Below are 121,896 nucleotides of genomic sequence, written 5' to 3' on the forward strand. Positions count from 1 at the left end.
TTGGAGAGAGGTCAAACAGCCAAGAGGCAGGAAGGGCAGCTTGCAGCACAGGACAGTAGGTTTCCATGGGAGGACAGGACCAGCAGAGATTTGGGCTTTGTTGAGCTCAGAGCCAAGACCTTACTTTAGAATGAGTGGAATCAAGAGAAGGAAAAACAGAAAAAGGAAACTGGTGGAGGTGGATAGGTATTTGATTAATTTACCATGCTATTAATGACACACATTGAGATGGGCCACAGGTCTGGGGAGCTTTGAGGACTGGAGTGGAAAATGCATGAAAGCTATTGAAGAAACTTCATGTTTCATCAAGAAAAGAGATGTTCTGTAATTGGTATTTTCACTCTTTTGCAGGGCTATTATATCAGAAAAGGAGCCTAGACTTCTGTGTGGCCTCAGAACAGAATTAGACTCAGAATAAAAGGAAATCCACCTGAAAATGAAATGGGCTGCCTGGAGGAGTAGCATATTCCCACTCCATGGAGACGTCCATGCACAGGCTGGGGCACCTCCAGCAGGCGTGTCTAGACAGCTGTGAGGCCCTGCAATGGCAGGGTGGGGATAGAAGTGGAGAGGGTATGTAATGATGGCCAAGTTCCCTTTCTGCCAATCCTGATTGGTCCCTACCCCGTTTCCTCCCCACCACACAGCTGGGGCCATATGTTCTTTTCTTTAGACATCTCCCTGCCCCAGGCCAGGGGACCAACTCTGGCCCCTAGGAGCTCCACGTTAACTCTTAGAGACTGGCATATGGCCACTCTTGTTTGGTGGCCCGTCTCTCACCTTAGATTTCAGCTGTAGTCATTGGGTTGCTTCTACCTTGTTCAGGCGGCCAGTGTTTGCTTTCTATAACCCAATTTTGGTAACCCATTACTGCTTGATAGTGTCTTTCCCCTTGGGCTCTTTTGAGAAATTTGGCAATCAAGAGAAGTAGAAACATGGGGTAAATATTTCAGGGAAAAGCAAACATTTGATCATCCTCACAGGCTATGGGGCAAGAGGCCAGGCAATGGAGGACAGAGAGAGCTGTGAGTGCAGGGCTGCCAAGAAGGCCACAGTTTGGGAGCTTTGGAAAGGAACAACAGTACATTTTGAAGCAGAGGTTACTGCAACACAGGAACAACATAACTAGCCTGACCTCCTTCATAGTTGACATTTTTGCCTGATGGTCTCACTTTTCCCTGTATTTTGAAGGACAGTTGAGCATTGCAAGTGAGGAAGGCAAAGGGGAGATTGGAATCTTATTTGAAACCATTGCTTTGGGGAAAGGAAAGTTCAGATTGGGAGAATGTAAAAGGATTGTAAAACTGCCTGAGATAGGACTCAGGTTAGAAACCAGAAATGTTGACCCTCCCTGGAGCAAGAAGCCCACAACCAGATTCCAGGTTAGGAACCAGCAAGGTAGACTTAGTAGAAGGTCAAGGGGCAAATGAAAGTGTTAAGGGAAACTATAGGTTCCCAGTCAGGGAACCAAGATGTTAAGGGAAACTGAGGAAATTGCAGGTCCCACCAGCTAAGTTTAGGTTCTTGGTGTCTTGAACAAAGAATTGGATGAGACACTCCAGAGGTGAAAAGCAAAGAGCGGTCTTATTTAGTAAAGAGAATACACCAGGGAGAGGATGGAGCGGGCTCAAGCGAGAAAAAATGGCTCAAGAGCACCGACAGGTATATTTCCCGGGTTTAAGTCCTCCCAGCTGGATTTGTGTCATTTGGTCATTGGTTGAGCCCTGGTAATCTCTGCTGTTTGGTACCTTAGCTGGTGGGAGCTCATTGGTCAAACCGAATGGCACCCAACATGGAGGCGGAGCTCCCCGTCTTTGTCTCCTGTGGCGGTTTTTGCAGATGTGCATGCCTACATCTCGTTTTCCCATTTCAAATAACTAGATTTCCTCTTCCCGCTCTTGTCCTTTTCTACCTTCCCATTGCAAAAGGAGATACATGAGGAAAGTGTAGTTGAAGTTACTGTCCACTCTATACTGTGTCTGTGTATAAATGGGGATGGGATGAGGGTAGATAAGAGAAGCTGGGAAGGAACTCTAGAGTGTAGAGGTTAAGGGGTGAGTTGAGGTCTGGAGTTACCCTTAAGCTGAGGGCAGGCTTGGGAGGTGGAAGGATAACAGGATGGCATTTTAGAGGTAGAGAAATTCTTGGTGACACTGTTCAAGTGGTGGGCATTTGATTTGTTTGCTAAAGGGGAGTGGGGGTGAAGGTCTTTGAAAGGACAAGGTCAATGGACCTCCTGCCAGGGGTGTTGGCTGGGTCCTCAAAGAGGCTAGGATGATGGCAGAGGGCCAGAACCTGGTACATGGTGGCACTCAATATGAGGTGGCCATTGTTTTTAATAAGTTCAGTTGGATGAATGTGAGGAATGTGGAATGGTGTCCTGATAGCTAAATATTGGGGTTAAGTATTGGGTAATGTATGTCATGGCCAGTGCCTCAAAGGAGGATGGATTGTGCCCTTTGAATTTTGTTAGCATTGGAAGAGAGAGAGCTGGCTAGAAGGGGAAGAGATGGAAGTAAGTCAAAATAAAAGGTATGTTTAAACTCATCCAGACCTTGGTGAGAGAGGCTGAGGTAGCTGAGGCGGAGCATCCTGGGAGACTCTGCCATGCTCTGACAGAGAGTAGCTTCCCCTGTTACATACACTAAGCACGTTAATTAACATGAGCCCCAAATTTTTCTACCACAAAGACCAAGTTTACTCTGGGGCCCTGGGAAGTTCAAAACAACCAGGAGAAGGGATCCTGGCACCAATAACAAATTCCTACAGCACTTATCAGTACTCATATTTAATGGCAAATACTGACTGCCTTGTACTACGTGATTTCCTAACACAGAATGAGAGTATGTGCTCCTCTGTACTCATTCACACGATATAACAAACCTCTATCAGAGGATTTATGATGATTCTGCTTTACTTTTTCTATCTTTCATTCAGTCTTGAGAGGTTCTTGAGGGCGGAGACTATAACTTATTCATTTATGTACCCTCAGCCTAATAAATACTTGGGCTAGCCAGTTAGCTCTGTTGGTTAGAGCACAGCCTTATAACACCAAGGTCATGGGTTCAGGTCCCCATACAGGCCAACCACCAAAAAAATAAATACTCGCTGAATGAACAGCACTGACCTTCAGGATCATAAGTGGAATGCCCCACTCCCCTTTACAAAAGAGAAAGCTAAAGTTCAGGAAAGTCGTAAGCCACTTGCTCAAGGTCACACAGCTGCTCAGTGGAACAGCAGGATTATTCTCTGGACTCTAGTCCTCTTTAGACAACAACACTTTACATGTCCGCTCTCTTGTAAGACTGTAAGCTTGGAGAGGAAAGACATTGACCCCGAGGGCCTTGACTCTCGTTACTCAGGTCTGTCCTCTAGCATCAGGAACTTGGATGAAGTCAGAGAAAATCTGCTTGTTAGATTTGCAGATAGCAAGAAGCTAGGAAGGATAGATTATCCTATAGATTAACACTGATGACGGGCAGAATTTTAAAAAATCTAGACAGGAAGGAAAGGGAATTTGAGAGTTAGAAGATGTTTTTTAATTAAAAACAAAACAATACCAAACCAGGTAAGATTTTGCACTTAGGATACAAAAGACTTCATAAGGAGGAATGGAAAAGACAGATATACAGTGGTTCCTGTTGAAAACTCGCAAGCTTAGGAGTCAATGAAATAATTTGGCTGCCAAAAAAGTTGTTAATGTGTGAAGCTTAGAACCAGAGAGGTGCTAATTTAGTTATAGGTTGTTCTGGTCTAACCTCTGCAGGGATCACATTTTCAAAAGGAAATTGATAAACTGGTGTAACTAGTGGCACCATATCCATTGTCACATCCATGTGAGAAACAGCCTAGAAGGGAATTCCAGGTTCCCCAGGGTGTGAGTCCAGGCTCTGGCCCCTGCCTAGTCCTCGACTCTCTACTTGCCCATCTCCTTTACATTTGAGTGACATGCATACCAGGCTGTTTCATACCTCCATATCTTTACACATATTGTTCCCTCTGTCTGGAATATTCTGTCCCCACTGCCCTTCACCCCCAACAGTCTACTTGGTGAGCACCTATGTAATTTTCAAAATCCTTCTCAAGCTTTACTTCCTTGTAAAACTGTCCTAACCAAATCCCCAGGCAGAACTACACTCTTTTCTCTACTTTTATGCTTCCCTAGACATAGTTTTATAATTGTATGTTTTACCCTGCATCTATTTTTATATGCCTGTCTCCTCTACTAGACTGTAAGTTTCTTGAAGGCAGAAATCATGTGAACACTGCCTCTAATATATGTGCCCTAGCCTGACACCTGGGTGTTCACATGATTTAAACAAATGAACCGACACTTTATGTGGGTTTTCAAATATTTGAAGGACCACTTTGTACATTACTAAAGAGATTTTAATATGTGCACCTTCAGAGAGCCAAGAACAAGGATAAATGGAGGCATGTGTTCAGAAGACTGTTTTGGGCTCACTAGGAGGAAATGCTTTAGTATTGGTCAGGATAAATAGATTCTGCCAACAGAAGCCTAATTTAAAGTAGCTTGAGCAAAGGGAGAACTCTTTTGGTACACAGATTCCAAGGTAAGTTAGAACTGCCAACCTGCAGGAAGGCCAGGGACAAAGCTGGACCTCAGGAACACTTGCAAAAGGCACTAGATAGCCATCCAGACTGCGTGCCCCTTGCTGCTGCTTCTGTGTCAGCTTCCTTCTTCCTTACTATAGACTGGCCTCCTCCACATGGCAGGAAACATAGCTGCTGAAAACTTGGGCCTCACAGCTCACAGCTCACAACTTTCCATCACAGAGACAGGTTTTCTTTCCCAAGTCCAGTTTAAAATGTTTTGGTGAATGACTTTAATTGGCACAGCTTAGGTCTGTGGTCAGGGAGATGGGCTTGAGTCAGATACCAGTCAACTGAGGCCAAGGGTGGGATCCTGTATGAACAAAGGAGTTGCCATTGGAACGACACAGTTATAGCGGGAGAAAGCCATTTCCAAAAGGACTGGGGACGTGGGTACAACTTTCAGAAGAGAGGGGTTGTACTCTTTTGCTTCCACTTTCTAACAATCATAGCCATCCAGCTCCAGGCAATTTCTGGTTGTTCTCAGAGGTGCAGGAGAAGGAAGGAGATAAATAGACTGTGGTCACTCCCAATATTTAGAACCAGGTTTAGGCTGTGCTGAGCATCTTGCTCTTGGGAATTACTGAATGATTTAATTATTTTTCCGGGCATTAGGACTTAGCCCATTTCTCCCTCTGGAGCTGGGAAATGGCGGCTGAAGGAGTGGAGAAGGAGGTTCAGTGATCCTAGAAGCATTTATTAATAAGCTAATCTGTGCTAGATACTGGGAGGGGTGGGAGGAGGCACAAGATACATACCCAGAGGAATTCTGGCCTTGCAGGAACTGTGGTCACTAGTGGAAGTGATTGGGTTTGTCTAAGTGCTGGACCAACAGCCCCTGGCGAGGCGTGGGTCGGTTGTGGCTGCTGCCAGGCAGAGGGCGGCTTCTCCGGCTCCCTTGTTTCCCGCGGATCTAGCTGGAGCTTCCAAGCCATTTACCTGGTCCCCTGCCCGGCCTCTCCAGGCGGCGCCTAGCGGACCCCGCTTCGGGAAGGCGGCAGAGTCTGAGCCTCCTCATCTGCGAAAAGGGACGGGACGGGAAGAAGGGGGAACTGGGAAGAAGGCTGGCGGGAAGCCGGGGTCCTAGAAACCCCGTGAAGGGGTCTGTCCTGGCTTGGTCTCAAGGACGGCGCCCCCTGCCTTCCTCCCGAGGCCTCCCTGGGCCCTCGCCCGACGCCGGCGCAGCTCCAGACACGCGTCGGTCCGTCGGCGGAGCGAACGGACCGAGGAAGCCGGCAGCCCGGGCCTGGCGGTGCGGGCGAGGCCCCCGCGGGCCGGCGGCCGGGGGAGGGACAGCAGCAGGTGACCACGGCCCTGCCGCGGGGCTATAAATAGGGGCGCGCGTCAGCCGCCGGCAGGGGCCTGGAGGCCGGGCAGGCGGCGGCGGCGGCGGGCGCGGGCCGGCGGCGCCATGGGGTCGCGGAGGGCCCCCAGCCGCGGCTGGGGCTCGGGCGGACGGTCCGGGGAGGGGGCCGACGGCGAGGACGACGGGCCCGTGTGGATCCCCAGCCCGGCCAGCCGCAGCTACCTGCTCAGCGTGCGGCCGGAGACCAGGTGAGGCGCGCCCGAGGGGTCGGGGGCGGGCAGGGCGGCGCCTGGCGGCCGGCCACCGGGGAGGCCCTCACCTCAGGTGGGCCCCGCGCTCCGGACCCGGGACGACGGCCCGGCCGCGGGAGGCCTGGCGGTGGCCCGCGCCCCCGAACTCTCAGCCCGAAGGCCCAAGGCTGGGGGACCTGGCCAGGCTGCAAAGGCCCTCATGGCCCCTCAGGGCTCCGCTGACCCCTCGTGGCCCGTGGGCCTCAGGCCTCGGACAATGAGGCAGAGAAAAGGAGAAAGGCCCTACTTCGAGGTGATCCCACAGGGGCCCGAAGGCTTTCCTTATCTCCCCCGCCCCGTACCCTGCTACTCTCTGGACTGGATTCCACAGTTAGCGGATTCCACAGTTGGCGATAAGGAGAGCCAGAGTGGCTGAAATTCCTCCTGGGCTGGGAGGGAGGGGTCAGCTCTTGGGGACAAGAAGGGAGAGGGGACGGGAGAGGGGGCAACAGGGAAACCGCCCTGAGTGGGGGCTGCTTACTCGGGGTGGGGGAGTTTCGCCAGGAAGAAATAAACCTGTGTCAGTAAGGTGCCTCCTCTGGGTCCCCGACTTTGGTCCTCTCCAGGATCTTTGGGGGAGCTAGTGAGATGAAGCGGTGGGGTGAGGTTTTGGTTGGCCCTGTCTGCGGATGTCAGGCATGAAGGCTTGTAGCTCTAAGGGAGCCAACTGCCCTGCCCAGTTTGGGAGAGTGAAATGCCAAGGGAGGGGTGGAACTGAGGAGCCCTTCGTTGGTTTTCCAAGAGTTAAAGGAGGTGTGGATGCTTTGTTTTAGGAGCTAGGCTACCCGCAGATACAAACAAAGACACAGACAATGGAGAAGCACAAAGTCACTCAAAGGTACACACGTGGACAGGAGCATGCCATGGAGAAAGACACTTCCTGCCCCCTCTGGGCAGCTCGGTTTCCCTCCACCTCTGGAGCCTATTTTCCAAAGGGAAATGTGACTGGCGATTGGGATAGTGGTTGTTTCATAGCCCCAGAATTTGGCTTGTTATATAGATTATGCAGAAAACAGCCACTCCTCTGAGACACTGTTTAGAGACCTCTTGTTCTCCCTTCCCAAAACAGCCATCAAGGACATTCAGGAAAAGTCCTGGGCACTTCCTCATGAATTGGCTGAGTCCTGTTGACCTTGGAGTTGGAAAAGTTCAAATGTAATCGGAACCGGTTTCTGCATAAAACTTGTCAAATGGTGTCACATGTCTGGGGCAGGGCTGAGGACTGGTGTTAGTGACTGAGTCAGACTGGACAAGGCCCCTGGCTGCCAGGAAAGAGTGCCCCTTCCTCCTAAGTACCAGCTCTATGAAAAAACTGGAATGAAATTTGGATAGTTTTCCCAGTCCTTAGTGAAGATGAGTCCCTTGTGGGAGCCTCACACTTGTCTCACACTGGTCTCCGTGATGTGTCCAGGCTTTGCCTCCTGTGTCTGGCCTTTGTTAATTACAGAGGAACAAGTAAAAGAGGTGGAAGCAGGGTCCTTCTTGGAGACAGCAGCAGTGGAGGAAGGGGAGGAAGGGTGGCTTGAAAACCAGGCAGAATGGGGAGGGTAAGGGATCTGGCCTGTTAGGAAAAAGGCTGGTGGACACAGTGCTCCTGCCTGGCTGAGCAGGTGTGTGGTAGGTTAATTTTAATTGCACACCTGATGAGCACAAAGCAGTGTGCAAGCCTGAGAGCTAGAGGTGGGATAGAAGTGGCTGGCTTGCGTCCCCTTGGACCTAAACATCAGTGCTCTTAAAAGAAGTCTCTTTTCAAATATTTGGAGGGGGCAAGACAGGGGCAGTGGGAGAGATGGTTTCCTAGCCTTGGACTTTGGGCTGTGTTTTGCCCCTGCAGAGTTTTTCACTGCTCCTGCCAGCAGGCCACAGACCCCCACAAGTTCTGAGGGACAAGGAGAGCCAGATTTCTCTGACCTCTGGGAAAAAAGCCTTCAGCCAAAGAGGGGAAGGTATAAATGAGGCTGCATTGGGGAGTGAAGGATGAGGGGCAGTTCCCAGTTCTGTAAGAAGGCCTGACATGGGTTGGAGGAGGCAACCATATGTCTGCTATCCTTCAGAACAGCCTGGCTGCCTGTGGGCATGGGGAGAAGGCCCAAGAGACAAGGGAGAAAGGGGGTTGCTTGAGGACTTTACCAGATGTGTTTGGCTCCAGCCCAGCTGAGTCCTGACTGTCCCAGAGTCCTGACCAAGAGGCAAGTTCCATCCCTACTCACTTTTGGCTCCAACATTTTCTGGGTCTGCCATTATAAAATCTGTCATGGAGCTCTTGAGGCATCATTCTCACAGGGCATTGTGAGGATGGGTTGCCCTGGAAGCTAAAGGTCAGCTGGGCTGGTGGCCAGGCACCAGAGGCCTTGGTCCAGGGTCCAGGACCTATCTCCCCAAGCACACCTCACCTTTCCTTGCCCCACAGCCCGGGAGGGGTTTTCAGTCCAACATCAGTTCAAGGATGTTTTCAATGCTTACTGGGATCAGAGGCCCAACATGTAGATACTCTCACCAAACTGTAAGCCAACCCCTTTATGTCATCCAGCCTCTAGAACTTCACCTCTATAGGAAGGTGGGGTGTGGGTAGGCTAGAGTAGGTTAAGGTACCACGGTTGGGTGGAAGCAGTTATGACTAACTAGCTTTTGCAGGACACTCTGATGTTCCAGAAATCCCTGCCCCCTCATTTCTTGGAGACCCTGGTCCAGGTCCAGGGCTCAGAGGAGCAGCAGAACCTATGATGTTGCTACAGGTAGCTTTGAAACAACCTCTGCTGTTCTGCTTGGGTCAGGCAGGCTGTCTAGGGCTTTTAGGGAAACTGAATTATCAAGCCAGGTCTTTCCAAGGGCCTTTTATGACCCAAATAGATGAGAGTTAGGAAGGATGGGAGGTCCCCAGCTTCTATGGCCAGTCCTGGTTTCTCTTCAGGCCTACTTCTCTCCTTTATGAATTCTCTGAATTCCCAATCTCTAAATTGAAAGTGGCATGAAGAACTCTTTAAAGCCTTTCTGCTCCAACATTTGATGCCTCTGATTCTGACCCCCTTAGAGTCAGCAAATGGGGAGCTCCCCTGGCTTGAGAGTCCTGAGCCTAGCACTGGCCCAGTAAGCAGGGCACAGGCCTTCTGCCTTCTGAAAACAAGGTGCCTCCATCCCAGGAGTCCTCCTGACCAGATAAACATGTTAAGAGTGAGATCTAGAGAAAACAGGACAATGGGGACAGAGAGCAGAGCATTGTAAACAGGTCCAGAGAGAGAGCTGGGGGGAGGGGTCACTAACCCAGCGCAGTCGCTTGCCCACGTGTTAGGTGGAACCTGTGGATCCTGTTATTTTCCTCTGAATTAGAAAGCTGACTCTCCCCGTCTCCTTCCCAGGGAAGAAATTTAGACTGAAAGAAGAACTCTTTTAATTCTGAGAGAGACAGAGGAAGTTTACGGTCAGGAATGGATGAAGTTGGCCATGTCTTGGAACCATGGGAAGTTCTGCCCACAGAGCCTCCAGAGGATTTTTAAAACTCTGAGCAAAGGCAGCTACATGCTTGATCCCTTCTTTTCTGGAGCAGCATTTCCATCTGGGGGGCAGGACCCTTCTTTCCTGTTTGAAGAATGCATTTCCTCATCTTCCCTCTCCCTCTCCCACTTCCCCCTCCTCCACTTCTTTCTTTTTCTCTCTCTCTCTTATCCTCTCCTTTTCTTTTTCTCCCTTTCTCTCTCTCCCTTTCATAGAGCAGTGGTTGAATACCCATTGTATGCCTAGCACTTTGCTAGGGGCCACAGAAGCTACAAAAAGAGCTAGGTTGAAGGCTGAGTGGGAAGGATTTAGTTGAGCAGAAGGAAGGAGGAAGGACTTTCCAAGTAGGGAGGACAAAAGTGAAGGCTCAGACCTAGGAATGGACGTGTCCATGCCAGTTAGGGACAGGTCTGGCTGCAGTGGAACCTGAGTGTTGAGAAGTAGAACTATGGTTGTAGTGGGGGTGTGAGCAGATCAGGCAGGGCCTTAAAGGCCCAGTCAAGGGGTCGAGACTTGATATAATCACAATGGGGGACTGCAGCATTTTGTTCAGAGAAGTGATGTGATATGAGGAGTTAAAGAGAAGGAGGTTGAGGTGGTCATCAAATATGGAGCTAGATCAGAGTACAACATCAGGAGTAGGGAGAAAGAAGGGCCAAAAATTGTTGACTGTCTGGATTTGGGGGGTAGAGGAGAGAGAAGAGTCCAAGATGGCAGATTTTGAGCTTAGGAGTTTGAGAGAATGCTGGTGGTATCCACAACCCAGGAGCATTGGATAGGAAGCTAGGTTTTGGGGGAAGAGGATGAGTTTTGTTTTGTGGTTATAAAAAGATAGGATCTTAATGAGGGTTTTTGTGATGAGAGATGTAGACCACAAATGCCATTGCACAGGTTGGGCTGCTGATATGAAGGGAGAGCTTTTCTCACAATAGGAAAAGCTGAAGGGAGTGAGTATGGATGGGGTGGCCCCTGAAATCTCCCAAAGAGCTGGGATCTAGAGTCCCACTGGAGATTGTGTTAGGAAAGGTAGAGGGAGAAGTAAAAGTTGGCTCTCATACCAAGTGGGCTGAAGTTCCACTGAGGGGCAGCCTTGTGTGGGTCCTCACCCTCCAGTGGCCTATACAGACCTTGGTTAGTGTCTGTTCTCAGCTGCCCCAGGCAGGAGGGATGATCAGGGACTCCAGGTAGAAGGGGCCTTGTGCTGGTCTGACAGAGCTGGGTGCCTCCTGGCTCCTGCTGAATTAACCGCTTTGTTTTTCTCCTCTTCTTCACTCAGCTGATTTGCCTCGCGTGGCCTCTTTAACTGTACTTTAACATATTAATGGTGGGTGTTCTCCAGGCCACCTGTCTCCTTCCCAGCCTGTCAGGGGATTTCCAGGAATGGGGCCTCTTCTCTCCCAAAAGGCGGAGGGTTTAAGCAGGAGAGCTGTCCCCAAGCTGGTGTACTGTGGTGTTGGGAAACATGCCAGGCAGCTATATGCCCTCCTCTGAGGGGCAGTGACCCAAGTACCTGGGACACACCTTCTTAAAGCACAGCCCCATAGGGCTTCCTTCCTGCCTAACCATTTTCCTGGACTCTGCTGCATTTAACGAGCTCTTGATTTCAGATACATTGGTGTCCGGTGGTGAGGCCACTTGCTAACTGGAACAGGCCAACTAAGACAGCTGGTCCCTTTTAATAGAAAGGCCTCTGGGCCCCAGATGGTGGCCGATTAATACTTCTGCGACTGTTGTTGATTTCGCCTCTTCCTATCCTTGCTTTTTTGGCCTAATGATTCCATTTGCTGTTTTTGCTTAGCTTATCAAGCAACCGGTTGTCTCACCCCAGCTCTGGAAGGTAAATGCACATTGCATTACATTTCTCTGACTGCTTTTTTCTTGGGTCTGGGCATTCAGGGGCCACTGAGTGACTGCTCATGTACTAACCAGGCTGCATGGGGTTAGGGGAGGGCTGGAGGGTGGGTGCGGAGGGTATGAGAGGGTACTCACGTGAGCACAGGTCTCACAGGGACCAGAGTTGATGCTTGCATGGGCCATTTGAAGGGGCACAGGGACTCAGGAATAGAAATGTGGGCAAGGGTCCCTGAGATGCCTGGAATGACATCTCTGTGTCCCTGGGAGAGACACCATGGGAACAGAACAGGGAGCCACCAGTCACATGATCCACCTCTTTGCCAGCTTAGGTTTTCATGTTTTTTTGTAACCACATGTTTAGATTTGATACCTTATTGTCTGCCTTCTAACCATGGCCACTACCTTTAAAATTTTTTCCTGGTGTTCCTTAAGTTCTCCTTTTACCTCCTCTTACTCTGAATTTTCCTTTCCTTTTTTTTTTTTTTTTTAAAGATGACCGGTAAGGGGATCTTAACCCTTGACTTGGTGTTGTCAGCACCACGCTCAGCCAGTGAGCGAACCGGCCATCCGTATATGGGATCCGAACCCGGGGCCTTGGTGTTCTCAGCACCGCACTCTCCCGAGCGAGCCACAGGCCGGCCCTGAATTTTCCTTTCCTTTGGCTTCACTCCACCCCTGCAGATTGTGAACTCTGTGGGATCAGAGAATACCATGTCAGCGTATTTCTGCATTAACGTACTCTCTGAATCTGCTGCAGAGCCAAGGCAGGGACTGAGCAGGCCCATGGTCAAAGTTTGCCAGTTGAATGACTGTCCTCTTGCTTCCCAAGCTGGTGACAACTCTCTATTGCTGGCTGCACTGACTGTGATGATCAAAGTGGGGATGTTTCCTGGCTACTTCCCATCACTTGGGCCTCATGCCAGACTCTGAAAGATTTGGGGAGAGTTGGCTACAGTTTCTTTACACAGAGAAAGATTTCTGAATACTTAACTAGTTTCTGAATAGCTACTAATTTCTACATACATGATTAGAACCTACCATGTACATGGTTCTTGATGGGGATGAACACTGAGGAGACTATTCTGGGTATCTCATGGGTGGAAGTGAGGATATCAGAACTAATTTAAAGTGGAGCGTGGTAAGTGCTGAAAGAGAGAGGACCTGGGGTTTATTCAAAGCAATGTAAACAACCAAACCTAAGGGCAAGGATAGGTTCCCTTAAATCATGAAAACCAAAGATTCTGCTGTTCTTTAGAGACACATGATTAGCCTGTGATATCCTTATGAAGTCATGGAGTTGGAAGGGCTTGGAGGTGTTAGGGTTGGACACAACCATTTCCAAATGTGTGGACCTCCTGGCTTTCTAGGGAGCTGGATGCAGCACATTCAGAGTCCATCCCACATCTGAATGGTTTTGAGGATGGGGACAGAAAGCTTGTGGCAATGAGAAGCTGTGTGACATTCAGTGGAACATGACAGCATGTATAGTGACTCTTCTCATGCCCACAAATGCATTCCAAACCCACTTCCTTTGAAGGGAGAGCTTTCATCTAGCCATCCTTTTCAGCAGTTATTTATGGTTTTCTGATGTAAACCTTTTTATAATATAGCTTAGGACCTAGTGTGGAAAGTTTGAGAAGATTTGTTCTTTTTCATTCAAAAAGAGTAATGAAATAAGATAAATACCTGTTGTTGAATATCTAGCATGAGCACTTGTCTCTGCAAATTTTCTTGAAGCATAGTATACGTGTTTTCTCACTTATCCAGTAGCCGAAATGATTTTCTTAGATTTGCCCAAGAAGCTTCATACCTAAGAGCCTAAGCTGAATATTGGATCTAGGCTCATGTTCATGGATGAGGTAGGATTCAAAATTATGTAGGGAGACCATAATTAGGGATGTTTTGTATTAATCACAGAATCATAGAAGTAGGATTACGTTTGGCCTGGCAGTTTCTAGAAACTGTTGGTTGAGATTTGGTATTTCCCCAAAGTCAGAAATTGCTGTTAATATGAGAGCAGCAAGAAAAGCTTTCAGATGTTATATTTCCTGAGTGTTCAGGGAGTTGATAGCCTAGGTCCTGAAGGACCTTCTATTTCTGAGTGGCTTAAGAGGGAAAGGAAAAGAAGTTTATTAGATAGATGAGTTCTAGATGAGAGAGTGTTGCAGGGAGTGTTGTAGAACACGTCTAACTGCAGACCCGCTCAAGTGTTTAGGTGAGTGAGAGGTCCCCTTTCTGGGTAGTCTTTGAAGGCTCCTGTCAACTAACTGTATGCACAGGCATCTTCATTCCTATGGAGAAACCACGCTGGACCCTTATCAGTCCAGAAGTCTTACTTGATTCCAGACACTCTTCCTGGGATGCAACCTCTCCTCAAACACAAGTTCACAGAAAAGATACATTGAACATGGAACGCCCCTGCAAAATGTGTAGTGCTATAGATCCTGTTTGCTTGTGTTCTCACAAACTCTTACTCAACCCCTGGTGGAGAGGTCATGGACAGACAAACATTGCCCTTGAGTGACTACCCCTTCCTCTGAGGCACAGAGAAAGGTGCCTTTGAATGATTCATCTTTCTTGCCATAGTTCCTCCTGCTGCTCTTCACTCTACCCACTCACGGTCCTCCCTGCTGCTCACAAAAGGGTGCGTGCCTGGGGGTGGGGGGGCTGGGCACGGCTTGTGCACCACACAACCTGGCTGTGTGGTTGCGCTTCACGCCTAGGAAGACACTGTGTCTCTGCTGGCCCATGAAAGGGTTTGGCACAGTTGTTTACTTCCCGTGCCCAGGAAGGAGTGTACTGTAAGCCCTGAGCATTGTTGGTAAGTTTGTGCTGGACTCAGAAAGCCTACAGATGCTCCTGAATTCTGGGAGATGGACTGTCACATGGGAACTAAAAGTTCTGGCTTTTGCAGGGTGAATCTGTGGTTTGGCAATCCTGCTGGTTGGTCCTGGAGCTGCCAGCCATGTTTTCACTTCAGCATGTGGTATCCAGGGATGGAGCAGGGGAGCCACAGCTGACTTTCCAGTTCTGGTCCACAGCCCTGTTTGGGATCAGAGTTCATTTGGGTCTCTCTTTTCTAACATCCCTAGGAATTAGAGTCCATCTTTGGGTCTAGACCGCTGGCATTGGCCAGCTTATTCTTTGTGCACTATGAATCTGTGCTCATAAACGTAGGAGACTTTTTTCTGAGCCCAAGCTCGAGGAGAAGCTCCTGAGCTCTTAGGACCTATGAATCCTTGAAGGTTGGCTGGCTTTTCCCTCTTTGGCATGAATGAAGGTTCTGCTATGCTAGGGGCTCCATCTCTGAGGCTTAACCTATCCATATGCGTGTCTCCCCCATGCATTGGCTTCCCTGAGGATGAAAGGTGGAGGGTGAAGCAAAGTCCCCCAGTAAGGATGGGATGGGGCACCTGGGATTGTAGTCTGTCATGCTCAGGAGCCTGCCTACTGTGGTGGGTCTGAGTCAGGATTCTACTCAACCCCTTGGTACCATCGCTGCCCCCAACCTGGCCAGGAGGCCCAGGCTCCTTCGAAGAAAGACTTGCCCAGGTGCTGAAGCTATGGCCATGGGATGACAGGATGACATGGTAAGATTTAAGCGGCCTTGGACAAGGCCAGGCTGTGGTATATTTTGTGGGGAGGGCTGCTCTGAATAGCTTTTTGCCTTTCCTAGGAGCACCTTCTGCTCCATCATTGCTCAGCTAACAGAGGAGACCCAGCCGCTATTTGAGACCACGCTGAAGTCCCGGGCTGTGTCCGAGGACAGCGACGTCAGGTTCACCTGCATCGTCACAGGTAATGAGGCTGTCTTTATGCTCCATGCCAGGGCCTCTGCACAGAGCAGGGCCCAAGGGAGCCATAGGGACAGGTATGGGGCAGTGGGCGGTGTGCACAGAACTGTGTGAGTTGTCACTGCTTTCTTAGCTTTTGCTCCAGTTTAATCTCCCTATGTATGCTGGTGTCCCCTTATCTTCTCATTCTGGAGTCTGCTCTTCTCCTTCAAAACCTGTCCTCAGTAAGGATTCCTCACCCTCAGGCATACATGACTGATGAATCTTAGTTCCACAAAAAGAAGTAGTCAGGCTGGCTGGTTAGCTCACTAGGCAGAGCGTGGTGCTGATAACACTAAGGTCAAGGGTTCAGATCTTGATCTAGAAAAAGAAAGTTCTCACAATGAAAGAGATCTTTAAAGCTATCTCTTCTAATGTCCCCATTTTACACTTGAGTAGTTTGAGGCTTAGAAGTCTCATGCTAGAGAGGCAGTGACATGTAGTGATTCTGACTGCAGACCCTGGAAGGTGACTGCCTGGCTTGGAACCCTGGCTCATCCCCTTTCCAGTTATAGATACTGAGCTGAGCAGGTCAGCTGCCTCATCTATGAAGTGGGGATAATAACAGTATGAGCTTCAGAGGGTTATTGTGCGATTGAATGAGTGAATACATGCAAAGCTTTTGGAATAGTACCTGGCATACATTAAGTACCATATAAGTGTTAGAAATTAAGACTACTATTATTTGCATTTTACTGAGCTCCAAGGTAGAATTTGAAGCAGCTGCCTGGCAGAGTAGGAAGTAGAGTGATGCTCTTTGGAAGGGGAAGAGAGGAGGTAGGAGGCTGAGAAGCTGGCTCCAGACATTGCCCCCAGCCCCCACACTACCCAGCAGAGCCTCCCATTGCACAAACCTGAGCTGCCTCAGGGACTGCAGGACCCACCAATGTGCGCCTACCCCTCCCAGCTGTGCAGCCACCAATTCAAGGGTCCTAGGTCTGGTCTCCCTGTGAGAGCCCATTTTTTTGGGTAAATCAAAGCATTGGCAGTTTCCAGCAGTGACATTCCCTGATTTGGGGGGACTCGTCTACCTCAGCCAGATAAACAGCTTCTCTGGAATTGGGTTCCCATGGGCAGTTCTCACCCTTACCCAGAACCCTCTGAGCTCCAGGCTGAGAACACTCTCTGCTCCAGGGGACACTGAGACCCTGCATGGCTTACCTTAATACAGCACGATGCATCTGGCAACTTTCTACTGTTTCCATTGTCATCGGATTCTTACAAAACCCTGTGAAGTAAGTGCTATAATTAGTCAAATTTTACAGAAGAGGAAACTGGAAGAGGCTAGGGGACTTGCCAAAGTCCACAAAACTGGTGAGCAGGAGATACTTCTTTTACTCTCTGCAGCACCTGATACTGCTTGCCTACCCTATGTCACTGTGGCACTGTCTTAGTCTGTTTCTGTTGCTTAAAACAAAATACTTAGAAATGGGTAATTTATAATAAAACGAAATTTATTGCTTACAGTTTCAGAGGCTAGGAAGTCCAAAGTCCGGGGAACATGTCTGGTGAGGGTCTTCTTTAGTGGTGGCTGTACAGCAATACAGGTGTCTCACATGGCAGAAAATGGCAGAACAGAGAGAGAGATAGCTTCTTATGTGCTTTCCTTTTAACGCGCTCAGGACTACGCCCATGACCACCATTATTAAGCCATTCACTACAATTCAACCACCTCTTCCAGGCCCCACCTTTCAATTACTATAATAGGATCTCCCACCTTCAGCGGTTACAGTGGGAATTAAGCCTCAGTTAGGTTGGGGGGGGGGCTCTAATCTACAGCAGGCACTAACAGTTTCCTAAAAAAACCCAGTTCTTTCACAATTCCATGCTTTTGCATACGCTATTTTCTCTATTTAGAAAGTCCTTAATCATTCTTTTTAAAGAAAATTAAATTTTACTTTATCCAATTAATATGTGCACATATGGTTTTCAGCTTTTAGCTATTTCTTCTGGCATGTATACATTTCCATAATGCTGAATAATATTTGAATGCCTTTGACTTTTGAGTCTTCAATTTTAGATGTTCTCTATTGTCTTCCTGTTATGGTAGATAAGGAATTAGCTCTCTACATCATCATTTTCTCTGTTTCTCTTCACTTATCTTCTCATATAGTCATAATTTTCTCTTAAATCAGCATTCACTGTTTACCTTATAATACCTATGCAATATTTTTCATAACTGAACATTGTAGTATACTTGATTATATTTCTTTCTTCCGTTTTTCCCAAGGTTAGTACTTTCCTTAATTTTTAAACTTATTTAGTTTATTTTTTTGATATCTATTGCTAATTTGAACCCTGGAACTTGCTAGTTTTTCTTATATTTTCTAGTAACCTCTTAATGCAATGTTCTATGAGGTCAGTGCCATCAGTAATCTGTCAATTACTTTCCTTGGAGACATCCCTCTTGGAGATCTCCATTCTTCTTTTATTTGAACTGGTAGCCTTTTAGGCCTGATACACAGCTGTCCTTGGTTCTCCCTTTGACTTTCTCCTGGGTTCAGTTTGGCTTTCTGGATCTCATGTTTTTCTCTTTCTTGGTTTATTCCCAGGCTTTATTGAAAGACTGCTTTCAGGTCCTGAGGATGGTACGCTGCAGTGGGCATTGTGATGGCAAGCTCTGGACCGAGCTCTCCTTTGGGTCACTCCACTCCAATATGACTTAGTTTCTCTCTGGATCTGGTGTGCAGAACCAGATCTCTCTTCACTGTCATCCTGTAGATTCTCTTTACCTCTCTCCTGTGATGGATTTTCTGCTTTTTGTATTCCATATTTTTTTCTTTCTTGACTTGCATTCTTGTTTTGGTAGCTCGCTAGAGAGAGTACACAGGAAGTAAATGTTGGATTCTTTTGTGTCTGAAAATGTCTTTTTTCTACATTACTCTTCATAGAGAGATTGGCTGGATATAGAATTCTAAGTTGAAAATAATTTTTCTTCAGAATTTTAAAGACATTCCTCCCCTGTATCCTTGCTTCCAATGTTGCTGTTCAGAGTGGGAAGACAGTTTGATCCTAGTTCTTTGCATGTGACCATTTTTTCTCTCTGGAAGTTTGTAAGAGTGTTCTGATATTTCATAATGATGTATTTTGATATGGGTGTCTTCATCTTGGGGCGTGCTTGGATGCTTTCAGTAGGAAACTGAGAGCCTTTAGTTCTGGGAAATTTCAGATTATTTCAATGTTGATTTCTTCCTCTTGTTTTCTCTATTCTTACTTTCTGAACTCCTGTTTGGATGTCTGTTCCCCTGGACTTATTCTCTTATTTTCTTATCCTTTCTTCTCCTTTCATTTATTTGTCTTTTTGTTCTACTTCCTGGGAGATTTTCTCAGTTGTCTCTTTCAACTCTTCCAAGAGCTCTTTTCATCCTTTTCTATAGCATCCTGTTCTTTTCATGAATGTAGTATCTTCTCTTAGCTCTTTGAGACTACTAATGTTTAATTTTCTAAAAGCTTCCTTCTCCCTGCATAGTTTGTGTTTCTTACAACTAGCTTTTTGTTGTTGTTTGTTTAATTTAATTTTATCCTTAATCTTCTATTATAGGTTTTCCTCAGATATCTAGGAATCTTTGGCTGTCAGATAATGATTAAGAGTGGGAGAATAAAAAGCTGATTGGAAATTCTGAGCCAGTAGGAGGGGTCTGAAAACTTGGATCTTCACTGTAGGGTGACCTGGGTAGCTGCTGTTGGGAACTGCAAAGTAAGTTTCTTTAGTTCCTTCTTCTTAGACTAGGTAGATTTCCTTGTGAAAGGTTTCCTGGGAGTTATGCAGAGTAGAGGGTTTGTGGACTCTTAGCATAAAGCATTTATTTTATAATATATCGTTATTACATTTTTCTGTTTTTCATAGAATAGTCATGTCCTAAACTATGCTGGCTTAGCTTCAGGGCAGAGTTTTACATTTCCAGATAATAAACCTCACCTTTGGCTGTGGTGGGGAAGGAGCAGACATCCAGTGGTATAGAGTAGATGAAGGATTCCAGAGATCTGATGTTTAAGCACCTTTTAACCTTTCCTCCTTCTTCTTTACCACCAGTTCCAGAGGTACTTGGTTGCCAGTTCTTATGCCCTTTGGGGATTTTCTGGTGTAAAAAGCGTAGTTCTCAGTTTTTTCCACTGCTAGTTTAGGGTTTAGCTGTCTTGGGTCTGCTAAGAGTCTCCACTTGTCCATCTGTTTTCCAACTTTCAAATTTTTGTTGCTTCTATTGCTCTCTTTGCTTGTTCTCCCCATCCTTGTAGTTTTATATATTTTGATTAAAAATCTCCTGAATGTGGCTTGAGTGTGTTTTAGGAGAGTGTGAGAGTAGATGACATGTTAATTCTGCCTTTTTACCTAGAAGCCTACTCCTTATTTGCTTGGCAAAGTCCTTCACATCTTTTAAGGTCCAACTCAAAGGGCCAGGTCATCTCCAGCACTTCCAGGAGAGCTCTTGCTCCATCCTCCATGGTATAGTTTCTTTGTTCACACATCTCTCTCTCCAACAAGATCATGAGATCTACAAGGACAAGGCACATACCTGACACATTGTGCCTTTCTGGAGCTGGCACAAGGAAAGTGCTCAGTGCCTGTTTGCCAGATGACCACTGTGAACCCTGACTGTGCTGATGACAAAATCAGTATCTTTTCCACTTTCCACACTGCCTGTTCATTTCAGCTGCAGCTTTGGTGCCTTGGTAACAGCAGCTGCTGTGGAGACCTGGGACTATTTGAGAGGTGCAGGCATCAGGGATGGCTCCCCCTCTCTCCTTCCGTTCTGCCCTTTGTAGACATGGACTCTGAGAGCAGTGTGGAGATGCCAGACATGAGTCTGGCTTATAGGATCTTGGGACATTTTATCGAATACACCCAATGTCATCATGAGAGTAAGCTTTTCCCTGTTCCAAGCCCAACCTAAAGAGCAAACTTTTATACCCATGTTTCATGATGAGCAGCCAGGTCCATGGTCTTCTGTTCAGGAACACCTACCATGCCGAGATTCACAACACTACCAATTGAAGCCCTAAGATTTCCAGGGCTCTGGCTGTCTCTAATATCCTTATCTTAGTCCATTGCCATACCTTCCCCTCTCCTTCCCCCTACTTGTCTCTGCATACATCCAAAATCTCAGGTTATGTAGCAGATTAGGAAAGAGGCCTCTATGATCACCATAGTATACGATAAACAAGCCTTTTCTAATTAGCAAGGGGAAAATTAGACTGTAAGAAAGGGGAAAGGGGGAAGGGGAGGGGTGATGGAGAAGGTTCTGAGAACTAAGGAAATAAGGTTAGAAATTGGGTGTCCCTCCTCCCCGCTGTACTATCCAGCTGTCCCCCTTCCCCAAAAGGAAATTGGGTCTCCCTGGCCTGGAGAAGCGGATGGTGGTTGGATCTATGGCTGAGACTGGCCTCCGTGTGAGACTGCTGTGCTGCTCCTGGGTCATCTCTGTGGAGACAGAGTGACTACACCTGCCTCTCCTCCTTCCCCATCTACCAGTAGCATTCCCTAAATGAGGCTGGGATATTCAGCCCCACCAGGGCCCTGCCAGCCTCAGGTGATGCTTTCCTGGTGGTCAGAATCTAGTGGGTCTTTGCTGGGCCTTCTGGCTCCTATCTCCACCAGGGACCCCTCTGGCCGAGTGCTGCTGTCCTCCTAGAGGCTGCCCAGCTCTGTCCAGCATTGTGGCATCTCCTCAACTCTGCTATAGATTCCACGTTGGTTTGTGTGCATGTGTGCATGAGTATGTTGGGGTGAGAGTAGGAAGCAACAGCAGCAGGCAGATTGGATAAAGGGACTGAGCTTTTAGACAGAACCAAGTCCTTGAAGAAACTTTTTTTTAGTTAAATAAGTTTAATATAATGACTACTGGGAGCAAAACCTCATACGCTGGTCCCAGAACCCCCATTAAAAGAAGCACTGGAAAAAGGAAAAGGAAACCTGGGGCTTCGTCACATGCCAGCTGTGTGACCCTGGGTAAGTTACTTAGCCTCTCTGAGCCTCATTTTCCTTTTGTGTAAAGTTGGGATTAAAACATCTGCCTGTTTTATAGAAAAGAGGGATTTGAATTCTGACTCTTCCACATATTAGCTAGATGACTTTGGGCAGGACCCTTAATTTCATGGGCCTTGATTTCCTCTTCTTTAAATTGGTCATTAGTAACAGTACATTCCTCATAGGATTTTTGTGAGGATTACAAAAAATAATATGTAAAAAGTATTCAGCTCAGTATTTGGTACATAGTAATTCTTCAATAAATGTTAGCTGTTTTTTGCATGGGATTGTTCTGAGGGCCAAATCAAATTCTGTATTGGAAAGTTATTTGCAAACTCTAAATTTCTATTCATTATTATTCTTCTGAATCTGAGCTCCTCCAAACTGGGAATGGTTGGGATGAGGCTGTGAATCTCAGAGCTGGGTTTCTAAGTCCGGCCTGCTGGCTGTGAAACAGAGGTCACAGGGTGTGAAGGGGTAGAGGGAAGGCCACAAGCTAAGGAATGCTGTGGGCTCTCCTGGTCAGGGCCAAAAGTGTGTATGTGTGTGCAGCTGGGAGTGAAGAGCCCAAATCTCTCCTGCTTTTGAGTGTTTTAGGATAAAGTTCACTTTATCCAGGGGACAAGGCAGTGTGTTGTCCTAAATAAATTTGCTTCCAAAGCCCATTTTTGCTCTGAAGCCCTGAGCTGTCAGATTGGCCCTCACTGTATGTAGAGGCACTAGAGGGTGGCATGGGGGTTGAGGCCCCAGCCTTGGGGCTGTGGGGTCCATTCAGCATCCCCCTCCTTGCCCCACCCTAGCCCCCTCACCCCAGCCTGACTGGACTCAGATGTCCTGAAGGCTGAGGCTGTGTTGGGCAGGTCATGGGGCTGGTAGGCTCTGAGCCGGGCCCTTGTAGGGATGAGATCATCCCACAGGATGGTGAGGACACCTGTGCAGGCCTTGGCCACACACATAGTGATGTAACCAGGGGCTTTAGCTCACAGTGGAAACATGGGGCTCGCTTTACAGCCAGGCCTGCCCAGAGTTTGTTCCTGGCTGGCTGACTGCAGCCTCGCCTCCTGTGCTCCCTGCTCCTGTCCACAGTCCCCAGTGTGCCCTTTGCTTTTTGCCCTCACACTTTACTGTTATGGTTCCTTTGCCAGGCATGCCCTTCTGTCCACCTCTTGTTTGTCCACTCATTCCCTCACACATTTACTCACTTATCCAGCTGATTTTTAGTAAACAACTACTATGTGCCAGGCACTGTCTTGGATGGTGGGGATATAGCAGTGAACAAGATATGATTCCTGCCCACATGGGACCTAAGTCTAGCAGGAGAGACAGACAGGGAAATAGTCCATTACAGTATCGTGCTTAGCACTATGAAGGGGAAGTGCAGGTGATGTTAGAGCTGAGGGGAGGGGAGGAGACTGGAGGTACTGGACCCAGATTTTCTGAAATTCTGCCCACCCTTCAAGTCTAGTTCAAATGCTACTCACTCCAAAAGCCTGTCCTGATTCGCCAGCCAAAAGCTCTCTTCTCTACACCCCGAGCACTAAGATTGCTTCATTTATTCATCTATAAATATTTAATGACTGTTGATTCCATACCAGGCACTATTCTAGGAACTGGGGACACAGCAGTGAATGACTCAGATAAGCCCCTGCTGTCATGGAGCTGATATTTGTCATGGAAAGGATGGACGTAAACTAAGATACTCCTAAGTGTATAATATGTCAGGTGGCAATATGTTCTATGAAGGAAAATAAACATAGTAAGACAGGGAGAGCTGCTGTTTTACACAGGGTGGTAGGGAAGGCCTCTCTAAGGAGTCACATGTGAACAGAGACCTGCAGGAATTGAGATGTGATGCTGCTGTGGTGTGTTGGAGGTGTGGCTGGGGCACAGTGAGCATGGGGGAGAGTGGATGGAGATGAGGGCCTGAGAGAGATGGGAGATACTGGGGTGTTTTGACTAAAGGAGCACCATGACCTGACTTTATTTTAAAAGGATCCTTCTGGCTATTGTGCTGAGGATGGGCTGAAGAGAGGCCAGGATAGAAGCAGTGAGATCAGCAAAGAGGTTATTGCAGAAATCGAGGTGTAAGATGACATTGGTGGGGAATGGAAAGAAGTGATTAGATTCTGGACATATTCTGAAGACAGGGCTGGTAGGATTGCTTGATGGAGTAGATGTGAGAACAGGAAAAGAATAAAGCGTTACCTCCAGGTTCTAGCCTGAGCCAAATTAGAAGAATGAAGTTGCCATTTACTGAGATATGTGGGAATTGGCCTGGAGAGGAGAATAAGGAATTTGGCTTGGGACATGTTAAGTTCAATACCTCTTAGACCTTCAGGTGGAGATGCCAGGTGTGCAGTCAGAAATGGGAGCCAGGAGTGCAGGGGAGAGGTCTCTGCTGACGATAGAAATCTTGGAGTCATAAGCATACAAATATTTAAAAGTCACAGGACAGGATTAGATCCCCTATGTTGTAAGTGTGGATAGAGAATATAAAATGGTTCTGAGACCTGAGCCCTGGGGCAGGTCTAGGTGGTAAAGGAGACGAATGCAAGAGATTAGGAAAAATGGCCAGTGAAGTAGGAGGAGCAGCCAGAAGGCTGGTGTCCCAGAAGCAAGTGAGGAAAAAATTTCAGGAAGTGGGGTCAATGCTGCTGATCAGTTGGCCAGATGAGACATAAGAATTGGCCATTGGATTTTGCAATGTGTAAGTCATGGGGTGACCTGGGCAAGAGCAAGTACAAAAGCCTCACTGAAGGAGGGGCAGTGAAGACAGCAAGTGCAGGCAACTCTCTCAAAAATTTTTCTGTAAAGAAGAGAGCAGAGAAATGGGGGCAGGAGCTAGGGGAGGATGTAGGGTCAAAGGAAGTTCTTTTTAAAGAAGGGAGACAGCACAGCAGGTGTGTATTCTGATGAGAATGATGTAATAGAGGAAAATTTCTTTCTTTTTTTTTTTAAAGACAACCGGTAAGGGGATCTTAACCCTTGACTTGGTGTTGTCAGCACCACGCTCTCCCAAGTGAGCCATGGGCCAGCCCTAATAGAGGAAAATTTCAATGATGCAGGAGAGAAAGGAATAATTGTTGGAGAGATGTTGTTGATTAGGCAAGAGGAGATGGGATCCAATGAGGGGCTGCTTTAGATAGGAGTGAGGTTTATCTTTAGACAGTGGAGAAGGCAGAGCATATGTGCAGATGCTATGTGCATTCTACCTGTGTGGAGTCATGTCTTATCTTTTCTACTGAGAGTAGAGACCCTGTCTTGCACACTTCTATGTCCTGGATTGGCAGTCAGCAGATACTTAATATATATATTTGAGTGAGTGTATATTAGAAGTCTTTGATTTCTAACAAACAATGCAAATCAGTTGGAGTCAGCTTAAGAAACGAAGCAGGATTCATTGGTTAGGCTAGAGGAGCTTCTTAAGGAATTCACAGGAGAAGTGCAGCTATGCCCAGGCAAGGAATGGAACCAGTATTTGAGAGCATGTTGGGACTCTTTCTGTCTCCCACCTCTTATTCTATCCTGAACGTCAACTTCATTTTTCCATCTCACTACAGACCAGCTTTGTGTGCTTCTCAGTATGTGTGGCAGAACGTGGCTGCCCTACCCCTTTCGAAATTATATTTCCAGACACAATGGTAGACTGTCTTTAAGTCCTAATTCCCAACTCCTAGGTCAAAGAATTGGATTAGATTAGCTGATTTGGTGTCCATTACTGGACCAATCAGCTATGGCCAGGGAGGAAAGGGACCTGTCCCTCTAATAGTTGGAAGCTCTTTCTCATGGGTGGGCTGGAAGTCACCAGAGAAGAGGGGCTGGGCAGACACCTCAATCAGTCTCACTGCAGTGGCTGGATGGGTAGGTAGTTGTGGATGTGTGGATAGATGGATGATGGGTGAATGAATGAATGGATGGACAGATGGATGTTTTAGCTGTGTCATCAAATAATACTAACAGCTCAGGAACCTGGAATGAAGGAAGGAAAGCTCTTAGCAGTGATGGTGGTGGTGGAGTGTTGGGATAGGGACAGCTCGGAGGAGAGAGCCCTTACTGTAGTTGAGGTTGTAGAATGGGCCACTACAGAAGTACGCTTATTACTACCAGCCAAGGATTCCTGGAAGCTCCTTGCTTCCCTTCCTAGTGGGGAGCTAGGAAGTTTCTCCTCTGTATTTTCCTTCCAGCTGCTGAAGGGGGAATCATCTTTAGCTTCTAAAAATAAGCTGGGCCATACAGTAGCCCTTTTCTAGCAATCCTGGGGCAGGTAGTCTTGTCCAGCCTCTTCAGGTGGTCTGGGGAAGCCATGGCCTTCTGTTCTCTCCTCCCACCATTTTGGAACTGGCCTTCCTGCAACCCAATCTCCTGCTTCCTTCTTAGGATACCCGGAGCCAGAGGTGACCTGGTACAAGGATGACACAGAGCTGGACCGCTACTGTGGCTTGCCAAAATATGAGATCATTCATCAGGGCAACCGCCACACACTGCAACTGTACAGGTGAGGGAGGGGGCCTGTTCTGCTCTCTCTGCCCTCCTGAGGGCTCTATGGCCTGGATCCTGCCCTCAGAAATGGAGTTGGCTGCATGGAGATACCCAAGCACTATCTGGGGATGGAGGGTGGGTTCTACTGCTGAGCTAAACCACTTGGTGAACTGTGTCTACTTGCTGGTATCTGGGATCTCCTAAGGCCAGGGTGGGTGGGAGTATTTCTGACATTCAGAGAGCTGAGTACAATCAGAGGAGGTCCTGACCCACAGAAACATTTTCCATGAGGTCAGCTGACAAAAAAAGCAACTGTGTCATCATCACTTCACAAGGGGCTGTGTTGGTCACCTGCATCTGAAGGGAGCTCTTCTGGATCTCAAGTCTAATCGCTCCTGGGTCAGCATGCCCCTGGTCAGCTGTCACCCTCTTGCCAGCCTCAGTGTCTTCAGCTGTAATCAAGGGTGTAGTATGTGGTGATGTCTGAAGTGGGGCATGACACTCAGGGCAGGCCTTACGGTGGGGAGGGGGGAGTATGTTCAACTCTGAAAGGCTGTGGGGAGTTGGGGGACTCTCACTTCCCAGGAGGGGAGAGGTAGTACCTCATGCTCCTACCTCTAGGTGTCAAGAAGAAGATGCCGCTATCTACCAAGCCTCTGCCCAGAACACCAAGGGTATTGTGTCCTGCTCAGGGGTCCTGGAGGTGGGCACCATGACTGAGTACAAGATCCACCAGCGCTGGTTTGCCAAGTTGAAGCGCAAGGCTGCCGCAAAGATGCGCGAGATTGAGCAGAGCTGGAAGCATGGGAAGGAGGCAGTGGGGGAGGCTGACACCCTGCGCAAGCTCAGCCCCGACCGCTTCCAGCGAAAGCGGCGACTGAGTGGGGCTGAAGTGCCAGTCTCCTCAGCCTCTACCAGGGAGGCAGAGGGTGGGACCCTGGTGGCTTGGCAGGATGGAGAGACTGAGTCTGCTCAGCACCCAGGTTTGGGCCTGATCAACAGTTTTTCTCCCGGAGAGGTGACCACCAATGGGGAGGCTGCCCCAGAAAATGGAGAAGACGGGGAGAATGGCTTGCTGACATACATCTGTAAGGCCATGGACCTCGGGCCTCAGAGAGCCCCCCAAAAGGAGTCTGGGGCTAAGAAGAAAAAGAAAGATGAGGAATCTAAGCAAGGTCTGCGGAAGCCAGAGTTAGAGAAGGCAGCCCGAAGCCACCGTTCTTCAGAAAATCGTGTCCCCCGTTCAGACAAGCCTGATTCCCGTGTGATACAGGACCCCATGGACATGAAGCAGGTTCAGACCCAATCCAGAGGCAGGGCTGCACGGGGGCTTGGGTCCTCTGGAATAGATAGCACCAGGAAGCCAGCCTCTGTGGTGGGAACTGGAGACAAGTCCCAGGATGCCCCTGCCCCAGTCCAAGGCCCAGACCAGAAAGTGGATTTCTCCCTGAAGGACATGTATATGGAGAACACCCAGGCAATCAGGCCTCAGAGGGAGGCGGGGTCCCAGCCCCCAAGTGTCAGGGCACCAAGTGTCAGGGCACCAGGAGAGATTCCCATGGAGGCTAGAGGTGAGGGAGTGCCTACTGCCCCTGGCCAGCCCACACCTTTGTTGGCCTCTCAGCTGACTAGGCCTTTCAACAGGAAGAGATTTGCCCCTCCAAAGCCCAGAGGGGAGCCCACCATTGACAGCAAGCCCATTTTTTCCCTGAGTCAAGCTCCAGAATGCGGGACCCAGAGCTTAGGGAAGGCCTCGCCTCAGGCCCCTGCCCAGGTGCCAACACCCCCTGCCCGGCGCAGACACAGCACCCGGGACAGCCCCTTGCAGGGGCCAGCAGGCAGCAGGACTCCAGGAGAGGTGAGTGTGGGTGTTGGGTGTCTGGAGGCCACTCTGGGAAGCTGACCTCATGGAAACTCTTGCTGCAACAGCTCGTCAGCCAGTGAGCAGACAGCTATTTATAGAAGGGGGTGGGGAGAGGATGAAGTGCCAGCTAGGAGCAGGCACCACAAGCATCGCCCTCACTCCAGCCAATCTCTGGGTGCCAGGCATGTGGGCAGCACAGCCTAACTATGACCCTGTCTTCTGAGAGTGTGAGAGTTTACAGCCAAGGGGACTGTGCCCCAGGGGAGATGGAAGAAGATAATGTTCTCTGGGAGAGGAAGGGGGCCAGTGGAGAATTTTCTGTGGGCTATGCTGAGGCAACAGTGTTTCATGGAGGAGACTGAGGAGTTGGAGTGTGCTGTAGTGTGCAGTGGGTCTCAACCTGGATACTCATTAGGAGATTTAAAAAAATACTAAATGTCCAGGAAATGCTGGTTTACTTGGAGTCAGGTATACCTATATGTAAATCTGACTACCCTTAACATGGTGTAATCTTGGACAAATTGTAAAATTGGAATAATAATAATCATCATCATCATACTTAATAGGGCTGTTATAAAAATCAGGGTACTTAGCACAGGGCCTCGTGCCCATTAAGAACTAAATAAATGGCATCTTGTATAAGATATTACTATGGTGGAAGATGGAGACAATCTGTTTTATTTGGGAACAGGAATACCATCATTTCCTGAGGAGCAGGTAGCCAGCAGAAAAGATGATGTTTTATGTGGAGACAGAGGTAGTGGTTGTCCACTCATCAAAGAAAGAGGCAGATGAGTGACAGCATTAAGAAGCTGAAGAGTGGGATTGAGAGGATTGACAGGAGGGAGACAGCTTGTCCCATTTGGTCAGTGTTTCATGTTTTAGGAACAGAGGGAGGGCAGTATTTCACAGGGGTCTAGGGAGACAGAGTGTTTTATAGTGAGGCAGAAGACAGTATTTCTTATGAATGGCAGAAGGAAAAAGTGTTTTGAAAGTGGGGATGGGGTGGAAAAAATAGACGGGATATATTTATACTAAGAAATTCTTGATTGCTTATCTGAAATTCCAATTTAACTGGGTGTCCTGTATTTCTTTTTGCTTAATCTAGCAACCCTAAGTGGAGATGGCCTCTGGTTTTGGTGGGAACTAAGATGAGATTGTTTCTTGGGGTGGACAAAGCAGGAGTCATGGGTTCTGGAAATGGAGGCTTCGTAGGGGAATAGGAGGAATATTGGAAAACAGCATTTCACAGGGGTTGGGGCAGAGGACAGATGATTTCTTGGGATGGTGAAGGGAAACATACGAGGAATGAGCTGATACAGCACCTCGTGGAGGGCAAAGGGAAAGGGATGCTTTCTGGAAAGCAGGGAGGGGCTTTCCCATGGAGAGAGCTTTCAGTCGGGGGAAGAAGGAGAGGCCAGTTTCAAGGGTGACCGTGGGAAATGGTTTTATTTCAGTTGGTGCTGAGGTCAGACTGTTGGAACAGTAGTTCAGAGGGCTTTGGAGTGAGGTAAACCTCAAGGACCTCAAACCAGACTCTCTGGAATCTCTTCATGACTCTTGCCCGTTTTGTGCTTGATCTCAGGCGATTTTACGACTGGTGTGATGAGTTCGCAGTGGCTCAGAGAAAGCTTGGTGGGGCTGTTCCATGTGTCTGGCAGCCCACAGGCTGGATAGCAGGGCCTTTCTGGAGAGATGGTCCTCGTAGCCCCTAGGGAGCTCATTTAGGAAGTGACCAGGCTGGCTGCCAAGTGCGTTTGCGAATCTGGCTTCTCTACCACACCAAGATGGCTACATTCTCCTGGCAGGGCCAGAGGAGGAAGTGCCAGCCCCCCACCCCCTTCTTTGCCTCCCAAAGATGGGGCAGGGGCTTGGGTGGTGCAGGTGCCTAAGAGATTGTCTGCAGTGGTTCCACTGCTCCTGCAGAAATCTTGTGTGCTTTTTATTATTTTTTTAACTCCAAAAAATTGCGAAATATATCATACATGTGAAATACATTATTTAACGTCTCTGTATATTTTTAAGCTGTTCCTTTTTAGTGGATAAATTTGATTAGGTTTTCATATTCTTTTTTTAAAAAAACCTTATTTTTCTGATTTTAAAAGAAACACATGGTCATAGTAGAAAATATGGGGGGGAACTCTAAAAATTCAAAGGAGAAAGTAAAAATTCACCTGTAATCTACCATTCAGAGATAGCCATCATCCAAGAGATGATGGGATATCTAGTGCATCACCAGTCTTTTTTATGTGTGTATATAGCTTTATATTTTTTTTATTTTTAAAGTTTAATTTGTACTGTTACTTTACTTCTCATTATTTCATGAGCATTTCCCCATGGTTTCTAAAAATTCTTTGAAAACTTCATTTTTAATGGCCGTATAAGATGCCATAGTATAAATATTTTAACCATTTCTTCCATAGTGTTTCCTTTCCTATTCAAAGATTAAATACTAATCTATATTTTTTCAAATTTTTATTGTTTCAATTCTTTTATTTGACTTTTAAATTAATCTGAAATTTATTTGAGTGTGTAGTATTGCATCATTCTCTAGCTTGATTTTTGACTAGAAAATAAGTCATTTCTCCCAGCATAATTTGCAGAATATTCAACCCTTATCTATTAGTTTGTGATTCTTTCTTTATGTACTAATTTTTGTACACACGAGTGCCTATTTTAGTTCCTACACATACATCTATTATGATCCATTAACCTGTTGATTCTTACACAAGACAATCTCTTTTTAATTTTAATAGCTTTAACTTCTGGCAGGGCAAGTTCTTCTCTTATACTCCTGTCAAAAATTTTCTTAGCTATTATCTCTTGTTTATTACTCTAGGAAAACTTTACAATCACTGTTTGAAGTTCTCCAAACTCCCATATACCATTGTTTTTTACTTTATATCTTTATGTTCACCATTTTGAAAAACTGCATTTTGAAAAAGGCCATGAAAAATGCCTATTAAATCCTTTCAGGGATAACTAAAGACAGATTTGCATTTTGCATGGTCTTTTACTAAAACTTTGCTAGATGTATATTTTTAAATAGCTTTATTGAGGTATAATTTATATACCATAAAATTTACCTATTTTAAGTGTACAATTCCATGTACACAATCCAGAGTTATACAGTCACCACCATAATCCAGTTTTAGAACATTTCCATCAGCCCTCAAAAATCCCTCTTCCACTTTACAGCCAGTCCCTTTTCCTATGCCTAGACCTAGGCAACTGCTAATCTGCTTTCTGTCTCTGTACCTTTAGTATTTTTATTGGGATTGCATTAAGCATAAAAATTAATTTGGAGAAACCAGTATCTTAATATTTAGTTTTCTCATTTGGGAGCATGACATTTATTGCCATTCTTCAATTCTTCTTTCTTATCTCTTTTTAAATTCTGTTGTTTTCTTCATATGGCCCAGCATTTCTCTTGTTAGGGTTAGGTACATTAAGGGTCGTTGCTTCTGGGATATGATACTAGTACTCTCCTACTCTGTCTTGATTTCCTTTCCTGAGAATAAGGGGTATATCTGGAAGCTCAAGTTAGCCTTCTACCTTGGGTATGGATGAGGAACAGATGCTAGAACTGAGATCTCGGGTTGTTCAGAGTATCCAGAGATCCTCTCTTCCAGCCCAGCCATGCTGTTCAGACAGCTCTTTCCCTGGGCAGAAGCAATCTTGCCTAAAGGTACTTAGTGGGTGGAAACTGGCCTTGAATGCCCTAAAAGGCTTCTTCTTAGTGCTCTAAGCTGAGTTCTTTTCTGAGACTACCTCAGATCTCTGGAGCTGAAGTATGGGAGTATGGCAACTTAATAGAATGCCCCATCTTCCCAAATCTTCATATTGGACATTGTAGGTATAGTGGAGTTCTGCTGAATGCTTTGGGACCCAAGAGTATCTCTTCTTGAGAAACCCTGAGAATGATCATGAGGATGATGAGTTCCTGAGAATGATCATTCTAAGATGTGGAACTCTCCTCTCAAAATAAGAGCTCTTTAGTTTTCAGGGAATACATGAATATAAGTATTTTCTGAGAGCTGTTGAATGGAGAGGGGCTTGAGGAGAGACATCATCCTTGCCTTGAGGGGTTATCTACTGAATCCACAGGACTAGACTCACACCAGGTAATAAGTGCAAAAAGGACGTGGTAAATGGTAACTGCAGTGGGCTTCTAGAGAGAGAGAATGGTGTGGTCTAGAGCCACCAGGGGAGGCATCTGGAAGAAGCCAGATTGGTTGGCAGCATGTATAAGATTTATTACTGGAAATGCCATATTAGAAAAACATTGAATATAATTTTTTTACATATAAAAGAATGTCTACAATATCCCAAGATAGAAAGAAATTAGACATGTGAAAGAGGAAGGAAGACATTCTGGGAAGGATGAACAGCTTGAGGCAAAACTAAGGTGGTGGGTTAGACAGGGAATGCAAAATCAGCCTGTCCAAATTTTAATGCCAAAATCCATTGGAAGCTTCTCTCAACACTTTTTCTTCCCTTCTCTGTCTTATGTTCTGCTTTGGTTTGTTTAGTATCAATTGTAACATTATCTAGGGTCAGGAGTGAGGCAGAAAGGGGGAAGAAATAGCATTTGTTGAATTTCAGCTTCCAATAGTTCTGGGTTAGATAATTCAGACCAACTTCACTACTGAGGACAACTAGAAAACCTGGGCAAAACACAAAAATGTCCGCTCGAAGGTGGCAGAGAGCTAACAAAGTGAAAAATTACTGTGTCAGGATCTGGGCGGAGGTGGAAATCCAGAACAAGTGAACCCAGCGTTTGGCATAGCTTTTGTCCTGGGGATGTTTGTCATTCCAGAAGAGGTGGATGAGAGACCAAGCAGTATTTTAGACAGTCTTATGGGACTAAGGATACAAAAAATTGTAGTTCATGTTTTCGAGATTGGGAACTCTGGTAAACCCCCTGGGCTTTGGGTTGGGACAATGAAGGTTTGCACCCTAGTAGTTATAGAAACCGGAAGTAAATTATACTCACAAATATTGAGGTATCGATGGGCTCTGAGTCATCTGGGTGACTTAAGAATATCTCAATCGCTGAAATTAGATTAAGGTGATTCAAGATAACTCATGTCCCCAGGCACGTGGCAGAAGCAAACAAAAATCATATCTGAGAGATGACAGCATCATCTTAAACCTCAAATTATTTTTAAAAAGTGTTTCAAATATAATATTTCACACCAATGAAGATAAGCAGGCACACAAAGAGAAGAAAACACGAAAAAAAAAAAAACTAGCAAAAACAGCAAATGATAGAAATGGGTCCACAGGGTTTCAGCTTTTAGAATTATCAGACATGAACTGTAAAACTAAAACCATACTTCCTATATTCAATAAGGTAAAGAGACAAAATGGGAAATTTCAGCAGAGAACTAGAAACTATAAAAAGTGGCAAAGACTTGAAAATGAACCAACTAGAATTCCAGAACTGAAAAATACAGTAACTAATATTAAGTTAGTTGTTATGGTTATAGCAGTTCCAGTTTTGTATAAGATGGAGTAAAAACACTTCTCCTATATCTCCTATTGAATGTAACTAAAAACTTAGGCAAAACACATGGTGCAGCTATTTGACAACTTTGAAAACCAGACAGATTGGGGAAGAAGACCAGAATTCAAAGTACCACTAAACCAGCGGTATTTACTCCTCCCTGCCCCCCTTCTGGTATTTCCTGGCCTGGTCTTAATGTAATCTGAAACCCAGAAGTAAGTAAGCATTTGCATGGATGAGAGAGATCCAGGAGAAGCCCTCTAGATCGGGTTTAAGAATGGGAAAGGGATCTCCTGGTAGTGACAGTGGTAGCAGCAGAGGCCACAGATGCCTAGAACTTTGAGGAAAGAAAATCTTCCCCTCTATTCAGAGAAGCTGTGGTCCCAAGAGGGTGGATGAATCCCAGTTGCTTTTTTTTTTTTTATGGGTCTTTTCCTTGGTCCAAGATACAGGCTCGTATGTGAAAGTATGTGGCAGAGAAGGGTAAATGAAGCTCCAGCTTTGTGGCCAGAGGACTGAAGAAGGGAGCCCTCGTGACCAAGAAAGTATTGGAGGAGAAGCTTAGGAAAATGACCTCTGAGAGTCATTAATGACCTCTGTGTTTATAAACTCATTATAAATTTCTGGGCTCATTCCCAAGCTGTTCATGCATGGGTCTGATTCTTAATACCACATCAGAAACTTTGAGAATGGAACCAACAGACTATCATCCAAGTCCCAGACTGAACATTGAGTGCCACACACAAAGGACAGATCCAAATAGCATTGGAAAGGCTTTGAAAATGGAACTGACATTGAAACTACAACCTCAGAGGGCTGAATGGAATTTGCAGACTGAACACAACCAGGCAGATTGCCTGCTAAGACAAAAATGTTAACATTTTCCATAGGACTTAAACAAGAACCAGAGTCTCATAATATTCCAAATGTCCAAGATATAATCAAAATTACTTGGCATATAAAAAATCAAGTGTATTAGTCAGTTTTTATTACTTATAACAAAGTACACTGAACTGGGTGATTTATAAAGAAAATGAAATTTATTGCTTACAGTTTCTGAGGCTGAGAAGTCCAAAGAACATCTGGTGGTGGCAACAGTGACCCAGGGGTCTCACATTGCAAGATGGTGGAAGCAGAGAGAGCAGAAAGAGAGACAGAGTCTCCTCTTCTCTTAAAGCCCTCAGAACCATGCCCCTGACCACCATTTTGAATCCATTCACTACTGCATGGTCCTACAATGCAATCACCTCTTCAAGGCTCCACCTTTTAATTACCATAATAGGATTTCCCACCCTCTTAACAGTCCCAGTGGGGACTAAGTTTCTAATACATAAAACTTGGGGAATGCAGTTCAAGCTCCAATGAGTTCTGGGGGGACATAACTCAATCCACCACATCAAGAAAATCTCAACTTGTGTGGGAAAGACAATCTAAGAACACCAGTGCCAAGATGACATAGATGCTGAAATTATCTGACTTTAAAGCAGCTACTATGAAAATGTGACAAGTAAGGGTAAACACTCTGGAACTGAATGAAAAAATAGAAAATCTCAGCAAAGAAATAAAAAATATAAAGAAGAATCAAATGTTAATTTTAGAACTGAAACATATAATAACTGCAATGAAAAGTCTCACTAGTTGGGCACAATAGCAGAATGGCAGATGACAGGAAAAAGTCAGTGAACTTGAAGTTAGATCAACAGAAATTATTCAGTCTGAACAAGAGAGAGCAGGGAAAAGGATCAGAAAAAGATAAACAGAATCTCAAAGACCTGCTGTGCAATATCAGAAAGTCTAATATTTGTGTTATTGAATAAACAGAAGGAGAGGAGAAAGAGTGTGGTGGTGAAGAAAATATCTGCAGAAATAATGGCTGAAAAGTTCCCAAATTTGGCAAAAGACACAAATCTGTAGATTGAGAAGTTCAGCAAACCCCAAACAGGATAAGACTATCAGACAAAGTAGACTTCAGAGCACAGAAAATTACTAGTGAGAAATAGTGAATTCCCTAATGATTAAAGAGTCAATTCAAGAAAACATAACAATTGAAAGTGTATATGCACCTATCATCATAGCTTCAAACTTCATGAAGCAAAAACCAGCAGAACTTAAAGGAGAACAACAATTATAGTTGGAGACTTTTTTTTTTTATTTTAAATTTTTTTTGGTGGCTGGCCAGTACCAAGATCAGAACCCTTGACCTTGGTGTTACTTATACCATACTCTAACCAAGTGAGCTAACCAGCCAGCCTTATAGTTGGAGACTTCAACACTCCTCTCTCAATAATTAATAGAACTAGTAGGCAGAAAATCAATAAGGATATAGAAGAACTGAACATCACTATTAACCAACTGGATTTAATAGACATTTATAGACTACTCTGTGTAACAGTAGAACACTCTTTTTTTTTTTTTCAGATGCATGTAAAACACTCACCAAAATAGATCACATCTAGGGTCATAAAACAAGTCATCAAATGTAAGATAATTGAAATCATACAAAGGATGTTCTCTGACCAAGATGGATTAGACTAGAAATCAATGACAGAAAGATAATAGGAATATCTCCAAACAGTTTTAAATTAAAGAACATACTCTTATGGGTCAAAGAGGAAGTCTTAAGGGCAATTGGAAAACATTTTGTATTGAATGAAAGTGAGAATACAACATACCAAAATTTTGGATGCTGCTAAATCAGTGCTTTGAAGAAAATTTATCACATTAAATGTTTATATTTGAAAAGAACAAAGGTCTAAAATCAACAATCTAAAGGCCAACGGTTCAGTTCCCCCTACTGGCCAGCTACTCAAAAAGGAACAACAACAACAAAAAGATCCAGAAACAAAACCAAAAATAAAATAAAATAAAATCAATAATCTAAACTCCTACCTTAGGAAACTAGAAAAGGAAGACCAAAATTAACCCAAAACAAGCAGAAGGAAGGAAATAAAGACAAAACCAGAAAACAATGAAATTGAGAGCAAAAAAACTATGAAGAAAATTAGTTAAACCCAAATCTGATTATTTGAGAAGATCAATAATATTGATAAACCTCTAGCAAGACTCAGGAAGAAAAAAAAGGGAGAGGACACAAAATACCAGTATTAAGAATGAAAGAAGGGGTATCACCACAGAACCCATGAACATTTAAAGGATTACTATGAAAAACTGCAAACAAATTCAACAATTTAGGTGAAATAGACAAATTCTTTAAAAACCACAAACTACCAAAACTCATGCAAAAAAGAAATAGATAATGTGAATAATCTTACAACTGTTAAATAAGTTGAATTTGTAATTAAAAATCTTTGAAAAAAGAAATCTTCAGGGAGAGACCATTTCACTACCCAGCAGTTAAAGATGATGAAATCAAGTATCAGCCTTGGGTCTGGGCTTCAGTGGAAAGACTCTACCCCATCCCTGTTAAGTTCCTGGCTTTATCCCCTGCTCCCCAAACCCAATGTTTCAGGGTCATGCCCCTTTAGAAATTTATAAGCCATGCTACACATCATTCAGTTGATCATTCCTATGAACCTATATACTTGGGGCCATGAAAGATGCAAAGGTAAATTAGACTAGATTCTTAATCTGAGAATTTATGAGGGAAGAGAGAATGACAAGATGGCAAAATTAAACCTACTAATAGTGTTTGTAGTGAAAAAACTTACATACAACCAGCTAGGTTCACTCTGCTCACACAATTTTTATTTTTTAAGAAATACTTGATATTCACTCTCAAATCTTTACACAATTCCAGATGCAGATGTACACACACACCCACACACCATAGCGTTGAGAGGGATCAGTGCTTGTAGAAGTGGACAGAAGAGTATTCGGTCATCTACCATATATTTATTGATCTCAAACTCTAACCCTGGGCCTGTGCTGGGCCTTCCTCAGAGGCTAAGAGTTCACAGATTATCAGGGGACACTTGCATGAAAAGAAATAAGTACCACACAGAATGAGGGTATAATGATGGGATTAGGTACATATGCTATGGGTGCATAGGGTAGGGAGCCACTAATTTTTTTTGAGGTTTAGGAGGGAACTGTGGAAGTCTTCAGAGAAGAGAAGAAATTTGAGTGAGTGCTTCAAAGATAAGGAGTCCCCCAGGTGGACAAGGAGAAAGGTGAGAATGTCCGGCAGGGAGAAGACACGTGAGTAGTTATAAAATAGCATGGTTGTCAGCACAGTAAATTAGTGCTGCGTGGAAGGACCCAAGAAATGAACCTTAGAAAGATAGATCTTGGGCCCTTGCTGAAGGACTGGCCTCATTTACTACACGAGTTTATTTCATTATTTATTTTCATTTTTAATTTTTGTTGATGTGTCACATGCACATGGTATAAAATTCAAAAAGTACAAAAAGTATATAAAGAATATTAAGTCTCCTACCATCCAGTTTCTCTTTCTGAAGTCAGTTGCCAAAGCTGGTTTCCTGGGCATCCTTCCAGAGCTATTTTCTTTGCATTTACAAATATGTATGTGTGTGCCTGTGTATTTTCCACACAAAGGTTGCATGCTACACTTCCTATTCTGCACCCAGCTTTTTTATTTGGATATTTATTTTATTTATTTGGAATATGGATGTACCATAATTGGATCAGTTCTGTACTGGTAGAATTTAGGTAAGTTCTAGTTTTTTGCTATTATAAATTAGGCTACAATGAATATCCTTCTATACAAGTCCATTTGTACATGAAATTATGTTTGTGGGATAAATTCCTGGGAATGTAATTGTTGGATCAAAGAGTATAGGTATTTTTAGTTTTAATAGATAATACTAAGTTGCTGTCCATAGAGGCTGTGCCGATGCCTGTTTCCTCTATCCTGGCCAACAGAAAATATTATTAAGCCTTTTGCTCTTTTAGGTTAGGACTTTTAGGCTTTATCCTGTAAGTGATGGTAAGCTACTGAGATGTTTTTAAGCAGGGGAGTTTCACAGTCAGATTTGTATTTCGGAGAGATAATTTGGGCTGCAGTGAGGACGAATTTAGCAGAGGCAAAGACTAGAGTCATGGATACCAATTAGGAGTTATTTACAGTTGTCCAGGCAAGACAGAATTGTTGGCAGCTTGGATTAGGTAGTTGGCAGTAGAGACAGAAGAGAATGAATATTGAGATAATGAGGAAATAGGTTCAATAGGACTGAGGGATTCATCAGGCTGGGGATAAGAAGGAGTGAAGGTAGCTTTAATCAAGTTCTACTTTGGTGAGCCTTGTGAACAGCAGCAGAGTTGTGTGCAAAATCAGCACTTTCTTTGTAAATTTATAGATCTAATGTATATATTAATATTTTCTAATTCTAGAATATCAAAAGTTAAATGAAGGTTCTAATATATTCCTAATTGCTGTTTGTTGGCTCCAACACATTTTTATCTGTTAGTATCTTACTGGTTGTCAGAGAAGTTGGAAGAGCATTTTTATAAAAACTCTTCAGTCACATTTACTCCCAATATTCACCAAACTCTTTAACTTTTTCCATATTCATACCATTCACTCAAAATTTCATATTTACTAAAGTAACTTTAATATTATACATATTATTAAGTCTTTCATTATGGGATCTGTTTGCTTTGATTTTGTTTGTGGTTCTGATATTTAGAAATACTTTTATGCAGTAATTTAATTTACAATTTTAATTTTATATAATACCATTAATTATTTTATTTGTTCAGTCAGTATCTTTTTTTTTTTTTTTTTTTTTTTTGAGGCTGGTTGGTTTGGGGATCTGAGCCCACAATCCTGGTGTTAACAACACTGCACTCTAACCAACTGAGCTAAAATATCTATTGATTTTTTTATAGTGAACAATGATAGAATGTTTCTACTCACTCCTCTCCTTTTCCCTGTTCATCTTCTTTCTCGTATTAGCCTACAGTTTTATTTCTAAGGGGCTATCTTTGTGTGGTTAAATATCCTATATTTCTGTTACTTGGTTTTTCAGCTTTGAGTAATGTCTTTGGTTCCTGGCTCTTACAGGTGACACAGCATTGTGTAAGGGTAAACTTACTCTATTTGTCATCTTCTTCCCCCTTCCACTATTGTGCTAGTTGTGTTGTTTCTGCACTTCAGAACATAAACATTGACATCTGATCTGCTACTCTAAACCCCACTGAGTTGCAGTCTTGGTTCTACAGTTACATGTTAATATATATGTTAATATAAGCTAAATACATTTAGTGCTTACCATCAATTCTTTTGCTGTCCTTTTCTTAATTATCTTTTGGTTGACTAAAGTTTTGTTTTCTGGTAGCTTCCTCATGCAGGGCTCATGGGAACAATATTCCTTAAGTCCTTGTATATCCGAAAACAATTTTCTCAGCTTAGTGATTTTCAGGAGGTTTCTTCAGGAGTGTATTTTTGCTGGTGTTGTCTGAGATCTGATGCCACCAGGCCATTCCACTGTCCTTGTGCTGTCTCCCTTGGACGTCTCCCCTACATCTTCTGCTTGGTTTCCCCCCAGTCCTCCATAGCCCTATAGCTCTTGTTGTATGTGAAGCTTATGGATTTATCACCTCAGCACTAGTCCTTTATCTACAGTAACTGTGCTTTTGCTGGCATATTCCAGACCTGCAGAACAGTTTTACTGCTCACCGGCTGAGCTGTTTCACTATTTATTTATTTTGTTTCACTATTTTATTTATTTATAGCTTTTGTTCCTCCTCAAGTTCCCAGTGTCTGCATCTGTCTGCTTTTGGCAGCGCTTACCCTTTTGTTTGTTTGTTTCTGAAACTGTAGTTTCTATTTGTCTCCTGTTCCACTAACAATAGAGTTTGCTTTGGTTTTTTTCTTGTTTATTTTGTTGGTTTTGATGATATGAGGAATAAAAGAGGCAAATTACTGTCTCATGCCACCATGTTTAGACAGGAAATCTTTAATTACTTTTACTTATTTATTTTTTTAAAAAAGACCGGTAAGAGGATCTTAACCCTTGACTTGGTGTTGTCAGCACCACGCTCTCCCAAGTGAGCTAACTGGCCGTCACTATATAGGGATCCGAACCCTTGGCCTTGGTGTCATCAGCACCACACTGTCCCAAGTGAGCCACAGGCTGGCCCTTAATTACTTTTAAATGAGTGGCATTACAGTATAACAGCAGAGAACATGGAATTTGGAGGTAGATACACCTCGTTTCTAATCTAAACACTGCCACTTACTTGATAATGGATAAATCACATCCTTTTCTTATCCATCATTGTTCTTATCTCTAAAATGGGGATAATTCTTATAAGGAGTAAGAAAGATAAAATGTGTAATATATAGGGGCCCAGCGTAGTGCTTTGCAAATCGTAGGTGTTCAAAAAGGTAACATTATACTGTTTCGTTGACTTCTTGGCATACGTGCCATTGGTAGTTACTTTAACCCTCTTTGTTGGGATGACATGATGTTATACCACTTACTCAATGTTGCTGGTGGGTGCTGTTATGGAGGCCATTATCAGGAGACCCTTTGGCATTCTCCACTTTGCTTATAATTCTATCTAGGGCAATTAGTGCCATAAGAGGACAGATCGATTGCTCTGGGAGCCCTGGAGAGAGGACACACCCAAATGGCAGGGGTAAGGGTTAGATAACCTATGAGAAGGATCTTTTAGGAAAGGCAGGATTTCTTCAGGGAGAGATGGTAAGAGCCAGAGCTGGACCTAGATATTGGACATTCCCTAGTCCAAATTCTGGGATCAGGGATTGGGGTGGGTGGTCATGGAGCTTTGGGGCTTTGTCATATGTCTGCCTCTCAACCCCCAGCAGGCCCAAGAAACCTGGTGGCAGGATTCTTATCAGAACAATTCTAGATGAGGTCAGAGGAGGCTGGGATGCCACACTGGAAAGAGATCCTAATGCACGTGTAATTAAGTCCTTGCTTTTGTCCATGTGTTCTCAGGTCCTGGAGTCCCAGGCCATATCAACCAGCAGCAGCTCTGACATAGCCTCTGTTGGTTGCAACACGTCAGGAAGTCGAGGTATCACTGAGCCCATGGATATGGGAACCCAGGAGGATGGAAGAACATCTGCTTACCAGAAAACTGGAGGCAAGAAGAATACACAGGCAGATGGAAAGATGCAGGCGGATGGGAGGACCAAGGGACATAGAACACAAACAGCCCAGAGGACACAGGCAGATAGGAAGACACAGGATGTTGTGACACAAGAAAGTGAGAGGCGACAGTCAGACAGGAGTTCACAGAAGGGTGTGGTCACACAGGGAAGAGCAAAGACACAGGTAGAAAGGACACAGGCAAATGAGAAGATACAGGAAGACAGGAAGGCACAGGCAGATGAGAGGACACAGGAAGACAGAAAGATACAGGAAGAAAAGGGGACACAGTCGGAGGGGAAAAAGCCAACAGCCATAAAAAGTCAGTCAGAGCAAGAGTCTGTAACCAGCCTCAGCCCACCATCCAGAGCCCCTGAACTACTACCTTTAGAGAGTCCTAGGTCTCCTCAGATTATGGAATGTTTTACACAGACCCCAGAAGGGTCTTGTGTCCCAGAAAAACCTGGTTTCATGCTCAGATCTATGAAGGCCGCAGTCACTACTTCCGGGAGCCATGAGGAAACTGTGCTGGGTCCCCTCTCAGAGAACCTTACGCTTCCAGCACAGTTGCCTCCTGAGGGGAAGTTGGAACAGGTGGGAGGAGAGAGATGTCAAAGGCCAGAGGGGTCAGGACCAATCAAGGTCAAGCTGGAGGAAAACCTGTTCCAGTGCCCCAAGGAGGAGCAGCAGTGGGGAGAAGTGCCGTGTATGGATCTGGGTGGCTGTCCTCCAGCTGGCCTGAGCCAGGAGGTGCCCATTATGCCCTCTCTTCCTGGGACTGGCCTGACCAATAGCCCACAGGAGGGGTTCCCCAGCACCCCGACTTCTCAAGACATGAGCATAGCTGCCTTCCTGCCCTCTGGGGACCAGGCCTTGCTGAGTTCTGTCCCCACACTGCACCTGGGGCCAGGGACCCCCACCCGGAGTCAACAACCAGAAACCAGTTTGGCCACCAGCAGTGAGGGGGCCTGCACACAGGTGCCAGATGTGGAGGGGAGGACTTCAGGCCCCCGGAGCTGTGACCCTGGCCTCATAGATTCCCTGAAGAACTACTTGCTTCTACTGCTAAAGCTATCCAGCACAGAGACGAGTGGAGTGGGGGCAGAGTCCCAGGCGGGGGCTGCCACTGGGGGACTAGAATCCTCGTCCATTCTGGTCCCTCCTGTGGAAGTGGCTGGGCTGAGTCCCCGGACGTCACGGCGCATCCTAGAGCGTGTGGAGAACAACCATCTGGTGCAGAGTGCACAGACCCTGCTGCTGAGCCCCTGTACCTCTCGCCGCCTCACTGGCCTCCTGGACCGTGAAGTGCAGGCTGGCTGTCGGGCCCTGGCTGCCACCCAGGGCTCCCGGGGCCCTGGTCCCAGCCCACTTACTGTCCCCGCCATCGTGGTAGGCGAGGAGGACCCTGGGCTAGCCTCAGAAGGGTCCAGTGAGGATGAGGGAGAGGTTTCCCTTGAGGGGCCTGGACTCCTGGGGGCCTCCCAGGAGGGCAGCTTGGGAAGGACTCTTGGGGAGGAAAGTAGGCAGGCAGCCTCTGGGCAAGGACAGCTCTTTTCAGAGAGCAGAGCCCAGGAACCCTCCCAAGAGGAGGAACCCTCCCCAGGGGGGGCTCTGACAGGTCTCCCTGCAGCTACGCCTGAGGAACTGGCTCTGGGGGCCCGGAGGAAGAGATTTCTCCCTAAAGTCAGAGCAGCAGGAGACGGGGAGGCAACCAAGCCTGAAGAAAGGGAGAGCCCCACGGTTTCCCCCCGCGAGCCCAGGAAGAGCCTGGTACCCGGATCCCCAGGGACTCCAGGGCGAGAGAGACGCTCCCCTACCCAGGGCAGAAAGGTGGGCATGCTGGAGGTGCCACGGGCAGAGGAGCCAGTGGCAGAAGACCTGGGATCCAGCCCCAAGGCCAGTGGTCTGGATGCAGAGCTGGCTCTGGATGAAGGCAAGGAGGAAGCTCTGGCTAAGCCCAGGAAAGCCAAAGACCTGCTAAAAGGTGAGCAGTGGGGAGGGGAGAGGCTGCCGAGAAGCCACAGAAAGCGTTGCTGCTGCTGCTGCCACCAGCACCACCCTTCTAGGGATAACACAGCCCTATGAGGGATTTACAAATTACCTTTATAAAGGTATTCTTATTTCATGATCTATCTCACAGGCTTTGGAATCAGAAAGGCCTGGTTCTGGTCTTGGCTCTGCCACCCTGTAAGGTGGGGAGGAGAATACTACCCACTTTGTAACATTGTGAGGGTTTAATGGGATAGAATAAATCAAATACCTAGCACAGGGCCTGGCTTCAATAGCATTCCAGCTCTGTCATCATCATCCCCATAGTCCCCTCTTTACTAACTTGTCCCGTGATTACAGAGTGGTGGGGACAGGATTGAAATGCAGATTTCTGGAGTTACGGGCCTATGAAGTTCCTCTCTTGCTGCTGCTATGTCCTCAACCGTGATGACCTCCATGGCCTGGAGTGGGGGTGTAGTAAAAGGTTTTTTTCTAGCTAAAATATGTGCTTTGGGGGCTGGCCAGTTAGCTCAGTTGATTAGAGCATGGTGCTGATAACACCAAGGTCCAGGGTTCAATCCCTGAACCAGCCAGCTGCCAAAAATAAAAATAAAAAGTGTGCTTTGGGGGTCAGGGCAGAAACCTGAGATACAGGTGGGAGGCAGCTGGGAGCTATGCAGTGGTAGGTCTGTGTACAGACTTGAATCCTGTTTTCCCTCAGCCTGTTCCACCAAGGACACCCAGGGAAGCAAGGGTTTGACCAGAGAGGGCACAGATGGAGGGGAAATGGCTTCTCCCTCTTACCTGGGCCCCTGCTCTCAGCCCCGCAGGTAATCCGAAAGATTCGTGTGGAGCAGTTTCCCGATGCCTCGGGTAGCCTGAAGCTCTGGTGTCAGTTTTTCAACATTCTCAGTGACTCAGTTTTGACATGGTCCAAGGATCAGCACCCAGTGGGAGAGGTGGGCAGGAGGTAAGCCAGCTGGGTACAGCCTCCACGTGACCTGGCTCCCTAATTACTATAATAATGTTAGGCATTGTCCCAGCATTTTGAATCTATCACCTCATGTAATCCTTACAATAACCCTATAAGGAAGATTCTATTATTCCCATAGTAGAGATGAGAAAATTGAAGCTCAGAGGTCTTTAAGTCACTTGCCCAAAGTCACACAGCTAGTAAGTGGCAGGACTGCAAACCAGACCTGCGTGATCCAGGACCAGCTCTTGACCATGGAGCCTCTCACCGCCTCCCTAGAGCTCTAAGAGCCTGGGTTCACAGCAGCCTCTGAGAGTGGGGTCTAAGGACCCTTAGGACTGCAGTTTGGCCCTGTGCCATGATGATGGCCCTCATGAGAAGTGTCTCCACTCTCTGCAGTGCAGGGGATGAGGGGCCAGCGGCCTTGGCCATCGTGCAGGCATCCCCCATAGACTGCGGCATGTATCGATGCACCATCCACAACGAGCATGGCTCAGCCTCCACTGACTTCTGCCTCAGCCCCGAGGGTGAGTGTACACTCCTGCCTGGGGTCTCTGCCTAGCCTGGCTCCTGAGGGGTGGACAGCAGTCATCTTTGCAGAGTTGGCACTCTCTGAGCAGACCAGCCTGAAGACAGCTCCTTTTTCTTCTTTTTCTCCACATAGTGTTGTCAGGATTCATCTCCAGAGAAGAAGGTGAAGGTATGGTGCTCTGTGGGGGAGGAGGGTCTGGAAGATGTAGGGTCTTCAGCCCTACCCCTACCATCTGCAGGGATGACCTTCTTTAAGGGCTTGGCATCTGTCCCAAATCCACAAACTGCTCCCCTTTGCCTTTTAGTTTAGGAGATGGCTTGGGGAGGTTGATGGAAGAGGACTGCTGTTTCAGAAGACTGTGGGGCAAGAAGTGGCGGAGGGGGCCATTCCATAAGGAGTTAATTGATCAATTAGTCAATTGAGACCTTGATCAAGGGCAGCACTGGCCACCTGGCATGTTCTATCCTGTCAGCTACCTACTCAGAGTTTCTCACAGTGGTCTGTGGACCATTAGATTTGGACAGGGAGCCTGCTAAAAATGCAGTTTCTTAGCCCCTACTGCAGACATCCTTAATGTCTAGGAAGGACCTAAGAACATTGTATTTTCAGCAGGCTCCCTGAGTTTGATAAGCATTTTAAAAGCTCATATATTAGGGAAAGGGTCTGTACTGCTCCTGCAGGAGACATGCTAAGGCTTGGAACTGTGAAGGCAGCCAGTGATGGAAAGACTTCTAGAGCTTCATTTGCTAACAAATGCATTAATTCTTTCATTCATTCACCCATTCATCCAACCGTTTTTTTAGTTATCAAAATTTAATCTATATCAAATATAACCTCACACCTAAAAACTTAAAACTAATTCTTTAATATCTTTAATTTCAGATTTCCCCAACTGTCTCATATGTGTTGGTTTATTTGAATCATGCATTGCTTTTGGCTGATGTATCTCTTAAGTCTCTCTTTATATACAACAGTTCCTCCTCCCTCATTTGTTTTCTCTCCTTGCTGTTTACTTGTTGAAGTCACTTGATGTGTAGAATGTCTTACATTCTGGATTTTGTTGATTATATCTCCATTTAACATGTTCCTCCATACGTGTGCTTTCTGTAAATGGGTCATTAGATTGATGGGTTTGGTCAAATGTCGGTGTGATTTTTTTTCTTTTTTCTTTTTGGCAAGAATAATTCACAGGTGTGCTGTGTATTTCCTTTTGCATCTTATCCAGAGGCACATAATATCGGATTGTTTCACTTTTAGTAATGTTAGATTGGTCATTAGGTTCATTCAGATATTACCTGCATGATCCATCTCTTGTTAAAGTTAAAAAACTGTCTGGTTCAATCTCTGTTGTTATCTCTGGGTTTTAGCAGTCACTGATTATTGCCTAAATCCATTATTTCATTAGGAGATGCAACACGGAGATATTTTAATTTTATCATTTCTTCTTCGTTCATTAGATGAAATTTTTCTGTAAAGAAGAAATGATTATTTGGTTACCCTGATACATATAGGTCCAACAGAAATGAAGGTTAAATACTTGCTTTTCCCCTTTACTTACTAGATTTCAGAATAATGACTTGGTTCCTGTATTCATCTGTTTCTGTTGCTTATAACAAAATACATGAAACTGGGTAATTTGTAAGAAAATGAAATTTATTGCTCACAGTTTCAGAGGCTGAGAAGTCCAAAGTCCAGGGAACAGAGCTGGTGAAGGCCTTGGTGGCGACAGTGACCCAGGGGTCTCACAGGGCAGAAAATGGTGGAGCAGAGAGAGACTAACCTCTCACATGCTCTTCTTTTAAAGCCCTCAGAAACATGCTCATGACCCCCATTTTTAATCCATTCACTATCACCTGGTTCTATAATCTAATCACCTCTTCAAGGCCCCACCTTTCAATTATCATAATAGGATTTCCCACCCTCAACAGTTACAGTGGGAATTAAGCTTCTTATATATGAACTTTGGGGACATAATTCAGTCAATCCACAGCAGTACCCTAGCATCCTCCAAAGGTGACCAATGAGGTTTGTTTTTTGTGGGGGAGGAGGGATTGGGTTACCATCAAGAACACATGGATTTTTAATATATTTGGTATGTTCCATACGTTGCAGTAATTATTCTCTTTGTTGCTAAGATTGTCTCATTTTGGGCCAGTAGGAGTCCCTTCATGTTTGTTCCTGTGTCCTATTGACTAGTCTCCAATAGTTTTTGTTAGCTTCCTTGCTTTCTGGTCTCACAAGATGCTTCAGGTCCATCCTGTATACTTCCTGCCTGGAACTGGAATCAGCTGTTTCTTCAGGGAGCTCTGGTTCCTATTAGTGGGAAATTGTATTTAGTGATCACAATTTGAGCAGTAGGATTACTCACTGCTACTAGATTGGTCCTGTGAACTTTTTGTTTCAGTCAAATGTGTTGGTTGAGATGGAGTCATTTATTCATTTGATCAAAACACCTAATTCTAAAACAAAGTGAGTCTGTATTCTGTATTGATTGCTTCTGCCAGAGAAAATCCCTGACTTCCATGGACACTTGTAGAGCACTTAGTATGTGATGAGAACCACATGAGCACTGTTAAATGACAGGGGTTGAATAAGAAACAGTTTCTGCCCCAAGGAACTCACAGTCTGGTATAGGACTCGAGGTATACACCCAAAGAGCAGTCATGAGCACATCAGGTTAGCAGGATGGGAGACTGTTCTGGTCTTTTCCTTACCTATGGACCCCACATTGGTCAGGCAGGAGCTTCTTTTATTTATTTATCTATTTATATTAATATCATTTTTTTACATTCTATGATGTTGTTGCAGAGCAGTTGAGAGGGAGAGGGAGAGCGGAAAGGGGAATGAAATGGCGTGGAAGAAGGAGGAAGAAGGAGGGGCAGGATTGAGGCCTGTTGCACCCCCCTTATTCCCACAGAAGAGAACAGGGGGCTCCCAGTGGTGGCTTGGTCATTGCTGGGCTGGGTGCAGATGTCAGGGGTGTGTGGCAAAAGCCCTCACCCACCCCAACACCCCAGCCTAGGAACCCAGGGACCTTCTTGCTGAGGCTCGGTGGTCGTCACTGGGCTGGTTATTGGTGTCAGGGGGGCATGGCCAAGGCCCTTTGCCCCCCACTGTCCCAGCTCCAGGCAGAAGCTTCTTGTTTTCCACATTTCTTCTGTTTTCCTTCAGTTGGAGAAGAGATTGAGATGACCCCCATGGTGTTTGCTAAGGGTCTGGCTGACTCTGGCTGCTGGGGGGACAAGCTCTTTGGGCGACTGGTGAGTGAGGAACTTCGAGGGGGTGCACATGGGTGTGGCCTTCGGAAGGCCTCTCAGGCCAAGGTCATCTACGGGCTGGAACCCATCTTCGAGTCGGGCCGCACATGCATCATCAAAGTGTCCAGCCTGCTTGTTTTTGGGCCCAGCAGTGAGACTTCTCTCCTGGGCAGAAACTACGATGTCACCATCCAGGTAATATGTCCCATCCTCATGGCCCATCCCTTTACTTTCTACCACCTTCCTTTCCCACCCTGGATCCTTTTAGGAAACCCAATATGAGGCAATATCAATCTCAACCAGGTGAGGCTCCTAAGAGACCTTGAGAACCCAAGGTGTAGCCCAGAATCCAGACACTTGGCCCCAGAGAACTTAAGAGCTTTAAAACCACTTGGGCCATAGTTTTCAAGCTATTTTTGCTGCAGGAACCTTTCCCCTTGCCTCAGACATAATCTTTCATGGAAGCCTTGTTTGTATGTCATGTGGGTAGAGTGGTTAGTCTTCCCTGCTCTCCACAGAACGGCTCTGCGGCAATGCCACCTATCATTAGGGCTCCAAGAAACACAGTTTGGAAACCACTTTGAAAACTTCAGTTTGAAAAGAAGTCCAGAGCACCTTGTTATATAAATAAGAAAAGTGAGGCATGGAGTAAGGAGCAAGAAGCAGTGAGCCCCACTCCCTCAGGGCTGGAATCCTCTCTGTAGTCCCCTAGCAGGTGCCATGCCCACTTAGACTTAGGCACGGTAGAGAACTGGGGAGCTTCCTTGCTGATCAGATTTAGTTCCCTCTAATCCACAGGGGTGCAAGATCCAGAACATGAGTCGGGAGTACTGCAAAATCTTTGCAGCTGAAGCCCGGGCCGCACCTGGCTTTGGAGAGGTGCCCGAGTAAGTCTACTGGGAGGGAGATGTGCAGTGTGAAGAATTGTTGCCTCGAACTTCTGCAAAGACGGTGATTTCACAGCCTCCCAGGGGCATCCTGAGATGGCTCAAAGTTAACCCCACAAAATACAGAAATAAAGACCTCAAGATTCACTCCCTACTTTAGAAAAGTTTGAGCTCTGGTCATGAGTCTCCTCCCACCCACCTTAATTTCCTACCCTTTAGCCCAGATGTTACTGATTACAGAGTTTGGGCACAGTAGATTCTGGGTCTCTGTGAAAGTGATAGGGTAGGCAAACTGGTCAGGACTCTTCTGTGGTAGGCAGGAAGGGCCAGTGTGGATTTTCTTAGGGGTCATCCATAAATGGTAATTGTTTCCATTCTGAGACTTGAACTCTAACTCCTGCATATCTGGGGTCTGACTGGCATCGAGCCACAATCTGGTTGAATCCTCTTTAGAGGTGTTCCTTTCAATTTGACACATACTGGCCTAACCCAAGCACAGAGTCTGCCTGGGGCAACAGCAGGGTTTGCTTGCAGTCCCACTGTCCACAGAGAATGGACAGGACTCTGAATCCAATGGCCTCCATTTCCTTTCCTGAACTCAGGATGGAGCTGTCCTCCCTTGCTATCCTTCAGGCTCAGAGCTTAGAATTCCATTCTTGGAAGGGCCCTTCTTTTAGATCCAAGAATGTAGAATTGGGTTGGAGGGGGAAACTCTCGGGGGCCATACTTCCTGCTCACTGCAGGGTGAAACTATGTTTAGGATTATCCCACTGTATCTGATCTACCGGCCTGCAAACAATATCCCATATGCTACCCTGGAGGAGGACCTGAGCAAGCCCCTGGAGTCTTACTGTTCCCGGGAATGGGGCTGTGCTGGGGCTCCAACAGCATCTAGCAGCTCTGAGGCCATACAGAAATGCCAGACCTTCCAGCACTGGCTGTATCAATGGACAAATGGCAGCTTCCTTGTCACAGATTTGGCAGGTATGAGGGTGTGACAAGTGTGCATGTGCATGGGTATGAAAGCATGCAGAAGAACCATAGTGTTTGTTTGATAGTTTACAAAGCACTTCGTATTTATTCTCCTTTGCTTTTCACAATAATCTTGTAAAGTAAATTGGACAGGGACCATTTTGCATGCAACCCTAACACACACCAGGGCCTAATGTAGCCCAGTCTATAATTGCAGTTGCACTTAAAGGCGTGCAGTCCAGGCTTAAAATTAAAAAGGAATTTATTTCAAAGAACATTAAATGGGATCTAATTCAAAACCCACAACCACCCTTTTCAAAATCTCTCTTCTCTCTTCCCTGCAGCTTTGCTTTAGACTTTCTCACTCTTCAGATCTCCCAAACTCTCTTTTCCATCCTAGCACAAGTACCTTTACTGTTGCTCCTCCTCCGTCCTTGTTTGCTCTTTGTTACATTGTCTTAGTCCATTGGGTGTTGTGATACAGAATGCTTGAGGCTGGGTAATTTATAAAGAGGTTTATTCAGCCACAATTCTGGTGGATGAAAAGTTGAAGATTGGGCAGATGCATCTGGTGAGGACCTCATGCTGCTTCAACTTGTGGTGGAAAGTGGAAGCAGAGCAGGTGTGTGCAAAGAGATTAGAAGGCAAGAGAGGAAGCAAGAGAGAAACCAAGGAAGCTAGGCTAACATTTTTAACAACACGTTTTCCGAGGAATTAATCTATTCCTTTGAGAGTGAGAACTCACTCACCCCCTCAGGTGGGCATTAATCTATTCATGAGGGATCCACCTCCATGACCCAAACACCTTCCACTAGACCCCACCTCCCCACACTGCCACATTGGGTATCAGAACTCAACATGAGTTTTGGTGGGGACAAACCACATCCAAACGATAGCATATCTGTGAAACTGCAGGTAAGTGGGGGACTACTATATTACCCCATACACTGGGGGGAGGGAGAGCTAGGTAACATATTAAGCCATTGTCATTCGGTCTATTTATTAATGCGTGAATTCATGCTTCTGTCCTTCCATCTAACTGTTACTAAATATTGGGAAGATTAAAAGGTGAATTAGGAATAGTCATTGTCCTCAGGAAGCTGTGATAAGTAGACCAATTTCTACCATGAAATGATAATACTTTGGAGTGAAAGAAATTTAAGTCTAGGCCCCATTGTTTCCTAGCTGAGTCTCTGTTTTACAGAGAAGAAAATTGAAGGTTAGACAGATTAGATCATTTAATCTTTTTGAGCTTCAGTTTCCTTTCCTTCTCTAGGAATAATATCTTCCCTACCTATCTCTCAGACTTGTTATGAGGACTAAATGAGACTATATTTTTGAGACTATATTTTTGAAAGCCTTCTGCAAACTAAAATTCTGTGCAAGTGTGAAGGATCATCATTACTATAACAAAGATGGAATGTGATTACTGCTGAAAGAGAAATGACAAAGAAATTAATATTTCTTGCATAACTACTGTGTTTCAGACACCAAGTTAGAGTCCTACACATTTTGTGATCTTCTCAATACCCTGGTAAAACAGGCATTATCCCCACTTTTACAGTTAGAGATATTCAGTGATTGCCAGGTTCACACAGCTAAGAAGAGATAGAGCTGAAGTATAAATCCAGGTCTGTCTGATTCTAAAGCTCACGTTTATTCTACTCTATCATATGATGGTATTGAACCCTGTCTGTGACAGGCAAGTTCCTAGAAAAATGCTCTGGACAGTTTGAAAATGGTGAAAGAGAATCACAAACTTAATGCATGAATGCTGAGATACTTGGGTGGACTGACCAGGGTGGAAAAAATTTTCCTCTATCACCATTTTGCCTGGCTCTGTCTTCCAAGGCTGTCTTAACCTGGAAGACCATCTTGGCTTCTTGAGGTACTCGGATGCTGCCTTTATGAGTAGTGTAGAGCTGGTCTTATCCAGTGTTACATCTCTGCTGGTCCACCCCTGATTTATTGTCACATTCTTATCTGCTTTCCTTTGCCCAGATATACTACTAATCTGTTTAGAGGAAGAAGAAGGTTTTAGTTCAAAGCCAGAGGCCAGTCCAGTGTGTGACCTGGTCTGCATAGCTGGAAGAGTTTCGGCTCTAGGAGTCAGAAAAACTGAACTTTTACTTTGACTCACAGTGGCCATTGCACATAGTCAGTGCTCAACTATTGAATGAGTATGACTTTGCTCAAGTCATTTAACTCTGAGCCTATCTCCTCACATGTAAAAAGGGAATATTATTTACTACTACTAATATAGAGATCTATCTGCACACCACCTGTGAGACAGGTGGGGGTGCCTGAAGATGTGCCTTTGCTGACACCGGGGAAGTTCCTGCCTGAGGTGATGTCCATGCTGGAGACAAGGGGACCCAGAACCAGCACAGACTGGCATCAGCCCCCAACTTTCTTTCTTTTCAGGGGTTGACTGGAAGATGACTGATGTGCGGATTGCTACCAAACTGCGAGGGTGAGTGATTCTTGGTGACAGAATGCCCTCTGAGAGTCTTCGCAGGGTATAAAATGTCCTAAGTACTGGTTCTCCATGCCAGAGGTGATGGGCCTGGTACCAAATGGTCCCAGTTGCACCCATGCCCACGTGGTAACATCCTGGGACCACTGATCCCCACCCACTGTGGTCTTGACCCCCTGGTCTGGACTGACAGCTGTTATTGATGCCCATACATAGAGTCCCCTGCAATTCTGGGCTCTCAGTTCCTCTGCTTCCTTCTCACTTGAGAATGCTCATCAACATGCAGGTGAGCAAGGAAGGACCCTGTGGTTCAGTGCTGACCTTGAGTCTGTTCCAATTTATATGAAAAAGGTGAACCATCCTCATATCAATTAATGTCCTACCTGATGAATTCCATGTGTCAGGGTGTAATGAAGCCACAGTTTTAAAATTGAGTTTTGGATGCTGCCACCTGAGGAAGCACCCAGGGGAGACTCCCCACCATGCCCAGATAGGGCATGCATGACACCCTTACAATGGCTATCCCAAAGTCAGGCCCCCAGGGGACTCTCACTCTGGTGGGCCTCCCACTCAGCTCTTACTGTTTGGCTGCAGATACCAAGGCCTGAAGGAGAGCTGTTTCCCTGCCCTGCTGGACCAGTTTGCCTCCTCCCACCAGTGCAACGCCTATTGTGAGATGCTGGGGCTAAAGCCCCTCAAGGGCCCTGAGGCTGCCCACCCCCAAGCCAAGGCCAAAGGCTCCAAGAGTCCATCTGCTGGCAGGAAGGGACCCCATCTGAGTCCTCAGCCCCAGAAGAAAGGCCTCCCTAGTCCTCAGGGTACCCGGAAAAGTGCCCCAAACTCCAAGGCCACCCCTCAGGCCTCGGAGACAGTCGCTGTGCAGTTATTGGGACAGCCTCCCACCCAAGAGCGGGGCTCCAAGGCCCAGGGTATGCGGTAGCCCCAACAGGAGCTGGGGGCTTCCACTCAGCAGCAGACCAACAAGGAAGCAACTTGAACCGGATGGAGACTTCCCCAATATGGAACTAACCGGAGAAGGTGCACTGAGGAGGCACCACTTTGGGACCTCTCTGAGCAGCCTGTCGTCAATCAGCTCCTCATCAGATGGCGCTGGTGCATGGCACTCATCCCACTGGCCTCTTCTGGTGCCATCATCACCCAGGGTTCCCAGGCCTCCAGCAGGCCCCACTTCCAAGCACCTGGCAGCCTAGGCCCTCCTTGAAGTTTACACTCGCCACTGCTGGAGGCTCCCCTGAGTCCTCTGCGTGAATTCTGTACCCTGACCCCTTGCCCCAGCCAAACCCTGCAGCAAATGTACTCTGGGGGCATCAGGCCAACATTTACCTGCTTGCCTGTGCTTGGCCCTGATCTCTCCCTGTCCTCAGGGCACCAGACTTTCTCTGCTGGATCTGGCCTGGTGACTCTCAGGGTGTCTTCTCCTTCCAGCTACTTTGCCTCATTCATCCCAGCTTATCCTGCAACTAACCTGTCTCTGAGCCCAGATGGGTTTCAGGGCCCTTCCAGAGGCTGTCATGTCCTTGTGCAGTGGTCTTTGATGTTGTGTGTTTATGCTCTCCCTTCCCCCTCACTCAGGCACTTCTTTGCCTGCTTCCCATGCTCCCTTGCCATCCCCCGAGACCCCATCCCTGGCTTTGAGCCCAGTTGCAGCCTGCTCCCTGCCCTTCACTGACTTTTTGCTTGTCCCTTAGCCCAGAGGCTCTCCTAGTCCTCACCCTACACCCTGCCCATCAATACTCAGGTGAGGAGCAGATCCTCTGGCCTCTCACTCCACCCCAGTACACTCATCCCCTACTTCTCCCAGGCTCTTTGCTCATGAGGTGAGAGCTGGCATAAGGGTTGTGTGAGCAACTATAGCCAGAGGGAGGGTGTTGACTTAGAGGGAGCTTGTGCTCATACTGAAAGGAATTGGGGTCACAGTGAATTTCACATCCCTTTTCAACCAGGGATGGAGGGCTGGGACTCTTCCCCATGAGGGAGTACATATGGGTGTTCTAGGGAGGATGCAACCCATCCACGCACTTGAGTGGGGAGGTGTCTCTGTGCCTGGGAATTGGGATCCTTGCCCCCACCCATTTGCTCTTGATCCTGGGGCTCCAGCTCAGGCCCTCATGTATGGGCTCCCAAGGACTTTCTGTGCTAGGCCCAGCACCCTGAGTCCTTCCTGAACATCCCTTTTTGAAGATGGAGGCAGGGTAGGTCTGGTACTAGCCTGCTCCCCTTGGAATGCAATAAAGGCAGCAACTGTGTATACTGCTTGCCCTCATCTGGTGTGGTTGTAGGTATGTGGAGTCAGGGTCCTCTTTCCCCAGCCAGACTCTCAGAGGGTATCCTATAGTCCCTGGGCCACTGGAAAAATGAATCTATATTTTGGCTCCTGGACTGAAGTACAGTCTCAGCCTTCTGTGGCCACAGATAGACAATTTGTGCTTTTGCACAACTGAGCTGAGAGCTTGTGTACCTTAGCAGGGTATCTGGGAACTTACGCCTTTGGAATGAATGGCTCCTTCACATGGAAGAGGAACACAAAGGAAGGAACCCAGGGAGGAAGAACAGAGCTGGGGACTCTGCAGAAACTTTCTGTGTCTCTAGCTGCCTCCACTGCAGCAAGACCAGCCCAGGAGACAACTGGTGTCTGCCTCTCAGCTACTCACCGCTTCCTGCTTCTCAAGCTGCAGAGAAGTTTCTCATTCCCAACCCCATCCCACCCTGGGGCCTTCCCTTACCTGACATTTCTTCCCCTCTCTTTTGACATTTCTGACTTCTCTACCTCCTCTTGAGCTCAGGTGACTCCCCACTTTTTCCTCTTGCTCCAGTGTGCCCCCAACTCTCCCATCCTGCATATCCAGATTACTTTGGTAAAATGAGAATTGGAGTATTGTTCATTTATTCATTCACCCATTCACTCAGCAGACATTTTCTGAGCACCTACTTTATGCCAGACCCTGGTCTAGCAGCTGTTGGGAGGCAAAGATGTATGAGGCGGTCTCAGGAGAGACTGTCTATCTGCTAGGATTCTTGGGTTTTGGGCAACAGAAACTAACTTGGACCAACTTAAGCAAGGAAAAGTGTTCATGGGAAGGATATTGGGGTAGCTCACAGAACCAAAAGAATAGCAGAACAATTAGCCTTGGGAAGGGCGATAGCCAGTGTAGTTCCAGGGCTGGCCTCCTAGGAGCTACTGTAGCTGGAAGATCAGCACCAACTTGCCGTTGGTTCCAGGGGGTCTCCCTCCACTCAAGATTCAAATTCCAGTTAAGAGAATCTGGCTGGAGGTCAGGGCCTTGTAGAGTTGGGGAGAGGCAGTTTTCCAAAGATGGGGCTTCTTGCCAGAATAATGGTGGAGAGTCATAGGGTAAAAGGGATTTGGTAGGAAAAACCAGAAGATACTTCCTGACATGTGCACAGGCATGCATATGTGTGCACGTGCACACACAGGCTGTTCTTCTCATCTGATGTATTATGACTCCCACATACAACGAAAACCAAATTCCTCTCTGCTTAGGGAGTTCAAGGTCTTATCCAATTACAAAGTTCAGGAGTAATGACAGGGCTATTATTCTCCAAAGTCCAGTGTCCCTAGTAATAATCTTCCTCTTTTAGTTTTATTACAATTTCACTTTGAAATTCTGCATCCTGTGTATTAACTAGTAAAATTAACCATACTCTATCAAAATTATATAACCCAGCAAGAAAGGAAGTGTGGGTAAAGGATACAGTCCATTTCTATAATTGGTCATGAGAAGTAGTATTTATGATAAGGGATTTTTGGCCTGTTGGAGTGACCTAAATCTTCAGTTCTAAGTCTAGCTTTTTAGTGGTCCTGCCTATATGACAGCCATTTACTACTGGACATGGTGTTATCAGGAAGCACTTCAGGAATCCCCCATGTCCATCCCTACTCCTGCCTCCTCTTATGTAGCAGCAGTGTATTTTCCCTTTATAGGTTCATTATCCTAGTTAATCCCATATCCTTTTGTTTGTCACTCAGAGGTATAAGGAGCCTGAAATGGCCAGGTGGCAGCCTCAGCTTCCAGTTAGCTGGATCATTACTGTGTCTTTTAAAGTGTGTGTTTCTTTCTTGTGGACTAAAATATCTGCACCAGCCTGGCCCTAAACCTCAAGTAGGAGAAAGGCATTGAGATGTAGTGAAAGTCTGTCCATCTCCACACTGCTTCCCGGCCTTATAGGAGAAGTACTGGTTGCCAGTTCAAAGCTTATGCTGCCTCCTGCAGGCCTGACCCAACCTCTCAAGTTGTCGTGTCTGGTGCCATACCTGAGTCTTTAGCAAACCATTTCACCATACTATCAAGCCAACTCTTTCTGGTTTGTGGGAATCCTGACAAGATGAGTGAATTCCCTACACATCAACCCATTACTTTACTTTTGCTATAAGTGCATTCTTTGGCTGAGTGCAGTATGTGAGGGTACACAATGATGTTTATGGTATTTGATAATGCCATGGATATTGATGGTGGGAGAGGCATGATGGATAAGGAAAACAAATTCAAATCTAAACAAGGGCCCCAAATGGTCAAGACAAATTGCTGCCCTCTCTTAGAGCCATAGGTGTAGACTGAGAGAAGCTCAGCCGCATGGCAGTAGTGATCCACACACACTACTTACCTGTGCCTCAGAGCTCTAGCCTGGAGCAATCATATCCGTCTGACGATGGTACTTCTGGCCATGCCTGACTTTATGGCTAGGTGAATCAGGTAACACCACTTTGTTAGGAGCAGCATAGCCACCTGTGTCATGGCCAAGCATTTAGGCTCCCCCAGATACCAGTGGTAAGCCAGAGGGACGTTTCTCAAAAGGATCATAGTTACTTGTTGGCCAGAGCATCACTTGGTGGCAAACCCTGGGTTCCCCTACCATATTTTTCTTACCAGGACTTATCACAAGCTCCATATAGCACTCTGCCACAGGCTCCAAGTGGCTCCCCAGTATGTCACGAATAGACAGATACCTCAAGCACATTGGATCTGCCAGGTCATGTGGTCTGGTGGCACAACAGTCATACTAAAGGCTTTCCCAGCTGGACAGCCTTAGCTTGCTCTAGGCCCAACCCAAGGCTGGCAGCCTTCTAGGTCAGTCAGTAAATGCATTGGAGCAAGATGCCCCAAAGTAGCATATATTGCCTGGAATTGGACCTTAGTGGAAGGGGCTCAAAATCTAGTAATTTTTCCTATATGATGAAGGAAATATTCTGACCTCAACAGACCCCTCAATCCCCAGAACTTTATCAAAGGGGCGGACCTTTGCGTTTTTATGTAACTGATCTCCCACTTCTGACTCACATGTGTGTTACCAAGGCATCTAGGGAGACTGCTGGGCTCCCATCCCTTCTATAGTTCCCAGATAAATGGACACATATCCCTTTGGGGAAGGCTGCAAGAAAGGTTCACATATGCATCTAAGTGTTAAAATAAGGTTTTCCTTCAAAAAAGATAGTTGACTTCCTCTCCATTTAAGGTCTGGAAATTAAGTGGGAGATCTTGACTTTACCTTGGCAGCTCAGGACAGACCTTTTGGCCCAAGCAGAAGCCTTTAGATATGTAATGACGAGGTGATATCTTAGGGACTGTCTGGTCTTTTTCATTCCTGGGACCCAGTGAGTGAGTAACCACAGCTTTAGGTCTGATTTCCGTGCCTGTGTCCGTTATGGTGACTACCCTACTCTGTTCTTTCTATCCATCCTGCTGCTGATATCAGCTGAAAGGGAGCTCACTTTCATAGTAGCTCTTCCCAGCAGCATTCCAGGCCTAGAGAAGAAAACCCCAAGCCTCACCAATTTATTTCTCATGGCAAGGACAGAGCCCATCTTCTGGGTCCTGCCAGAGGACAGTGAGAGGGTGGTGGGCTGGATGCTTGCCAGGGACCCAATAAAGCATTCTTATCTCCTGAAATTTTTGAATTACTGCCTCTGTTGGATTTTTGGTCTTTTGATATAATTTAGCATGGGCCAACATTTAGTCCATGTTTGCATTATCCAAGTCCCCTAAAACAGTAAGAACTGTATATGGCTGTTTGTGTTTCTACACTGAACATAGAATCTCTGGTGAGAGAACATACCAATAAATATAACATAAACCAAATTTATGTTCTGCTCATCTCGGTCAAGTAGACTTTAAAAAGTTTCCATAAACGTACCCTATATTTTTTGACAATGTGTACTTGCTAGTTCATGCAGTTTCTTCTGGTTATAACTCTTCTCTTTCCTCATCTGATTCCACCTCTCATCCCCTGGGCTATGTTGAGTGTGGATTCTGGTTACCAGCAGAACAGCAGTGTAGTGTGGGGCAGGAGGGAAACTGTTTGCTTTCTCCTGAAAGAGAGAGGCACAACCCTCTTGGTAAAGGAGGTCAGAAGGAAATGTTTCTGAAGGGTTGTGTTTGTGGTTCTTTATGTCCTTTAAATACTCTCAGATATCACTAATCCAGTTGACAGGATTCCACCCTTTTCTGAGACTGAGTGAGGTTATGAATTCAACTGGTGGTGAATTTAGTAATTCCATAGGGTCAATTTCTGGGTTTGTTTTTAAACAAACTCAGTGACTATAAGCAGGAAGGGGATTTCTCACAAAAATAAAAAATTTCCATGCCTTGAGATAAAAGGATTTTAATCATCATCCTCTAGTTTTAAAAGGCATCCAATGATGTACAAAGCCTGCTACTTTCCCATCTAGAATATGAACAGGAGTTTCAATGCTCTTCACCGTATCTCACCTTCATAACAAATTCCAAAACCATCCTCATTTCCTGGGGAAGGGAGACAGTGTCCATATCCTTTAATGTCTTCTCTAGTAAGAATGTCTCCATCAGGGACGGTTCTCTGACTGCCAGCAATAGAAACTGACTCTAACTTAAGTAAGAACAGGAGTTATTAGAAGGATGCCGGGGTAGCCTACTAATCTGAAGGAAGAATTGAATGACAGGCCCAGGGGAAGATGGCAACCAGGGCAGCTCTGGGGACTTTGGCCTCAGGAACTCACTGACCATCCCCTAAGTGTACCCTTCTGGTGATTCCAGCCCGACTGCCTTTTCTTAATATGTGTCTCCATTCAGGAAAAAGAATCAGATTGGCCTGGCTTGGGTCACATGTATCCCTGAAGCAAAGGGCACTGTGGGATAGATTGAAGGGTGATTTCTGCCCCTCTCCCACAAAAAATGGGGGTACATTACTAGAAAAGTTGTTAGTACAGCATACAAAGTAAGGGAGTTCTAGCTCATTCTGGACCCAAAGGCAACCCACTGGAAATTTGAAAGACAATTCTTAGCACAAGGGTTATCACCATGGAGAGGCTTTCAGGCTGTCCCCAAGAGGCCTCGATGCATGGCACTGACTTGGTGAATCTACCCCAGGGCAGGATCTGGGTCTCAGTTTTGCAATTTAACACTGTCAATACCCCTGAGCTGATCAAACTCAGGGGGGCTACCTCAATCTCATTAAACATATAAGAAAATGGGATTTGCACACTAAAAACTCATCTTGTGAAATTTCATTGAGAAATTTAACCATCCAGTAAATTTACCTGACACTTGTGTTTACCTGACAAATAAATTCTTCCCTTCTTCTGAAGGGAATAGTTCAAGGGAAGCCAAATTATCAGAAGGTTTGGTGAGCTTAGAATAAGCCAGACAAACCTCAGTTCAAATCTTGCCTTACTGGCCATGTGAACTTTAGCTTGTTGTTTAACCTCTGAACTAAGATGTCTCATTTTTAAAAAAAATCCTTTTACTAATATTTATAGAGTCTTTATAATATATGATAATTGTATGTACTGTGTGTGTAGTAGCAAATAGCCTGGCTGGTTAGCTCAGTTGGTTAGAGAGCAGCCTTATAACATGAAGGTGATGGGTTCGGACCTCCGTACCAGCCAGCCACCAAAAAAAAAAAAAGTAAAAATATACATTTTTATATTAGTTGGCCGGCCAACCCTGCCATTTTAGGTTTATTGATGTGTTTTTTAATGTTTGTCTCCCCCACTAGACTGTAAGCTTCATGAGGGAGGAGTCTGTGTCTGTTTTGTTCACTATAATACCAAGGTCAAGGGTTCAGATCCCCATACCAGCCAGCTGCCAAACAAACAAAATAACCATAAAAAATATATAATGGCAAATAAGTATTTGCCACTTTAAGTATTAAGTGCTATGAAGCAGAAGAATGGAAGATAATACCAGCAGGGATGGAATCTAATTAGATTGGGGGATCTTAGGCGCCTCTCTGAGGGCTTAGCATTTGAGCTGAGATTGGATGTTGGTCAGAGGAAGGGGAAAGGGAAGAGTGTTTCAGACAGAGGAAACACCAGTATAAGAGTTCTGAGCCTGGTCATTTAGAGGAACGGGATGAAATTTCATGTAGAAAGTACATGGTGAGCAAGAGGACTGCGGTATCTCAATGTGAGGCTTAGAGAGAGGCAGGGCCAGGCCGAGAAGGATATTTGCATGGAATCCTAAGAGCAGTGTGCATCAGTTAGGATCAGCTACAATTGGAAATAACAGAAGCCCCCAAGTGACAGTGGTCTTTAACAAAATGAAGGTATATTTCTTCCTCAGGAAGAAGTCTGTAGGCAGTAGGAGATCTGCACCTGGTCCATCCAGGGCTGGCATGGCAGCTCCAGGATGTTGTCAAAACTGAGGTTCTTTCAGCTCGCTGCTCTGCCCTGCCAGGCCGAGGGGTAATACTTGATCCCAAGTGTAACATCAGGAGTAGAAGAACTAAAAATAGTAACACATGTCAAACTTCAGAGAGCTAAATCTTCATTGTATATAGTGGAGTCAATAATGTCTAAAGTTCAAAATAAAAATAATTATCTATCTATATATTTTTAAATCTATCAATCATCTATTTTATTTATAGAGGTTAACTACCAGAAGTGAAAAAACAAGAACAGCTTATTTGTGGTTTTCTGGGGTAGGGGTTGGAGGCCATGGGGCTGGTCTCTGGTTTTCTGAGCTCAGGCTTCCCTAAGATTGCCCAGTGATGAGCTTCCTTTATTTGGACCTTACTTGAAACAGATAGGCCTACAGAAAGACCCCAACTCCTTCTGTTCCAGAAACTGCCTGAGGATTATATCCCACTCAACCTGGGCACATTTGAGCTCCACTGTTAAATGTCAATGACAGATAGGAGATTGATGGAATTCAGTGTTTTCAGGTGGCTCTGGTTTTATGGCTGGAGCTACCTCTGGGCAGGAGGCAACCCCTATGGACACTCTGAGGTCTTGGAACCTCACTTCCCTGAGGCACTGTCCTCTGACCTCAGAAACTAATGGGGTTTGGAGATGGCTCTTTCTTATTATTTCCAGAGACACACCACAAACGAAGACGAAGGACCCTCACCCTGGAACTTGAGGCACATACCTGGAAGGTACAGTTACAGTGGGACATGATTATATGGATTTCTGGGTCGAGGTAATGGTCTGGTCAGCTGCTCTGGCCACTGGCTTTTTTGTGACAGGAGCAGTGCATCTAGGACCAGTCTGGACACTGCGGATTCAACCAGTGACAGTTCCGACTTAATTAAATACCCTGGTTTCACACTAAACCTCTTGGTTCCACTAAACCCCTGATAAAGATTCTCATTGGAACAAGGCTGCAGGCAAAGCCAGCGTCCTCCCTGAGGGCCCCTTGAGGAGGGCAAAGACTGCCTCATCATGGGCCCATGCCTGCCATAATCCACAGAAGCCTGCACCCTGCTTCCAGCTGCCTAGGAGTGAAGGATGCCAACAGAAGCACTCATCTCTTAACTGTCAGCAGCTGCAGCTGTGCCCTGCCCAGGTCCCCTTTACTGTGAGCACCCATCCCCCAGGCACTGTGAAGTAGTTGTAACAGCTCATAGCTGCCCCTCCTTGGAAGAATTGCTCTGAGCCAAATGGAAGCCATCTCACCTGGGAGGCAACGCCCCCACTCCGTTCCTCCATCCTCGGTCAAGACTGGCACTGGGTACAAAAGGCTGGCCTGGCCTTGCCTCGCCTCACCTCCAACTGGGACTAACTCTGTGGGAGAGTTTGTGCTCCATTTTCCCTGTGGGATCAGACTAAAGCCAGGCTCCAGCTCCCCACACTCTTGCTTCTCACCTCACTCTTGCTCTCCATCCCTCATACCCCACCTGCCAAGAGCACTCTCCAAATAAATCAATTGAACAAGAAACCCCATTTCAGGCTAAAGAGTCTGCCTAGGATCCATCAGGCATCCTGCTGTGTTGACTCTCCCTGACAGAGAGGTTTCATTGGGGCTCTTCTTTTCTTGGAGCAGTTGGTTTCTTATTCAGAATATGGGGCTGACTGCCCAGTAAATAAGCCCCTGCAGAGTTTGTGCTGGGTCTTGCTCGGAAAGTCATTCAGAGACATCATATCCCTGATGACATGGGGCCTGACCAGAGAGCACAATTCGCACCACAGTGTTCAAGTATGGGTCCAGAATCCATCCTGCCTTCCAAGGAGCAAGTGAAATGGTAACATGGGGTAGACACTTCCAGTGTCAGCTCAGATCTCCCAAATACCAGCACGGTGGCCCCTGGTTCTACCTCAGGTTGGTCTACGTCTCAATAGTTGCTCCATTTATGGTGCTGGCTCCCTCACCACACACTTCTGTGGAGGATAGGTGGGGAAAAATGGGGTCAGAGCCTACTTCATTGGGTTTTGTGAGGGTTAATTACAATAGCGCAGGTAAAGCTCTCAGCACAGAGCCTGGCATACACTAAGATCTCAGGTGTGCTGCTGGTGCCATTGTTGTCACGATCTCCTGGAACAACAGGACACATCTCAAAGCCCACTCCCACACTGCTCTTTCCTCCAAGCTGGGAGCCCTGATGCTTCTCCACCCACTGCAGGTGCTTGACAAAGATCTCTGCCCAAAGCCCTGAATAGCATCTCTCCAGCTCTCGTCCCCATGGGAAAGTCAGCTCTGCCCGAGGAATGGAAGACTGGCCCGAACCAATAGAAAATGCTACAGCTGAGGCTCCTGACCCATGTGCTGGCCAATGTTTAGCTCCTGTGGTGGGTCAGGTTCTCCCACAAACCCCCACAGTCACGGAACTGAAGGAATTGGACACAACCTTTGGAATAATGGAACTCGCTTCTATAGGCTTAGGGAAACAGAAAGGAGTGTTTCAAAATGAGTCATGGTATGTAATTGGCAGGTTCATATAGGAAGAACAGTTTGGTACTAGTGAGAGTAGAATAAGAGATGTGGTCGTGCCTTTGATTCTATTGCATATATTATCGGTGGAATTCTACCTAGATGGAGGGGGACAAGATATGTCTGGCAAGTTTCAATGCATTTCCATTCTTCCTAACAATTGTATTTATTTTGTGATGCCCACTTGTCAGTACCTTCTGTACAGACACTGCTCATTTGTGATAGATTCATCTTACTGGCTCCCCTCAAGAGGTCTAATTTCCTCTTCATGGCAACTTCTGTAAAAATATCTGGCTTTGTTCTAAGGTTCCGTGGGTGCTGTATCAGACCACTTCTCTGACAGGGAGAAGATGGAACAACCAAGGAATTATTTTTGCCCATCTAATTAATCAGCTTATCAACCGTGACTCAATGTGAGGCTCTTGGCCAACGAGGCATTGAAGACCCAAATTAATAGCCACCCACAGTCCCTGCCAATGGCTGGAGGAAAAGGGCACACCTCAGAAGGAGGATCTAGTCTTTGATATAAAACCCATAAAAGCCAGGGAGATCATCCTTGAACCCACCAGGATGACATGCATTGAGACCTACCTTGGTTTGTAAAACATCTAAATCTGAATCAAACTGAAAAAGAAACATCTCAATCTCTCACTATGTAAGAAGCTAATATGGTATGAAGAGGCAAGAAGGATAGAGGCAAAACTACAACAACAACAACAACAACAGAAATATGCTTTGAAAAGTGCCAACCAATTAAATATTTAGAAACAGTGATCTCTGAACTGGGTGAAATTCCACCTGCCCGGTGGCCTTGAACCCTCATGGGTATGGGACCAGGTGTCCTTATTCTCCGAGCTCTCTATTGCTGAGGCAGATGAGCCTCAGACTCACTCTTGCATTTTGTATTGGGTAATGGCCATTTGTGCTCATCTGTTCCCAATGAGTAGAAAGGTCAAGGGGCAAACTATATCAGGGGACCCTTGGATTATCACACCAAGCAAGACAGGGGGGTTTTAGCCTTTGTGTATTGGAATGCTTCCTTCCCCTGGGAACACCTGGTCTTGCTACAGAGTTGCTAGGACCACACTGTACTCTAAAAGTTGAGATAGTTCATTCCCACAAAAAGATTTATAAGAGTTACAACATGTAAAGGGTATAAAAGCCTAAGATATTTCTTTAGTTCTTGTATTTTACTCTATGTCATGAGAATTTTTACATGTGTGCTGCTTTTGAATATTTCTACTGTCGACTATCGGAAGCCCATGTTTCAATGCCCTGAAAGAGAAAGAAAAAACTAGATGTCCTTTCTGCCAATCATTCTAGGTTTAAGAGAGAGAAGCAGGTTTAGGAGAGAAGATTGATGAGGTCATGTTCATGGAACTTGACCAGGAATGAGCCTCTCTATTTGTCCACTGCTTCAACACATGATCAATGCAATGAAAGAGACCACGAGCCTCAAAGAGCCAAGAAATAAGTGTGGGCAAAATCGTGAGAAGAAAATAAAGAGATTGTTGAACAACTCTTCTGATGATGAGTGCATCTTACAGTTCTGAATGTTTCACTCACTATGTATAAAAATAATCTCTTAATTATATCAGAGCCTGGCAAGGAGAAGCGATTCTCTCCAACTCCTTGGCCAAGAATTCACCTAAAACAGGAGGTTGCCACCAGAAGAACTAAAACCAGAAAAGTTAAGTGGTTGCGCTGAGGAATGGGATAGAGATGGTAGAGGTAGAGCAGCCTCTTCATTATAAACCCTTTTAAGTGCTGTTTAGATTGAAAGGGAAATTATATATGTATATTTATATAGTCCTCTCCTCACTTTGCCCCAGCCCAGCTCAGTCCTGTCTCATTTAGCTGGCCCTGGTGGGTGGGCCAGGCCTCAGAGACCATCTCCTCAGGAAACAGGTTGCATGGGGGTCCAGTGACATGCTGAGGTCATACAGCTGGGTGGGCAGAGCCAGAACACCCACGGTCCTCCAGCTCTTAGTCTTTCCCTGGGGATCTCCATCCCAATCTATACAGCCTCCCAACTGCCCAGCCTGTGGCTCTGGGGCTGGGATCCCTGCTGGCCACTCCTCCTTGAGGGGAAGAGCAAGGTAGAAGCGTGGGGTCTCTTGGCCTAGAGGAGGGAGCAGTGTGTCAGGACAGCCCCGGGATGGGCCCTGTGACAGCGAAGACACCTGCCAGCACAATGGCGCCGGGCTGTCTGCCAAGCATTCCACATGCCTCAGCACAGTTAATCCTCACAGGTGCTGTTTTACCATCCCTACCACTTCACACATGAGGAAATAGGTTACCTCTGAGAGTCAGAAGTGAATCTAGACCTTTGGGCTCCAAGCTCAAGGTTCACCCCATGACACACGGTCTGTTAAATCTTTGCTTTCGAGATTAGGGCCCAGGAAGATGTCGAGGTTATAAGCTGAAATGTAGGAAATGTTTTGAAACAAGTGTGGCTACAGCTGGTTTTGTTGTGCCCCCTGGCTTCCCTCTGGGCACCAAGAGAAACCAAGGTGGGGGAGGAAAGGAAGGGACCGGAAGGGAAGGGAGGGAGGGGAAGGGGCTAGAACAGGGTAGAGGCGGAGAAGCAGGTACAGCCTGTCTGCCCTTCATTGGGAGTTGCTGAGTCCCCCTTCGAGAGCAGCTCCAAGCCCATCCCTGTGGAGGCTGCCCAGAGAGACAGGCATCCTGCTCAGGATAAACACTCCGTTCACAATCAAGGTGGCCCATGGCCCGCTGACAGACTGAGTAGGGCAGGGTGTGGGTCTCTGCCGGCAAAAGTAAATTGCTGATATAATATGATCCTCTATTGGAAAATGAATAACATAAAATAGTATACACTTAGAAAAAAAGTGGAGAAAAATGCCACAAACTCAGTAGGGGTCATCCCCGGAGAACTCAGATTAGAGGGATTTTAACTTCTTGTATTCTGGGCTGGCCGGGTAGCTTAGTTGGTTATAGAACATGGTGCTGATGACACCAAAGTCCAGGGTTTGATCCCTGTACCAGCCAGCTGCCAAAAAACAAACAAACAAAAACAAAATCAAAGTTTAAACTAAGTTAACTTTCTGTATTCTGTATATTTTTATAACGTTTAAATGTTTAACAACATACATGTAATGTTTTGCTAATTAGAATGACAGACAAAAAAAAAGTGATGTTTCAAAGAGAAGTGTGCCCTCCATCCCCCATCCCCTCCAGACTTCCAAAACAACCAGCATATGCGGGTAACCCTGCACTTTGTGTTACCAGGAAGTATTTCTGCATCATAAAGGATTTTCTCCTGAGTGCGCACCATTAATTATTAAAGAGATGTTGCCAATCCTGTTAGATAAGTTTAATGTTTAGTCTGAGGATTGAAATACTAAAGCGTTTGTTCCTTGACTTTGCACACGGTTGCTTAGGCATTAGTTTTTTAAAAAGATGAAACAAATGGGGCCGTTGAGCAGTTTTGTTTTGTTTTCGTGACTGTATCTGTGCTTAGACCTTAAATATTTTTACTATTTGTGACAGCTATACTGCTTTCTTTATCTTCAAGCTTAGGAAAATAGGTTGCTGTTATAATAATTACTGATCCAGTGAGAAAGGGAGGCTGAATAAGATGCAAAATAAAAGATAAAATGCAAAAAACTGAATGGTGCAGGTGGTATGGAAAGGAGGCCACAGGAGGGGACGTGGGGAGGTGGGGAGAGAGATCACTAAGGCGGCTTCCTGGAAGAGGTGGCCTGGAGCGAGGCCTGGAAGCAGTCAGTTTGGGAACTGGGGAGAATGGAGAGGAGGGCATCTCAGGAGGGGAGCAGCAGCTAGAGGGCAAAGCTGGGGCGGGCCAGACCTAGGGTGGGCCCACTCCCCTCCATCCCCTTTTTCCTGAGGGAGGGTTGGGGTCCCCGCCCTGGCTGTGGCCCTGATCTCTGGGGAGGTACTGGGCAGAGCTGGGTGGGAGGCCCAGCCTACTCCAACGCTGGACTCTGCCCACGAATTTCCACTGATATGAGAAGCCAGGCCAAAGCGCAAGGAGATTGGACACAGCTTGTCCCACAGAAACGTGTGCTCGCATCTCTCCCCGTTCACCACAAATATGTGAGTAGGTATAGACTCCTGCCTCTATCTGTGCAGCTGTGTGTCTGTGTGTGCACAGGTGGCTGGGCTTTCCACCTGTGCACGTGTCTCTGTGTATATCAGCTTTCCCAGGCTGGGGTTTGGGTAGAGTGATCCCTAAGAAGAGGAAAAAGAGAGGAAGCAGGAGTGGAGAGAAAGGGGGTCTTAGTTAGGACTCTTATTTACCAATGAGCTTAAGCCTATAAACTGATTCTCAGCAAAAAAGGAACTACTTCTATTGGCTCTTGTAATGGAAAAGTCCAGGGGTAGGAACGACTTCAGGTATAGTTGGATCTGGGGACTGGAATGACGTCTACAGGATGTTTTATCTCCACCTTTTAGAGGTGAGAAAGTATATTACAACAAAGATATCACCAATGGCAGTGGTTTAACCTGTTGTGGGGAGTGATGAAAGCTAGGGCCTCTCTTCAGAAAAATGCCTGTCGCAGGTATATGCACGTGCTGTACACAATTCTTTACTTTCCTTCCCTATGAAGTGGGCAGAATTTGCTGTTTCTGCCTGGAACTCCCACAGCTTATAAGGACTTGCCTCTCCCAGCATCAGAAGTGAGGGCCAGACCCTGCCTGGGGGCCATGCATCCCAGGGCTCAGCCCTCCTTGTGCCTGGGGGCGACGGCCTGGGCTTCCTGGCACATGGAAGAGCACCCCTTCTTGCACTCACTTCTGGTCCGCAGACCCCTAGTCTGGGCCCTGCCTGGCCCTCTCCTTTCAGCTTTGGGCCTCCCTGGTTTTGTCTTTCAGTTGGAAGGTCTGGCACATGGAGAATGACACAGCAGGACAAAGAGGCTCCATCTCTCTCACACCCATGGCCAACGGTCTGGAGAACATGGGGGCTGAGTTCTTGGAAAGTCCGGTTTGTCCCCTTCCCCATCACCGTCTTGGCCTCCTCCTCACCTCTTTGCTTGCATGGTTAGGAAACCCCAATGTGTCAGCCTCCTCAGCATGAAGCAGCCTCCTTTATTTCACTCATCAAACATTTACTGAGCACCTACTATGTCCAATATAGCCTGTCCTAACCTGAAAGGGCAGGGAAGTTCCCAAAAAGGAAGTGACATTTGAGCTGTGATCTAAAGGGCGAGAAGAGGAATCAGATGGTGGTGGGGGTGTGGGTGGGGCCTCTGAGGAAATCTCAGCCTTTAAAGGAGTTCACGATCTTGTCCTCAAAGGGCTAGGTTGACACCCTCTGTCCTCCCAGCCTCCCTGACAAAGCCCCCTCCTCTTCACTGCCTTGCGTACCCCAGGGTGCACATTTCACACTGTCATCTGCAAGAATATCCACCCCCTCACCAAAACAACTCCATAGACTGTGGGGTAAATGGTGCCCTAGACCTTCCTCAGAGGTTTCCTCTTGGCCCCCAACCAGCCACAGCTGAGTCACAAGTGTTCTTCTCTCATGTAGACCACGAGTCCCTAAAGGCAGGATGTGTTTAGCACAGAGCTCTGCACATAGTAGGTGCTCAATGCATGCTTTACAGAATTTAATTCAGTAGCTCTCTAATTACTTCCTGTGCAAAAGTCCAGTCCCCACCTCAGTCCACTTATGAGGTGCCTGTGGGCACATGGGTAGCAGCCAGGGTCTCGCAGCTCTTCAGGCCCCTCAGCTCCAGTTGTATAATGGGTAGGATGGCTGACACTGACGGCTCCCTACTGGCTTTAGGAGGAAGGCCAGCTCCCTGGCAGTGAATGGAGCCCTGCAGAGGGCGGGAGGAGCTGGAGAGAGGTGGTACCGAAGCCCTTCTTTGGAAGGTAGGTGATTATCTGTGAAGGGCATGGACTGGCCTGTGGCAGAGGCCATCTTGGGAAACATGAGGGGGAACCTGCCTTCTGATAGGTGTGGTGAGGGGAGACTGTCAACCTTTGTTGAAGGTAGGAGTCAATGTACTTTAGCCAACATTTGCAGGCAAATGAGCTGTGTTGGCCTCTGCCTCAGAGGTGAGCCAGCCCACCTGTTCCCCAATAGCTTTTAAGCAGCCAGAGCAAAATCTCATCAAGGACCCTGATATGCACTGTGGGGCTGCTCTGGATGAAGTTGGGTAGAAGGCCCTGAACCAGCCAGGCCTTCCTCTCCATCTCTCCTCTGCTTTCTGCCCTGTACAGTCTCTGGGGCACCTTGGGGAACCTTGAGGCTCAGTTTGAAAACACCTGGGCTGGGCCAGGCCCCTCATTTTACACGGGAAAGCAGAAACCCAGAGAAGGAAAGGGACTGGCCCATGTCATATAGGCAGCAAGCGTGTGACGTGAGCCTAGATCTCTGCCTCCTGACTGCCAGGCCTGCTGGGGTCCTCATTGGCTAGATCCTGAGCTGCAAAAAGCTAGAAGGGCAGGGCGAGGCGGTAGGGAAGAGATCTCATCTATCTGCCTGGGTGGGGGACTGGGGAAGAATGACTCCCTCACCCTCCAGGAGGTGGGAGGTGGAGACAGAAAGACGAGAGGCTCCTTAAAATAGCAGCTGCTGGTTGAATTCTAGTGAACACTGGCTGAACACTACTAGAAGCTCAGCCTATGGGACCCCAGAGGCTATTCAGGTACCAGCCTTTCCTCCAGGGACAGATGAGGGACCAAATGACCAGTCAAGAACTGGCATTTGTACTGGGCCTGAAGGCAGTGGGGGCGTGTGCCAGCAGCCGGGCAGAGATGGCTGCTTCACACATTCTCTCTTCAGAATAGGAGCTGCTGATTCAGATGACAAGTGTCCCAGGTCCCAAGGGAGTAAATGCAGAGCTGGGAGCCTCTCACCTTGCTTCATGGTCAGGTGGGCATATGACAGGAGAGAGGAGGCAGCCACTGTCGTGTGTGCACTTCTGTATGTTGATAAGATTCTTCCTCATCAGTTAATTCCCTTCCAAGCCCTGGAGGCAGGATTATCACTTGGGGTAGTGGGACCTGCAAGTGCTGCTCCAGGTGCAAGCCACAGCTTCTGTAGACACAGGGGAAGGAAGGCCTGAACCATTTCTCAGTTTGCTCTAGACTGGGTTGCTCTTCTGCCCTGTGGGTGTCAAGGCCAGTGTCTGGCTTGCCACCTGTCGCCATTTTACTGGGGACATACCTGAGTGGCCGCCACCTGGAGGTGCTGAGGATCCTCACTGGGTTGGGAGTCTAGGGAGCCACTCACGCACCCTGCTGGTCCTCTCCCCAGGAGGAGCCTGCAGCCAGTCTTGAGAGCCAGAAGCTTCTGCAGGGAGCACACACAGCTCTTTCGATGGATCTGCATAGGCCTGCTCTGTACTGGTGAGCTTGGGGCCCAATCCCACCCAGGAGACAGTCTCTCCTGCCCCTGCCATCCATGTCTCAGTGCAGCCTCATTCACTTACCCTATCATTCAACAAATGTTTGTGGAGCGCCCACTCAGGGCCAGCTCCTGTGCCAGGTACTGGGGCACCAGTTAAGCCAGAACAGGTCTTGTTCCTGAGGCACTCCCTCATGGGTAAGGGAGAGGAACAAATATTCTCACATAAGGCAATAAACCTTCAAGGAGCAGTCAGAGAGGACTTCCAGGAGGAGGTGACATTTGAGTCCCGCAGGTTGAGTAGGAGTTAGCCAGGTGCGGGAGAAGGACAATAATGAGTGAGAAGGCACCCCAGGCAGGAGGGCCACAGGAGCAAAAGTGAAACCCAGCAGGGTATGGGTTCTGATAAAGATTTGTGTCTGACCATAAAGTCCGGAGGGTAAAGTTCTAGACAGCAGTGCCAGAGGATGAGGCGGGAGCTGTGGGGGAGGAGAAGGCTTGGTGTTGGGAGTGGACAGGGATGGGAGGATGCTCAGGGACTTGGATTTTACCTTCAAGACCAGAGAGAGCCATTGGAAGATTTAAATAGAGAAGTATCAGGTTGAATTCACATTGTGGAACCCTGGAAGAGAGGGGCAGGAAAGATGGGGGCAGGAGACGTTGGGGGCTATAGTGCATGTGTGAGAATGAAACTGTGGCAGGTGAATGGGGTGGATTTGAGAATTCCTAGGACAGCAACTCCAGCTGAACTTGGGAACTGATGGGGTGTGCTGCAGGATGAAGGAGGCCCTGAATCAAGGCTGCCTCAGGTTCCTTAGTGGTGGGGTGGATGTTGATGTCCTCCACATGGCTGGAGAACCCAGATGGAGGAGGTGGTTTTGGCTGAGAGGTGTATGATTTGAACAGTGTGTTGGAGGTACCACTGCCAGGCCATCCAGAGGAAGAGGAGGTGTCCCAGGCACACTTGGAGAATGAATTGAGAAGTGGGTCAAGGAGAGAAGTCTGAGGACCACCGCACTAAAAGGGGTGACAGAAGCTGAGTGTATTAGTCCATTTTCTGTTGCTTATAACAGAATACCTGAAACTGGGTAATTTAAAAAGAAATAGAATTTATTTCTTTCAGTTCGTAGTCTGGGAAGTCCACATCCAGGGGGTGCATCTGGTGAGGGCCTTGGTGGTGGTGACTATTCAGCAACGTGAGATAACACATGGCAAAATGGCTGAGCAAGAGAGAGCTAAATTCACTCCCTCTCCTTATAGAGCCATCATAACCACACCCATGACCACTATTAACCCACCAATGGATTAATCCATTCACTAGGGCAAAGTCCTCACAATCTAATCACCTCTTAAAGGCCTGAACTTTCAATTACCATAATTAGATTTCCCACTTTTTTTTTTTTTTTTTGTCTTTTTCGTGACCGGCACTCAGCCAGTGAGTGTACTGGCCATTCCTATATAGGATCTGAACCCGGGGCGGGAGCATCGCCGCGCTCCCAGCGCTGCACTATCCCGAGTGCGCCACGGGCTCGACCCGATTTCCCACTTTCTTAACTTGGTTACAGTGGGGATTGAGTTTCAGTGAGTTTGGGGGGACATTCAATCCACAGCACCAAGGGAACAAAGAGTTTCAAGAAGGAGGGAAAGCATCTCTGCAGAGGACCAGCAGGACAAAGACTGAGCCATGTCCATTGATTTAGGGGAAAAGAAGTCATTGGTGACTTAGGGAGTATGTGCAAAAACTGGGTTGGAGTGAATGGGAGGTGAGGCGGTGTAGACAGCAAGTATAGAGAGCTCTTTGGAGAAATTTTTTATGAGAACATGGAGGGGATATGAATGGGTAGTATGTGATAAAGTGTCAAGAATGGGCATGGACTTGTGATGGGAGAATTTTGACCACTTTTATGAGCTGAAGTGGGAAGTTTGTAGGAAAAATGTGAAGGAATAGGAGATGAAGAGACGACTAATGGAGCAAGGTCCCTTGGACACAGAGAAGAAGGGCTCCCAGGCCCAGGTGGAGGGCAGGTCTCCATAGGAGGGGGCTCATAATTCTGTCAGTATGGAGATGAAGAGGGGAGGATGGGTGCTGACGCAGAGACCATCATAGGTGGCTAGAGAGAGGAGAGAGCTGTGAGAGAGGTGACAGCAGGTGCCCCAGTCTGCTTGATGAATTGAAAGCAGGGTCATCTTCTGAGATGGGTTGGTTCTTGGTCCCTCACAGCTTCCTTCTAGATAGAGTGTCTGAGACAGTAAATAAAGTCTTCCTTTGTCAGGGTCTGAAACCAGGGTCTTCTCCATTCCCCATTGCTAGCACCTTCACTCAGACTCTGATTTGTTTCTCTTGAAGAAATGATTGAATTCTTTCTAGTAGAGAATGAAAATTATCTCTTTCATCCTCTTTCCACGTTTATCTCGGCTGTCAGGAACTCAATCGTTAAGTTATCCCTTGCAATGATCAGCATTGACTTTCTCCATGTTTGGTTGTTTCAATTTCCTCTGGCTCTTTAATGTCTTTATTGTGTCACATCTTTCATGGTGCGGCCCTTCCCTACTTTCTAGGACTAGGTATGATAGAGAAACGAAGCTCATGTTCTAAGCACTTTGTGTATAAATGATAACCATAGCTTCCTCAGGATGGCTATCTCCATGGGTGCAAAGACAGCCTTGGTGCCATCAAACTACCATGATGGCCTTAGTGTCCCCAATCTCAGAAGAAGAGTGTGCCTCTTGCCCATCATTCCAGACAGAGTCCCAAGGAGTTCTTTGATTGGCCCAGCTCAGTTCATGTGCCCATCCCTGAACCAAGCCCTATACCCAGGGGGTTGTGGTGGTCTCACCCCCCCCCCCGAAGTGGGTCAGACACCCTGAACCACATGTCCTAAGAGGTGGGAAGGCGTGTCCAAAAGGAAAAGAAAAGTTCTGTCAACAGAGGGGTGAATGGATCCTCGATGGGTAAAAATACTCCCTAAGACACAGTTCTCCTCGAGCCCTGCCTGGAGGATTCCTCTTCATTGCCTCCTTTCCCTGAGCCCCCATCTTGGCCTCCCCACATCCTCCCACCCTTCCTGGCCTGTCCCAACCACAAAGCGCAGGCACCAGGGCAAACAGAACTTATTTGAATCCTGGTCCAATGTCCTGTGGGTGTTTGTCCCTCAGATGTCTCATTCTCTAAATGGACATCACTGTAGCATGACCTTGTAGGAGTGGCGTGAGTTTCACTGTCAAGGTGCGTATGAAGTGCTGAGCTCAGCGCCTGGGACCCCAGTGCCTCTGCCAGTCAGCTCTCCCCCACTTGAGCTCTTGTCACCTGTACCTGCATTCCTGGCTAAATGCCACTCACACAGTTTGGAATCCAGCCCACAAGCTGCGGTGTGAGAGAAAGGTGACTTTATTTTATATAACTCGACTTCTTTTCCATTTCAATTTTATCATTCCACTGAGTGATGGGAACTTAATTTCTGTCACTTTGGAATCTCTCTTTGCCTCTTTTCCCAGGGTGCCCTGTGGGGGCTTATCCACTATCACCTTTCAAGTGTCTACTGACCTGTCCACTTCTCCAAGCGGTCCTAGGTTCTCCATCCTTGCAGGTGGCCATGGAGATGCCTCTTTCTCCATTGTGGCCCTCTCTGGCCTCCCACCTCTCTCCTCTTCCATGCACTCTTGGGGACGTCTCTGCTGCTTCGGGGCCTGCTGAGGTGTGCAGAATACTTCACAAGCTTTCTCCAGCTCTGCCTGCCCACACACCATGCAAGCATTCCTCTCTCTGAAGTCTCAGGGCCATTCTGGGCTCTACCCAGGAAGCAAGGTACAGGGCTTCTCTGCCTGCTATGCCACAAACACACCTGGGCCTTGGCCACATTGCCAGCCTCAGGCCCTTCCTTTGGGACCCCCAGTGTCCTTGGTCTCTGACTAATCTGAAAGCAGAGGTGGCGGGGTGGGACTTGTATTTACTTGTAATGTTTCATCCCACATTTTTTATCCATGGCCATAAGTCTTTTCCATCCTTTAAGGGCCCTGGATTTTGAAATTTGAATGCCAGGCAGAGACATTTGCCCTTCTGCTATCTGTCATCACATTCCCTTCTGGAGACGTAAGCACAGACTGGGTTCAGCTGTTCAAAGGACAGAAAGGAAATTCCAGGAAGAAAATGGTCATTGATTAATATTTCAGAACAGAGTCCCGGCATGTGATCTCCTTCATGGAGGAACCGAATTTTCATCTCCGTCCCTCATGGGACCTGGCATGGCCCTGGGCCACAGCAGTTGCTCCAGTGATGCCCAGAGATTCGTGCTATCCTGCTTCACAGCCTCCTCACGCATCTCTCCCCTTGCGTTTGGTCAGCACTGTACAGTTCGCAAAGCCCTTTCACTCCCATTCTGCCAGTTAACTTGTAACACCCTTTCGACACAGTAGAGGTGATTGTTCTCATTTCCAGATGAGGAAACTGAGGCTCAGAGAGGTTGGGTGACTTTCCTGCCCTCCACGCTCTGGGTGGGGTAAGGTGGATTCCGTGGGTAGGGCTGCAGGGGCCTGGAAGGTGGTATCACCATCGCTGACCCCTTTCTCTGTCTCATCCCCCAGCGTACGCTGCCTTCCTGCTTACTGCCTGCCTCCTGGATTTCCAGAGGGCCCTGGCACTGTTTGCCCTCACCTGTGTGGTCCTGGTCTTTCTGGTCTATAGCCAGCTGAAGAGGCTTCTGGGGCCAAGGCTGAGGAGGTGTATCAAGCTTCATGGCCATTCCCGCCTGAACCTCTGGTTTAAGAGGTGAGTGAGCGCAAGACCTGCGACAGGGCAGGGGGAGGGCACATTGGCTGAGGGGTCACAGCAGGGCTGAAGGAGGAGGGACTCAGCTCTTGTCCCTCCAGAGGGGAGGGCTCCTGTGTCATGGGGAACACGCCCCACCCTGCTTACCTTCTGGGGGCCCATGGCAGGATTTGCTGGGTGATTTCAAAGGAAGCAGCCATCTTTGTGGTTCTTTGCCCCAGTTACAACAGGTGATTATGAACACTGAGAACAGGACTCAACAGTTCCGTACATTCAGACGTGCCAGCCCATCCAAATGGGGAGGGTGCATATCAGTGCCTGCCATCAGATCACCTGGGCATGTGCAAGACATATAGCTGCCAGGGACCACCCCTGGAGACCTCTTCAGCAGGCTAGATTGGGGTCTATGTTCCAATATTTTTAGTGAGCCCCCAGCGGATTCTGAAGAAGCCAACATGTCCCTGGACAACAGTTTGGGATCCCTTCGTTTTCAAACTGGATTCTTAGAGCTCTGGGAACTGTGGAGATGTCATAGGGCAGGGGAGCGAGGTTGGGGAAGGGAACATCAGACCTCCCCTCTCCCCATTTCCACCAGGCAGCTCTAAATGTATGTGTTTTATAAACAAAAGTTTGCAAAAAATTTAGCTGGAAGAAAAGGTTTCTATGATTTAAAAAAAAGTCTGAAGAACACCAACCTATTTCAGTACTTATTTTGTTGATGAAGAAACTGATTACCAAAGATATTCAATGACTAAGTCAGGGTGGTGCAGGGCACAGTGATGTTTTCCAAAGTGAGATCCATTTACCACAGCAAATGGATCTGAGCCAGTCAATGGATGAACATATTTAAAATTTTACTTATAAATATATTTATTTTTATATTTGCCTTCTCTTTATTAAACAGATTTGTAAAAGGATTTATTTTTACAATGGTCTTCTATTTATGACAAGTCATTGATAATGGTTTTTCATTTGAGGGATTGATATAAAGTTCCCTTTTAAAACTACATGCAGATAAATTGAACTTCATAAAAACTAAAAACTTTTTGATTCAAAGGACACCATCAAGAAAGCAAAAAGGCAACCCACAGAATGGGAGAAAATATTTGCAAATCATATATCTGATAAGGGACTTGTATCCAGAACTACAACTCAACAATAAAAAGACAAATAACCCAATTGAAAAATGGTAAAAGGATTTGAATAGACATTTCTCTGAAGATATACAAATAGCTAACAAGCACATGAAAACGTGATCAGTATCACTAGCCATCATGGAAATTCAAATCAGAGCCGCAATGAGATACCACTTCACACCCACTTGGATAGCTATAATCAAAAAGACAGAGAATAACAAATATTGGTGCAGACATGAAGAAATAGAAACCCTCATATACTGGTGGTGGGAATGTAAAGTGGTGCAGCTGCTTTAGAAAACAGTTAAGCAGTTTATTAAAATGTTACACATGGAGTTATCATATGATCTAGAGCTTCCACTCATAGGTATATACCTAAGAGGAATGAAAATACATGTCCATACAAAAACTTGTGCAAGATGTTCATATGGCACTGTTCATAATAGCAAAAAAGTAGAAAAACCCAAATTTCCATCAACTGAAAAATGGGTGAAGGAAAAAAAAAACATGCAATGAAACATGATTTGGGCATAAAAAGGAATGTAACACTGATAAGTACTACAATAATGATGAATTCTGAGAACATTATGCTAAGCGAAATAAGCCAGTTGTGAAGAACCACGTACTGCATGATTCTGCTTGTATGACATGTCCAGAATGGGCAAATCTATAGAGACAGAGAGTAGATTAGTGATTGCCTAGGGCTGGGGTGGATGGGAGGATTGAGCTGATGAAAATGTTCTAAAATTGTGGTAATGGTTGCATGAATCTGTGACTATACTGAAAATCATGGGTGAATTGTATGGTATGTAAATTTTGTCTCAATAAAGCTGTTAAGAAAATACATACATTTTATTTTGGCTTCCAGTCAAGATGGAGTAACAGAGACCACGTTTACCTGTGACTTTCAACAACTGAAAAACAGTAACAATATAGAAAACAAGAGCTCCTAAGACATTGGACATCAGGCAACAAAAGACAGTGATCCTTGAGAAACAGGAAACAAATGGGGCGAGCCCTATGATCATCTCAGTTTACTGCCTGGACAGCTTCCAGGCCAGAGCATGGGGATGGGGAACTGAGGTGGGGTGAGCAGATTCCCTGAGTTGAAGAGACAGAGCTGGAAATCCAGGGAAGCCAAGGTGGCTAGAGTTCATATTACAGAGTACCAGAGAAGAGAGAGCTGCAGAGAGAAAACTCCAGAGGTATGCACAAAGTCCTTCTCTAAAATCCGGTTGAGTTCTGATCAGTAAATGCATACGAGGAAACTACTCAAGGCCTAGGGAAGAACCACCCAAAAGGATTAGAGGGAATTGTGCCTAGAATCAAATAGAACCAGGAATAGTGTCTATTCCCAACAGTCACAGTGGAAAACCTCATAATTCACAGGGCATTGTTTAAAGTACTAAGAAGGGTCTTGGTTCAGTAGCAGGGAAAAAAATAACCCTAGAATAAATGCTGCTCAGGCCCTGCCTAACTAACTTTAAGGACAAAACCTGAAAGAGTCAAAAAGAACATCAGTTAACCACGGCACAACATCAAGTGGGCAAATATACCTTCAATTAAAGTCTCCAAAGGAGAAAGAAGGCGGAAAGAATATTTAAAGAAATAATGTCCAAAAAAATTACAAATTTGATGAAGATTGTACACTCAAAGATTCAAGAAGTACAAGAAACATGAAGATTATACCAAGGTACCTCATAACTAAATTGCTTAAAACCAATGATAAAGAGAAAATCTTAAAAACAGCTAGAGAAAAAAGCCATGTACGGAGTAACAAAGATATGAATTACTAGCAGATTTCTTTTCAAAAACAGGTGAGAAAATAGTGGAACAGTAAACAACAACGAAACCCCAAAACCTGTCAACCTAGAATTCTGTAAAGTGAAATATCTTTTTAAAAAAGAAGGGGAAATAAGAACTTTTTCAGGCATACAAAAGCTGGAATAATTTTTCAGACACAGAAAAGCAGATTTGTACTATAAGAAATGTTAAAAGAAGTTCTTCAAACAGAAGGAAAATGATACCAGATGGAAACCTGGTTCTACATAAGGAAATGAAGAGCACTAAAAGTGGTAACTACGTGGGTAAATACAATGACTATTAAAAATTTCCTTCACATGTAATCAATTCTTATAAAGCAAGAATTATAACATATTGTGGAGTTTATATTCTATGTAGAATAAATCACAATAGCACAAAGGCTTGGAAGGAAGAAATGAAATTATATTGTAAGGTTTTTAGACTATATAATGTGAAGTAGTATGGCATGGCATGAAGGTAGATTGTGACAAAGACTGTAATTAAAATGTATACTATAAATGCTAAAGCAACCACTAAAATAACTCAGCATAGAGTTATAGCTGGCATGTCAAAAAAGGAGAATCACTAATAAATAGTCAACCTGAAAGATGGTAGAAAAATAGAAAAAGGGAACAAAGAACAGGTGAGCTGTTCTTTGGCCGGTGAGCTCACTTGGTTAGAGCGTGGTGCTGATAACAAACGCCAAGGTCATGTGTTTGGATCCCCGTACTGGCCAGCCACCAAACAACAACGACAATAACAAAACAAAAACCTGCACATGGATATTTACAGCATCTTTATTTATAATTGGCAAAACTTGGAAGAAATCAAGATGATCTTCAGTAGGTGAATGGATAAATAAACTACGGTACACCCAGACAATGGAATATTATTCAATGCTAAAAGGAAATGAGCTATAAAGCCATGAAAAGACATGGAGGAAATTTAAATGCATGTTACTAAGTGAAAGAAGACAATATGAAAAAGCTACATACTGTATGATTTTAATTATATGACATTCTGGAAAAGGCAAAACTATGATGACAGTAGAAAGATCAGAGGTTGGGACTGGGGGGAGGGATAAATTGGTGGAGCACAGAGGATTTTTAGTGTAGTGAAAATACTGTGCATGATACTTGCATTAGTCTGTTTCTGTTGCTTATAAAAAAAATACACTGAGCTGGGTATTTTATAAAGAAAACAAAATTTATTCCTTACAGTTTCAGAGGCTGGGAAGTCCATAGACCAGGGAACACATCTGGTGAGGTGACTTTACAGCAGTGCAGGGTGTTGCATGGCAAGAATGACAGAAAGAGAGACTAACCTCTCTTGTGCTCTTCCTTTAAAGCCCTCAGAACCACGCCCCTGACCACCATTATTAATTCATTCACTGCAGCATGGTGCTACAATCCAATCACCCCTTCAAGGCCCCACCTTTCAATTACCATGATAGGATTTCCCACTCTCTGCCATTTTCTAGATGGGGGTCCTTGGGCATGTTATTTAACCTCCCTGTGCCTCAGTTTCCTCACAGAGAAAAAAGAGGACAGTAACAGTATGTCTCTCAGTGCTTGGCGTAGTACCTGGCACATAACTGGTGCCCAGTAAACATTAGCTGTTGTGAGTAGTACCCAGTGAGTTGATGTCCAGGTCTGAGCTAGACCTTGAGCACCTGATGCCAGGACCTGGTCTCTCCCACCCTTTAGGCTGCCTCCTGGACAAGCAAACCTCAGCCCCAGGTAGGGAAGTATTGCTGTCAAGGTTGGATCCAGTCGTTGGTCTTAGGTGCTTGGCTCAGTGCCGTGGACTGACATTGCTTCTAGGCATTTGGGGGCAGAGCCCATGGCCCACAATACTGAGTCCTGGGCTGCACATCACCCCACTCCCCCATCCCCAAGGTCAGAGGCTGGGCTGAGCATCATAGCAGTTGTGAGAATTCCTGTCCCTGGGTGGAGCCATGTACTTGGCACTGTGCTAAGCTCAGTACACACATTCTCTTATTTAATCCTCTCAGCAACCTTGAGAAATGGGGGAGTCTTTATCTTCATTTGACCCAATGAGGAAACTAGACTCAAAATGGCTAGTGGTCTGCCTGAGGTCACACAGCTAGATTGGCACTTCCTAGCAAATAGATCCAGAGCTTGTGCTCTTTCTCCCCTGTGCTATGCTCTCTCTCCTCCTCCCAGACCCAGGCACCCTTCCTCTGAGCCCCCGGGTGCTGTTGTGTGCGTGTGGCACGGGGAATGCTGAGGATGACAGCTTTCTGCCTCTCCCCCACAGGAGTCTAGCGCTCGCTGCCTTCCTGGTCCTGGTCCTGTGGCTGTCTCTGGACACCTCCCAGCGGCCTGAGCAGCTGATCTCCTTTGCAGGAATCTGCGTGTTCATCACTGTCCTCTTTGCTTGCTCGAAGCATCACTGTGCAGTGAGTGCTTAGTTGTCAGGCCCAGGGCTGGAAGCAAGAGTGGATGATTCTCTCTTCTGCCCCTAGGCTGGGGCTGGGAGCTGGGAGCTGGGGTAGGGGCAGATGCTCCTGTTGGGAGAGCCCCAGAGGCTCAGAGCCTGGAGAAGACCTGGGTGTATCAAGACAGGCTCCCTGTGAGGCTGGTGAGGAGGCTGCAGGACTAGAGACCCGTAGTAGGTCATTACCTCTCTTAGTATGGTCCTCAGACTCCCCAACAGGGCAGGGGGTGCTGCCTGGAGAGACCTGGCTGGTTGTCTCTCCAGATTCAGAGACCATCAGGGGCATTTTTTTCCCTTGGTAAATCCAAGCCCAGTCCTCAGGTCTGTAAGCTCAGGATTCCCCTCCTCACCTCTGTAAAACATGGAGCCGGAGCTCCAGAGTCTGCCTGAGGAGCCAAGGGTTTCTTAGAATCATTAGCTTAAAATGGTGGTTCTCAAAGTCTGCTGCTCAGCCCTGCTGCATCAGTATTGCTGAGAACTTGTTAGAAATGAGCATTCTTAGGCTCCATCCCAGGCCTACTGAGTCAGAAGTTCAGGGCTGAGGCCCAGCAATCTTCATTCAGCAAGCCCTCAGGTCATTCTGATGCACACCAAAGTGACCATCTGCCCATTCAGAGGACTAGGCCTGCATGCCCCCGGCTGGCCCTGGTGGATTGGGCAGAGGGACTCTTCTGTCTCTCTGCCTCCATGGCCAAGCAACCACTCCATGGTATCCGGACCCCTCTCTGTTTCATACCGTGGCCACTACCATACCCAGGCGACAGCTGAGCCTCCCAGGAGGTTCTGATGCATGCCTAAGCTTGGGAATCACTGCTGAGGAGTCACTACGTGCTGAGAAGGAACAGTAGTCCTAAAAATCCCAGCTCTCCATTGCTGGGGTGGGCCATCGAGGGAGTGGGGGTTGGGGTGGCTGGGAGCCCTGCCTGTGGAGGAGAGATGGCGGAGGTTCAGGTAGACTGAGGTTACTCTGAGCTAGAGAGTAGCTGGGCCGTGAGCAGGTTTGTACTCAAGCCCTGAGGCCAGACCTCCAGGCCACAATTCTGTCTCCCCCCCACTCAGTGATGACCCAGGGACTAAGTGCCATGGCACGCTCAAGGACTGGCCAAGTTTCTTGTGGGTCCTTGGTTAGAATCTGGCCCCTCCCCTGGCCACTGCCCCAGGCCCATTGCTGCCAAGAGCATGACTTATTCTGAATCTGAGGGAGTGTGTGACCATCAGCAGCAGGCCCATGGCTCTGACTGGGTCCAGCCCTAGCCTACAGACAGGCCAAAGCTCCCATTGCCCCTCAGCAGCCCTGTGCCCTCCGCCCTTGCTCCCACCCTGTTCCCCTAGGAAGCTGGGCTTACCAGGACCTTTCTGTTGCATGGCAGGTGTCCTGGCGGGCCGTGTCCTGGGGCCTTGGGATGCAGTTTGCACTTGGACTCTTTGTCATCAGAACAGAACCAGGATTTAATGCGTTCCAGTGGCTGGGTGACCAGATCCAGGTGTGTACATGGGGCCTGGCTGCCCAGAGTATCTTAGGATGCCAGGGAATGGGGAGAAGCCACTCAGCAGGGGGAAGGTGGGCGGTGAGGCATAGAGAGGGCTCAGGACCAGGAGGAGGGGGTGGACTGGGGGCCAGACCAGGTGGGCAGCCGGGGGCTGGGTGGTTCAGCGGCTGCTTCCCTCAGGTCTGGGCCCCGGCCCTGACAGAGTCGTCCTAAGGAGGAGAATCCCAGACAGGGAGTTCCTGAGGGCACCTGGACACCATGGCACATGGCCTGTGGTGGTCATCAGTGATTTGGAACTTATTATAGTTAAAAGCGCTGGAAAAAACTGCAAGTAATTTACTTAGTGTGTGTGTCTGTGTATGTTTAAAAGTAATGTTTACTGAATTTAACACTATTGGTGTTTATTGTGGTAAAATGTACATTACAGAGCATTCACCATTCTAACCATTTTTAAGTGTCATTAAGCTCATGCACATTGTGCAACAATCGTGATTTACTTTTTAAAATAGAAATTATCGGGGTTAATCCTCTACTCACCTCCCTCTCACCACCTTGCATTTGCCTGTGCTCTGTGCAGGGTGCGGGGAGGGGACCCTGCATGTCTGGAGTCTGTGCCCACCTGCTGGCCTCGCTGACAACATCTGTGTGGGTATTGTGGAGTTGCTACTCTGGTCAGGTCTTCATTTTATAGATTAGAACATTCAGGCCTGGACAAGAAAAGTGTCTTGTCCCTGCAGTCCAAATGCACATGCAGGACCTAAACACAGAGGTCCTGCAGAAGTGCAGCTGGACTCAAACACCAAGGCCATCAGCCTGGGATGGGGACAAGATGAGCAGAGGTTGTGCTGTGGGTTGCCAGGGGACTGGGCAGACACAAAGGCTCCACCTGTGACCACCTTCTCCACACCTCTCACGGTCTTGCTTCTTCCATCTTCTCTTTATTTTCCTAAGAACACTCATCTCAGAATATTTCTTTAAAATTGATCATAAAGGGGTCTCTGCAGAATGTGCTCAGAATTGATGCACCCACGATTGTGGCTTTAATGCACGTTGCCAGGTGGGGCCTCCTAATAAGGGCCTGGGGGCCACGTCCCTGGGCCAACCTGCCTGGGCCCTTGGCACCCTCTCTCCCGCCAGGGCCATGGGCAGTGGGAGGGCACGCGGCCCCTCCAGCTCAGCTCCATCTGCTTCTCTGGCCACTGTTCCCTCCCTCCACTCTTCTTAGCCTCACACCATGTTTTTGTTTTGTTTTTTCCTTTCAGATCTTCCTGAGCTACACCGAGGCTGGCTCCAGCTTTGTGTTTGGGGAGACTCTGATCAAGGATGTCTTTGCCTTTCAGGTCAGCTCGACTCTTGGTCCAAGAGACTTTAGCAGCAGCTGCCCAGCTGCCTCCAGCTAGTGGGGCTTCCAAGCAAGCCAGCTGGGCCAGGAGGAGAGTAGAGGCGAGGCTGGGGTGGGGGAGGGCAGAGGATTCTGTGGCAGAAGCTGAGGAAGCTTGCCTCGGAGTCCTGGGAGGGGCAATGTGTTCAACAGGTGTTATGTCTTTGGGATATTGTGTGAACTTCACAAAAGTGAGATATTCCTGTAGTGTTTTCCTTAAATATGACCTCCCAAATGATAGAATTTCTGGAAGGCTGAGATCAAGAAGCGGGAGAGGGAGCACAGGGCTGGCTCCTGTGAGAACCTAGCCCCTGACATGGGGGCTCTGGGCCTGTAAAGGACAGTTTCCAGGAACGCTTAGACTCAAATGATCCTCCAGCATGCTGCTCCTCCTTCAGGACCCTCACAGCCACCTGTGCCAGGAAGCCTGCCTTTATTAGTCCAGCTGCAAGCTACAGCTCCCTACTCTCTAGCCTCCCAGACCTTCCTTCCTTCCAACCGAAATTTATCATATACCTAGTGCAGTGCAAAATATTATAGGGGAAAGTGTGCTCCATTTCTAACACTCTTTGTCTAATGGCAGAGCCCCAACCCTAATTTAAAACAGGGCGGCCTGTGCTGAGTGTGCTGCTGGTGTGAGCCGCTTCACTGTTCTGGCTGGAACTGTGGCTGTATTTCTTCTTTCCCCAGTTAACTGCTCAAGTGCCTACATGCCCTACATGCCTTGTTTAGTAAGAACTCTAGCATAGTCCTCCTCTGCCTGCTTCAAACCCAAATTGTCTGAAGACCCCAAGGTTCACTCCACACTTAAGCTCCACTTCCAAATGCCAGGCAGAAAGGGAGAGACCTGGGGCCGAGCCCGTGGCGCACTCGGGAGAGTGCGGCGCTGGGAGCGCAGCGACGATCCCGCCGCGGGTTCGGATCCTATATAGGAATGGCCGGTGCACTCAATGGCTGAGTACCGGTCACGAAAAAGACAAAAAAAAAAAAAAAAAAAGAAAGGGAGAGACCTGGGGCTCCACTCACCCAGTAGCTGGCCCCAGTTTTCTGATGTCGTGGCACCTTGGAGGGAAATTGGTGCCACTCAGTCTGCACCACCATAACTGTGGAGCTACTATGCAGGACCCTGTGTGCAGGCTCTGGGGGCTTCTGCTTTTAATCCTTACTCTGGCCACTGTTTCCAGAGCCTCCCCACCCTGCTGGGGGTGCTGGACCCTCGAAGTTTCCTGCCTAAGCCATGGACTTGTCCATGGATTTGTGGGCTGGTGTTAAGCCAGGTCATAAGTCCAAACCCTCCTGCCTACCCCTGACCCTGACCTCTGGTGAGTTCCCCTTGGAGCATCACTGTCTGTTGTGCCAGCTCTCTGGGGAATGAGGAGTTCTAACAATGTCAGCCTTAGAGGAGAGGGAGGGAACCAGGTTCCTACCTTCTCAGGAGTCTTCTTGACCCCTGGACAAATTTGCCCCTCATATTTTCTGAGACCAGTTCTGTGTAGGGAGAATATTGGGAGGGGCAGCCTCTGTCAGATCCCCAAAGGTCCTCTACTACCATTCCCTTAGGGCAATGGGGGGCTGCTGCTTTCACATTTGCATAGCCAGGTAGGGAGGGCCAACCAAGGTTTCAGAGAAGAGCACTGAAGATCTGCTTCAGGGTGACTTCTTGTGTTCTTGTGTCCACCCAGTCAGAGAAGTTCCAGCAGAGGCTGACACTTTAAAAACAAACACACAAGCGGGCCAAGCCCGTGGCGCACTCGATAGAGTGCTGCGCTGGGAGCGCGGCGACGCTCCCGCCGCAGGTTCGGATCCTATATAGGAATGACCAGTGCACTCACTGGCTGAGTGCCGGTCACGAAAAAATGACAAAAAAAAAAAACAAAAAAAAAACACACAACACCCTGCATTGACCCTCCGCAGGCAGCTGGGTTCAAATGTGATAAGAGAGGTATAAAGGAAAGTGCCTGAGGGATCCTTCTAGGGAGAGATTGTTTAGAATTAGGGTCAGTGAGAAAGATTCCCTGTGGAGGTGGCATTTGACATGGAGCTTCAGGACAGGAAAGATTTGGACACATGGAGCTGAGCAGGAAGAGGGAATGGCGCGGACAGAAGCACAGAGGTGAGAATGCACTGGTAGGTCCCAGACACAGGGCACAGTTCAACATGACGGACATGTAAGCTGTTTCCTAAAGGGAAATGAGAGCCTCATTAACCAAAGAAGGGGAGCAAAGGTGCTGGGCAGGCCAGGCAGCTGCTATCCACCAGTGCCCCCACCTGCTTCTCTCCTCTTCCAGCACTGAGCGTATCTCGGCTTGCTGCTGTTCCTGTGGGGTTAGCGTGTTTCCTCCTGTCTTCTCTCCCTTTCTGGAAGAATGTGTGCACACCTGCTGCGGCATCTCTCCCTGAATCACCCTTTAGAATCATGAATTCCTGGACTGTTAGTGCTAAGAGGGAGTTCAGTAGACTTTGTATTACAGATGGTCCAGCCAAGCCCTAGAGAGGAGCAGTGAACTGGCCATAGTTGCCCAGCACTTTAGGGCACAGCTGGAGCTAGACCTGTCCCCAGGCTTCCAGTGGAGGGATGTTTTCTTCCTCATACTATAAGTAGAAATCAGTGGCATCGTGTCTCTCCTCCAAATACGAAAAGCACCCCTACTAACAATAATGATCATTTAAAACCTAACAGTGGCAAAAGACTTTGAGATTGGATGTTTAGTTAAAAGAGAATAACAGGTGAGTTGGGTTTATCATTAACCAGCCTCAGCATTTCCTGGTCAAGCACTAGCAGTTTCCTGGTTCCTGGGAGGCCCTGTCTTCTGGACGAATTCCTGGTCAGTGTATTGGCCCATGGCATCCTTAGCAATGCCAGGCCAGACGAGGGAGGACTTAAGACAAATGCTCCGTGGCCTCAGAATTCCCTTTCTCACAGATTCACTAATCACAAAATTTTGTTCCCCCCTCCCCCTCCCCCACATGTGCTTTCCAAGTTTGGGATGTGCCCTCAAGGCAAAGGTGGCTTTGTTAAGTGCTGAGTTGAATCAAAGGCTCAGGAGGTTTCTCTCCATTCTCTTCATGAATCATGTGGACCCAATCCAAGGCCTTTGGCCAATTTCAGCCTGGAGAGGTCTTCTCTGAGCTCACTCAGATTCTCAGAATCCAAGCTCCTTCCTGCTGGGCCAAGGTCCAGCTGATCTCTTCTCTAGGAAGTAGAGTCTCTCCCTGGGGCTTCTTCAGCCCTCAACCTACCCTGGGCCTGGAGTCCAGCACAGTTGACGTGGCAGTCACCACCTGGCTGTATCAGCTTGATGAATCATTCCGCCTTGGCTCCATCTCCTTTTAGTAACTTTCCACCCACATGGTCAGCCCCTCCCCCGTCCCTCCCGCAGCCCTGCATACTTCCTGGGTCTGGCTGACCTGGGAGGACTCTCATTCTTCCACTTTCACTCCAGCCCTGGAACTCGCATCCACCTACTAAGCTTAGTAGTGCTGTTCACATCTTCTCCCCAAGCAACTCCTAGGGTGAAGGAAAATATGTTGACCTCCCAAGTGGCCTACAGTGCCAAATTTTACATGCATACACACACACACACACACACACACACACACAGATCAAATGAGGTAAAGACTGAAATGTGCCATTGGACTTGGTAATTAAGGGGTCACTAGTAACTTTAGTGAGCATGATTTCCAGGGGAGGGAATGTGAAATAAGTGGGGCCTGGGGTGGGATGGCTGCAAGGAGGGAGATGGGACAATTGAGGCAGGAGACATCAGTTGAGAATGTGGCATCCCGGATGGCACAAACAAAAACAGGAGGCATGTCTGGGGACAGCCAAGAATCCAGTCTGTCTGGACTTGGAGTTCCTTCTGCCTTTTGGTAATGGTGGTAGAGTGGTGGACATGCAGTCGCCTCTAAGGAATCTTCCAGGTTTGGGTTTTTGTGGTTTGCTGTGGCCCGGGGCTGGTGACAGGGCCCTGACTACAGTGATTGGGGCTTGGTGTCTGGGGGAGTGGGGGTTTGCTCAGACAGCCTTAGGAAGCCATCAAGAGCTCTGGCTCAGCTTCCTCTGGAAAGAGGGGGGGAGCAGGGCCATATCCTTAGAGCGTTTAATCCTATCCTACCTTCAAAGCCTGTCTCCTGGCAAGGTGGTTATGTCTGCTCAGAGGGTCTAGTGTTCACTCTAGGGCCATGGTTCTCAGAGTGTGGTGTCCAGATCATGGCACCAGCTGCATCTGGAAAGGCCAAAACCTCAGGCCCCAGCATAGACCTACTAAATCAGAAACTTTGGGGGTGGGGCTCAAAATTTACATTGCTAACAAGTTCTTAGATGCTATTGCTGGTCCAGGGACCACACTCTAAGAACCACTGGCCTAGAGGAGGTAGAAGTCCCTTCTTCCTTGAATTATAGTACTAGCAGGACCAGCCTGCAAAGCTATCTCTACAAAGCAGTGGTCAGGACATTCTTGGCTCTTCCTTGAAGGGTCCTGTCTTAGTCTGTCCAGGATGTTATAATGAAAACCAAACCATAGACTAGATGCCATATGAACAACAGAAATTTATTTCTCACAGTTCTGGAGGCTGGAAGTCAGAAATCAGGGTGCCAGCATGGTCAGGTTCTGGTGAGGACCCACTTCCTGGTCATAGATGACTGTCCTGGTATCCTTATGTGGTGAAAGGGGTGAGGAGCTCTCTGGGGCCTCTTTTATAAGAACACTCATCCTATTCATGAGGGCTTTGCCCTCTTGACCTAATCACCTCCCAAATACACCAGCTCCTATTACCATCATCTTGGGGACTGGGTTTCAACATATGAATTTGGGGGGACACAAACATTGAGTCTATAGCAGGGATGTGTGCTGCCTCTGCAGACAGAGAACCCCCAGGATGGCCTCCGAGGGAAAACTTTCTCAGGGTCATGGCAGGACATTGGCAGCCTGCCTGCTGGCCAGCAGGTACTTCTGCCTCTTTGCAGGTATGTGACCTTGGGCAGGTCGCCAACATCTCACAGCCTTGTTGTGCCCAATTGCGAAGTGAAGTCAGTTGCATCTGCCTCAGTTGCTCTGAGGATCAACGAGTCACCACACATTGGTACCTGGCACACAGTAGGACTTAGTGGCACTTCCCTCCCCCTCCCATGGCAGCCCTGTCTTGAGCTACCTGCCAGGCTCTTCTGCTATCTCACTACAGGCCCCAAGGTGTTTCCTGGGCTGTGAGGTCATATTGGCCACAGGGACTTATTTAGTATTAAATATCCCACCTTAGAAAATCAGGGGTCCCCTCTCTTCTCTTCCATTCCCCTTCCCTCCCTAGACAGCCACCTCTTAATCCAAAACACAGCTTCCTTTCCACCAAATGTCCCTGTCTGGCAGATAGAACACATCTCCTGGTTGCTGCCGGGAGCGAGTCCGGCCACCCAGGCACTGTCCTTCCTGGCGTGGGCCTGGCTCCGAGGTTGCCAGCTGCCCCACAGCTCCTCACATGATCAACTGGACAGGCAGTCTAGACAGTACGTGATCCTCTCTGCATCTCACTCTGGGAGAGCAGGATGACGTCATTGCACCCCGTGCTAGGGGTGTTTCCAGCCCCAGGCAGCAAGGAGTGACTTGCGTGAGCCAGTGCCTGTGTTCCCTGTCAGGTGACATCCCTGACTGCAGTGAAGTTGGTGACAGAGATGTTGATTGGAGAAAGTCCAGATAAAACCCACTGCCTTGGCTGGGAAGTGAAAGGGGAAAACCCCTCCTCAGGGCTGGCTTCTCATCTCCAGCCCCAGCCTCAGGGGCAGAATCTCTGTCCTCATCAGGGACCATTCTGTAATCCGATTCATTCTGAACCAGAGCTGACATTTGATTGCTCAACACTCTCCCTTCTTAAGAAACAAAACAACCCTTCCTCTACTCTTCATCCTCTCCAGCAGTTGCTCCTCTTCTTCCTGCACAGCTCAGCTTCTTGCAAGGGCTGTGTAACCTTTTTCTTTTTTTTTTTTTTTTTTTTGTCTTTTTCGTGACCGGTACTCAGCCAGTGAGTGCACCGGCCAGTCCTATATAGGATTCGAACCCGCAGCGGGAGCGTCGCCGTGCTCCCAGTGCCGCACTCTTCCGAGTGCGCCACGGGCTCGGCCCTGTGTGTAACCTTTTTCTCATGGCCTACTCCCTCCTTGGCTCACTGGCATCAGCCTCTGTCCCCACCCCTCCTCTGACACTGCTCTTACCTAGGTCACCAGGGACCTGTGAACTAAGTCCTTATCTTACCAGAGTTCCCTCTCCTGGGTGTCCTCCAACCTCTGGCTATTTCTCCTCAGTCTCCTTCACAGGCTCCTCCTTCCCCTCTTACCCTTCAATGACACTGACCCCAGGGCCCTGTCCTTAGCCCCTGCTCTTCTCACCTCAGGGAATTGTACCAGCCCCAGGGCCTCAACCTGCACCTTTTATGGATGAGTCCCAAAGCAAAGCCTGGCCCAGACCTCTCCTCTCAGCTCCTGCCCACTTGACATTCCACTTGGATGTTCCACAGGCATCTCAAATCCAGCAAGTTCAAAACCAAACTGATGATCTTCCCCCAAACCTCTCCTGCTGTGCTCTCCTCCCTTGGGAAATGTCCACCTATTATAGAACTTATAGGAACAGATGAGAAATTTAGAAATAGAGAAGAAAAGAAAATAAAATGTCCACAGCTGCAGCACACAGAAGCAGGTCCTTTGACTATTTGGGAGTACTGCCTTCCAGGCTTCTTTCTATGCTTTTAATATTCCAGTTTTTCCACTTAACATTTTTGTATAAGAATGCTCCTTTGCAATTACCAATTCTGCATGATTGGTTGTTTTAACACTGTTTGGAACAGATAACACATGAATAGAGCAAACATTCCAACAACACAAAAGAGCATATAAGGTAAAAAAAAAATCTTCCTGCCACCCCTGACCAAGGCACCTAGTTCCTTCCCCAAGGCACCTGCTGTTACGGGTCACTTGCATGTCCTCTGATGCTATCCCATGCCCATGCAAGGTCACACAATGCACCCCCCCACCTCTTTACCCTACATAATAGCATAGCATACACCCTATCGTACACCTTCCCATTTCACAACCTATCTTGGAAACCATTTCTCAACTGCCCATAGGGAGCTTCCTCATTCTTGTTTCCTAACTTTTAGTGCACCATTGTGTGGTCACACCATAGGTTATTAAACTAGTCCTCCACTGAAAGACATGTAAGTTTTTGTCAATCTGCTCTTAGAAATCAGACTGCAGTAAAGAAGCACGAAGTTGAGGCCATGGCCTGGAAGGGAGTGAATGATGCGAGAGAAACTTTGAAGGAATCGATGAGTCTCGGGGTGAAGGAAGGGAAGTGTTCAGCCTGGTAATAGGAACCAGGTGACAGGAGGAGTGGCTGTTTGCAGGTCCAGGATGAGTCTCATTCTGAGCTTGCTGGCACTGAGTGCTAGTGGAACACCAGAATGATGAGGGTCCTCTAATTCAGCCCCCAACCCCGGAGGGAGGTTAAAGCCAGAGTCATAAGCCAGGGATTGAGAAGGGTGGACACCGTGCAAGGTGCTAGGCCTTGAGCCAGCTCCTTTAAACCTCATGACAACTCTGAGAGGTGGGTATTTCATCCCCACTTTAGAGACAAAAAAGCAGGTGATAAAAGTGGTACACTCAGATCCCACTTCTACCACAGCACAGGCCTAGCTGTTGTGACGAGAGAGGGAGGGATGGCCAGGAGGATGGTCATTTAGAGGGCAACAGAGAGGACAGAAATGCCTCCAAAGAGGCCCCATACGTGGAATACCTGGGATTTCATGCACTGAATTCAGAACTTCTTCCCTGATCTAGTCAGGCCTCTGAGTGGCAAGGCCTTGGATGGAATAGGCTGTCTGGGGTCTCCTGTGCCCTGCCTGGCACCCTGCCAACTGCTTGCCTCTAACCTGAGGTCCTGGTGCTTTCTCTCCTGGCAGGTTTTGCCCATCATTATTTTCTTCAGCTGCATCATGTCAGTTCTGTACTATGTGGGCCTTATGCAGTGGGTGATCCTGAAGGTGAGTTCCCGATGCTTATGGCCTGGGGTCTCCCAGAGTCAGCAGCTCACAGGGTTCACACTCTCCCAGAATGCCTTGCTCCCAGAGTCCAAACCCTCCCTCAAATCCCTGCTCCCAAAGCCAAGACTTTCCCAGAATGCCCTGCTACCAGGGCCCACATCTCCCAGAATCCCTTGCTCCTGAAGTCCATACCTTCCCAGAATCCCCTGCTCCCAGGGTTCTTGCCCTCCCAGAGTCTACTGCTGACGAAACATCCTTTCACAGAGTCTGTTACAATACTGAGAAATGGCACCTAAATCCAACGTGGTCTTTGTGGGAAGGAAGATTGCGGTCTTGAGGCTGCACTGAGAATGTGTTAGGGAAAAGAATAATTTATACCAAAAAGATCTTGAGAGACTGTAGCAGTGGGCCATGTTGGCCAGACTTAGCTGGTATAAATGTCAAATCCTGTGCTTATGTTCATAAAATCTGCTGCACAAAACCAGGATTTTATGCACAAAAACAATGTTGGACAGCATTGGTAGCATTGGGCCTGGCAAAAGATTTAGTCAACTGAGCTCAGAATAAATCAGCACCATCAAATGGCTGCCAGAAATGCAAAAACAACTGTGGTTATGTTAAGAGCACATAGTGCATAGCATGAGGGAAGTGATTGTCACCAGATCTGGAGAATGCGTTCAACCAAGGGGCTGTGACAAATTGAACTATAAGCAGGAGAGAGAAAAGGCCTCCACAGAATGGTCGAAGGAATAAGGAATGATAGGCCTGGAAAAGAGGAAGTTAAGGGTAGGATGACTGTCTCCAAATACACAAGAGACATTAGGAAAATGACAGCCTGAGAGGTATCAGAAGTGGGAAGAAATTCCGGGGAAGCAGATTTCATTTTGATTGAAAGGAAGAACTTTCTAATACAGTGCTTCCCAAAGCTTTTCCACTAAACTCTAGTTCTATAGTAGGTTAATAAATGTTACTAGGTAAAAGAATCCCATGGTCAAATAATTTGGGGAAACTAGGCTAGATGCTATGCTAAACAAATTTTTAAAAGTTTCATGCAGGACTTCTCAGAGCCTTTACTAAGCTAATGTGTACTGGTAATCTCCAGAGTGTGTGTGTATGTATGTATGTGCGTGCGTGTGCACAGTAATTCTCAAGTATATTTGTCCAGGGAATCCTTTTTGCATGGAGATAGAGAACACACATTTTAGGACTTCTGATCTAGTGACTGGAGCTATCGTAAGGTAGAATGGGTGCCCTTGGGAAGTGGTAAGCCCCCATCAATGGCCATGTGGAAGGAGAAGATGAATGGGCCTTTTGGGAAAATGTAGGGGAGGGGTTCCACACTGGGCTGGGAGTTGGAAGGAAGACATGTAAGGTACATTCACCCCTAACTCTCTCTGACTCTCGGGTTTGCTGATATCAGCCCACAAAGAACACCTGCTTCCTTCTAGATTGCCTGGCTGATGCAAGTCACCATGGGTACCACAGCCACTGAGACTCTGAGTGTGGCTGGAAACATCTTTGTGAGCCAGGTGGGTACTGCAGCCTCCTGTTCTCAGGCTCATCAGCAGCTTCCCCAAGGAGGGCGAGGTGCCCTGGATCACCAGAGCTCTTCTGATTCAGTCTTAGGAAAAGACATCTGAACCCTCTCCCAGGTCACCAAAGGCTGCTGCCCCATTTTGGGAATGCATTCTTTGCCTGTGTCAGGCCAGGGAAGACATCATCTATGTGGCACTTCCTACCACTCTAGCCCTAGGCTGTCTTCATCAGCTTAGAGACTCACGAGATCCTATAGATGGAGTCTGACTTTCTTGTTTTATACACGAGGCAACTGAGGCTCAGGGAATGGGAATGACTTGGCCAAGGTCCCACAAGTATAAGCCAGGACGTAGAATCCAGGTTTTCTTCTTCCTGGCCAGAGTTCTTTCTACGATTTCATTTTGTCTTTTTTTCCCTCCCTCTTTCTGAAAGTGTATTTCCCAAAGTAAATGTGACTCTGAAAGCACCATCAGTCCTGAGTCTCTTTCATAAGGCCTGACCCACCTGAGGGTGAGCCTCTGGAGACTATGCCAGGGTCTGTCCTGGCCCATCTGCTGAGCATTGGAGTCACCAAGAGACACACTTGCCAAAACATGCCATATTTCATTGGACAGTTTAGGAAACTTTGGAGAATACATGTATTTGCATCTTTTTTGTTATGGTGTAAGTGTGCTTGTTTCAAAGGTTTGTTTGTTTTTAGCCAATTGAGACAGATGTTGCTCTCAGAGAAATTGTCCAAAAATCCCTTAAAGTGTTCAAAATGAGGTAAAAGAGGAAAAGGATATTAAAATATACAAGCATTTACTTTATATGAAAGGCTGCAAGTGTGACCTATGTTTTTTTGCTGAGAAAATATAAATTGTAGGTGAATATGACATTGGGTGATGTGAAGAGCTCCCAAAGTAAATTAACTTTGGACAAGTGATTGGTCGAGTTGCCCCAGGCCTGTGGGTCTTCTCCTCATTTCCACCAAGGGGAGGGGATAGGGAGCCTTCAAGAATTAGCAGCATCATTTCTAACTCTAAATGTGGCAGGCCCAGGACCTCTTCTCTTCTCCATCCACACTTCCTCTTGGGGATCACAGCCCGTGGCTTTAAACACTTTAAATGTCTCCAGGTCCTCCCCTGAACTCTGGACTGACATTTCTAACTGGCTCCTTGACCCTCCACTTAGATATCTAAGGGGTGTCTCAAATTTAGTATGCTGATTCCAGGCAGAACCCTTGATTCCGTTCCTCCTCACACCTGCACTCTCCAAGTCTTTCCCTACTTGTAGATGGTAGCCTCTTGCATGAGGTTGTGAGCAGCCATCCTTCCTTCCTTGGCTAACCTCGCTCCACCCCTCCAGCGTGTCCAGCCCATCAGCAAGTCCTGTGGCTCTGCCTCTACATTGCATCCACCCCTGCCCCGCTGCCCATCTCCCTTGCCACGAGCCCCCGTCTCTCACCTAGAACTGCAATCACCTCCTACCTCTTCTCCCTGTCTCCATTCCTGTCCCTGCTATCTGTCCTTCATACACATGCTCAAGTAACCTTTCAAAAACAAATCAGATCATGCCACTCCCCACTTACATAAGGCCACTCCCTACCCTGGCTTACCAGAACCACTGTGGCCCACCTGCCCTCCTCCCCCTCCTTCCTGACACTTCCACACACCACTCCGCGCAGACACACAGGCCTGCTCATAGTGCCTCAGACTTATTCCTGCCTCAGGCCTTTGCTGTTTGCTCTGCCTGGAATGCTGTGCTACCCAACCACATACAGTCATGTGTCACTTAACAAAGGGAATATGTGCTGAGAAACACGTCCTTAAGCAATTTCATCATTGTGTGAACGTCATACAATGTACTTACACACACCCAGATGGTATAGCCGACCACACACCTAGGCTCTATGGTATAGCCATTATAGTCTTATGGGACCAATGCAGTCCCATTGACCAAAACGTAATTATGTGGCACATGACCATAGCTGGCTCCTTCAGGTCTCAGCTAACCCTAACCAAATGTCACTTCCTCAGGAAGGCCTTTGCTTATTATTGAATTTTAAATACGCTCTAACCATTAGGCATTCTCTCTCACATATCTTCATAGCTTATATCACTGTGTAAAATTACATCATTTATTTATTCAGTTCATTGTTGATTACCCATATTCTCTCACCACCCCCAAAAGCCCCACTCCTACCCTCCACTACTCCCAGAACATAAACTCCATGACAGCAGGGACTTTATCTTGTTTACCCCTGTATCCCTATTCTATAGAACAGTGCCTGGAACACAGTAGGTGCTCAGTAACTATTGAGTGATTAATGAATAGCTACAGGCTTCCCCGGGTGCCTGAAGTAAACACACCATCTAATACCCCATTTTCTTTCTTTCTGGCAACCCCTATGTCTTCATTAAGGGCTCAGGCCTGGAGTTAGACCTGTTTCCCATCCCTCTGCGTGAGCAGGGGTAACTCTGAACCTCTTTGAGTCTCTGTTTGCACTCCTGGAAAATGGGCATGACCACTTCTATCTCAGAAGGTCGTGAGTAGTGAAGGTGAGATGCTTAGTGGGGTGCCTGGCAGGTGGAAAGCAGCTGGCACAGGAGAGCATTATCAGGCCAAGAGGGATGGATGGGGGTTCTTTCTCAGAGGTGGCCAATGCTGAGGTTCAGAGAGGCTCAGCTAAGTACAAACCAAGGTCCTCCCCACATCCTGCTGTCTCTTCCCTTGGGACTCCTCAGCACCTCACCATGACCTGCCCACTTCCGGGACCAGTGGGGAGGTGAGGAGGTGCCTGACCGCTCCAGCCCTGCTTGTCTGACATCTTACCATTTACAGACCGAGGCTCCTCTGCTGATCAGGCCCTACTTGGCAGACATGACTCTCTCCGAAATCCATGTCGTCATGACTGGAGGCTATGCCACCATCGCCGGCAGCCTTTTGGGTGCCTACATCTCCTTTGGGGTAGGTAAAGCCCTCTGTTTGCTTGGCTGTACCAAGGACCTGAAGCCACCTTTGTGGGAGTCCCAAGCAGCTCCTGGGCATAGCAACCCTGCAATCTTCTCTTTTGGCCCTGAAGCCTAGGCTACTGTGCTGTTGAGAGGAGAGGCTTCCCCTGAGCAAGGCAGGCTCGGTGGGCTGGATCTTTTGCTCAGGCTTCTCACATGGTCACTGGGGCCAAAGATACCCAGTGTTCCATTTACTGTTTACCTATTATGTACCAGACAATGTGCTAGGTATTTTAATAGCCTTGTTTTACAGATGAGCAAATTGAGGCTCGGAGAGTAAGTGAGATGCCCAAAGCCAGGATCTGAGCCTAGATCTGTCTGACTCCAAAATTCACGCTCATTTCTCCACAGTCCCACACCTAGGTTGTCCCTGGAGATCTGTCCTATTCCTTCCCCTTCCCTCCCCCACACTCTCTAGGCTCAAGTCCTTCCTCCACTCTTAACTTATTGCTTGAGCAGCTTACTGAGCACAATGCATTTCTAGTCAAATTCCAGTGGTATGAATTGGTCCCTTAAACCAACCACAGTACTACTGCATGGAAGGCTGAGCGGAATCTTCAAATGTGTCCCTACAAAGTGCCCGATAATCATGCTTTGCATTTGTAAAACACCTTGTACTTATTTGTGCTTTCACAGGCAAATCTTCATAGATCTTAATTTTTTTTCTTAACTACCAAAGACATTCTTGGTTGTTGCGGAAGTGAATAAATCTTTTAAAAAAATCTCTCTTCTTTAACCCCACTTCCCATGGGTAAGCTGCTTTTAATAGCTTAGAACAGTGGTTCACAAAGTATGGTCTGTGGACCAGCAGCACTGGTATCACCTGAGAACTTGTTAGAAATGCAAATTCTCGGGCCCATCCCAGACCTGCTGCATTAGAAACGTTGGGTTGGGGCCTTGTGTACTAGGTTGTAACAAGTCTTCCAGGCGATTCTGATGCTCAGTTTGAGACCCACTCCTTCCAGATATTTCTGTGTAAATAGTCATTTAAGCAAATACACCTGAATACACATACACTTGTTTTTTTCTTTAATTAAAGATGAGGCGATTATACCTGTACTTTTCTGTAACTTGCCTTTTTCTTGTAACATTGTGAGCATGACACAAAAGCCAGAAGCATAAAGGGAAAGGTTGGCAGAGCTGACTAACAAAAATGAAAAATCTTCTGTATGGTGAAAGTCACTGTGTAAAAAATTAGTGATCAGGAGAAACTAGTCCATAAATTATAAAAAGATATTCAAGCTCACTGATGTTCAAAGAAATTAAAACAATAACTTAATGTTTCTTCTAAATGATACGCAACACTTTGCGTGCCTCTAAACGGCAGTGGTGTGGGCCACTCATCCTTACAGTGGGAGTATATGTAACCTTCGTGGAGAACATTTATCAGTCAGCTTAAAAATACTCCTTCCCTTTGATCCAGCTAGGAATATTATGATACAGAAATATTTTCACAAGTGTTCAAAAAAATGCAAAATTTCAACATTATTTTTCATAGTAAGAAAACTGGAAGTGACCTAACGGTCCAGCAGTAAGAAGACAAGTTGGGTTAATTAATCCATTCAATGCAATGTCACTCAGTTCCTGGAGTGATGTGCGCCTGCGCGTAGAGCAACCTTGACCTGCCCTTGCCTACCTCCAGGCTCTCCTGTTGCTGTGTGTGATGGGTGGGGGACTGCAGAATGACCCACACTGTCCCCTTCTCTGATCTGGAATTTCACCTGTCTCTCACATCTGTGCCCTTTGGTGTTGCTGAGAGGTGGGTGAGAGGACAAACCAGCCTCCTCTCAGCCTCTCCTTTACTCAGGACACCTGGGCCATGCTCTTAAGCTCAGCTCCACATCCTCACAGAGCTGCCCGGGCAGAGATGGTGGCTGCATAACTTTTCAAGAAGGCCCCCTGTGCTCTGGGGCTTTGTCTTCTGGCCTGGCACCCTTCTGTCTAGAATTCTAGAGACCGTCATCTGACTCATCAGAGCTGGTACACCTCCCTACCCCCCACCCCACCACCAATTGTTTTTAGGAGGAGTCTGGTATTTCAAAAATAGAAACCTAAAACTTTGTTCCTGAAACTTTTTTTTCATGGTGGAATATTGGCAGAGGGGATGCCATAATATTTTCAGGACTTAGGGTCTTTAAATGTCTTAATCTTGCTCTGGGTGCCACAGCCAGTTAAAAAAATACCCATGGTAGTTTTCCTAGCATGTGGGCATTACTGGGATGCCAGTCATTCTTTAGAATTTACGTACAGAAAGGACTCTCACCTTTCCCATAATCTGGTTTAAAACTCAGGCCGTCCTCCTTCCTTTTCTCGGGCCAGAGTCCAGGCCTGGCCCTGGGCAATCTGGCCTCCCCACTGAAGGAGCCTGGGTGTCCACTTCCTTTTAGCTGTGCAGAATGAGCAGAGGCAGCCAGGATCAGCCATGTGGCCAGGGGGTTCCTTCACAGCCTCTGGTTCGGAAGCCCCAGGCTACAACCACAGCTAGCCCAGGGGAAAAGCCCCTAACAGACCTTCCCTCCCTCGCTCCTTCCTTCTGGCCGCTCGATGGGCCCCTAGTCTGGTCTCCAGAGAAGCTCTCTTCTGCCTCCAGCTGTCTCTTGGCTGCCACTGCACCACCCTAGGGCTTTCTCCTGCCCCCTCTGCCCTCTCTCCTTCAACCCCCACCCCCAGTCAGTCCCTCAGGGTATCTTTGGCTCTGCCCTCAGCCCCTGAATCCCAGAAAGGTCCCTCCCCCAGGTTTCTGGGATTCTTCAGACCTTTCTCTTTGTTGCCCAACTTCTTTGCCCCGCTCTCCTCCTCTTGCTAATATCTAGAAAGTTCTAGACCTGCGCAGTCCGACACAGTAGCCACTAGCCACAGATGGCTATTAAGCACTTGAAATGTGGCTAATCTGAAATGAGATGTGCTGGGACTTAGAACAGAAAAAAATTAAGATATTTTATTAATAATTTTATATGGATTACACAGGTGGAAAGAAAATATTTTAGATATATTGGGCTAAATAAAACACATTATTAAAATTAATTTCATCTGTATTTTGTTTTTTCTTTTACTTTTTTTAATGTGGCTACTAGAAAATATAAAATTACGAATGTGGTTTGCATCATATTTGTACTGGACAATGCTGGTCTAGGCCTTCTCCCCTGGCCCACAGTCTCAGGAATTACTTGACTGAATCCTTTCATTATGACCTCCACATACAGCCTCACCTTTACCATCTCTTCCAAAAGCTCTAGAGTAGGCACAGCACTACCCCTAGAGACTGGTCTCTTTACTCTGGCTCAGGGGTCATCATGAGAGGAGACCCAGATGTTTGCCTCAAGCTTGAACAGAGGCTGAGAACATGGACAGGTTGAGATGTTGGCTGCCCATGTTCCTCAATGAATTCACAAGAGTGGGAGCCCCAGAGACAGGGTCTGTGAGACCCCCAGGAAGGCCAAGTGAGACTCTACTACTTAGTTTCCACGTCTGTAAAATGGGCAGAAGTACTGCCCACCTCACAACAGTGTAAGAATTAATGCAATAGGAGGCAGAAAGCACTTAGCATGGTGTTGAAGAAGGGGTAGTTCTTTTTCAGACTAATATATTAGAACCAGAAATCTGTCCTGAGATCGACCCATTTTATGCTTGTAGTTATCTGGATTGATTTCCTTTCTCTATAAAGATTCTTTCGAAAATTGAAGTGGAGAGCTCTTACAGTCTGTCCCTCTCTACATGACACATTTTGGGGGCAGAGAGAGAAAGGCCTTGGGTAGGAGTGGTCCCTGGCATGCTGGGACAGAAGTCGTTCCTGACTGAGTGCCTGGGAGGCAGGGCTGGGGATGTCATGGCCCTGTAGAGTAGCAAGCAGTGAGAAGGCCAGGCGTGGGCTGTCCCAGGGGATAGGGCCAAGGGAGCTCTGCCTGTGCAGGACTCAGCCCTCTCCACAACAAGCAGGAAACAACCAGCTGCAGCATTTAAGGTGGTGGCCACAACTGGCCCACTCAGAGCACAGTGTCTAGGAATGTGACAACTGCAGGATATGTTTCCCGCTGGGACTCAAGATTACAAACCAGATGTAATCTCCAAACTGGAAAAAGGGACAGGATCCCAGCTGGTGGAGGGGAAATCCCAGGATTCCAGGTGCGGCACCGTCCCCACTGGAGCTGGGTAGCGGAGGAGAAGGGAGGCAAAGTCCTGAAGCCCAGCCCGGAAAGTCCAGAGAGGACACCGGCCCCCAGGCAGGCTTCATCCAGCAAGCAGCAGGGTCTTGGGCTTACCCTGTGTGCCTGTGACCCGGATGGGGAGGAGTGTCGGGGCTGCTGTTGGTTCTTGTTCATGTTTTAAGGGGTTTCTGTTTATCAATGAAAAGAAACTGGGAGTTAGGAAAAGAAGCAGAAGGACATTACGTGGGTTTCAGAGCCTGAGAGGGTCTCCAGGCCAGGCATCTCATGAGCAGTTCCCGTGCTTGCCTGAGATGGTAACCAGCGGTCTCACGGGCTTCTTCTGCCCTCTGCTTGTATTAGCCTGAGGGTGCATCTCAAACTTACCGCCTTCCTTATTTAAAATGTAAGAACTGCGGTTGGCTTATCACAAACTTTAAGAAGAAAAGGACTATTTTACTTTTCTGTTTATAAAAATGATAGTTATCGTTGTGGACATTTTGAAAGATATCAAAAGGCAGAAAGAAAAAGTCACCCCTCGCCCCACTAGGGAGGGACAGCCAATTTGTTGATATTTTGGTGTATTTCTTTCTGGTCTTTTTAGGCACAGTTTAAGAGTTTGTTTTTTTCTCCTGTAGTTGTTGTTATGCCCTTTATGCAATTTTGTAGGCACTTTCCCATGTTCTTGTGAGGCCTTGATAAACATTGTTTTCGATGGCAGCCTGACAGTGCTTAGCCATTGTCCCATTGCTGGATGTTTGAGTTGGTTCTAATTTCCCCATTTGGTAAATAACACAGTAGTAGGGGGTTGGGGAGGAGTGTCTCATCTACTTTTGTGGAAGAGAACAAGGAAACAAAGGGTTTGGGGCCACAGTGAATATAAAAATTCAGGAAGGGAGAATCCCAGGGGCAGATGTTGCTCTGCCATCTTACTGGGAACAGCCTTAACAGTGTGGCTCCTGGAGGCAGACCCAGGGGCCAAAGGGTGGCTGTTAGAGGAGGCAGATTTTCTGAGAAAGAGTTCTCTAACTAGAGTGGTGTGATGGGCTGCCTTGAGGTGGTGAGTTCCCTATCACGGTTAAGTTTTTAGAGAGGGATCCTATAGAGGGAGTTTCTATGCTAGTACATAACCTACACTACGGTTGAATGGGTTACCTCTTAGATCCACCCCAACTCTCAGATTCTTGAGCTTTGTCTAAAACCATTACAAACTCCTCAGCTAATGGGGACCCTCTGCTAATGGGAATTAGTCATCAAAGGGAGACAGCCTAGAAGGGAAGGAAGAACCTTGAACTTGGAACTAAAAGACCTGATGGATTCCTTCTCGTCCTTTACTTTGAGCAAGTCATACTTAATCCTTTTGGGGTTCAGTTTTCTTGTCTGTAAAATGAAGATAACAATACTTGCCCTACCTAACTTACAGAAGTACTAGGAGGAAATATGAGGCCCTGTACATATAGCCTGAGACCACCTATACATAAAAGGTATTGTTATTAACAACGATGACAACACACCAGTGGGGCGAAGTACACATGCCCCCCTGCAGCCTTGGGCTGCACTCCTTGGTCCCCCGCGTTTCCTCTAACTGTGCACCTATAACCCCCACCCTTACTCTGCAGATCGATGCTGCCTCGTTAATTGCTGCCTCCGTGATGGCCGCCCCCTGTGCGTTGGCCCTCTCCAAGCTGGTCTACCCTGAGGTGGAGGAGTCCAAGTTCAGCAATGAGGAAGGAGTGAAACTGACCTATGGGTGAGCTAGCAGGAAGGCCTGCAGATGGGCAGTTGTGCGTGGTGGGGGGCGGAGGCAGTGGGTAGCAGCATGGTGTTCTCTCTGCCCCTCACTGCCCTCCACCAAGCCCAGGCCCACCCACCTCTTTTCTTTCACTGCCGTGGTTGTGGCTTCACTTGCAAGTACACAGACTCCAGTTCTTATATCTTACTTTCCAGTCTCTGCCCAGCAGGAAAAAATGGACTGGTCAAGGTATGGGAGTGTGGCCTGGTTCTTGGGGGTGTGGCCTGGTGTGTGTGTGTTGAGGAGGTTCATAAAGAGTCTGCATGCCTCTTCTTTATGTGCCTGAGCCCTGACCACCAGGATGTCAACCACATAGTGACATATCTTGTGCTGTCCTCGATGTCACTCACCTCTTAACATACCTTCATGATAGTCTTAACACCACAGTGTAACATTTAATCCTTAAAAAATATTGAAAAGGCACCACTCTGGGCAAGTGTGCTTGGGGACACAATGGGCAACTCTAACCTCCTTCATGACCTCCTGAAGCTCTGGGGCAGCACTGTCCTGTGAAATATGTGAGCCACCATCTATCATTTTAAATTTTAGTAGCCATCTTTAAAAAGGTAAAAAGAAATGGGCAATTTTAGTAAAATGTTTTACTTAACCTAGTATATCCAAAATATTGTCACTTCAACATGTGATCAATATAAAAATTATTAATGAGATATTTTGCATCCTTTTTTTTTGTACTAAATCTCCAAAATCTGGTGTGTATTTTGCACTCACAACACAACTCAATGTGGACCTTTCAGGAGGTCAAAAGCCACGTGTGGCTAATGGCTTCCATCTTAGCACTGTGATAGCAATGTGGGTCTTATCCCACTGCTTTGATCTGCCCCTTTCTCCTCTGGGTCTCAGAGGAAAAACAAGAATCCTCTGACTCAAATGCTCTACCCAAGGTTCCTCTTTGAGCTTATAGGATGGAGACCCTTGCTGTTTGTGGGGACAGGCCAATAATGATCGCTTTTGATCCCAACAATAGAGATGCTCAGAACCTCCTGGACGCAGCCAGCAGTGGGGCCACCCTGTCCGTGAAGGTGGCCACCAACATCGCTGCCAACCTGATTGCGTTCCTGGCTGTGCTGGCCTTCATCAATGCTGCCCTCTCCTGGCTGGGAGACATGGTTGACATCCAAGGGCTCAGCTTCCAGGTGCGGTTCTAGCCACGCCACACCACTGGGCCTGTGGAAGGCCTGGCCCCAGGCGAGTGGGCAGTGGGCGGTGGTTGGAGACCCAGCAGAGCCCAGGCCCGACCCTCAGGCCCAGCCGCTCCTCTTGCCCTTGTGCCCTCAGCTCATCTGCTCCTACATTCTGCGTCCTGTGGCCTTCTTGATGGGCGTTGCCTGGGAGGACTGCCCGGTGGTGGCTGAGCTGCTGGGGATGAAGCTGTTCCTGAACGAGTTTGTGGCCTATGAGGAACTTTCCAAATACAAGCAGCGCCGCCTGGCAGGGGCTGAGGAGTGGGTCGGCACCAGCAAGCAGTGGATCTCTGTGAGTGTCCTGGTCCCTGCCCTGTGGCATGGGGATGACACAGCTGCTCCTGAGGACCTCTGGCAGCTGCTCTCCTGGCTCCCTGGGCCTGGCTGAGACACATTCAGGTGGCACTTATCCTCTCACATTCCACTGTCTTGAGAAACAAGACAGCTTTGGGCTTTGCTGCCATCTTTTTCGAGGCCCCTTAGGAGGCTGAGGTGCAGGGCAAGAGCGTTGTTTGAAATATCCAAGGCCAGCTCTAGATGGGCCACTGTGGCCTTGGGCCAGCCACTGCACCTTGCCTCTTCTGTTGGAAAACAGGAGTGTAGTAAATACCTGCCATGGCTGCTGCATAGGAATGCGTGTGAGCACCCAGCAAGAAAGCCAGGGAGACCTCACCCCACGCTCACTGCTGACATATGAGTCCATTCAGGGGCTCTTCTGTTAACATTTACTTTAAAAAACCATAAAAGCTCTATAAAATTAACCTTTCTAAAAGAAAACAAGCTCAACTAACATTACTGAGAATGAAAAAATTACCTATAATCTCACTATCCTAAAATAACAGCTATTATTGTTTTATACATATTCTTCTACAGCCTCTTAAGAGAGTTCACATAGTTGCTATTCTAGCAGCCATACTGTATTGCAGCCAGCTTTTTAAACAATTTATTATTATGACATAACATCACTTTTAATATATGTATCTTAACATATTTAACTAATCCCCTGCCGTTGGGCCATTCAGATCAATCCCATTATTTGGCTACCGTCCACAATGCTGAATTGAATCTCTTGGTGCATAGAGCCTTTCCCTCCTCTCGCATCGTTTCCTCGGGAGCTTTCCCAGATGTGGGCTGACTGAATCACAGGGCATGAGTCCTCCTGTGGTTGCTGCCAGGAACTTTCGCAAAAGCTTGCAGCAGCCAAAATTGCCACCAGCTGTGCCTGTGAGCGTTTATTTCACCACACACTGAGCAGCATTGAGTAGCCTCTTTTCAAAAACAAGTTTTGCTACTTTAATGAGCAAATAATAGCTCATTGTTTTCATTTTCATTACTTGGGTGAATGGGAATTTTTAACAGGAAATATTTTTTCATGCATTTCAGTTATTTTTTAAATTGTAAAGGAATGTACTCTTTCGTTTTTTAAAAAAAGATCGAATAGAGTAAAAAGCACACGTTGTCCTCCCTCCTTATCCTCACCTCTCGTCTCACCCTCTCCTCAGAGGTAATCGAAGGTACGCCCCTTCATGAACTTTTGTTTTCAACTTCATTCCTTCAGCCAGTATTTGTCGAGACCCCTGAGGGGCCAGGCACTCTGCTAGACACTGGGAATAAAAAGGGGAATTAGACAGACATGGTCCCTGGTCTCATGGAACTTACACCTAGTGAGAGACACAGGCAAAATACAAGAAAGCAAAGGAATAAATAAAATAACCACAATTCGTGGTAAGTTCTATGAAGGAAACAAGAAAAAAGAGGGAGAGGTCTTCCTTGGCTGGACTGGTCAGAAAAGGCCTCCCTGAGGTGTGGCATTTAGGCCAAGACTTGGAGGGAGGAGAAGGGGCCAGCTGACAGAAGCTGAGAAGAACATTCCAGACAAAGGAAGAAGCACGTGCAAAGGCCCTGAAGTTGAAAAGTGCTTGGTATGTTTAGAAAACTGAGAGGTGATAAGTGCAGCTAGAGCAGATGATAATTGTAAAAGAGAGTGACACAGGCCAAGGAGCAGTAGGAAGTTACTGAAGATCTGACATTTTGCCTTTCAAGAAGATCACTTGGGCTGTTATATGGAGCACGACTATAGGTGAGCAAACAGGGATGCAGGTGCCTAAATATTTTTTCCAATAGTATCTGTATAAACTCTTTACATTATAAAGACATTAGCCCTTCTCTGTTATATTTTCTATAAATAATTTTCCTTTTTATTTTCTTTATCCCCTCCTTTATTTTGTATATAGAGATTTGCTTTTTCTTTTCTTTTTTTTTTTTTAAAAGATGACCGGTAAGGGGATCTTAACCCTTGACTTGGTGTTGTGAGCACCACGCTCAGCCAGTGAGCGAACCGGCCATCCGTATATGGGATCCGAACCCGGGGCCTTGGTGTTATCAGCACCGTACTCTCCCGAGTGAGCCACGGGCCGGCCCGAGATTTGCTTTTTCAACAGATTTTATACCAAATCTTTTCCTTTGTGATTTCTTCTATTTCTAAACTTAGAAAGTCACCTGGTAAGTGTTAAATTCCTGAAACAAGAAGATGAAGTAGTTAAGACCATGAGCTTTGAAATCAGATAGAACTGAGTTCAAATTCTGACACAGACATCTTCTTGCTGTGTGAACTTCCTCAGTTACTTAACCTCTCTGAGCCTCAGTTTTCTCCTTTCCATGATGAGAGTAATAATACTACCTTATAACTATAATTGTTATTATCCTATATTTTCTATCATTTTATGATTAAAATGTTAATATTTTTCTGCTTTGATGATCTAGAATTAATTTTGTTTAGGGTGTGAGGTGTGAATCTAAACCAATTTTTTTTTTTCCCCAAATTGTTCCATTTTGGCTCTTAACACTTCTTTTTTTTTTTTTTTTTTTTTGTCGTTTTTTCGTGACCGGCACTCAGCCAGTGAGTGCACCGGTCATTCCTATATAGGATCCGAACCCGCGGCGGGAGCGTCGCCACGCTCCCAGCGCAGCACTCTACCGAGTGCGCCACGGGCTCGGCCCTTAACACTTCTTTCTGGGAAATTAAACAACTGTTCAGAACAAAAGGGAAGAAGAACTGTCCTGCTTAAACACCTAGCCTATGCCTGGTATTTTCTATACATTGTATGATCTTTATGACAGTCCTGCCACACAAGTACTATTCTTCCCACACTCCTGATGGAGAAACTGAAACTTGAAGAGGTTTCAAACTATTGACTTCTCAAGCTGAGAAGAGGTGGGGACAAGCCTGGAAGCCAGGCTGGTTGGGCTCCAAATCCCTTACCCTTCACAGTAGGCCACACTCCCGCCCCTCTTGGCAGGACAGCACCCTCAGGGGGCTCTCAGCCTGCCCGCATTCACAGTAACCAGAAGGGCAGACTGCAGAGTGTCGGAAAGGGCTGGTCACTAGTGCCCATGGCACAGAGCTTAGTAGGGCCTATGTGAGAGGACCCCGTGAGCCTGAATCACACCTAGAAAGTAATTAAGATAAGGAGGTTGAAGGGTGGGAGCGGGGGTGCTATGTTTTTGAGGTGATACACTTTGAGCTAACTTCGAGGTGGGAGTGCAAAGCCTGAGAAAGGGCAGCACAGAAGGCCCAAAGGTCAAGGACACATGGAGAGTGGAGGAACTTACGGCTGGGGAGTCGGAGCGGTGTGCGGGTGCCCCTGTCTCGTCTGAGAGAAGCCCCTCCTCATGCACCTTCTGTGTCTTCAGGTCAGAGCAGAAATCCTCACAACGTTTGCCCTCTGTGGATTTGCCAACTTCAGCTCCATTGGGATCATGCTGGGAGGCCTGAGTGAGTCCTCTGGGGACCTCGCCAGTGTCCAGGAGAGTGAGGGGATCTGTAGGCCTTAGTTGTCCCATTTGTCTAAGGCAGGACCTGAACAACATGGCTGTGGAAGTTCCTCCCAGTCTGAGAATTCCATGATTTCTCTGCTGCTGGGGGTAGCTCAGGAGGAATCTGAGGAGGGACAGGAGTTGTGGTGCTGGCCCACCCCCTGGGGCTTTGGCCTGCCTGTTCTTATACCCACAATGGCCAGGCAGCCAGGCCTGGAGGGCATAGGGAGAAAGGCTCTGCACAGATCTCAGCTCTTTACAAATACTATCCACTCCTCCCAGCCACCCTGCTTGGTGGTATAATTATCCCATTTTACAGAGCAGGAAACTGAGGCTTGGAGAAGTGAAGTGATGGCCCAAGTCACTCAGCTTGTAAGTGGCTAAGCCTGTATTTAATCCCAGGTCTGCTTGACTCCAAACTCACATCCTTTTTCTGCCTCTACCACTGATGGTGTGTGGGGAGGTGTGGGGCATTAACCAGGGGTCCGAGCCAAGTCAAAGAGGACTCCCGATGTCAGCAAGCAGTCAGGAGGGCAAGGTCCGTCCCTGGTAGTCAGCATATGCGGCCAGAGCTGCAGAATGTGGGCAGAGATGTCCGTGGCTTCCTTGGACCTGAGCACTCCTGTCCCCTTGCAGCCTCCATGGTCCCGCAACGGAAGAGTGACTTCTCCAAGATTGTGCTCCGGGCACTCTTCACAGGGGCCTGTGTGTCCCTGGTGAATGCCTGCATGGCAGGTGAGTGTAGGACTGGTGGGCTCAGGACTTGGAGCCCTGATTATTCTCACTGGCCCCAGTCCCAGGGCCACGTGCAGGGGCTCTGCCCTTCAGCTGTTTACCTTCCACAGGGATTCTCTACGTGCCCAGGGGACCTGAGGTCGACTGCCTGTCCCTCCTGAACACAACCCTCAGCAGCAGTAGCTTTGAGGTGTACCAGTGTTGCTTCGAGGCCTTCCAGAGGTGAGGACGTGCGCCATGGGGGCTTTGGGGGCTGTGGGGGTGCTGACAGTGTTGGGGTGCAGAAGGCCTGAGTGCCTGGGGGATGCCTTTAGCACCAGTATGAGAAGTAGAAATGTTATGGCTGCAGTTGGTGTGGCCAGAGGAGGAAGAAGTGGAAGGCTTGAGGACCAAATCTGAGGAGGAAGGGTGGGTCAGAGAAAGGGAGCAACTTTCCCAGGGTTGCACAGCCTGTTAGTGGCCAGCAGAGCTGGGTCTGGAGCTCAAACTGCAACCTTTGCTTTCTTTTCAGCACCAGCCCAGAGTTCAGTCCGGAAGCCCTGGACAACTGCTGTCAATTTTACAACCACACGATCTGTGCATAGTGGGGACAGAGTGTTTTTGTGCCTTCCGGGGGCTGTTCTTTCCCGGGAAGCATCTGTCCCCACCTTCCCCTCTCACAGGCCCCTCCTCTGGGAAGCTTAGACCCACCTAAGTCCCACAGTTGGGAAGGGGTAATGAAGTGAATGGGCAGAAAGTGAGTGGGGACATGTGAAGGACACATCCTACCCTCCACCGCCGTCTCCTTTCTGCTCCATTTCTCACCTCCCCAAACGTGAATTCTCAGGCTTGCCTCCTCCTCCTCTGTCCCCTCTACTCCACACTGCACTCTGGCCCTCTCTATTCTCCCACCCCTTGGGGTCTCTCACATGCACCCTTCCTTTCTGTTGCAGGGCCCCACCCAAAGCCTTCTCCCCTCACCTCTGGAATTTCAGCCACCTCCTCCCTTCCTGGGCACTAGAATCTTTCTGTGGCTTCCCTGACAGGTGGCGTCTCCTGGAGACCACTTTCTGTACTTTCAGAGACTCCCCCACTGCCTGCCCCCATAGCACTTCCCAAACTGGTGTCCCATGGAACACTGTCTCACCAGGTGTTCAGAAGGTTCCATGATCCACTAGTCTTGGAAAACATGGGCTAAATAAAGTTAGGGTTGTTTTCTATTTTTTTGTTTTTTTACTGTGGACTTGTCAGAGCTTGATGTGTTTATGATATGAGGTATTTTCCAAATTTATTTGATCATAAGAACCTTTTTGATGGAAGAATCTCTTGGTTGAAGCTTTCATGGAACATAATTTGGAAAATATTGGATATGGTTCAAATTGCTTTGCTCTACATAATTGTAATACTTGCAAATGTTTACACAGCACTATGTGCCGAGCACTGTTCTCAGTGCTTGATATTTTAACTCAATCCTTAAACAGCCCTATGAGGTAGGTACTATTATTATTCCTAGTTGAGGGACTGGAGGCTCAGAGAGGTTAAGTAACTTGCCCAAAGTGACACAGCTGGGTCGAGGCAGAGGCAGGATTTGCACCAGGCCACCCAGTTGCATGAGCTGGGTGTTAACCGCTCTGCTGGAATGCTGGGTTTTGAGGAGCTCTGTTGTGTGACTTGCCTTCCCCTCCTTCCCCTGCCTTTGCTCCCCCCTCAAACCCTCTGCTCCAGTAGCTTAGGCTTTTGATGTCTCTTCCCTGCCTAGGAGCCTTTGTTTCTGGAGTTCCCATTGCCCAACACGCCCTCTCCATCTCCTTCTGCCCACACTGATCCTCTCTCAGTTCTCATTTTCCCCAGCCACTTTGGCTGCAGTAACCTTCCATGCACCCTGTCCCTGTGGCCTCTGGGCTCCTGTACCCTCATCCCCACCTGCCAGGTCTGACTTCCTTCCCAGTTCAGGCTGGTCCTGGCCTGAGGCAGAGGGAATACGGAGCCCTGGGCAGCCCTGGGCAGCAGGTTGGCCTGGTGAGCCAGGTCCTGCTTATGCTCTGCCATGTATTTTAGTTCCGATGGCACTGGCCTTGCTCCTTGTTACCCCCACAGACTGACCTGGATCCCTGTCCTCAGGGCCTGAGTCCTTCCCTAGCTCCGCAGAGTGGAGATTTGGCCTAACTTCTGTACCCCATGGCTAGGCCCTTGCTTTCTCTCCATAGTCCCCACTTAGCCCCTGCTCCCTGCTCCAGCTCCCCTTGGGCTGTTGGCAGGATGCACAGCCATCTCCCAGTCTCAGCCCCCTACCCCTTCTCTGCCTGTCTGTTGGCCTCAGCTCTACCAGCTGTGTCATAGAACAGTCCAGGGACTCCTCCTGACCTCCTTCCCTGGGCTCCCTGCACACTCATCACATGGCCAGTGGCATTCCCTGGAAGACTGTAAGCCCCTTGAACACAGGTTCACAATGCTTCTGTTTTCTCCCATAGTACCTAGCATGGTGCTGAGCCCAGGAAAGGAGCTGAATGAATGTCTATGGAATTGAATTGCAACTTCTATCCCCCAGCGCTTATACTGTGCTATATATGTACACATTGCTTTCAGCTCAAGAGCTGTTCTGATCTAGGGGACAGGCACAGGATGAGGGGCTCTTTAGTCCCAGGGCAGCAGACTCTTACCCTCTCCACCACCCACCCTGCTCCTTCTTCCTCTCCTTGCACCCGCAGAAGTTGGGAGCCCCTTGAGGGAGGCACTGCAAGTATATACTACTTAGAGAAGGCACCAGTGTCGGCTCCAGATGCCCATTCTTAGCTGCATCCTTGGCAACAGCTCCTAGGTCCGCGTTGGCATGGATGCCTTGCTCACCCCCCTACAGCCATGACGTGCATTGCCAATCAATCACAACACTCCTCTGCTGAGTCCAGAAGGGGCTTCAGAATCCATATCAGCTCAGTGCTGGATGAACCCACCACCAAGGGATTCAAGGTGCTTTTCTGGAGAAAAATATTTACTACCCTTGTGTTAAGAAATAGACTGAAACTGCCATTGGTTTTATGTCTCTGGCCTGGGAGGATCTGGGGTTTTTGTAAAAGAGTACAGAAATTAAAGGGGGTATGAAGCAGAGAGGGATATTCTTGCAAAGAATGGGGTCTGTGTACGTGATTTGTCTACTCCATAGTCATGTGTTGTGAATTGTGCCTCCCCCCCAAGGTGATGGTCTCAGGGAAGGCGAAGCCTTTGGGAGGTGATTAGGTCATGGGGGTGGAGCCCTCATGGGTGGGATTAGTGTTCTTATAGAAGAGGTGGTATAAAAGAGGCCCAGCAGAGACCCCCAGCCCCTTCCATCCTGTGAGGTTACAGTAAGAAGTTGCTAGTCTGCAAGTTGGAAGAGGCCTCACCAGAATTCAACCATGCTGATCTCAGACTTCCAGCCTCTAGAACTGAGAGAAATAAATTTCTATTGGTTATAAGCTGCCAGTCCATGGTACTTTGTTATAGCAGCCTGAATGGACTAAAACTGGGCTCCACTCTCATGACCTCATCTAAACCTAATTATCTACCAAAGGCCCCATCTCCAAATACCATCACACTGAGGGTTAGGGCTTCAATATATAAATTTGGGGGAGACAAAATTGAGTTCATAGCACCTACTATGTGCCAGACTCTGAGCTAGGCATGGGGCAACAGCAGTGAACCGGGCTCTGTAATGAGCTAAATGACTGGAATCTTAGAGAAGAGAGCTTGAGAAGGGAAGTCCCGAGAGAGACTGGAAGTGGCTTTGGTAAAGAGATCTTGAGCAGAGGGAGGGAGAAAATGATCCCCAGCAGGATGTCTCAGGCCTCCATTGGTGTCCTGGCCAATGGCAGTTTTTGAGGTTCTGAGTATATTACAAAGAAAATAATGCCAGAATAAGATTATGCCAATTACAGTTTATATTGTGTCATGTATTTTAACAGAATACGCTGCAATGTTGGGTTATCCACAAGATAATGACAGAATTTTTTTTTCACCTAAAGCCCAATTTAATAATTTAAAAAAGCCATTTTGGTTTATATGAAACATTTGAATATGATTGCATGTCTTTACATAAATTTCTTGAAACATGTACATTCTTCATTCTTCTGTATTTAGTGTAATAATAATCAACATACAAGATTTATTTGTTATTTTAAATTAAGTCCTGGTGGGGGATCTGATAATAAATTCATTTTAGTCCCAAGACTGTATGAATGACCTAATTTGGAGATATCAGCAAAAGTCTATTGGAAGCCCTTTGTGGGTGTGAGGCTCCTGCCCACCTCCTGATGCCACCTTCACAGACCTGACCACCAGCAAAAAGAACTGAATGGGCTTTGCTCATGGAAAGGCCTGGATGCCTAGGCAGAGTATAGTGAAAGCAGACCCCTCTTGGGCAGGGCTGGAGGTGGCCGCCCACAGAGCTGACTACAGTCAGGCTAGGAGCAGCCAGAGTGCTTCCCCTGGGCAGAGCTGGCTGGGGAAGGGGGGAGCAGCATGCTATGTGGAGAGAGTTCTCAGCTAGAATCTCAGTAAGTGAGGCCCAAGCCCTCCTGTTACATCCAGGGAACAAGGGGCATGCGGATGTGGGAGAGGTGAAGGGAGCAGCCTGGAACTGTGCAGTGTGTACAGCTTGCTAGAGAAGGCCTCCTCCGCTCTCTGTACTGAATGCCATTTCCCCCAATCTGTCCTAAACCATTACTTCTATAAAGACAAGAAAAATGAATCACTAGGAAATAATAATAATAATAAAGGCATATGAAACATAAGCCCAATTCTTTATTGTTACAGTCAACAAACGTAAAGTTACTCTATCAAATTTCTGTGAAAGTTTCTGAACGTTACTCTCAATTTCTATATTTACATTATTACAGACCTATAAACAGATGTGGACCACACATGGCCCACATTCTGAATAGCTCTGTTCTTATAGTATTTTCTGTTCATGAAAACTCTTCAGACAATTGTCTGCTCAGAGGGCTCACCCTGCATTTCAAATTTTCTCAGGAGTGCTGGGAAAAGGCAGTAGGACTCTTGTTGGAACCCATGAAACGTTGCCTTTCATAGGAGAGCATGCATGCAAAGTGCATGGACAACAGAAGAATTCCAAATAATTTATGTAAATACTCCCCTGTCAAGGGGTGGAACATGACTCCCACCCCTGAAGTGCTGGCTACACTTAGTGACTTAGTTCCAAAGAGTACAATATGGAAAGAGGGGAAATTAGAAAGTAACTATAGGGCTGGCCGGTTTGCTCAGCTGGTTAGAGCATGGTGTTATAACACCAGGATCAAGAGTTCAGATCCCTGTACCAGCCAGCCACCAAAAAAAAAAAAAGTAACTGCAGTAGAGAAACCTGGTAAACATTTCCTTAGCCAGGTGATCATGGTTAACACCACCAGTGATACGTCCAGTTGATAGCATATACCCTTGATATGATGTGATGTGCTGAGAATGCAACTTCACCTTGTGGTCTTCCTCCCTAAAACCCATAACCCCAGTCTAACCATGAAAAAAACATCAGACAAACTCAAATTGAAAGATAGTCTGCAAAATACCTGACTTGTACCCCTCAAAACTGTCCAGGTCATCAACATCGAGGAAAACCTGAGAAATTGTCACAGCCCAGAGGAACCTGAGGAGACATGATAACTAAATGTAATACGGTTTTATAGTGGATTGAATTGTATCCCCCCAAAAGAGATGTCCCAGTCTTAACCTTACTACCTGTGAATGTGACCTTCTTTGGAAATACGATCTTGTAATTGAATTAAGGATCTCAAGATGAGATTATCCTGGATTTAGGGGGTTCACTAAATCCAGTGACTAGTATCTTTAAGAGAAAGGAGAGGGGGATTTGAGACTCACAGACACAGAGACACACACAGAAAAGAGCGATGGAAGACGGAGGCAGAGATTGAAGCAAAGCTGCCACAAGCTAAGGAACGCCTTGGAGCTACCAGAAGCTGGGAGAGACATGGAAGGATTCTACCTTAGAGCCCACAGATTTTGAACCTCTGGCCTCCAGAACTGTGAGAAAATAATTTTCTGTTGTTTTAAGCCACCAGGTTTGTGGTAATTTGTTATGGCAGCCCTAGGGGACAAACATGGGTTATCTTAGGTGATACCCTGGAACAGAAAAAAGATATTAGGAAAAAACTAATGAAATATAAATAAATTATGGAGTTCAGTTAATAACAATTAAAAATTGGTTCATTAGCTGTGACAATATATCATAGTGTCTTAGTCCATTAAGGCTGATATAACAAAATACCATAAACTGGGTACTTTATAAACAACAGAAATGTATTTGTTACAGTTCTGGAGTCTGGGAAGTCCAAGATCAAGTTGCCAGCAGATTCAGTGTCTGGTGAGGACATGTTTCTCATGGATGGCACCTTCTTGCTATGGCCTCACTTAGTGGAAGGGGGGAATGAGCTCCATCATGCCTCTTTTATAAGGGCACTAATCCCATTCATGAAGATTCTGCCTTCATGACCTAATCACCTCCCAAAGGTGCCACCTACTAATACCATCACCTTGGGGGTAGGGTTTCAACATATGAATTTTAGGGGGACATGAACATTCAGACCATAGTACATAGGATGTTAATAATTGGAAAAACTGGGTGTGGGATACATGGGAACTCTGTATTACTTGTGCAAGCTTTCTGTAAATCTAAACAATTCTAAAATTTAAAAGTTTATTTTTAAAACTGCATTAAAAAAAAATACCCATGGGCCGAGCCTGTGGCGCACTCGGGAGAGTGCAGCGCTTGGGAGCGTGGCGACTCTACCGCTGCGGGTTCGGATCCTATATAGTAATGGCCGGTGCACTCACTGGCTGAGTGCCAGTCACGAAAAAGACAAAAAAAAAAAAAAAAAAAAAATACTCATATGGACACAGGTGCAATATAACTTATAATTTAGCTTATGAGTGGCTCTGTCCTAGATAACCCAGAAAGGTCTGTGAGTTGATCCCTGGCTATATTGACCCTCTTCCTGCCCCCTTTTCCCCTGGCCCTGCTCTTACCTCTGCTGTCCCCTCACTTTAATTCAAGCTCATGCCACCAGCTGAATGTTAATTAGTCCTAACCTCTTTCCAACCACATGAAGAACACCATCTTCTTGGAATTACTTTTGACTCAGAATTAGTGAGCCCTGAATTTGGACAGGATTTTAAACATCATTTTAAGGGTGTCTGCCTCTTCATCCAACTTTTCTAAGCATTTTTACACCCAGTGCATGATGGTCTCTGTTGCAATGTTTTTACGTTTGAATCATGAGACTCCACTCCCATAAGTGATTAGCTGATTGAACCAGGACTGAACGCCTGACTCAGAGCAAGCCAAATCCATATTCTTGCCAATGCCTTTCAGATTCTTGGAAAAGAATTTGAATTATAAAACCCAGAAACAGAGAGCTAGGAGCTGAATCACCACAGTGGGGCTATGTCGTGAAGCTGATCTCATTCCCACCCTTCCTGCAACCTAGTTGTTCAGCTTTTCCATGGATTTGATGAGGGCTGAATTCTTTCCAAAAGTCCCCTCAACCTGAGCTAATTTAAGAAAGCTCTTCTTTGTAATCAAAAGGCCATCGCCTAGGAGAGCTGCTTTCTTAACCCCCATTCTGCTTGGAATCAAGAGATCATTCATCATTAGCTCAAACTCCATCAAAGACAAGATCATCACCTCACTGCCTCTCGGTGCAACCCAGTTCATATTAGAGAGCTCCACTTCTTAAAGGGTTCTTTTTTTTAATTTTGCATAAAAAGTGTTTTGCTTGGATCCCAGTTTTGTCATTCTGGCCCGTTCAAAACCAGTCTTAGCTCATGTATATATCTTTGTTGTTCTTTTTTCTATTTATCAAAGTAATACTTGCTCATTATTTTTAAAAAGCCAAATCTTATTGGAACCTTATAGAAATGTTATAATCCCTTTTCCACATCACAGCTCTTTACCTATTTGAAGATGATGACCATCCTGGCTTCCCTTCTCTGAGCCAGGAATCTTAGCTCTTTCAGTTGTTCCTCATATAACACACAGCAGGGATTCTAAATTTGCCCCAGACCTGATTCTTAGTTGTTCCACATTTGTGTGCAGACAGTGCATGAGTCATGAGCAAGTCCACGATGAAGCCAGAACACAGCATGGTAATTATGATCTCATGGGTGTAACCAAGATGATGTGATGAGACTAAAGATTGGATATGGCCTTGGGAGGGAATTCAAAAGAGGCAGACTTATTAGAAAGGAGCAGTGTTAAGAAGCTACATGCCTGCTTCAGAAATCCTCAAACATGAGGGCTTGCTTGTTGAGGGAGGACTTGTCATTGTGGGAGAGAATGGGAGAAAGTCCTGGCCCAGATCACAAAGGGAACCAGAGATAGGATACAGCAGGAATGGGGTGATTAGAACCTTATCTCTTGGGGCATCCTACTTGACCTCCATTGAGGAATGCAACAAGTTCCCAACTTGCCTGGAGTGCTTTCCATTCCCAGGGGTGAAGGGGAATTGCTGCTTTGGATCAAGTTCTGACAAATACGTGGAATGGTGAGGTGGGAGTGACCATGCCAACAGAGACTTTGTGACTTGAAGTCAAGGGGAGGCTGGCGCAGCCAGGCGCTTGTTCCACACTTGAAGATAAAGGCATTCAGGGAAGATATTCTGAAAGAAGAGTTGATTCTTGCATGGGACCCTTGCTCTGCTGTGGCAAAATATCCCAATGATGAAGGAAAGGCAGAGGTGACAAAAGAAATAAACATGGCTATAAATGAATATCAGGGACCTCATTCATAAGCTCAGAATTTTAAAATAACAGGCACCACAATCTGGCTGAAGGACACATGACCCCGTGAAGAAAAAACAGCTGTTATGGAGCTCAGTGTTATAACACCAAGGGTTTGGATCCTCACACCAGCCAGCCGCCAGAAAAAAAAAAAGAGAGAGACAAAGAGAGAAAAAGAAAAGACAGCTGGCCGTTTTCTAATAGTCAGTCTCCCTTTTTCCCTCTAGTAATAACTAATAGTCTAGTTGAGCATATGGCCACCTAAGATAATGACTAGATTTCTCAAACCTCCTTGAAGCTAGGTGTAGCCATGTGACTAAGGTCTGACCAGTGGGGTGTGAGCAGAAGTTAAGCAGGCAGCCTCTGGATGGTGCCCATAAAGGAGGGGTCTGCAGATTCATTTTTTAAAAAAGGGCCAGATAGTAAATATTTTAAGTTTTATGGGTCATGTTATATCTGTTCCAGCTACTCAATGCTACCGTTGTAGCCACAGACAATACTTAAACAATGAGAGTGGCTGTGTTCCAATAAAACTATGTTTACAAAACCAGGTGGCCAGCTCGCAGGCTACACTTTGCTGGCCCTTGCCTTAGGTAAAGGGGCCCATGCTCCATGTCCCCTTTCCATTTCACACTTTTGCTCCATGCCAGTTGGAACTCGGTTGGGAAGGTGAGCCATCATGGACCATAAAGACAAAGGCGACACCCTAGGATGGAGCAGCTTCAAAGGATTCCCAATGAACAAATGAGAACAAGACATTATTAACCAGGTGCCCATCACTCCTGGCAACCTGGTTCTCCGGCAATGTGAGGTGGTACATTCAATTGGAGCCCTAAATAGGACCAATCCATCTGACAAACTCCAAATCTGAAATAGACCCCCTGTTGGACACCAAATCTTAAGAGAGGAAAGAGAGAATCCTGATACACATGGGAGGGGAAGTGGAGAGAGAGCCAGACGGCCAGATCATGAAGCTTTCCAATTTAGCTTCATGATAGAGTGCACCAGAGTGAGAAAGAAAGAAGGGGCAAGCAGGGGCATAGCAGCTTCGCACCCCAGGCTCACTGAAGTGGGAAGCAGAGAAGAGGCCGATCTCTGTGCATGACCTTTCCACATGCAGTGACCTGGCCCACTGGTATGTGTGGCCCAGTCTAGACAATAAGATCCATGTTCCCTCCTCTTGGAGAACAGCAAGATGGGACTAGAAGAAGAACATTCCTCTCTGCTCCCCGACCAGCTCCCCTCCTATCCGCTCAAGCATTGCAAATTCTGTTTAGAGAAAAAAGAAAAAGGAAGAGATAATCCCACAAGGACTGTTGTGAGCAGATGTCAAATCCTCGCACAGGTCATGTTGCTGCCTGACTTCTCTCCATACGGACACCTTTCATATCTTTCCAAGGTGGGACTCCTTATTTCTCATCTACAAGTAAGACAGGCAATAACCCACGGATCCAGGCTGCTCACTGCGCTGATGTGCAGAATGCTACAGACTCCCCTGAATGTCAATAAACACCTCACGTCTGGTGACTGCGTGTGCTGGACCGTGTGTGAGTGAGCTTGGGGAGGCTGGAGAAGTTGCCACGTGGTTTCTCCTGCCACTCAGCTCCCACTGACAAAGGACATATTTTTCTCCCAGCAAAACTTTGTTTTTCTTTCTCCTAGGAAAAAGAAATTCATTTAAGGATGGGAAATTCACTTTATAAATGAAAGATTGCTTTTATCCCTTGAAACGTCCTCTCTCAGTAAGATTCGTTTCTACTTTTAGAGGAATCACTTGTTTGTATTCTCATCACACTAGTTTTTGCAAAACCAATGCCTCAATTAGAGGAGTCATGAACTGTATCAAAGCACACCGCTTTCAAGGATCTTTTCTTGGGCAGTGCCCAGAGGGCAAATATCTCTAATCTCCTCTAATCTCCTTTGTTTGCACCTGGGACATGTCATTATTTCAATGTCAGCTGCTGTGAGCCAGAGTGTAGCCCAAGGCTGCAATGTAGGATCAGGGTCCTGGAGATAGTAACAGAAGCCAGAGGTGAGGAAGTCTGAGAGCCTATATGGAAAAGGCAGTGGCTTCCTGCTGAATAATTTGGTCACTCAGTGAATCATCTTCAACTACTTGAGCTGTAATGAATTTCAGGAAGCTCATGGAAGGAACTCTCAACATGCTGGTGGGTTTTATCACTTAGAGGTATCAATAATTGATTGTTTCTCTTAGAATAGTGAAAGTACTGGAATATATGAACAATTTTTTGTAAAAAATATAAATCAGAGTGGTATATTACTCAAGATTCTTTGGGTTGCAAATGACAGAAAACAAATCAAATAGCTTAGGAGAGAGGAATGGATGGGTACCAAGGACAGAGGTACAGCTGTGGGCAACTGGGCCCAGGGACTTCATGACTCCAGGACTGCTTTCATTGTGTTAACACCGTGCTCTAACCAACTGAGCTAACCAGCCAGTACCCTCCTGTTGATTTGGATTTCTCCATAAGACTGGAACCATCGCCATCAGAAAATCATGAATTCACATGTTAGCTTGCTTCCCTGAAAGCTAGTTGGAAAAAAAAAAAAAAGCAAACTTCCAAAATGTGACTGATCCACCAAGGTCATGTACCCTCCTCCAGACCAATCATTAAGGCCTAGAAAATGGGATGTGATGGTAAGAGCGGTCTGGCTCTGCTGTCCAGCCCTGGAGCGATCACTGTGACCAGGGAGGTAGACGCTGGCAGCTCCTATTTGGACAGCGTGGTTGGAGGGGGAGGGAGAAGCAATGCCCCAAAAGAACAGGGATGTTGTTTGTAAGAACCCAAATGCCCCAAGGGATCACACCGAGGAATGTAAGAACCCAAATGCCCCAAGGGATCACACCCTGATCACCGTAAGTCCTGCTCGGCCACACCCCATCATGGCGCTGGTTGCCCTTCTCTTCCGTACTCTCCGTCCCGCCGGCGCGAATCGCACACCAATCAGCTCACCCCCCAAGCTAAGTAGGGATTGTATTTTAAGCCAATCAGCTTTCCCTTAAAGCCCTATATATATGTGTGTGTGCTGCCTAATAAACGAGCTCTCTCCGGTGGCTGTCAACTGGTGTTGACTCGTCCTTTCATTGTTTCCTGGAAAAAGGCAATCACTCTTTCCATTTATCTCTAAAGACTTGCAATGGTAGCACATCTTTATAAAAGTCTGAGATAATAGAAATAATGGAAAGGCAGCTTTTGAAATAACTTGGGGAAAAGGGTTCACATTTTCTGAATGCTGAATGCACTTTCTGAAGTTCTTTGCATATGCTATTCACGTAATCCTCAAAAACAAACTGTATGAGGTAGGTATTATTATCCCCATTTTACCAATGAGGAAACTGAGACTACAGAAGTGAAGTGTCTTGCTCAAGGGAATGCAGCTCAATGGCTGAGTCAGATTTTGAACCCAATTCTGTTTGATTTTAGTGCCAGACACAACTTTCATAATCCATTGGCTTCCTTATTAATCTACCCAATGAATAGGTATATGTGTTTAAAAATGCATATAACTGGGCCAGCCCATGGCTCACTTGAGAGGGTGCGATGCTGATAACACCAAGGCCACGGGTTCGGATCCCTATACAGGGATGGCCGGTTAGCTCACTTGGGAGAGCGTGGTGCTAACAACACCAAGACAAGGGTTAAGATCCCCTTACTGGTCATCTTTAAAAAAAAAAAAAATGCATATACCTGTTAGAGTGTAGTGGGAGTGATGCTATGTGACTTCCAAGGCTGGGTCATAAAAGGCCAGGCAGCTTTGGCCTTATTCACTGGGACACTCACCCTTGGCACCTCGATCCACCACATAACAGGTTTCAGAGCCCTGGGGCTGCCACGCTGTGAAGAAGCCCAAGCCACAATGATGGGTAACATGTCTGCATTGAGTCAACAGTCCCAGCTGAGCCAGTCTTCCCAGCCCAGGTGCTAGAATAGAGGTGAAGAAACCTCTAGATTCCAGCTTCCTAGCTGAAGCCTCAGATATCATTGGTCAGAGACAAGCCATCCCCACTGTGCCTCATCCTAATTTCTTAGGCACTGAATCCACGAGTATAATAGCTGCCTTTTTATGCAACTAGGTTTGGCATTGTTATTATACAGCAACAGGTAACTGGAACAGCCTCAGAATAGGACTCAAAGATGTCTGGCCATGGAGTATTTGGAAGGACAGGAAGATGAAACTGAGGATCGTTTTTGTACCAGTAAAGTAGCAAAGCAGTAATTCCTCCCAACACAGAAGCTGTTCGAAAAATCCTGGCAGCCTTGTGCTGCAATCTCCCGTCCTCCACCAGGTGGGGTGGATGCACTGGCTACTGCCTCTGCGGCGGCTCCCTGTGGTGCAGTGGAAGGCTGGGTTCCTCTAGCTCAGCAGGACTGTGGGTGACCCCATCCCAGCATGGATCCCAGGCTCCAAGGCTACAGAGGACAGAGCACCAGGAGGGTCTAGTGTGGCTGCTGCTGGAAGAGCCCCCCCACCCGCCCGCTTCTTTTGAGGAGGTCAGTGCTTCTGAAAGAGACAATAAGACCTGAAAACAAGGTTCTCTTGGCAAGCTCTCCCATCCCACTACACTCCTGCCAGGTTCCTTTACAGGAGGATTCTCTCTCCCATGGAGGAGCCCCTCAGTGCTGCTCAGTCTTCCCTTCTGGCAGACCTCAGGGAGGGGCATCGTCCCCAGCCCCCTCCATCAAGGGATGGGATCCATGGAGAATCCCCAACTTCATGCTCCCCCTTTTTCCTTCCATTCAAATAAAAATCACGTACTACATATTTTTAAACTCAAACAGTACCGTAATTATAACAGCAACAATAACAAAAACATTTCACCAATTCCCTCCTCCTCTCTGAATTCTCCCCTTCAAACTCTTTCAGTCCCTTCTGATACTTACCTCCATATTTTGAAATAGTGTACTCGTAGTGCTATTTTCTGGAATTATTGATCTTAGATGTTGTCTTTTTACTCACCATGATGGAAGATGAAGATTTAACTCATTCAGACCACTCCAT

The 121,896-nt window shown here is 46.9% G+C and overlaps 2 protein-coding genes and 1 long non-coding RNA gene across 4 annotated transcripts; 2 read left to right on the forward strand and 1 right to left on the reverse strand.

Annotated features, from left to right (window-relative positions):
- Window positions 1-4,367: 4,367 nt before the first annotated feature.
- On the reverse strand, window positions 4,368-6,818 carry LOC134373863 (uncharacterized). Its single transcript, XR_010022997.1, has 3 exons — window positions 6,692-6,818; window positions 5,373-5,632; window positions 4,368-4,927 (listed from the first exon to the last, which is right to left on the reverse strand). It is a non-coding gene; the product is annotated as an uncharacterized LOC134373863 (long non-coding RNA).
- Window positions 5,994-54,615, forward strand: ALPK3 (alpha kinase 3). Its single transcript, XM_063091901.1, has 13 exons — window positions 5,994-6,168; window positions 15,233-15,354; window positions 25,732-25,849; window positions 26,455-27,691; window positions 41,093-43,229; window positions 44,057-44,204; window positions 44,607-44,734; window positions 44,872-44,907; window positions 47,911-48,191; window positions 48,795-48,883; window positions 49,644-49,867; window positions 52,280-52,328; window positions 52,926-54,615. Exons 1-13 carry the CDS (start codon window positions 6,026-6,028, stop codon window positions 53,269-53,271), a joined length of 5,058 nt encoding a protein of 1,685 aa, XP_062947971.1. The 5' UTR covers window positions 5,994-6,025; the 3' UTR covers window positions 53,272-54,615.
- Window positions 54,616-68,359: 13,744 nt separating this feature from the next.
- On the forward strand, window positions 68,360-108,698 carry SLC28A1 (solute carrier family 28 member 1). 2 transcript variants are annotated; one of them, XM_063090642.1, is made up of 17 exons: window positions 68,360-68,465; window positions 69,270-69,358; window positions 70,749-70,840; window positions 75,420-75,603; window positions 80,823-80,964; window positions 82,373-82,486; window positions 83,755-83,832; window positions 91,818-91,898; window positions 93,347-93,427; window positions 96,258-96,383; window positions 102,189-102,319; window positions 103,347-103,515; window positions 103,658-103,855; window positions 107,257-107,338; window positions 108,016-108,114; window positions 108,225-108,336; window positions 108,626-108,698. In XM_063090642.1, exons 1-17 carry the CDS (start codon window positions 68,370-68,372, stop codon window positions 108,696-108,698), a joined length of 1,947 nt encoding a protein of 648 aa, XP_062946712.1. In that variant the 5' UTR covers window positions 68,360-68,369. The 2 variants fall into 2 exon arrangements, with proteins under 2 accessions (XP_062946712.1, XP_062946713.1); XM_063090643.1 differs by lacking the exons at window positions 102,189-102,319; window positions 103,347-103,515; window positions 103,658-103,855.
- Window positions 108,699-121,896: the final 13,198 nt, after the last annotated feature.

Source organism: Cynocephalus volans, chromosome 3 (assembly GCF_027409185.1).
Source record: "Cynocephalus volans isolate mCynVol1 chromosome 3, mCynVol1.pri, whole genome shotgun sequence".
In the NCBI taxonomy this organism is placed as follows: Eukaryota; Metazoa; Chordata; class Mammalia; order Dermoptera; family Cynocephalidae; genus Cynocephalus; species Cynocephalus volans.

Coding starts and splice junctions, on each gene's coding strand:
- ALPK3 (XM_063091901.1), top strand. CDS start 6,026: ATGGGGTCGCGGAGGGCCCCCAGCCGCGGCTGGGGCTCGGGCGGACGG. Junction 27,692..41,092: donor GCAGCAGGACTCCAGGAGAG/GTGAGTGTGGGT, acceptor ATGTGTTCTCAG/GTCCTGGAGTCCCAGGCCAT. Junction 48,192..48,794: donor ACTACGATGTCACCATCCAG/GTAATATGTCCC, acceptor TCTAATCCACAG/GGGTGCAAGATCCAGAACAT.
- SLC28A1 (XM_063090642.1), top strand. CDS start 68,370: ATGGAGAATGACACAGCAGGACAAAGAGGCTCCATCTCTCTCACACCC. Junction 70,841..75,419: donor CATAGGCCTGCTCTGTACTG/GTGAGCTTGGGG, acceptor CTCATCCCCCAG/CGTACGCTGCCTTCCTGCTT. Junction 80,965..82,372: donor GCTCGAAGCATCACTGTGCA/GTGAGTGCTTAG, acceptor GTTGCATGGCAG/GTGTCCTGGCGGGCCGTGTC.